General features: G+C 37.1%; 1 protein-coding gene across 1 annotated transcript; it reads left to right on the top strand.

Moving 5' to 3' along the window:
* Positions 1 to 71,092: 71,092 nt before the first annotated feature.
* Slc12a2 (solute carrier family 12 member 2) lies at positions 71,093 to 143,034 on the top strand. The gene is made up of 27 exons (XM_042674249.1): positions 71,093 to 71,781; positions 91,907 to 92,026; positions 92,573 to 92,648; positions 92,896 to 92,991; positions 96,400 to 96,539; positions 97,330 to 97,440; positions 98,087 to 98,195; positions 99,562 to 99,689; positions 99,782 to 99,866; positions 103,032 to 103,183; positions 107,576 to 107,683; positions 108,716 to 108,839; positions 110,112 to 110,213; positions 111,351 to 111,506; positions 112,370 to 112,469; positions 116,717 to 116,828; positions 119,412 to 119,552; positions 123,787 to 123,893; positions 126,548 to 126,627; positions 129,677 to 129,802; positions 132,303 to 132,350; positions 133,673 to 133,795; positions 135,024 to 135,135; positions 136,746 to 136,832; positions 137,926 to 138,061; positions 138,715 to 138,782; positions 140,320 to 143,034. Exons 1-27 carry the CDS (start codon positions 71,128 to 71,130, stop codon positions 140,453 to 140,455), a joined length of 3,537 nt encoding a protein of 1,178 aa, XP_042530183.1. The 5' UTR covers positions 71,093 to 71,127; the 3' UTR covers positions 140,456 to 143,034.
* The last annotated feature ends 1,145 nt before the right edge of the window (positions 143,035 to 144,179 follow it).

Raw genomic sequence — 144,179 nt, 5'->3', positions numbered from 1 at the left:
AGGAAAGAAGAAAAACTTAGGAAAACGGAATGGCAGGGACAACAATGCATCTCTCTATACTTTCTCTTAATATAAATGGGCTGAATTCGCCAATTAAAAGAAAACGAACTGAGGACTGGATCAGAAAACAAGACCCATCCATCTGTTGCCTTCAGGAGACCCACCTCTCAGCCAAACATACAAACAAACTCAGAGTGAAGGGGTGGAAAAGGATCTACCAATCAAATTCCCCCAATAAGAAAGCAGGTGTAGCTATCCTGATATCTGACAAAATAAACTTTTCATTAAAATCAGTACAGAAAGACAAGGACGGACATTACATATTAATAAAGGGAACAATCCAAGAGGAGGATATAACCATCATCAACTTATATGCCCCAAATATCGGTGCACCCAGATATGTTAAACAAATGCTCTCAAACTTACAGAATAAAATAGATCCCAATACGATAATACTAGGAGACTTTAACACGCCACTCTCACCAAAGGACAGGTCTACCAACCAGAGGATTGGCAAAGAAGCTACCGAATTAAGTGAGGCCATACTTCAAGCGGAATTAACTGACATCTACCGAGTATTTCACCCTAAAACAACACAGTACACATTCTTCTCAGCAGCTCATGGAACTTTCTCCAAAATAGACCATATCATAGTTCATTCAAGGAACTTAAGCAAATACAAAGGGATCGACATAATCCCCTGTATCCTATCTGACCACAGTGGAATCAAGCTAGCTCTCAATAACAAAGCATACCGCAGAAATTTCTCTAATACATGGAAATTGAACAGCACACTCCTTAACAAGGCCTGGGTAACAGAAGAGATCAGAGAAGAAATAAAGCATTTCCTAGAACTCAATGAAAATGAAAACACCTCACAAAGAAACTTGTGGGACACAGCAAAAGCAGTCCTGAGGGGCAAATTTATTGCCCTCAGTGCCCACATCAAGAGAATGGAGACAGACCAAGTAAATAATCTCATGTTGCAACTAAAACAGCTAGAAAAACAAGAAAAAATGGGACCTAAAGCTACTAGACGAAGCCAGATAACCAAATTGAGAGCAGAGATTAACCAATTAGAAAATCAGAAAACCATAACCAAAATAAACCAAACAAAAAGCTGGTTCTTTGAAAAAATAAACAAAATTGATGGCCCGTTGGCAAGATTAATTAAAAAAAGAAGAGAGGAAACCCATATTAATAGGATTAGGGATGCCACGGGAAACATCACAACACGTACCCAAGATATCCAAACAATTCTAACAGACTACTTTCAAAAGCTATACTCTCTAAAGGAAGAAAATCTGGCGGAAATGGATGCATTTTTAGAGAAATACAAGTTACCCAAACTGAGCAAAGAAGAAGTTAACCAATTAAATAAGCCAATATCCTATAATGAGATACAGGAAGCTATCAAAAGTCTTCCAACAAAAAAAAGCCCAGGACCAGATGGATTCACAGCAGAATTCTATAAGACCTTTAAAGAAGAACTAATACCCATACTCCTCAAGCTCTTCAGAGAAACAGAGAAGGAGGGAGCTATCCCAAACTCATTCTACGAAGCCAATATCACACTCATCCCCAAACCAGGCAAAGACCCAACCAAAAAGGAGAATTACAGGCCAATCTCCTTGATGAACACAGATGCAAAGATCCTTAACAAGATTCTAGCTAACAGAATCCAGAAACACATAAAAAAAATAATACACTATGATCAGGTAGGCTTCATCCCAGAGACACAGGGATGGTTTAACATACGTAAGTCAATAAATGTAATCCAGCATATCAACAGAGCCAAGGTCAAGAATCACATGATTATCGCCACAGATGCAGAAAAGGCCTTTGATAAAATTCAACATTCATTCATGCTAAAAGCTCTGGAGAAAATAGGAATAGAAGGAACATTTCTAAAAACAATAAAAGCCATTTATGACAGACCAATAGCCAATATTATACTTAATGGGGAAAAGCTACAACCAATCCTCCTAAAAACAGGAACAAGGCAAGGATGTCCACTGTCTCCACTCCTCTTCAACATAGTCCTAGAACCCTTAGCCAGGGCAATAAGGCAAGAAAAAGACATTAAAGGGATCCGCATAGGGAAAGAAGAAGTGAAACTATCCCTTTTTGCAGACGACATGATACTATACCTCCACGATCCCAAAAACTCCATCCCCAAACTTTTAGAAATCATAAGTCACTTCGGCAAAATAGCAGGATACAAAATAAACCCACAAAAATCAGTTGCCTTCCTATACACTGATAACGCACAGGAAGAGAGGGAAATAAAGGGAGCAACCCCATTCACAATAACCTCCCAAAAAATAAAATATTTAGGAATTAACCTAACCAAAGATGTAAAAGAACTATTTAATGAGAACTATAAAAAGTTAAAGAAAGAAATTGCAGAAGACACTAGGAAATGGAAAGACCTCCCATGCTCCTGGATAGGCCGACTTAATATAGTAAAGATGGTGATACTTCCAAAATTAATATACAAATTCAATGCAATTCCTATTAAAATCCCAATGACGTACATCACTGAAATACAGAAAACAGTCCAAAAATTTATATGGAACAACAAAAGACCTAGAATAGCCAAAACAATTCTAGGGGATAAAGACAATATGGGAGGGCTATCCATGCCGAACTTCAAACTCTACTACAGAGCTATAATCACAAAGACAGCATGGTACTGGCACAAAAACAGACCCGAAGACCAATGGAACAGAATAGAAGATCCAGATATAAATCCACAGGCCTACAGCCAGCTGATATTCGACAAAGGAGCCAAAGACATACAATGGAAGAAACACAGCCTCTTCAACCGCTGGTGCTGGGAAAACTGGGCAGCCACATGCAGAAAACTAAAAGTGGACCCCAGCCTATCACCATGCACCAACATCAACTCAAAATGGATTAAAGACCTTAACATTAAACCTGAATCTCTGAAACTACTGCAGGACAGAGTAGGAGAGACACTTGAACTAATAGGCACAGGAAGGAACTTCCTGAACAGAGTCCCAGGGTCACAACAAGTTGGAGAGAGACTCGACAAATGGGACTACCTTAAAATAAAAAGCTTCTGCACAGCTAAATCTATCGCAACTAAGCTAGAAAGACAACCAACTAATTGGGAAAAAATATTTACCAGCAATATATCAGACAAGGGGTTAACATCCTGTATATACAGGGAACTCAAGAAACTAATCCCTCCCAAACCTAACAAACCAATTACTAAATGGGCAAGGGAACTAAAGAGGGACTTCTCAAATGAAGAAATAAAAATGGCAAAGAAACACATGAGGAAATGTTCATCATCCCTGGTGGTGAAGGAAATGCAAATAAAGACAACCCTGAGATACCACCTTACCCCAGTCAGAATGTCCCACATCCACAAATCAGCCAACGACAAATGCTGGAGGGGATGTGGAGAAAGAGGAACCCTATTACACTGCTGGTGGGAATGTACACTTATACAACCACTTTGGAAAGCAGTCTGGAGGGTCCTTAGAAAGCTAAAGATTGACCTCCCTTACGACCCAGTCATACCACTTCTAGGCATCTACCCTGAACAACAGGAACCAATATACAAGGACACGTGCACCTCCATGTTTATTGCAGCACTGTTCGCAATAGCTAGGATATGGAAACAACCTAGGTGCCCCACCACAGATGAATGGATCCAAAAATTGTGGTATCTATACACAATGGAATATTATGCAGCCATTAGAAATGACAAAATAATGGCATTTGCAGGGAAATGGATGGAGCTAGAAGGAATCATGTTGAGCGAGGTAAGCCAAGAACGAAGAGACAAACGGTACATGGTCTCCCTCATAAGTGGATGCTAAATCCAAAAGGTTAGTGATACGACAAAACTAACAGGACTTAAGAAACAAAGAACTCCCGCTCATCTGGTTGAACCACTACTAAATATCCTCATGCTGCTGATCACAAATATGGTATATAACATGTGAACACTGTTATATATTACAGACTGTGGTAGACAATTTGCTCCAGGGAAGTTAGAATGAACTTGTGACTTTGAAATTATGTAATCATTTAATCACAATCAAAAAAAAAAAAAAAAAAAAAAGAACCTCGGGGAAGGGAGGGAGGGAGGGGATGGTAGGGGGAAAACAATGGAGGGGGTAACAATGTTCAAGAGGAAGTGTACTCATAACCTCACTCATGTAACTGTGACCCTCTGTATAGTAGCTTTACAATAAAAAAAAAAAAAAAAAAAAAAAAGAGTAAAGCACACATAGGATTGTGTCACTGGTGTCCAGACATTAAGGAAAGCCAATTTGCAATGAGGCGATTAACACAAAAGCCAGTGGCAACAAGCAATGTGTTCTGATTGCAAACATCTTTGCTACAAATTGCTGTTAAAAGCTTTTCTGTTTTCTCTTTGTTTTTTTTTTTGTGTTTTTTTTTATTGCATGGTGATGATTTAAGGTAATTGCATAGTAACTGCAGAATGCTACATGTTTTTTCATGCAAACCATTTAGTAATTATGCCAGGTAACCACACACGCACAGGAAACCCTTTAATTAGAAGATAGAATCACTTGCATTGCCCAGCTGCATTCACTCTTGATCTATTGGTCAATTCCTGAAACTCTCCTTGGTCGGGGGTTTGGATTTGTCAGCTGCACAGAGCTTGAAATGCTGTTCTCAGCTTGAAGCACCACCGCACAGGGATGGCCTCTTCCTCCCATCTTGCTGTATTGTGTTTGAATGGCATGGCTCCAATTCCTCCTTGGATCCACCCACCTCTTCTACTTAGGGACACTTGGAAGATTCTGCACATCCTGGAATCTAGGAAGAAAATGAAAATGATCATTGTGCATGACTCAGCCCACACTGTGGAATAAAATAAACAGAGCTCTGTTGGCTAATTTAAACAACTCTATGCAAACATCCATATATATATATATATATGTAAATAATGAAGTTTGGAGTGATGCCTTTTCAGCATTATTTCCAATTTTTCATCAGTAGAGAGAGTGGTACCTCCTTTAGTTACATGTGGGTAAGAACATTAAAATAACCATTGTAGTCCTTCTTATTCCAATATTGTCACTTACATATTATTTGCTGATATTCCTTCGTTTATATGTAGTGCCACTTTTTTTTTTCTTTTTTTTTTTTTTCTGTAGGTCGTGGGGCTTGAACCCCGGGCCTGGGCTCTAGTGCCACTTTCTACTCTAGTATGTGTTGGCTTCAGCCACTATTTTCTCCAGCAGCTATTTTGCAGGCCACAGTCAATACCTTTGATGGTAATTGCTCAAAATTCAATTTCTAAATACACACTATTGTTTGCAATTTGCCATGGATTAGAAACCAAAGCATAGGGAGGGACACTCTTCTCTCCCACCTCTTCTGAGAAATACTTGCTCCTGCAATGACTCCCTCCCATCTCAGACGCCCTGGCTTTTGATAGGACGAGAATGACTGACATCCAGGCTGAATGCTACTATGAAGAAGAAACCGGATCCCATTGTGCAGAAATTGGATCGGCCTTTTCTCCAGGCTGCAGCTATGACAGACCTGCGGCTTAACTCCTTCATGGCCACAGGCAATGAGCTGCCACTGCTACATCTGAAATCAAGATGTTTATGCCTCCCCAAATTCCACCCCATTTGTGGGGTTTGGAACTATGACCAATAGAAGTATAACATGACCTCTTAGATCACTATTAGAAATATTCTATTTTGTCTGACAATTGCACCCCAAAAACGTTCAGGTTAAGATAGTTCACACTTGCAAGAAATATCAAGTGCTTTTCCAGTACTCCAAAAGTTTCCAGTGTTTCTTGTTTCTGTTTCCTTGGGTTTTTGCTGCCATTGTAATTATTGTTTGTTAGTTTGGTTGGTTGGTAGGTTTATTGATTTTTTGAAAAAATGTTTTGCTATGAGACAGGGCTTTCTCATGTCTGTAGAGTGTCATCGAGTTCGGCTTAAAACTTGCTACAAAGTCCAGTCTGCCCTTGAATTTGACATCCTCTTACTTCAGCCTTTTGAGTGTTTGGGTTTGTATGCATATCCCACCATTGTCTCATTCCTCTTTTCCCATTTTTAAGGATGGACGGGTGGTGATATTTTTCCATAAGATCTTTAGTTAACAAAATTTCAACATGCCATCTTACTCTGTGTCACCTTCCCCAACAATTCCCAGGGAAATCCTTTCCTAATCTTTTGGTCTTGTTCAATGTCCAACTCTGAAACACACAAACCCAAGTTTAGTCAGTTTCTTTGACTGCTACTCATTCAAGTCATGTATATTGTTAGGTAGCAAAATCTTATATTTTCAGAAATGTTAATAGGAAAGATAAATTTGATTTTGTAACTACCTAGTAGAAATTACATATTTAGATATAAAACCATAAAATTGCTTTTTGTTGATTTTTTGGCTGAATTTTACATCAGTATGGTAACACATTTGCTACTTCAGGATTTACTAAAATGTTTCACTGTCGTCTTTCTACTTCTCATGGTACTAGGGAATCTAACCTACTCGGGCTCAGTCATGCTAGGCAAGTGATCTATCACTGAGGTACATCCCTAGTCCTCTAATGAATAGTGATGAGCTCAAAAGAATTCCTAAAACATGAATAGAACTTGAATTTAAAATATTCATCATATAACTAATCTGAGTGCCAATGATTCATGTCTTAATCCTAGACACTTAGAAGCCTAGAATCTGAGTGGATGCCAGCCTGGGCAAGCAAATCAATGAGACTCTAGTGTCCAATAAACTGGCAAAAAGCCAGAAGAGAGGGAGGGCTCAAGTGGTAGAGCACTTGATAGAAAAAGCCAAACAAGAGCACAGGGCCTGGAGTTCAAGCCCCAGTAGTGGCATAATAAATTAGTTAATTAATTAATTAATTAATGGATGTGGATCCATTTGCGAACAAATATAGCTGACTTTTTTTTTTTGTCCATCATGGGGCTTGAACTCTGGGCCTGGGTGCTGTCCATCAGCTCTTCAGTTCAAGGCTAGCACCTTACCACTTGAGCCACAGCTCCACTTCCGGTTTTCTGAGCGGTTTATTGGAGATAAGAGTCTCATGGACTTTTCCTGCCCGGGATCCTCAGTAGCTTTGATTACAGGTGTGAGCCACCAGCACCTGACTCAATAACTGACTTTTGATGCGGACTTAATGACAAAGATCTGCTACCAAAAGTAGCAATATATTTTAAAATAGTTACTCATCTGTTCAAAGTTGATGCTTATTCTTAACACAACCAGAGCCATAATTTTTGAAACCTTGATGATAATGAGCTGTTACTTATAATCTGTATTTTTGTCATATGAGGAGAAATAATATCTCAGACATTTATCTTGGTGTAGTTAAGTGCAGTTTGCTTTATAAATTAAACCTTGTGAATCAAGGAATCCATTGTGAAAAGATCAGAAGTCGTCATTGTCATCTAGCCACAATATAGATCATATCTCCATAAACTTCATTTTATTCCAAGTAAAAGGTTTTCATTTAATTCTTCCTTTCTTTTGACTTGGGATGATATAGAAAGCTTATAAATGGGTTTCCACCCTTTACCATCTCTTCTCATCTCAACACCTTCTGATTTTTTTCATCATTCTGATTTACATGTTACCTGCTGATTTTCTTCTGTTTATTTATGAAATTACACTTCCGACCCTAACTATAGAGAAAGTGCTCAGTGATTTATTCCTTTGGAGGGGAAACAGAATTTGAACTCAGGGCCTCATACTTACTTGAGTTACCGATTCAACTGGTACTCCACCACTTGAGCCATGCCTCTAGTCTCTCAGTGAATTATTCCTGCTCAAAATGTTCAGTATAGATCTATTGCCCTCCTAGGTACAAAATGCCTTTTCACGGAGATTAAGCCCTCTTAAATGCAACTGCAACCTGCATCCTAATCCTTAACCCCCAAGACTTCTTAATCAAATGCTGTGTCAGTCAACATATGCTACCTGCTATTATTAGTCCCAGCAGTTAGAGAAGGGGGCTCTGTCCTCAATGGTCTTAAGTTATCATTCTGACACTTCTTAGCTCTATGAGTTTCAGCTGGTACTTCTGGACTCACAAAACTTAATGTCCTTATTTGCGAAATTGAAATAACTCAAGAAAGTTCACTGTTGTTGCTATTCAAAGTACTCTTAAATCTCATGCTCCTCAATTAGGTTCATTTTCCTTCTCTGAGCTCCTTCTCCACCTCTAGAGCACTGTTCCTCTAGATGTTGCTTCTGAAAGATAGTATCAGAATCTGCTAAGGATGTATTAAAAATACAGATTCAGGGATTCCATCCTAAATCTATTAAATCAAAAATTAAGCATGAAGTTGACAATTTGTGCTCCAAGAAGCCTTCCAAGAAATTCTAGTACACATTGAACTTTGAGACTCAAGATCCACCACCAGTTCTATGACCTAAACAATTCTTTTTCCATTTATTTTTTCAGCTTGTGTTGTACCCTTCCTTATCATCTATCATCTACCCTTCTTTGCCTTAGCATGAGTGTAGATAGATAGATAGATAGATAGATAGATAGATAGATAGATAGATGCTTTATTTTCTCCTTCTTGCCAAATTGTTAGTGCCTTTCAAGAAGGAATTTTCCTTACTAATCTTCAAATAGGAAGCAGGATTTGACCAAGTTCTTCCAAACTTGCATTCATCTGTGGTTCTCATGGTACTAAAGAACTAGAAATAAAAAATTTTCTTTTTACTACTGACTAAAAACTTCCAATCTAGGAAATGTAACAGCTACATAGACTGCTTTGAGTGCTTAATTGGAATTGAGCTGAAAGAAGGCAAAGGAGTCACACCTGGACCTCACATTCATCCTGGTGCTTTCTTCACACCTGTAGTGTAAGAGATATTGGAAACAAAATACCAAATGGCTGTGTAAGGCTGATAGGTCTGCAATAAGTATTTTCTGATTTATCTGCCTACAGATATGTATATTACAATTTTTTTCATTTTGTTTAGTAAATGTGAACTTGTAAGTGAAACCAAGCTCGGTCCACTACTACAAACTTGATAAAAAAAAAAAAACAACACACAGTTTATTCTTTCTGAATGCATGGAGTATCAATTATGAAGGAAAAAATTATATTAAAATTTACTAATTGCCTGCAAAGGAGCAATTTTAAAAAGAAAAATAAAACAAGGAACTGGTAGCTGCCCAGATTTTCAAATCATGACATATAAACATAAGAGATTACCATAAAAACCATCTTTTGATTCATTGGATGTTGGTTACCATCCAACTGATGGGTGGTCAGTGGCTGTCCACAAGCATTCTTCTCAAGCAGTGTGGTAGTTTGCATGACTTTCCAGTGGTAGAAAGGGAATCTACTGTCATTGGATTTCTTTTGACCTACTGCTGGGCAGTACTACTTACTTTATTTGCAGGCAATCTTTTCTCCACAACTTTAATAAGTTGATACACAATCTGAGAACTCATAGATAATCAAAAGCCATGTTATCATTCTGTTCTAACCATATCTATAGAAAATACTGTTTCATTTTTTTCCCCTTGGCAGAGATCCGTGTACTGCTGCCCCTGTTAAAAAAGTGTTATCTGCAAAATACAGATAAAGGTAACTTAAAAGACTCTCTTGGGATTTTTTTTCCCAACATTTTTTACAACCCTAACATCTACTTATTTCCTTCACTGAAAAAAAAGCAACAACATAGCCATGTTATCAACAATGCTTAAAAGACAGTTTTCCCAGCAAATAAAGTCCAACAATACAACTTCTAAAAGGTATTATCTTTGTTTGTTTCCTACTGCTGAAGTATTTAAAGATTTCTTTAGAAGGATCTAGAAATAGAGTTCCTGGATAAGTTCTTAGAGATGCCTAAGAGGCTTTGGGGGAACTACATGCTGTAGCTGGCTATGGAACAAGGTGAGAGCAAGGATTTCAGTAATACTTTGCACATGAGTCACAGAATGAATAATCACCACACAAAAAAACCACTCTCCTGTTGGAACAGTCAAACCAAAATGATTCTAGACTCTATACTTCACAATAGGTAGATCTGGTGAGGGAAAAAGAAGAGGAGGAAGAAGAAGAGGAGGTCAGTTGAAGAGAAAGAAAGTCATGAAATAAAAATTGTTATTTTGGGAATGGACTCTAGAGAAAATGTAGATATGATTATAGAGATTGTAGACAAAAAACAAATCAGATATGTACTATATATCTATAATCTCAGCACGCAAGAAGCTGAAACATGAGGATCAAGAGTTCAAGGCCAACCTGGACTAACGTATCTCCAAAAGAAAATATCCTGCCAGGTTAAAAGAATTAACCTAGCCAAGGGCTGGTGGCTTATGCTTGTAGTCCTAGCTACTTAGGAGGCTGATATCTGAGGATAATGGTTCAAAGCCAGCCTGGGCTGGAAATAGACTATGGCTGAGTGCTAGCCTTTTAGCCTTGAGCAAGAAAAGCTCAGGAACAGCACCCACGCCCTGAATTCAAGCCCTAGGATTGGTACCAAAAAGAAAAAAGAAAAGAAAAGAAAGAAAATGTCCTGAAAAAAAAAACTCTGTCAGGATCCAGGTGTCAGTGGCTAACGCCTGTTATCCTAGCTACTCAGGAGGCTGAGATCTGAGGATCGTGGTTCAAAGCCAGCCTGGGGCAGAAAAGTCCTGGTGAGACTCTTACCTCCAACTAACAGCTCAAAAATTGGAAGTGCTGCTGTGGCTCAAGGGGTACAGTGCTAGTCTTGAGCACAAAGAGGCTCAGGGACAGCATCCAGGCCCTGAGTTCAAGTTCCACCACCACCACCAACAACAACAACAAAATACATATCTATCAAGAGAAAATTCAGAAAGTGATCATTGTTGCAGGATGCTACCTATGAGGTATCTACAATGGAAAAATTCATAGAAGCAGAAATTAGAAGTTACCTATGGTGGCTGGGGATAGAAAAAAAAGAAGCTATTCCTTTCTTGGAGGAGGAGGTACTGGGGATTGAGTAAAGCAGAGCTTTACAGAAATTGTGGTGGGAGACTGGTATGATTCTATTCAGCAGACACCTCAAGACACCGATTTCAGAGTATCTACTTCCCATTCCCTCCCCTGTTCTTATTGGGAACATACTTTGTAATTAAAATCACATCTCCACAACCAAAAAGATTTTTTCAAGTTTAGGCCAAGTGTTTCTGCAGCAAGATGGTTCCATTGGAGGTTAAAGGTGTCTGCAGTGTTTTTTTTTTTTATTTATTTATTGTATTTATTTTCGTGTTACTCTTGGGGCTTGAACTTAGGGCATGGGCACTGTCCCTGAGCTTTCGTCCAAGGCTTACTATAACTTATGCCTCAGCTCCAGCTCCAGCTTTTTATTTTTTGGTAGTTAATTGGAGGTAAGAGTCAAATGGACTTTCCTGTTCAGTCTGGCTTCAAACTATAATCATCAGATCTCAGCTTCCCAAGTAGCTAGGATTACAGGTGCGAGCCACTGGCACCCAGCTTCTTTTCTTTAAAAAAAAAATTAAATAATTACACACACACACACACATTTGTCCTTCTGATAAGAAATAGCTTGAAGCACTATAAGGTGGTGGTGAACCTTCTAGTCTATACTTACAGTACAGCTATAGTTTAGAAAGCTCTATCAACTGGTGAGTGCTAGCAATATGCTGGCAAATGTTACTGTTTTTCTTAACGATGTGCATATGTTTTGTTTATAACATCTTCAAGTTTAAAATTGTGCTTAATATTTTGTGTCAGAAGCATTCACTTTCCTCGAATCCCACGTCACTAATTCCATTATCCTCTGTGCTTACCTGTGTATCTGTTTCTAGTACAGCCAACATTAAGGAAGAATGAAGTGTAGAACTCTTCCTTCTTCATCTTATAGCCCATTTTACTTCCCACATTCCTGGAATGTGCTCTTTTACTTCTCAGAGGCTCACACCAGTGTCCAACTTAACATTTGTGTTACTTCTTTGATTCGAACCCCAGGTTATAACTTGCACTGGTCCGATACATCTACTTCTGTGTAGTAACAATTGCACAGAAGTCAGAGAACACCTCATGGTACCATTTCTACCACTCTTTCAGCAAGACCAATAGACCCAGATTTAAAATGACATCAATTAAAAAGTGATTAGAGGTTCTCCATATTAAATAATATTCCTGAGAAAGTTATAAACAACCATATCATTCTATGACAGTACTTGCTGATGCCTAAACTCTGGGTATAACCTATCAGTCACTTACCTAAGAATCAATGATTATGGAATTTATTCCTAATAGATATACAGTGCATGACATTCTAATTCATTTTTGTGGCTTGCAACATTGTCAAACCAATGAAACTTAAAAGGGAAAAGTTGTAATTCTCTAAACTTTTCTAGAACTATCTGTGACTATTTAATGTCACTTTTAGAGTCAGAGTTTCAAAGAAATAAGGTAGATTGAATAAATAGGATTAGGTAGTGACTCAATGGGAAATGTCATGTTCTTTGCTTTCTGTGTTAAACAAGAATGCTTTCTTTAGAACACAGCTCTAAAGTATTCAGTGGGAGGTTGACTGTACTTGTTGCTTGGAGATAGCAAAGACTACCATAGTAATGGGAGTTTATGACAGTTTATTACTGCAGTGGGTGTTCACATCATAGGGGCCAGGCAATAGAGAGGAGAATAATAGGAAGAGACAGGAACAAGGTACATCCTATGAAGATATGCTACCAGTGACCTACTTCCTCCAACCAAGGCCCCAACTACTTTCTGCCATCTCCCCAAACAGCCACCATACCACAGTCTAGCAAACAATCAATTAAAGGCAAACACCCCAGGTCAAATCACCTCCTAATGACTGAATCTATCAATTGACAAGCCTTCAACATATAGCCTTTTTAGGGACTACTTCTTCTTAAAACTATAACAATGCCCTTCTTATTTTGTTTTCATTTAATCTTCTTGAAATTCATGCTTATGGAAGAATTAAAGGATTTCTTTGTAGCAGGAGTACTTTTTCTGCCCCCATTAATGAGAGTAGGAGCCAGCACTCTAATTCCCAAGTACCCTTACAGTAATTCTGTTTAATCATAACAATGATGACCAGAAAACTAATAATAATGACTGGATAATGTCAGGTTAACAATGATAACAACAACAACAAAATTATAGTCACCCAATACAATCACGTTTTATTTATGCTCAAACAATATCAGAACCAGTCCAGAAATCCTCTCATGAAGTTGCCAGCTCCTTCAGTACTGACACCACAGAAGGGCCGAAGGTGCTGCTGCAGAGATAGAAAAGAGGGCATACAGAAATATGCTGGAATTTAACTGTCATGACTGAGAAATAACACTTTCTTTCTGCAATTTCCTTGGACAGTTAGTTACATGATTCTAACCTAACAGGAACATAAGCTGATAAATACAGAGAAGCACAAGAAAACTTGGTGAGCCCTAAGAGCCTTTCTTACAGGCAGAACTGCTTTCTGGATTAGTGTTCTTTATGGTCCAAGAACTGCAGCAATTAAGTTATATGTTATCTCAAATCCTCAATACAGCCTTTCAAGATAAGTTGTTCATTTCTCTTTACAGGTGAGTAAACAAAGACTCACACAAATTAATTCCCATGTAATTACCTCTGATTCATACAGAAACCTTTAAAGGCATGATCAACTCCAGTTTAGAATTAAGCTTCTAAGGCCCCAGTGGCAAAAGTAGGATTTGATTTATGGAAAGCTAGCTTCTTGCTTCTCTACATGTGTTTACCAAGTACACCAGGGTCTGAGGATCCACAAACAAAGAAAACCTGAAAGAGGAAGAGACACTTTGGCTAACATGCATCAGCACCATGCTCTGAGACTTCAAATCTGGTCCACACCAGGAATGGAGTTCTAAAAGTCAGTATTTCCAATGACAAAAACAAAACACAATGGAACAAAAAATAGGGACATATGGTTAGAGTTAGGTTTTCTACAAAGCCAATAGAGCTTAAGTTTTGGAATTCACGGGCAACTTCCAATCCCCTGGGACAGACCTTTGTTCGTGTATTTAGAGGAGATACTATTTCTATAAAAGTATGCAAAATAGGACTTTTAACAGCAGTTAGTTAAAACCACTGTGTCTTTCTACTTCTTTAGCCTGACTGTCACTTATCCTATCATATTATTAATGATAAACTCTCTAGAAGATTTTTTAAGCTCCAATCAGGGGAAATTTGAATAGAGTATACATCTTATTTGTCTTTCAATCTCTTCCCTGTATAATCAATTAAACATAAGCTATTGCTAGCTAACTTGGTATGAGAAATAACTGTCAGGAATGTCCTTAATGTCCATCACTTGGCATTGTGAATACACAGAGTTAGGACTCAGTTGATGAGAGCAGGTCCCACAGTGCCTAGCAACAGAAATGTGTGGGTAGAGGTGGAAACAGGCAGAGGAGTAAGTCTGTGGAAACCTTCTTGACCATCAGACATGTAATGTACTTTTTCCATGCATGTTTAGCCCAGGTAGAAGTAATATTTCTGTCTGAAACCAAACTCCACAATGTGACATCAACAATGACCAAATCTATCATCATCTTTTTCTTTGGATGGAAATTGCATGAGGTAGAACTTAGTACAGAAGGGATGACACTGATAAAGTTGCACTATCCCCATAAACTGACACAATGAATCGGGATCCCTTTGTACAACTACTTAAAGATACTAAAAGATAAAGTAAATGAAATTTTAAAGGATTTATTGCAGATTCATTGCATAGGAGATTATCTCAGAGTGTTCATACACAAGCTCATTTGTAAATAAAACTTTCCCCAAGTGTAAAAACACATTTCAAATGTAAATTCACATGTTTTATGGTGATCGTTGACTGGAACCAAAAGAAAGTTTTGTAAACTATTTGCAATAAAAACAAATTTCAGTCAAGGATATTAATGAGATAAACTTATGCCATTCTGTCTATAGGCATTAACAAAATTTAAAATGCATTCATATATGAAGAAGTAATCAAAGAGCCTATATCCAGGGCAGCGGTCTAGCACAAGTCACAAAGCTCTTGCCAAGCAAGCATGAGGCCCTGAATTCAACCCCTGGTACTGGTACAGTCAAAAATAAAATAAACCAAAAGAGTATTCATATTATTAGGAAAAGATCCATTTTACTTCAGGTATTTAGTTTAATTTGTGGCACTTGCCAGCTCTCTTAAATGTGTGTGTTTAATTTCTTTTTTCTAACTATATATCAGCATCATACCTACTTTCTGTTCTTTTCCTTAGAGTCCTTCCTCTGCCATTATGTAAACTCAAGTGCCCCCACATTAGAACCTACCTTTGCGTTGGCACTTCTTGGCAGGTAAAATGCCCTTCTTAAGGACCTAGAAAGACTTTCACTTGAATAACATTTGTAAAGCATCACCATCATCCTCAATATCATTGTCATCAGCATTATCAGGAAACAAAAAAGGCTGTCCAGGTCCATCATAGGGTCAGTTACCATGTCGGCCATTTCAAAGCAGAATTTATTACAGGAGGTGTTTCATTTACATACACAGGAATTTAAAGGTAAAGAAAAGCCTCTTGATTGCAGCTAGTTATATCTCTACATAGATTATATTTATCAGTCATGAGTATTCAACTTGAAAGGACAAGCCTGGTTCTGTGAGGCCAGGGAACAAAGGCTCTTGAGTAAAGCTAAGAAAGGCATCAATCTGATCCACACTCCATAAAATGAAACAAGCCCAACTCTCTGGAGAGAATTAGAGTTTCTGACTGGCACAAAGTGAAGTCATTCTCTTGTTCGTGGATATAGGATACTTTTAATCACCAAAATACAAAAAAGAAATTGGAGAGGGCCCAGAAAAAAATACTGCAATTTAATTATTTAAAATGTACTAAATAATGCTACTGTTTGTGCTTAGTAAATGACTGATGGGGTTTTTTTTTTCTTTTTTAACATGTGGCTATCACAGACAACATTTTCATAAGGGTCTACTTGGAAAACAGAAGTAGCTCTGCTCATATGAAATGCTTTTAATAGCAAAGGAAAGTGAGACCAGAATGAAACACTGGACTTATCACTCTTTATCAAAACATATCACAGTGTTTAACTCAGTCACCTTAACTTATAGATAATTCTGAATTAGTGCCCTTGTCCTTTACCTGAGTAATCTGTAGCCCATGAAAATGAACTAACTTGTTCAAGGTAATTAGTAGGTTGAATGTAACAATGAAAGTAAAGGATTTTAGTAGAAAGTAGAATTCTGATCACTAATTCCCTCTCTGATCCAGTCTACAAAGTTTCTCCCTAAAATATGTTATTCTTTTTTTCTTAAGAAAACACTGAAACTTTACTTTCAATAAACTAATTACAGAAACAATAATTAATCTGAGTGATATAAATGTTTATAATTATATTGCAGTGTTTATAATTACATGTAATCACAAACTACAGATAATCTTGAAGAATTTGATTCATAAAGTATACAACCACAAATCAATGGAAACTGTTTGTGATAGAATGTATCATATAAAAATGTTTTGTCCACACTTTGTATTTCTTTCAAATTTCCTTCAGTCACCTTTGAAAGAACAAGAGAAAAGGTTCTAAGCTGACTATTATTGGCTCACCCCTGAAATCCCAGCTATTCAGGAAGCTCAGATCTGAGGATCACAGTTCAAAACCAGCTTGAAAGAAAAATCCATGAGGCTCTTATCTCCAATTAACCCTCAAAAAGCCCAAACAGAAGGTGTAGCTTAACTTATACAGTGTTAGCCTTGAGTGAAAAAGCCAAACAATAGCACAAGGTCCTGAGTTCAAGCCTCAGTACCAGCACAAAACAAAGGAAAGAGAGGAGAAAGGAAGGAAGGAAAGAAAGAAAAAAAGAAAGAAAGAAAGACAGAAAGAAAGAGAGAGAGAGAGAGAAGGGGGAAGGACGGAAGGAGGGAGGGAGAGGGGAAGGAAGGGAAGAAGGGAAGGAAAGGAAGGAAGGGAAGGAGGAGATAGAAGGAAGGAAGAAAAAGAAGGAAGGAAGAGAGGAGGGAAGGAAGGAAGAAAGAAAGGGGAAAGAAAAGAGAGGGAAAGAGCAAAAAGAGGGAGGGAAGGAAGGAGGGAGGGAGAGAAAGAAAGATAAGAGGAAGAAAAATAAAAATATTTAAGCTATAGGAATAAAATCCTAGAATCTTTTTTTAAAAACTTGGAATTATATTTGTGGCTGTCTATTTAGTCTTCAACTTTCCTGTTCTACTGATCCTGCATGTTTGGATGACTGAACCCAAATATCTCCATCCCCACCCCATAGTATCATCACACATCACACTACGCCTTCCTAAACCTCTACCTCCAATGTGGATGAACACTTTGAAAACTATTTCAAGGTTGTATTAGCAGAGTTCCTAAGAACATAGATTAAAAAAATAATAAGCAAGATAAAACTAATGGTCCAAAAAGACAGGCATGAGCATTTGGCTTTTAAGGTTAAGAATGGGGGTAGCAAAACGGCAAAAGAAAGGAAGGGAAGGAAAAAGAAAGGGAAGGGAAGGGAGGAAGGCAAGAAGGTAGAAAGGTAAGAAAGAGAAAAGGAAGAGAAGGGAATGGTAAGGAAAAGAGGAGAAATGAAGAGAACGAAGGGAGGGTCTACAGGCCTCTACATCCAGGGACTCTGTGTGAGCCACACACTGGCTGTGGCGGAAAAGGAAATGGAAAGCTTTGAAGTGCAGCTGCCCCCCTCCCTGCACTTTCCACTTCCACTCGGCAATTCTTTCCATCAGAATCCAACACACATGTGGTGGCCCATGGAAACTGGGTGAGCTCATGGACCCAAGAGAGCAGAGTCCAATATCCCCACCAAAGCACCCTACAAGTACCACGCCACTCCCCACCTCCACCCCTGCGGGTAGAAAATGTCAAAGACCGAGTGGTGGAAAAAACCCACTTCACAGCAGAAAAAGAAAGCCGAAAACAATGCAGACACCTGACTGCCATTTATGAATAATTTCAGCAGATAAAAATCGCTAGATCTAAAACCAGTCTAACTGGAAAAATATCTTTATTCATTCAGATCATAACAAAGAACCTTTGGGAAAATGGAAGATAGTCGTACCAAGAACTGATAATCAATGGAGATCAATTAAAAGTGGGGACCCTGAGAATGCAGAAAAGGGGAGTGGCTGATTCTGTAGGTCTTAGCATTTTAGGCAAAGAAAAACACGCCATATGAAGATAGGGTATTGCAAAGCTTCCTCACACAGGGAAGGAAAGCTGTTTTCCCCCTTCCATGTTCAGGTATCTAAGGCTGTAGTATTCACATTTTAAATTACATCTTTTTGTTTGTTTGTTGATCGTGGGGCTTGAACTCTGGGCCCGCGTGCTGTCCCTCAGCTCTTCAGCTCAAGGCAAGCACTCTACCGCTTGAGCCACAGGACCACTTCTGGTTTTCTAGTGGTTTATTGGAGGTAAGAGTCTCACGGGATGTTCCTGCCCGGGCTGGCTTTGAACCACGATCCTCAGATCTCAGCCTCCTGAGTAGCTAGGATTACAGGTGTGAGCCACCAGCACCCAGTTTAAATTGCATCTTTACGTTACCATTATGATATGGGAAAGCCAGGGTGGTGACAGACCTTACGTTATATGATTACTATATTATATTTGGTCATTTCATTCAAGGATATATCCTTTTACCCTAAGAATTTATTTGATCTGTTTTGAATCAAAGTCTGTGCATACTTTGAGTTGTAAAACTAACTGGAAGGAGTTGTTTGCAGCCAATGGCCAAAAGGCTGTTTTAGTAGTCTGTAGTATACAGTTTATTAATCTAATTATTATTTGATGAGCATTTATTGACCCACACCTGATGCCCATCACTGCCTTAGGTATAGTTATAAAGCATGACCTACTTTCAAGTCCAGTTTTCTGCCAACTATTTATATTAGAGTGAGGCCAATACTTAACTCCTGTGAGCCTATTTCCTTGTAGGTTTAGTATGAGAACTGAATGAAGTAATGCATGGAAAATATCCAGCAGTTGTTAAATGGCCTTCTCTGAGTTTGAACAGCTCTGTTTCATAATGGACACATGTATATGGAAAAACTAAAATATATCTGCTACACCACAGAGCATGTACCATTCCATAAGAGAAAGGAGTGGCCAATTCTTTCTGGACAAGGTTACAGGGAGGTCATCAAGGAAGTGTCCGAGAAGATGAATTTCAAAGAGAAATAGAAAGGGCAGGGATAGGCATGCAGGAAAGCCACCAGTGTATCTCCCAAGGCCCTAGAAAATCCCTTCCTACTAGCAGAAGTTCAGCACCTCAAGCCCATGATGTTGTCATACGTGGAAGCTGGAATTGATCCCATGTAGAATATTCCAGCTCAACACTGCCCTCGGGCCTCTCCCTCCCCCTCCCCCCTCTCTCTCTGTGCCTGACCCCCATAGCATGCTATGGGACTTGATTTCTTTACTACCAAGGCAGCAGTTTTAGAAAGGAGAGGCTAAAATCATCAGATGAGTCATGGAGGAAGGGGGAAGGGGATTATTGAATAAACCTAGAGTTAAAAGAAAAAAAGTACTTAGGATAAGACAATACATCCAGCTAGTTCTCCACCAGTAAAAAAAAAAAAATCTACTTGTAGCCTATTAGTCATCAAACTGGGCATGGTAGGACATGCCTGTAATCCCAGCATTCAAAAGGTTGATCTTGGAGGATCATGAGTAGGAGGCCAGTCTGGACTTATGTAGGTAGACACTGTCTCTAAAAACTTAAAAAAAAAAGAACGTAAAGGGAATAAAGAAAAGAAAACTAGTCACCAAATGCAAGAATAGCTATTTTTCTTCTAATAGAGAAATAAAATATTCAATAGTGACAGGGCAAAAGTTTAGTGCTAATGAAACTATGATCTCTTGTGGAGATATTCTCTCTCTCTCTCTCTCTCTCAGAAGGCATAGTACCCCCTCTCTCTCTACCCCTAGCCTAGACAGGCAGAATAAGCCAATTATGACACACTTTCCCTTTGCCCCTGCACACATCATCAAAGTCTTTGCTTGCTACTGTGCTGAGCTAGCAGCTCCACAGGACATACACCGAAAACACAACAAAGGGCATTGAATTCCGTTGTACTGACAAGAAACATCAGGTTCACTGCTGCCTTGGTGGGATAAGAAAATCACAAGGGCTGAAAGTTCTGCTTGCCTTGGACCTCTACTTGAAGCCTCTTCTGTGAAACAGAGCTGAGACACTGAATTGGACATTGCGGAATTATTTCCTCAAGATGTAGGACCAACTCCCTTCATCTCTGGTTCACAGAAAGTACCTCAATCTCATTTCTCCCTTTTCTTTTTTTTTTGCCAGGTTTTTACCAACTCTGCCTTTGCATAATGCCCTTTTCCAACTCTTTCCCATTCAAATGCCGCTGTTATTCACCTAGCTCAGGCCCTTTTCATCTCATGCTTAGGCTGCTTAATGTTCTACTACCTAACTTCCCTGTTTTCCAGGTGCTCTAACCACTTTTAATCCTCCCTCCATATATCCTAGATCTGGCAACCAGATCACTTCTAAAAACGCTTCTCATTTAACAGTTCACACGCAAACATTTTTCAGTCTTCCAGTACCTTAGAAAACACAAAGAACTTACCTTGACACACAGGGCATCTATACTTTCACTTCCAACTCTCTCTCCAAGGTATTTCCTGCTATTTCCCTTCATAAACTTACCTGACAACCAAGGACAGCCACGCTGGCATTTGCACTTCATCTTCTTGCCAGCACACTATTTTGAAGGTTCAAGTCTCATATACCATTTTCCCTTCCTGCTGTGTCCTCAATCCACTTTCTGTGCTTCATGTACAACTGAGTGGAAAAAATTCAGAATTCCCTCCTCCATTGCAAGGGGAAAAGGAGGGGTCAGAACCCAGACGCTTTCTGAGCGACAAATAGAAATTACTAAATTAGGCAAGTAACATCTTAGATTACTTTGTCTCAGCCAATTCATTTTCAGATTTAAGTGGTACTTCAAAGATGTTGCAACCTCTGATTGGCCATATGTTTGATTCTCCAGGTAGAAAATGTTGCTACAGTGGGTTGAAGCCATTGAGTGATCCACGTTGGGTAACAAATAGTACCACTGACTTCTACAGTCGTCTGTTTTGCATGAGTATAATTATGAATAAAGCCAGGCAAAAATTTAGTTTATATTAGCCAAGTAAGTCACCCAGGTAAATGACTGATTAGCTGAAATTCTCCATTGCCACCATGTATTGTCCTTTGAGACAATTTTAGAATCTGCTTCAGGAATGCATTATTCATTTTATCTGTCTCACCAGATGGCTATGATTCTACGCATCAAATAATGGAATGCTTTCCTTCTCCCTCATTTTCCCTCCAGTGCTTACAGCAGCAGGACAAAGGATTCCCTGCAGGTACTTAGCATCCTGATCTCTCCTCTTTCTGTGCTGGGCCCCTGTACTTCACCATGCTGAGGCTCAGGCATAGAACAAGTGTATATATGAATTCACACTTGTCCATGATGACTCTGGGCTCATATTCCTTACCCAGTTTGCCCTCTCATTTGTATATGGTATCAGTGTTTACAGTTTCAGGTGTTATTTTGTGTGTGTTATGGTACTGGTGTTTAAAGGTGAGGTTCCTTAGCCTTTTTTCTTAAGGCCTTGTATCAACCACTGGAGTCATACCTCCACTTTTAGTTGTTCTATTTTTATTGGTGGTGGTGGTTTATTGGAGTCTCAAAGACTTTCCCGGCTGGGCAGACTTCCAAGTGGAATCTTCAGATCTCTGCCTCCTAAGTAGCTAGGATTATAGGCATAAGCCACTGGTGCCTAGCCAGGTGTTATTATTAAGTGCTCCTCTGCCAGTTTGCCTTTATCAAACCCTGAGAAGTTCTTGTAGTTTTTTCATGTCAATAACTCATCCTTAAAGGATGAATTTGTAAGTTTGTCTTCTTATGCCCAACATAGATTGTAGAACTTCACACCAGGTAAGTACATCCTTTCATTCTAGTAAAAGATTCCTTGCCCCTAGGCCTAAAGCCCTTCTCCCCAGTAATTGCAATGCTGAGTTAGAGACTTTCCCTTCTCAGATCCTATCCCAGTAACCAATTGTATGGTTTGAATCACTCATCCAAAGTCACAAAAGTTAATTGGGAAAGTGAATGCCAATTTTCCTCTGCCTCTTGTCTCAGTTTTGCTTCCCTAGATTATTATTGTCCAAACACGGTTCCGAGCCCAGGTCTTTTCCAACCAAAGGATTTAACAAGGATTTTAACAGTTTCCATCTCAACTGCAGTGCTGGGGAAAGACAAGGAATAGGCCACATCAAATCTACACAAGCCAAATAAAAGAAATCACAACTGTTGTTTTTTTTTTCTCCAAAGGTTAGCTTTTCTCCAATCCTTAAAAGCCCTCTTGACTCTTCCAGTCAGCATTTCACTAGTGCCCCATATTTCCTTACTTTTCTTTCTCCACCTCTTCTCCCACTCTTGAGTTAGATATTGTTTCCTCTTAAGGTACTATCCATTACTCTCAGGAGTGTTTATCCTACATCTTCTCCAAAACAGTCTGGATTCATACATGGGATGAAGAGGCTCACATTTACTGCTGATTTGCCTTTTGAAAAGATTTTCATCTCCTCTCCATCTTATCACATTCCTCTGCATTTATTTTCCTGACTCGGGTTTCAATTTTCTTCCACCTTGTTGCAACTTCGGATTTCCGGTGTTCCCTATTTCCTCAATTATCTACCAGAGTTTCCTATACTTTTTTCCCCCTCTTTCCGTTATTCTCCAGGCCCCTTCACACTCGGTTCATGATAGACGGCTTTTAGTTTCCTCGTGTCTGGTTCTTCCCTCTAGCAAGAAGACACATAGAGCTCATTCTCCAGCTTGCCCCTAGCTCCATCTCTCCTCCTTGGAATCTGAAACACAGTCCTCATCCTTCATGACTTCTCACAACTGGCTTGATTTGCAAGACGGTTAGTCACATGCTTCCTGGCCAAAACAACTCCCTGCTATGGAACTTTCCCACGGTACTTCATTCATTTTCTTTTTGGAAAGGCCCAGCCAGGAGTCCCAGGGAGTGCCTGAGAGTCCTTCATAAATGGAAAGTGCATTTCTCTTCCACTTTATAAAGTATGATTATAAAATTAGAGAAGGATTATTTAAATGATTGGATTTCATCACTTATGAGGCCTTTCCAAGTGCCTCTGTCATGTGATTTCAAGGGAGGGTGCCATACCTCTCCTTCAAAACCCTCTTCTGTTATTCTCAATTATTTAAGCAACACTGCTTTGCATCTGTATTTTAATATTGGCACCTATCATCACCTTCCAATTTGCTGCTTGTCACCCAAAATATAGGTGTCAGTCTACATCAGGTTTCCAATCATCACACTGAACACGCTGTGCTACAGAGAGAGCTAGTAGCAAAGGTAAACAAGTTTGATGATGTACTTAGGCACGTGTTCTGAATGCAGATGGGTTGATGTTCTGCAGGCGCCATGGGGAGCAGATGAAGGCTGTGTGCTTGGGCTGCAGAGTCACTGTAGATTATAAACATCCCTGCTCATGCCAGAACCTCCTGGGCAACAGAGCCGCCCGAGACATCTCAGTGGAAAAGGCTGCGTGGCTTCAAGGCTAATAACCTAAACCTGATGGAGGGCAATTAGTCTCAGGCTGTGGGCTCCAGGGAAGGCTTTTGGTCACCTTTTGATTAACTCTAGAACAACAGTTCACCATCTGTGCTCACCATTTCGCCTGCCCCAAACTATAACACATTAAACACCTAGGAAATTTTTTATACGTGCCCAAATCCTTCATTTTTTTATTAAATATATTTTATTGTTCAGAGGGGTTACAATTCCATGAGTAAGGAAGGCAATGAGTACTTGTTCATTTAGAATTTTTTTATGGCTTCTTGATTTTATTCTTAGGTTGTAGAAAGTAAAAGTTGTGGAAAGTAAAGTAATGAAGTATCCTAGGACAACAGGGAACTAAATTCTAATCCTGACTCTGGCAATATCTGGTATTCTACTTTCATATAGTCACCTTTTATTGTTTATATTCTGATTGTGAGAGAAAACATCAAAATCAATCAAATAAAATCGCCTAACATGATGATTTACAGTTTCATCATTCCTTTGCAAAGGACATGATTTTATTCTGTTTTATGACTGAATAATATTTGTTGTGTGTGTGTATATATAGAGAGATACATATATATACCATATTTTCTTCATTGATTCATCTGAGGTGCCTAGACTGAATCCATAACTTGGTACCATTAATAGTGACACAATAAATATGGACGTGTAAGAATTTCCTATGTATGCTTATTTCATTGCTTCATTTCCTTCAGGTATATTCCCTAAGAGTGGTATAACTGGATCATATGATAGTTTTAGTTTATAAAGATACCTCCATCCTATTTTCTATAGTGTTAATATTAGTTTGCATTCACCAGCAGAGTAATTTTAAAGCCATAGAATTTTAAGAACCAGTTGATCATTTTCTTCTTACCATTAAAATTCTGAGTCTAAACTTTAAAGTTTATTTTTATTTCATTTCCTCCTAATTATAATGATAAAGTGAATGGTTAGATTATATTTTACTAAAGTATCAAAAAAATAAGTCATGGTCAGAATTGGGGTCTTTATTAATGGCATTATCATTATTTCTTTGTGTTTGATACACTTAATCATATGTACCTGCATTTGGTCTGTCATCACAGTTTTATGTCGTGGCATATCTGCAATTTGTTTGTTGGTGGTGTACTGTGGTATCATTGTACCTCCAGCCTTTGTTTTTTTTCTTATATCGGAGATTCAGAATAGACAGACTGCACAAATCCTCCACAATCATTTCATTGGCATGAAAACTGTGATACCAAAGACAAAGGAGAATCAGAAGTCGAACGGTGTTTACAAGGCCTTGGGAAAGGTTCGGAAAGACAAGGATGAAGAAGGAAGGTGGTGAATGGGTTTAAGGGTACAGTTAGAGAGGAGGAATAACTTCCAGTGTAAGGCAATAATAACTGACAATGATTAACTGGGACTGAAATGTCAGCTGCTGAGAAGATTTTAAATGTACTCACCAAAGATATATGATAAAAGTAAGTCTGAAGTGATGAAAATATCACAGTTACCATGATCTGATCACTAGACATTGTATTTTATGTACTGAAACATCATATTGTGACTTGTAAACACATAGAATTAAAAATGGAAACTGTGTATTGGGGTAAGAAGTACATATATATATTAAAGGATTGCCATGAAAGGATTCTGTACCTCATGTAAACAGAAGGAATTAAAATTTGAGATGTATTTTTACATTGACAACTCAGAGACAGGAAATAGAATTTCTAGATAAAAAGGATATTGACACAAGAGATTGTCAGGTTTTCGGTATAACAATGAAGTAATGAGCAACTATACTTAGAAAGTGTGGAATTCTTTAATGGCAAGGAGCATGTTTATTTCATTTAATGATTCTCAGTAAGTATTTAATTTCTGTGAAATTGCAGTGTGATTTCATGTTGCAAAATGATTGACAGTAAACAAGAATGGATCTTACCAAATATCTATTAAGAAAGGATAGGCTACATAAATACTCTCAAATATTTTTATTAATGATGTGTGTCTACTTAAGCTTTTATAAAGGGATCTCTCCAGAATATACTACTGAATGAAAACAAAAAGTATAGATTAATTTTATGTTCATAAAAACTACATGAGGGTATTTTTTAACACAACATTTTGAAAGAACATGGGAGATTTGTTGATAGTGGAAAACTTTTAGGAATACCACTGTTTATTACAGGTGGGAAGAACTGTTGTCACAGTTGTACTTTAGGTATTAGATGTCTCCTCAAGACCCATGTGCAAAAGGCTTGGCCGCCAGCCACTGGTACTATTGGGAGGTAGTGGAAACTTTGAAGGGAGTAGTAGAAAATAGGAATTCTCTCTTACAAACTAACTTGGGACTGTGACCTGGAATGAGGTATTGGGACCCGAGCCTCTTCCTCTCTTTTTGTTTCCAGTGCTCTACTGAACACTCCTTGCCAAAATGTGCTGCTTTACCACAGAACCAAACCAAATGGTACCAACCACCCCTGGACTGAAGCTTCTCAACTGCAAGCCAAACTTAGCTCCCTTTAGGTTGATTTTCTGCTGAAGTGTTTGGCATTAAAAAATATTTTTATTGTCTTTAAATGGTTGTACAAAGGAGTTGCCTTGCAATAAAGCAGCTTTTGAACCCAGTGCATCATAATCAGTGTCATCCCTTTACCATCCTCACCCACCCCTTTCTACCCACCCCTTCCCTCACTTTCCTTATTTTGTAGGATTCTTATTGAATTATTTTTTTAAATTTTATTTTATTGTAAAGATGCTGTACAGAGGGGTTACAGTTATATGAGTAAAGCAATGGGTACATTTAACAAAGCAGTTCTGAATCTTCTGGTTTACTAATGTATTGACTTTTTTAAATAAACATCTTTAACACATAATAGAAATCAACTCAGTATCATCATGCATTCAGCTCTTTTATGTATCTTATCCTATTTAATGTCAAGAACACCCTATAGATGAGGAAAATTGAAGCTCAGAGTCCACAAGAGACTTACACAGTTACATAGACAGTAAATAACATATGTACTGCTTGACTCAAATGTCCATGCTATATTTCTGCTAATACTTTTCTCCCCACTCTACAGACCAAGCCCATATGGATGTTATACCATAATACATCTTTGTTTTTTTCTTTTTTCTTTTGTCATTTGTGGGGCTTGAACTCTGGGACTGGACGCTGTCCCTGAGCCCTTTTGCTCAAGGCTAGCCACATTGAGCCACAGCTCTACTTCCTGTTTTTGAGTGGGTAACTGGAGATAAGAGTCTCTTGAAGGCTTTTCTGCCCAGGGCTGGCTTTGGCCTGAGACTCAGGTCTCAGCCTCCTGAGTAGCTAGGATTACAGGTATGAGCCCCAGCATCCAGATTTCATAATACTTCTTAAAAGAACTAAGTCAGTCTCATTCTATTCTTAGGCATGTTGGTTTGGCTATAGCTGAGGTCATAAATGTATCACATAAGGCTGGGGTGCAGTGACTTATGCCTATATAGTCCTGCCTACTCATAAAGCAAAGAGTTGGAAGATCACAATTCAAGGATTTCTCATACAAAAAGTCTGTGAGACTCTATTTCAACCAATAGGATAGCATACTGGCATTCTTTTCCAGATACAGTACTTTCTTCCATCTTCCTACCTACCATCAATGCCTCAAAATAATGAATTTCTGCTACAAGGTCTTCTCTCACCACCGAGTTTGGCTATTTTGATGCCTTTACCCCAAATAAAACTATTTCAAACTTGTTATACACTCTAATTTATAATTTTACCACACCCCTTAGTAGAAACTCAAGTTCACTTCTCTGACATTAAAATGAGAGCTAGCACACCTCTAAATTATTTTTTAACCAACATTCCCTTGATTGGTAGGTCCACAATTATTTCCAGGTCTCAGTGGCTACACCTATAATCCTAGTTATTCACATTGTTCAAAGCCATCCCTGACACAAAAGTCTTTAAGATTGTAATTAACTGACAACATGGAAGATTGGAGGCATGACTCAATCGTTAGTGTACCAGCCATTACCAAGAAAGCTGAATGAGAGTTTGAAATTGTTGCTCTGGGGGAAAAAAAGTCTTTCAGAGCTGGAGGAGTGGCTCAAGTGGCTCAGTATCAGCTGAGTAAGCAATCCAAGTATGCTCAAGACTCTGAGTTCAAACCCAGTACTGGCAAAAATGAATCAATGATGAATGAAAAAACAAACGGGCCTCTAAAATTATGTAAATCTGGGTTCCATGCTTAGTTCTGCCAATTAACTCTATCAGCTTAGGAAACTAAAAATTATATTTCTTTCCTCATTTGTAAAAGAAGGACAATAGTCATCTGAGTATAAGATAATATAAGCAAATCAGTTGAGAAATGAATGGGCTCCACACAGGTAACATAACTGTTCCTTCTCTTGGCCTTAAGTCTCTGTCAACTCTTGACAAACCTTGTAAAACATGTCCTCTCTTCCTAAACCCCATCCCAACTACCTCTCCTCCTTAAAACTCACCATCAGCACTGACATTGAGCAAATCAATCATATCAATTAAATCATGTCATTTAAAGAGTTCATAGGAACAGTACCAATTTTCTCCTTTGGTATAAAATTATTAGCACCTTACCTTTTTTTTTTTCCTTTTTTTTTTTTTTTTGCCAGTCATGCGGCCTGAACTCTGGGTCTGGGCGCTGTCCCTCAGCTCTTCAGCTCAAGGCTAGCGCTCTACCACTGGAGCCACAGCGCCACTTCCGGCTTTTTCTGTTTTATGTGGTGCTGAGGAATCGAACCCAGGGCCTCATGCTTGCAAGGCATGCAATCTACCGCTGAGCTACCTTCCCAGCCCCTCTTAGCACCTTACCTTTTTAATTGAGAATTAAAAGATTTTTCCCCCTAAATTATAAAATTCCCCTAAATGTAAATTACAAAATTAATCAAGTTGGGTGCCAGTGGTTCATGTCGATAATCCTAGCTATTCAAGAGGCTGAAATATGAGGATCACTGTTCTCAAAACCAGCCCAGACAGGAAAATCTATGAGACCATTATTTCCAAATAACCACCAAAAAAAAGAAAAAAAAGCCAGAAATGGAGCAGTGGCTCAGGTGGTAGAGCACTAGCCTTGAGCAAAAAACATCAGGGATAGCATCCAGTCCCTGGTTCAAGCCCCAGGACTGGCAAAAAAAAATTTTAACCCACTTTTTTGAAGCAATTAAATTTTCCTTGTGTTATATTAGAATTCACAAAAAAGAAGCTATCTTGTATCCATTTACATTAATTAATGTGATTGCCTATAGCTGTGCCACAGAATATATTCTAGGCTCAAGTGCTATTTTTAAATGACTTCTGTGAGTATTACCAGACACCTGTCCTATTTAGTAACCAGAATACTTAAGCATCTGGTGCTTTTAAAATAGTAGATAAGCAATCCACAATGACACATTCTAAACCAATGTACTGGAGGCTACAATTCCAATTATTTCAATGTTATATTAGTGGAAATAATATTCATAGCTAAGTTAATACAAGCCTGATTCTAAAAAAGTCAGATGGAGAAAATAAAAGGGTATTTCACTGAATATAAAAAAATCCTTAAGTAGTTGTACGAAGGAGTTTCAGTTCAACATATCAGTTTGTAAGTACAATGCATCTTGATCAGTGTCACTCCTTTCTTCATTCTCTCTTATCTCTCTCAACCTTATCCACCCCCTCAATTTTCTTAGTTCCATTTTCACTCGTATAGCTTGAATATTATTATCTCATTCTCTTCTCTCTTCGTTAATCTGTCCCTTTCCCTTGAGCTTACCTCCCCAACACCTGAAGTTCCAGTTCCCTTGTGTTTATTTTGTTAGACTGTAAGTTAGCTGTTCAAAGGAGTCATGCATTGGAATTGTCCCCTGCATATACCACCCTTTACTTAATATGTTTGTGTATATATGCATGTGAGCCCATGTATGTTAGCACAGAAACAGTCTCTCTGTGAACTGGCTGCCATGAAATGGACTTTCCTCCACCATGCCCTTCTACCATTTAATTCTGCTTGACCACCTTCCCAGAAACACAAGCCAGTTCAACATGGCCAGAAACCTCTGAAACTGTGATCTAAGACAAATCCTTCCTCTCTTAAACTGTTTCTAACAAGTATTTAACCACACAATGAAAAGTCTAACACACACAAAAGAAAGGAAGAAACATTTATAGCATAGTTTTAAGAAAGAAAAGAACGGATCTAGGTAACCACAAAGCCTCATGGGGATGAAAAGAGAATTTTTGAGAAACTGTTGACACACCAATGAGTTTTCTGAACTGAAAAGTCTACTTAGAGATTTTCCTGACCAATAGGCCAAGTCTAGTCCCTGTGTGTGTGTGTGTGTGTGTGTGTGTGTGTGTGTGTGTGTGTGTGTGTGTGTGTGTGTGTGTGTGTGTGTGTGTGTGTGTTCCAGCACTGTGGCTTGAAATCAAGGTCTGGGCACTGGGCCTCAGCTTTTTCACTCGACACTGGTACTCTTTCCCTTTAGTCACAAATCTATTTCTGGCTTTTGGATGGTTAATTGGAGAGAAGAGTCTCATGGACTAATTTTCCCCAGGCTGGCTTTAACAGGATCCTCAGATTTCTGCCTTCTAAGTTGCTAAGATTACAAGTATGAGCCAATGATTCTTAGCTCTGTTTTACAGAGCAAGAAATTGAAACTCACAAAGTAAAAGCTACAGCACCAATGTAGGTTCTAAAGACTGTCTTAAGAATCAAAATAATCAGATGCAAAATATTATGACTTGTATCTATAAACCAGTTCTCTACTAATGAAGATGATATAAAATACATTTGGCCTAAATGAATGTGGTATCATTTGGTTGGTAATGGGTTAGAAATAAGAATGTAATCCAGTATCAAACAGACACAAGAAAAGTTATTTTCAGAGGATGATTTTGGGGAGAGATTTTTGGTTTCTAGTAAAAAGGGACAGAATATGACCTGGCTGGAAATGCCATGGTTTGCAAATGTAATTCCTGTAACTACAACTGTATGTGAACTTTCAATGATGAGTCTTAGAATGGAAAGTCAATTCACTGATGCTGTAGGAAGACACAGATACAATGAAGAGTGTCATTAATGGTGTTGTTGAATTACTGCAGGTAATAAAAATAATACACTTAAAATCATCATAGGAGATAATGAAAAGTGTCCTAAATCTGAAATATTGACAATATTGTTTGTCAAACATTATATGATTTATACTGAAATGCATCCCTAATTTCTCTAGGGTTAAAAAACCAACTCTATAACAATATAGATACCTTTGTATCAGACTATGAGCTCTTAAGAAGTAGGGATTAAGTCAGGCATGGCCATGCATGCCTATAATCCCAGTACCCAAGAGAGGCTAAAACAGAAATATCTTGAGTACAAGGCAACTCTGGGCTATACAGTGAGTCCCAGGCCAGTGGGACTATGTAACAAGATCTCATTTCAGAAAAAATCAGAGACTATGACATGCATTCAAACTTATAGAAACTACCAGTCTAGAAAAAAATGAGTCTCAGAACATTTGTGTTTGTATAAATGTAAATGTTTTAGACAGTTGGAGAAACCCTTTGCCAATTTCTTTTTGGAAAAATAGCATACTCTTACTATATGACCCAGCATTTTCATTCCTTCGTTTACCGAAGAATTAAAAACTGTACATGTTTCTGATAGCACTAATCATAACAGCCTCAAACTAGAAACAGTCTGAAATGCTCTTCAGCTGATGAATAGTTAAACCAAAAGGAAATAGTCATAAAATTGGATGTTACTTAGAATCAAAAGGACCAAAACATTGACATATGCTACAACATTGATAAAAATTAAACAATGCTATGGGAAAGAAGACAGACTTAGCCAGGTGCCAGTAGCTCACAATTGTAATCTATTCATGAAGCTTAAAGCTAGAAGATTGGGGTAGATAGCCATTCTGGCTGAAAAGTATATAAGATCCCATCCCTAATTACATCAGGCTGGAAATGTGGCCCAAAGGTAAAGTGCCAGCTGTGATTTAAAAATTGGAATCAAGAGCCCAAGGCCCTGAGTTCAAGCCTCAGTATTTGCACACTTAAAACAGTGTGTACAACCCACAGACAAATAATTTTTTTAGGTTTTCTGGAGAGGTTTCAGTTCAACATCTCAATTTATAAATAAAATGCCTCTTGGTCAATGTCATCCTAGAATGAAATTACTAAATAAAAATTCTAGTACCTTAATATTTGTTTAGAAATTTAACACCAGCATTGGAACTTGATATCTATATTTCAATAATTCTGCTGTGATCCTCAAAACAAATTCTATTTCTTAACTATGTAAACTTCCAAACAATCTATACAGTTGGCAAACCAACTTTAATCACGTACCTGAGTTAGTTAAAATTCTGTATACATCCTCACCTTGATTGCAATTAGCTTCCTTTATTCTTTTAGTTGATTTAATTTATCTCACACTGTTCAACATAACTCTGCAAATGTGGGTTGGTTTAGATTTGTGTTGTGAATGCCGCTTACACCTTTGTCTAACTCTAGACGTAACCTGTTATCTTTTGTATGTGTGTGCTAGTACCAGGGCACATACTGTACTTAATGCCTCATGCTATCAACTTGCTTCTTCTGCTGGTGTTTTGCCACTTGAGCCACACTGCTAGTTTCAGGGTTTATGCTGGTTAATTGGAGATAAACATCTCAATGATTTGTCTGCCTGGGCTGTCTTTAAGTTGAGATGTTCAGGTCTCAACTTGTTGAGTAGCTAGGACTACAGGTGAGACTACTCTACAATGTAAGAGTTCTCAGGATGGATGCTTGTCTGTCTTTTAAATTTTACCTTTAGCTTTGCACAGGCTCTAGCCACAGCATCCTTTGTCATTTAACAGAATTCTGGCAGCAAAGAACTTGACAAGAAGCCTGTGAGGTCTTGAAACAGCACAAGTCATGGAAAGTTTAAGAAGGAAGGTAATCTCGTATTGGAAAAGTCATGCAAGCAGTCAGGCAGGGAATGAGTTCAAGGTGGTTAAGGAAGACTTCAGTGAGCCAGTGAAGGGATAACCATTCTCTGAAGTAGAATAAATACAAAAATCACCAGCGATGATGGCTTTGGTTTTGTTTTTAAACTTAAGATGTGAAATCCAGTGTACCTTCGTGCCAGTAAATGGAAAATATACAGGTAAACTGATGTGAAAATTAGGTGAGTATAAAGTCTCAAAGTAGAGAAGCAGAAGGCCTTAAGGTAGACAGGAAATGTCAAGAGGGCATGAAAAACTGCACCCAAGAGCTGCAGTTATCTGGTAAAGAGAAGTTGAAGCCCATGGGTTGGAGAATCCCTCGTCACCTAAAATTCTGGCAACCAAGAACAACCCAACAGGCTAGCTGCCTTTTCATTCCAAGCAACACCTCAACGTTCCAACTGATAACAAGAACTGAAATAACAGTCTCTTTAGGGGCATAGATGTGAACAGCATCAGTGTGATTGACCACAACATCAATTGAACAAATGTGTTACTTTTCTGTTGTCATTGAGACGGGATCTGCCTAGGCAGCCCAGGCTGGCCTTGAACTTGTGATCACTTGCCTTCACCCTCCCTAGTACTAGAATTACAAGCATATACCAGCATGCCCACAGTTACATTTTTTATTTTTTGAAAATATTAGCATTTACTTATGGAATATGTATACTACAAAGGGTCAAAGATAAGATTAATCCAGTATCACTGATTTGCTATATAGCTGCCTTTTACAAATTCTTCATGTGACATAAAAATGAGTTGATCTAACAAAGTGAAGGCACAATTGTTAATTGAGTGACAGTCATATGAATAATTCAACAGGAGCATGGAATTTTAATACGAATGCTTTGACACATTTACAAAGCTAGAAGAAGCTTGTCTGTTGTCTGTGAAATTTCCCAGGTTCTGCTGAAGAAAACCCACCCAGCAATAGAATGAACATTTAACACTTTAATCTTAGATAATGAACTGCTTAAAGAATTTGGTGACAGGTTATTAAATAATTTGTATTCACTAGCTGAATATATCTATACTATGGCAAAAAAAGAATCAATTGGCCTTACAATTAAATGCAATATATTTGCTAACAGAAAACGAGTATAAAAAGCAAGTCTAGGCATTAGTTCATGCCATAACTTTTTCAACATTTTAGATTCTTTTATGACTAGATTCAGCATAAAGAAAATGACCCTCAAGTTTGATTTTTCTCCAGCTTTTCTAAAGCTGGATTACATCATGACAATGTTTCTTAACTATGAATGTTGCACATAAAATATGGTATTTACAAACTGAAAGCAGAGAGCTTACATCTGGCAATTATAGAAAGAACAATGTCTAATGAGCAGTGGTGCAAGCTGGATTTTTTTCCCTTGTGTCAGTACTGGGGACTGAACTAAGGACCTGGATAATTTCCCTTAGCTTTTTTGCTCAAGGCTGATACTCTGACACTTGAGTCACACCTCCACTTCTGGCCTTTGTTGTTGTTGTTGTTGTTTTTCTTGTTATTCTTGTTGGTCATGGGGCTTGAACTCTGGGTCTGGGAGCTGTCCCTCAGCTCTTCAGGTCAAGGTGAGCGCTCTACCACTTGAGCAATACTGCCACTTCCAGTTTTCAGGTGATTAATTGGAGATACAAGTCTTACGGACTTTCCTGAACCATGATCGTTAGATCTTAGACTCCTGAGTAGGTAGGATTATAAGCATGAGCCACTGGTGCCCAGCTGTGTGTGTGTGTGTGTGTGTGTGTGTGTGTGTGTGTGTGTGTGTGTGTGTGTGTATTTAGAGATAAGCAGCTCTTTTGGCCAGTGTGTGTGTGTATGTATTTAGAGATAAGCAGCTCTTCTGGCCATATCCCCACCAGCATCTGTTATTTTGATCTGTTTTCTTGATAATGGCCATTCTAACTGAGGTGAGGTAGAATCTCAATATAGTATTGATTTGCTTTTTTTTTATGGCCAGAGATATTGAGCATTGCTTCATGTGTCTATTGGCTATTCTTATTTCCTCTCCAGAGAAGTCTCTTTTGAATTCTTTAGACCACTTATTAATGGGGTGGTCATCACTACTACACTGCTGGTGGGAATGAAAACTGGGTCTACCACTCTGGAAAGCAGTATGGAGCTTTCTCAAAAGACTACACATAGAGCTTCCCTATGATCCAGCAATCTTACTTCTGCATATTTACACAATCAATCACCAACAAGGCCAGCTTACCAGCAAAACTATGTTCGTTAGAGCATTATTTACCATAGCTAAGATATAGAATCAGCCCAGATGTCCCTATGTAGATGAATGGGTTGAGAAAATGTGGTATATATACACAATGGAATTCTATGTTTCCATCAGAAAGAATTGCATCACCCCATTTGTAAGGAACTGGGCAGACTTGAAAAAAATCAAGTAAACCAGACCCAAAGAAACATAGGCTCCATGTTTTCCCTCATTTGTAATAATTAGTCTATGTTTAGGATAGTCCTAGCAGAGGATCACAACAGTACAATAGCTATGTACATATGACCATACAAAATGATAATAATCAAAATGAATTCCAAAATATGGAAACAAGAGGGGTTTATTTTTTGTATTTGTTTTCTATGTACTACGTGATGTTATTTCTTTTTTCTTCTGTTTTTCCTCCCTTTGGTTTATCCCCTGATATCACTGTTTTTGATTGTGGTACCCTGTGTCTTGTATGTATATCTGATTTGGGGAAGTGAAGGGGAATAACAAAATGGTGAGACAAAGGACAAAGGGTGAACCAATGCAACAGCAATACTAACAAAACACTATGTTGGAAATGAACTTTACAACTTGTAGAGGAGGAGAGTTGGGGGGAATGAGAGTGGGAGAAAAAAGGGAGGGGGTAGCAATGTTTGACAAGAAATGTACTCATCGCCTTATGTAGCTGTAACTCCTCTGTACATCACTTTACAATAAATAAAATAAAATTAAAAATTAAATTTAAACAAAAGTCTTATGGATTTTTCTGCCCAGGTTGGCCTTGAACTTCAGTCCCTCAGCCTCTTGAGTGGCTAGGATTATAGGTGTGAAGCACCAGTGCTTGGCTATCAGGCATGTTTTTGAACAATGTTTTGTCTGTATATTTAGGTTTTCTGTTTATTTGTTTTACCCTTCTTAATACAAGGTGGCCTCAATATCACAAAGATTTTTGTCTGCTCAAGAGGTTCATCATTGCTCAGCTTATAACTTCAACTGAAACCTGACTTCAAATTCTGTCAATTATGAGCCCTCCCCAGCCTTTGCTTATCTATATGTTACCTATCCCTCATGTCCCTATCTGTCAGCCAAAGTCAAGAAGCTATGTTTCTGTGTTCCAATGGTTTTCCTCCGAATAGTAAAGACAGCTGTTAAGAAGTCAGTAGCAAGCACTTTTCCCTTCGCATATAAAGTATAATTTCTCCTTTTCTGATTTGTACCCAGCTGACAAGTCTACACTGTCACTATCTTTTCAATAATATGGCATTTTATCTGCAGACTCATAAAGATCTGCACTGTAAATCAGGTGAGAACTAAGGAAGTAAAAATCCTAAGGCAAACTCAAAGATTTATTAGCTTTCTAATGCATGATTCTCATTTAGGCCAGTTTTTAAGCAACTGCTTTTATGTATAAGTGGGAATTGATGATAAATTTCAGTTAAATCATTTAAAATTTGAAACTGATATCAATGTTAACTACACTAATTATACAACATCAACCATGGCCATAGACAAAATGTGACTAATTGACAGTTAAAATACACAGAGACTTTTGTGGGAGACAGACTTCTCCCTTGCAACGTTTAGATGCCTGTGTAGCAGTTGATGGAGAAGGTCAGAGTAAGCTGCAGTATGAATCAATGGTTCAGGTGAGGGTGGTCTGCAAAGGGAAGGGTTTAGGAGGGGTAAGAAGAAGAGTGGGTTCTTAGAAGGTGCATTGATGCTTCCTGAACAAGAAAAATAGAGTAACACTGGAGGCTACCGAAGTGGCTAATGTTCAGTTTTTATTATATTATGAAATCTAGCTCATCCTTGTAATGGCTTTAATTCTAGTTTCTAATAATCTGCATAAAGACTTTTATTTGTTTTCATATATTTTATTATCTTTAAGTAGCTGTACAAAGGGGTTTTGATTCAACATGTCAATTTATGAGTACAATGCATCTTGATCAATACCACCTCTTCCATCAGTCTCCCATAGTAAAGATTTTTATAATGCCAATTTTATTGTCCAGAAACAACTGGCAAATTCAGAGTACATACTAGTAGAATTTGCAAATCAAACATACACACACACACACACACACACACACACACACCAGTATTATTTTAGTAATGAATTTGCAGGTTTGCTCATTATTTAACTTACTCCACGTATAACTTTGGGTTTTTACTGTCTCTATATTCTGTTGTCATCGAATATAAAACAATCATACTCAATTCATTTCAGAGAGAATTTTCAAATACATATCTATCTCAAACTTCTACTAAAATCCATCCATAAGCTACTATTTTTTAACTGTATTATTTTTGTCTTTTCTTTTTTGGTACTGGGGATTGAACCCAGGATGTTGCACTTGCTAAAAAAAAATTTGCCAGGGTATTGATGCCTCACACCAGCAATCCTAGCTACTCACAAATTTAAGTGAGTCTTATTTCCAACTAACCAGCAAAAACCATCACATCAGCTATAACCATAAAAGCTAAGGAATAGCACCCAGGCCCTGAGTTCAGGCCCAGAATTGGTAAAAAAAACAAAAAAAAACAAAAAAAACATAAAAACACAAAAACTTAATACTGTAGTACTATTGGAAAAAATGATCCAGTATTGGTATTATATTTTTTCTACAACTTTATTGAGTGTGAGTAGAAGACAATCCAAATTAGAACACAGAAAAGAACATTAGGAGTGGCCTGAGAAGGGAGAAAGACATATATCTGACTGTGTGTTTATAATTCTAGGAGAACTTATGGGACATTTATCGCCCCTGATATAAATCATACTTAAACAAATACAGTTGCTCTGGAGGGTTTGATTCAAGCAATAACAGAAGATTTAGGATTAGTGTTGCTGCCATTATAGGGTGGTTGGATAAGCAGAAATTCATCAATGGTTTCATTTGGTCTTTCTGGTGAAAGATAGCCAACACTCAAATAATTTGCATAAGCCACTAAAAGAAAATGTTGATTCCTTTCATGGATTTTTTTTTTTCAGTGTTCCTGTCCAAGAGAATTAAGAACTGTTTAAGCTCATTGCTTTCCATGGCCTGGGTGAAAAATGATTGGAGTAATGCTGATCTTATACACGAAACTTGATTAAGGCAACTGGTGGAAATGAATGCATTCTGTTATTGATATCTTTCTAAATTTAAAAAGGAAACTATAATTACAGGCAATCTTACTTCATGCTAATAACAAAATATTTTCACTGTACAAAGAAGAGTCTTTGTTATATTATAGAGAGTGTTATAGCTGGTTTATAAAGTGCCTTAGAAGTCATGGCTTAACTAGATACTTTGACCATCTTGTTTTGTTTTGTTTTTGTATGTGCCCATCCTGGTGCTTGAGCTCAGGGCTTCACTCCTGCTTAGTTTTTCCCCTTTAGGTGGCATTCTACCCTTTGAGTCACACCGCAATTTCTGGCTTTTTACTGGTTAGTTGGAGATAAGAAGACAGTTTTGTCTGCCTATCCTGGCTTTGAATTTCAGTCCTCAGATCTCAGCTTCCTGGGGAGCAAGGTGACAGGCACAAGCCACTGGTTCCCAGTTTTTTGGGGACTTAACTCAAGAATTATTTGAGTCTGAATGTGAGTGTAATTTTTTTGAGTAATGCTCACTAGAGGAAAACAAGGATAAGAAAGACACTGTATATTTTTTCGGTTTTAAGCAGACACAATATTTCAGGGACTCATAGAACTATATCTCAGAAAGAGAAATGGAGAAACTAGAATACAAAATGCAGGTGTTTCTTCTCTTCTACTGCAGCCCCAAGTGAATTATTTTACTTAATTTTTTCACATTTATAATCTATTTTTATTTATTTTTATTGTTACAGAAGATCTATTTTCAATGCTTCTTTAAGTTTCTCCTTATAGCACACACATCTCTCTTGCCTGGCTTTGGATATAATTTTGATTTCTTACCTTGGACTGAGATAGAACATCTGGGTGGGGTCTGTAATATAGGCTAGCCTCCAGCAGACAGGCAAGGATCAGTTCACAAACAAACATTCTGTGCTCTTAAGAACCAAGTTGTTTCTCTTTAAATCAGATATATTATTGAAAGACCAGGACTGCTATTCTGGTTGTGGACTGAAGTATATTCAACTCTCCAGCATAGTGTGGTCCTTTATTTAAATGGACACAAAATTCACTTTACTATCACTCCCATTTGCCCTTTATTGAATGATACATACAGACGGTGATTGGATGGGCAGATAATAATGATTTATTTCTCTCACATCTGAGTCCAGAGGTAGTCAAACATAACTGCCAATTAGATCCCTTTATTAGGAGCTGCCGTATTTGTCCATACCCAACTGCAGGAGGTACTAAGAAAAAGTCTTGATATTGGTACTCAGATGAATACGAAGGGCTTTATTAACAAAGAGCAAGTGAAAAAAAATTGATATGGGGGAACTGGAAGTTACTGCTCCATGTCACAAACAATGTTAAAATCAAATCGGTTGTGCAAATTAATCTCAGTTACACTAGGTTAATTTCAATTACACTACATTCAGAGAAAAAAATTAACTGGGTTCAAGTAAAATCTCTAAAAATCAGGTTATGTACAGTTTACAATACCATATGTTTAACTGATATTTAGAAGAAAAGAAATTTATAAAACAAATAGATTCCATTACAGGAAACTCTCTTTCCTAAGTTATTTATTAAATATTTGGATCTAATCTTCTGCTACTGACTCACTGCAACTTCTCACAGGATTATGAAGTGCTATGTTAAAGAGACTACAGGTCACAAATAGCTTTATTTAGGAATGCCAAAATGTGGCCAGTTCATTATCATACCAGAATATTCCAAGGTGCACAATTACTTTCCAACTGTAATAAAATCTGTGGGCTCAAGATAAGGACTGAAAGCAGAAGGAAACGAAGTGAGTCATTACAACTATTGGCTTCTATTCTGGGGAAGATTATAAGGGAATTGCCTGCCTTCCTATGTGAATATGCACAAAGAATGTGGGTGTGGTTAATAAAACAGAAGAAGTTATTTTAATACATTTTCATAACACCTTGCATGGGCTTTTGTTTTCTGTTGGAGACAGAATCTCCTCCATGTAACTCCAGCTGCTCTTGAACTTGAGATCATTCTGCCACTGCTTCTGCAGTACTGGGATAGCAGGCATTTGTCACCATGTTGAGCTCTTAAATACACTTTTCAACTTGAAAATTCATTCACTACAATTGGATCTTTTTTAAAAAGTACAAAATAATTATTTTAAATTTAAAGGACAATTCGTATTATTTTGCTAAGATAATTTCCTCAGCATTTATCAACATTTAGCATTATGACAATGGGGGTCCAGTATTGTTAAGAAATAACAACATGCTATTTCAACTCCATTGTCAACACTTTTCTTTAATAATAATAGTATCACTAGCTAATATTTATCAAGCATTTACTACATAAACTGTTAAACATAACAGGTTATTTACTAAGTAATTCTTCACAACAATCTTTACGGTAGACATCATTTTCCTCTTAGGTTTACTTACAAAGTATCTAGACCACAAGGAAGTCAAGAATCTGTCCAAGATCACAAAGCCAGGGTATGGAAAGTCTCATTCTAGCACCCTTGTTCTTGCTCATCACACTAACTCATATTCCTTTTTTGCTCATAACCTAGGTGAAAGTTACAAAAATATATTATTCCTAAGGGTTCATGCCTGTTGGTTCATGCCTGTAATCCTAGCTAGTCAGGAGGCTGAGATCTGAGGCTCACAGTTGGAATTCAACTCAGGCAGAAAAACCCATGAGACTCTTCATCTCCAACTGATGACAGAAAAAGCCTGGAGGTGTGGCTCAAGTGGTAAAGCTCTAGCCTTAAGTGAAAAAACTTAGGGACAGGACCCAGGCCTGAGTTCAAGTCCTAGAACAGGCATAAAAATACACATACATGTACATTTGTTTCTCAAAAATTTAAGACACATGAAACCCCTTGTAAGTTTTGTAGTTGTATCAAAACATTTGTATTGCTGATTCCTTTAAGGATAACACTTTCCTCCCATGCACATGGCTAAAGTGGGAAGGCCACAGTGACTTCTCTTACAGACAATAGTGCATTCATCCATGAATAGGCACCTGAATAAAACCACCAAGAACTTGTCCAAGATATCAGAAAGAAGTAGGTGTGAGTTCCGCTTTTAGTATGGCTAGTTTTAGGAACACTAAAGTGTACATTTGGAACTAGCTATAGATCAGCTAAGAAAGAACATTTATTGTTAAAGAAGAATAAAGCAAATCTTCTCAGAAAAGCAGACAGTTTCTGAAGTTACTATGCAAGATTGCATTACTAGCCTTAATGGTTTACTTTCCTTCTTATGTACCATTGTCTTTAAACTATGGTTTTTGAGTCTTTTCTCTTTAATATGTGAAAGCCTAGTGAAATATCATGAATGTAGTGCTATGATTTGGATAAAGGATGAGTTTGAAGCTTAGACTACCAGAAGTTTTGTCAGCTTCCATGACTGCAGTAAAATATGAGACAATTACAATTAAATAATGGAATTCTGGTTTTAGTTCGTAGTTTTGAGGAACTGTGATGAGGCACACATGATGGCTGAAGCACCTGGCCAACAGGAGGTAGACAAGGAGAGGAGGAGAAGGAACAGACAGAAAAAGAAGGAGTAGGAAGAGGAGGAAGAGGAGCTGAGTTCTCATTATTCCCTTCAAAGGCACATGCAGTTACCTAATTTCCTTTCAGTAGGCTAACCTCCTAAAGATTTCACCATGTCCTAATAGTGCCACAAGCTAGGGAATGAGCCTTCAACAATGGGGCTTTGGTAGAGACATTCATGATCCAAACTATATTGCACACAAACAGTTTTTCTCTTTGGCCCATCCAGTTGCTAGCTTTGGCCACTATTTATCCCTAGCTAACTCACTGATGAGAAGAATAGCTGTGTTGCCCCAATCAAACTAATTTTGACAATCCAGTCCTTTATAATTTACCAGTTGACCAAAATGTCTAAACACCTGCCTGAGACCACCCATGCCTAGAGAAGCAGAACTATCCAAACAACTTGTAAAAAATAATACATGATTGTTATTATAAGGATGGGTTTGTTAGGCAACATTTCACTAATACAGTTATCTATACTGTTCCCACCAGTAATTCTGAAAGTATGGTTCAATAATTCATACGTTAGTATTATAATACCTTTTCTTTTTTTCTTTTTTTTTTTGTCAGTCGTGGGGCTTGAACTCTGGGATTGGGCGCCATCCCTCATCTCTTCAGCTCAAAGCGAGTACTCTACCGCTTGAGCCACAGTGCCACTTCCAGTTTTCTAGTGGTTTATTGGCGGTAAGAGTCTCACGGACTTTCCTGCCCAGGCTGCCTTTGAACTGTGAGCCTCAGATCTCAGCCTCCTGAGTAGCAAGGATTACAGGTGTGAGTCATCAGTGCCTGGCTTACAATACATTTTCAATCGGCCTTATGTTTTCTCAACTCAATTGTATTTCTGTTATTTGCAGCCATGAAAATTCTGAGAAGGATTTTACTGGATCTAGAATAGTGGAGATGACAAGTTACACTTATATAGAGTCCCATAAGGAAGTAACTAGACCTGTGGGTACTAGCAAGGAGAGAAAAGGGTGTGTTATTAAACAAAGTTAAGTATTAGTTTGGAAGATACTCAATTCAAGGATTTGGTTGCACAAGTAATAGAATTAGACACTAGGGAAAGGAGATGGTAGATGATGAAAATAAAGAAGGATGATACTCAAAGAATAGAAACTGTTGACATGGAATAGGCTTCACAAGCCTGAACCTGCCGCTGTGCTGAAGAAAACACAACTGCAGTCAGCTTTGGTGCCACCCTAAGCAGGGGAGGAAATTTTGGCAACAAGGTTACTACAGCAAATGCCATCACTACAGCTCAATACTGTGAGAATCTGGAGGCCACAGGTGAATCCCTTCTCCCCACTGTCTTCCTTCTGATGTCTTCTCAGTTCCTGTTGGTAGATTTAAACAGAAGTCTATGGGCAAGGGAGCCTGGAAACAGCAGCACCAACACTTTTAGATCAGAGCAAAAAAAGACAAGATCCAGTGTTACTCTCTTGTAAAGAATCCTATGGCCAAGATAAAGTGGAAAGAGACTGAACCACCTCCCCTCAAGAAACTTGGCAGGATTAAACAAGGAGCAATTAGTAGTCCTGTGTGTCCAGAGCGACCACCCTAGAAATGTGGATTCACGTCTTTAACAAGTTCTAGATCAGGGAAAGAAAATCTGAAAATGTAAAACTGACTTTTTCTCCCAGCCAGTAAAAGGGAAGTCGTAGAAAGTTAATTACTTGAAGAAATAAAAGTATGTAACATTTCTTACAACCTGAGTATTCAACTGAAAGCTATATATTTCAAGATGCCTTAAACAAGGACATAATCTTGCCCAGGGTCGTTACTCTGCCTTCCAGATTATTCTTCCTACTGGAACATGCTTCCACAAGTTTTTGGTTCTAAATGCTCTAGCACCAAAGCATTTGATGTTGAACATATTTGTGGCAGAACCTCTATTTTTGTTTCATTGGTAGTGATGTTCACAGTGATTTTTGTTTTGTTTTGTTTGTACTGGTGATATTGGGGCTTGAACACAAGGTCTGGGTGCTGTCCCTTAGCTTTTTGCTCAAGGCAGGTGGTGTACCACTTGAGCCACAGCTCCACCTCTGGCATTTTGAAAGTTAATTGGAAATACAAGCCTCCTGGACTTGCATACCCAGGCTGGCTTAGAACCTCATTTTTCAGATCTCAGCCTCCTGAGTAGCTAGGAACAGTGTATTTTCTAAATTATGTCACTAACATATGAGTATATTCTTGTGATAACATAAAAATGTAAGCATATCTAAGCATGAACATTGGCTGTCCTCCATGCCACGTCTGCTTCTGTAGCCAAGACTATCTTTAGAGAAAACAGGAGCTGTTCATCAGGGAACAAAGCCCTTGAACTTGTTTTGGTATTAAAACTTGGCCATCAAACTGTGAACGGAGAAGAAATAAGCATACAGACTGTTAGAGGAGTGAACTGGTTTTTTATTGTTTGTTTGTTTTATAGCTACTAGATCTACTTTTAGGGCATATTGTTCCTTTTGTCTGATAATGCCAAATACTCTGTTTAATGGTGAAAGTATTTGAGCTGACTAGAAGGTGTTCTGAGATGGTGAGTTCCAAACCTTGATTGGTTTAATACAAAGATGTTCACAACATTGAAAGCTAAAATACAGATAAGCTAAGTGTTCTTACTACCTGAAGGGTATTGTTATCTTCTATAGAACAGTTCTGATTTGTATGTTTGGCTTAATATCCTACTGTTCTGAAAATATCTCTTGGTCTTATGAACCCAGTATGTGCTTCTCCCTTCTTTACACCCCACTCCTACAGGCTTGCTCACAGGAGGTTGGTAACTGAGTCTGAGAAACTAAAGGCGATGTTCACTTTAGAGTAACCACTCATGGCAATGCTGCTTTGAGACCCAAGAGATACTTGACAGGCTCCTAAGCCCAGTTATGATTTCTGTAAGTATATGTGCAAAGAAAAGTGCTGTGGATGGGCTGAGAAGGAGGCTTAGTGGTAGACTGCTTGCCTAGCATGCATGAAATCCTAGGTTCCATTCTCTCACATAAACAGAAAAAGCTGGAAGTGGAGCTGTGGCTCAAGTGGTATAGTGCTAGCCTTGAGCAAAAGAAGCTCAGGGACAGTGTCCAGGCCCTGAGTTCAAGCCCCAGGACTGGCAAAATAAAGAAAAGTTCTGTGGAGGACACACAGCAAAACTTATACAAGGCAATCTTTGAGTACTAAAATAAGAGCACTTACAGTCATTTTCATTCATTTGTTTTGTATACTTCCTAATTTTTCTGTATATACACTTACTAGACGTATTGTTTGAACTAAGGACCTTGCAATTGCCAGGCAGATATTCAACCACTTGAACTACAACTCTAACCTCAGTTATATAATATTATAAATAAAATGATTCCAGAGCTGGTATTTAGGAGTGTACTCAGAGTGCACAAGGAACTGGGTTTGAACACTAGCACTACTCTACAAACACACACACAATACATAAATACATATATATGCACATATATATAATTTTCTCCTTTAGCAATATATATGTATATATATATTTGTGTGTATGTGTGTATATATATTTCTTTAGCAATATTTTTCTTTACCACATATTTCCTGCATATATGTATTATATAACATATATTACATACTATACATATTCTTAAAAATATATATACTCTTAAGGGGAGAATATATAATATAAATATATAGCATATATAATCTAAACTATATGACATATACATTTATTCTGATATATATATTCTACATTATATATTCTAGAGTATATATTCTAAAATGCATATTCAATATTCTATATATTTATAGCATATTACATATAATATATATTACATAATATATGCACACATGTATGAGTAATATATACACATATACGTATGCATACATATATGTGTAATATATACATATGTGTATATATTACATAATAAAGAAAATTGTATATGTATACAATATATATACACATAATATATATTATGTAATCTAGAAACAATGTTTGGTCATCACTCCTGAGGCTTAGTCTAGATGTTCTTAGGGATAAAATGGCAGGACTGACTGGAGAATTCATCCTGGGTGAGCAGGCTTACAGGCTCCTGATGTTGCTGTTTGGTCTTGTTTGCTACAGTCATCCATCCTGCAGGCTCCCGGAACTGCAGAGCAGTCACAGGAAGAAATATAGAGGCACCTGTGTCTTTTGGTTGCTCTATGTATTCTTACAACCTTAAAACTTGTTTGGACCTTTTTTTGTAAAGTGTGTGGTGTGTGTGTGTGTGTGTGTGTGTGTGTGTGTGTGTGTGTGTGTGTGTGTGTGTGTGTGTGTGTGTGTGTGTGTGTGTGTGTGTGTGTGTGTATTGAGCTCAGGGTCTCATGCTTTCTAGGCAGCCGCTTTAAAGTGTGTGGTGTGTGTGTGTGTGTGTGTGTGTGTGTGTGTGTGTGTGTGTGTGTGTGTGTGTGTGTGTGTGTGTGTGTGTGTGTGTGTGTGTGTGTATTGAGCTCAGGGTCTCATGCTTTCTAGGCAGCCGCTTTACCCCTTGAGTCATGTCCTGGCCTTCCTGAGGATTGCTTTAGAAGAACATATATCCACAGGTTCTTAACTTCAAATCTTTATATAGGGTCACCAAGTATTTAGATTTACAAGAACAATTCCAAGTTTAGACACTATCTAGCTATTTTCCTTGAAAAGCAAAGTTGGAGAGGTTTTATACTGTCAGTGAATTGTGTGATATTACATGCAATGTGTAAAATATATGTTAATAAAGTTAATAAGGTTGTTTTTTTCCCCCAAAGGGGAATAAGCTGAGCATGGTGACATACAACTATATTCCCAGCTTCCCAGAAGCTGAGGAAAGAGGATCAGTACCTGCTTCCTGGTGTTTTATTTTGCCTTTGCCTTGCAAAGAAATTGCACTACTTGGCTTCTCCTTGAATCTACTGTATTTGGGTTTATATATTTGTATACACTTGCATACCACCCACCACACTTACTTAGAAGTTCATAGGGTAAATCTAGCTTACACATATAAGGGAAAACATGCATCCTTTGTCTCTCTAGGCCTGGCTTACTTCACTTAACATAATTTTTTCTACATCTTTCCATTTCTTTACAAATGGTACAATATCATTCCTTCTAATGGATGAGTAAAATTCCAATGTATATATAAACTACATTTTCTTGATCCAGTCATTCATGGAAGGCATCTAGGATGATTCCATACCTTGGTTGTGGTGAATAGTGCTGCAGCAAATATGATTGTGCTAGTGGCTACTGGGCAAGTGCCTGGGATTGGAATTGCTGGATCGTATGGTTGTAGTGAAAGTCCAAAGATAATTTAATTTTAAGTTCGTCATAATTTTTCTCTAAGTATTAAGTGTCCTCTTCTTAAATACTAGGAGTACATTTTCTTAGAATCATACAATTCAATATGTAAGACATATGATTTTATATCTAAGTAAGTCCAGATCTATCAATATCATAGAATTTTCTTTTTATAAAACCTTAACAATAAATCATATAATTTAACAATAAATGATTCTTTTTTGTAGATTAAATTAGAAACATAGGGGCATGGTCTAAATAGTAAGCTACCTTCCTAGGAAAAAGAAGACAGAGTTCAAATCTAAGACTTTAAAATAATGATACTGATAATAATAAGGATGAAGATGATGATGATGATGATGGAGAAATTACAATCTACTGTCAGATAAAATGAACACATTCTTTAAAAATATTATTCTTATTCAGAAAAGAACCAGAAATATTTTTTTTTGTTTTGCTGTTGTAACAATGCCAATTTATGGCATCAAATATGTGTAATTGAAAGACAGCTATGGTGAGAGATAAGATCATTATGGTGGGCTGGGAAGGTGGCTCAGTGGTAGAGCGCTTGCCTTGCATGCCAGAGGCCCTGGGGTCGATTCCTCAGCACCACATAAGCAAAAAGAAAGAAGCCGGAAGTGGCGCTGTGGCTCAAGTGGTAGAGCGCTAGCCTTGAGCTGAAGAGCTTAGAGACAGCGCCCAGGCCCAGAGTTCAGGCCCCACGACCGGATCAAAAAAAAAAAAAAAAAGATTATTATGGCTTTTGTAAGTTGTCACTTTAATCTTTTTTTTCCCTTTGGAATGGGTCCTCACTACTAACTACATGGTTTAGAGAGTGATTAGCCATTAAACATCAGCCTACAGCTCCTGGTGAACATCAACTGATACTGAAAATCTAGAATGCTGAAGTGGACATGTATCTGTCATCCCAGCACTTCAGAGTCTGAGACAGGAGGATCACCAGCTGGAGACCAATCTGAGCTTTAAAGTAAGACTCTATCTCAAAATTAAAGAGAGGTGGGGAAGAAAAGAGGATGGTAGATGCTATAACCTACATACTCTATGACAAACTGTCAATTATGTTTAAAGGAGATACTTCAAAAATACTCAAAAGAGCTAGACTCTGGTGGCTCACGTGTATAATCCTAGCTGTTCAGGAGGCTGAGATCTAAGGACTGCAGTTCGAAGTGATCTCTGATCAACCACCAAAAGAGCTTGAAGTGAAGCTGTCAGTTCAAGTGGTAGAGCACTAGTTTTGAGCACAGTAGCTCAGGGATAGTGCCCAGACCTTAAGTGTTCAAGCCCCAGGACCAGCACTCACCCACACAAAAAGACCCAAGAGAAAATATTCAATAGAAAAGTAGAAAATGATTAAATTGCATATTGAATTTTTTTTTGCAAAACAGATTGTCTAAACTCTGATCATTCAAATACAAAAAATGCGTCTCTCAAGCGCTCTCTCTCTAAATACCTGCTTGGCATCTCATTCCTTCTGACCTATTTTATACCAAACAACTTCAATCACAAGATGGAGTTGGCGATATTTCAGAAATGCTTTTCAACAGTACAAAAACCTTTTTTTAGAAACTAGGATTAGCTTACCACAAATATCGGTATGCAATATTTATTCAAGTGGAATTCTTCCAATATTTTCTGGAAGAGAGGAACTAATCAGATATGCCATTTAGTGGACCAATGTCTTAAAGTGCATATGCATGCTCATATTTTTTAAATGAGTGCTCTTCAGTATTAAAAATGCATAAATGTGAGAAAGATACCTATTAGATTTTTTGTACACTGAATAATTTTAATAAATCTTATTTGAAAATAAGATAAATTCAGGATTTCTTTATATGAAGGTTATCTTCTCTAGTTTTTTACAAGATTTAAATCCTTTCTCCAAAAGCTTATACCTTAAATCTATAAGTTTCTAATTTTTGTCCTCCAGGTTACTTAGTGAACTTGCTATTTGTCACAAGTGGATGATCTATCTCTACCAGGGAGCCATCTACACATCTATCTCCATCTCGTCCCTGTCTTCTACTTCCATTTTGAGTTTCTACACTGCTCTCAGACTTGATGGTGGAACTGATTTATTTCTTCTCCCCACTCAATTACCATTACATATATCCTTAAAATCTTTATTTTTCTTCTGTTTTTACACTTGACTCCTTAAATCTTCTCATTCTCTGAAATTCAGTTCAGAACCCATTGGTTATCTCGTTACAGTGTCTTGGAGGACATTCATTCATTCTCAAGACTTCAACTTGCGCTTAATTCTTGTGTCTCTGCTCCAACTGCCAAAGGAACCATTATGTTAAGGCCTCAACTAGAATAGAACTCATCATCTGACTGACTGTTCTTTTAGCATTTGACTAGATGTTTTTTCATTATTTAGTATCTAAGTTTTGTCAATTCTTTCAGAGTCTATTTAATTTAGCTCTTCATTTCTGTTTGCAGTTACTGTTTTTAGGCTATAGCCTTATGGTCACACTGATTTCTCCAATCCTTGCCTGATACTAGTTTCCTGAAAAGAAGAGCTAATAAATAGGATTGAATGCTACTATTTGGGCAGTGATTTCAAAAAATATGATGATGACATCAAATATAATATATACCCTTGCAAATAGCCATACTGAAATCCTTTTGTACAATTCATGCACTTAAATGAATGAGACTAGAAAGTAAAACAGACTCTGTTGGGGTGGTGGGTTTTGAGGATGGAGAGGAGAAGAGAGAATAACTTAGAGTGAATGTGACCAAGTACTTTATATGTACATATGAGAGTAAAACAGTAAAATCGATTGCAATTGTTTTAAGAAGAGGGTAGGGGAGAGAAAGTGATAGAAGGATGAGACTGATGAGGTATATTATAAAATTGAGTGTAATTGTTTTGATGAACTCCCCCTTATCCAATTAATATATGCTAATAAAAATATTAACGAAAATAAGAACAACCTATAAACTCCTGCCCCATGACTTTAGATGACTCCACCAACAATAGATGCACATTCTAATTACATACACATGAATCAATGCAGTAGTCTTCACCAGGACATTGGAGAAGCTTTGCAGAAAGTGACAGGCACATATTTTGAGCTTGAGTGTATCCAGTTGAATATACAAGATGTTGATCCAAATCTATTAGAACAAGCTGCTAGAACAAGAAGTGGCTTATGCTATGCCTTTGTACTTAATTTGGGCTGTTCTCTCTTCCATAAGACCCAAAATGTTTACAAGACATATATTCAGAACAATTAAAATAAATCATTTCTTCACAATTAACTTTCTCATGATGTTAGAAAGCTTAAACTTTTCTAGTTCTATTTCCCCAAAAAGTTGATGGATTTTATGTATGGATTTTATTTATGGATTTATGTTTCATATTTTCTCCTCTCTGGAATTTTACTTATGACTGCAACCATCCTTCTTTAACTCTGCATCTAACATTTATGTCAAAGCACTCCCTAGTAAACATTATTGAACAATGAATCTTGAATTGTTTTCTCATGGTGCTGTGTTCCTACTTCCTTGTTTTTCTGGAGACCATGGGATACCTGTGTAGGTGATTTTTACCAGTTTAGCAAAACCATCTCTGACTAAAGTAAGTTGGAAGACCCAGTGTAGCCAACTAAGATAAAAATATAGCCATGTTTTGAAATCTTCTACCTAAAATCGAGATCAAATTTCTCCAGTAACCTAAGGTCAGTTCTCATCAGATTTACTTATTTTTGGGTCCTACAATTTAGATAAACACTTTTTTTGCAGTCTCTTCTATAGCCCATCAGGAGGTGTCAGAATCTAGGCATCTATGGCCTACACCTATAATCCTAGCTACTTATGAAGCTGAGAGCTAAGTTTCACAGTTCAAAGCTAGAATGGGCAGACAAATTCTATGGACCCCTATCTCCTATTTACCAGTAAAAAATTGGAACTGATTGCATGATTCAAGTTCTAGAGTGCCAGCTATGAATGAAAAAATCTGAAAGCTCATGACTGAATTTGAGCCTAATACCAGCAAAAGAAAAGAAGGAAGGAAGGAAAGAAGGAAAGAAGGAAGGAAGTAAGGAAGGAAGGAAGGAAGGGAGGGAGGGAGGGAGGCGAGAGGAAGAAAGAGAAAAGAGAGAAAGGAAGAAAGAGAATCAGAAGAGTTTAGCGATTCCTGTTAGGTAAAAGTAAGATGATACTGAAATTTTTTCTTCTTCACTAACACTTAAGTCCTTTATTGTAGAATTATTGACTTTTTAAAGAGATATGTTGACTTGTTTTTTCATAAAGTTGGTGACTTGTTTTTCCAGAATTTATCATCATGGGCCATGTTTTGTGGACATTTTAATCTTGTATGTCCAGTTAGTGATTTCCTACAGATCACTACAGATGAGGAACGTGGGTTGTGGCATATTTCCTGTTACTACATTGAAGGGTGTAGCTCAGTTGTCAAGTAATCAGTTTCAATGCCCAAACCTATGCTTATATCCTGCACACAAATAGTGTTTTGTTTTGTTTAGAATGTTTTAAAAAAGGAGAAGGGGAAATAATATCTCCTTTGAGTAAAATATAATCTCCAAAGAATTTATCAAATTATTTCTTTTCTCATCAGAGTATTTCAAATATTGAAGATAAACTTTGTAGAATATCTCCTGAAATAAATATGACCTGAAATAAATGTCTTTAATGTTTTAAAAGCACTAGAAGATATTCATCCATTCAACAAATTTTATTAAGCATTTTATGTGAAAAAGCACTATGACACCTTGTTTATCACTTTTAAAAAATGGCTTATTTTCCCACGTATATACAAATTTAAAAAAAATACTCTGAAAAGCAAACAGTAAGCTTGGAAAACATAAAAGCACCTGTTATCATATCACTCAAAGAGAGCTGCCAACCTTTGATGGATGTCTCCACTGCTTCTTGGGAGAAATGCTCACAAAAGCACTTTCATGGAAAACAAGTTGAAGGTTGGGGGAAAAAAAAGACCTTTAAAGAGACTTTTTTCAAGTAGACTTCTGTTCTTTCCATTCTTCATGTTATCAACACCACAACTGACACATATTATGTCCTAATAAAAATGTCTAAGGGGTAGTTCATGACTCTCATTAAAAACCAAATCAAAACAAAATACAGTGTTTAATGAGCTCAATTCCCCACAGTGCCTATTCTACAGTGAGACATTTAGAATACCCAGTCATATTAACTCTTTCTGATAATACAAGGGTACTCACTAACTGTAGATAGAGATTGCCTGTTTTTATTACAAGAGGATGAACGCCAGCATCTAATGGAATTTTGTGGCACAAACAAAAGAAGTCCACACTTAACCTGGCTATTGGAAATCACTAATGTGATATCTTTTGGAGCTCATATAGCAGCAAAGAGGACACATTCTCAGCACTCCTTTGTTTCATTTTGTCAAAGAACAGTTACAACAATTTAGCTTGGATCATCATATTGGCTTTGTTTTCAATTTTAGAGTCAGGCAACACATTATTACACCAAACAGTGGAGCCTCTTTGATGGGCCAAGCAACAGCAAAAAAGCAAACAAACAAAAAAACTATTACTTTTCTGGTAAGGTAAGGACAGGCAGGAAAAACAATAGGAAAATACATTACTGGCTAACATCAAGTTACCACATATTTTTGTTTTGAGAAGTTTTGAATTTGAGGGTTGTTATTGTTTACAGATTTGGGCTGAGGGAATTTTATTATGCCAACAGACATTGGAACTTTTGGGACAAAAGTTGGCTGTTACTTTCACTAATCCAGATTTCTCCAAAAATCAGATAAATAGCTTAGTTTCAGCTTGGTGGAACTTTATTGTAAGTGATCCCACTTTGACTTTTCCTCTAATCTGCTGGGGCTTAGAGTATAAAACAATGGCTCCTCGTAAAACAAATCAGTAAAGGCTGGTTTGTCATGTCAGAGACAAAATTTTCACAAATGACAAAGTGACAAAATAGTCATTTTAATACACCTCCTGAAGGTTCCAGTAATTAGTAACCAGTAAAAACTAGCGTGTCAAGCTCATTATTTTTCTTTTGCTTGGGAATGACATAGTTTTTTCGTTCAGAAAAAGAGTATGTTTTCAGTAGTTATTTATATGCTGGACATGAATAATTAGTTTATTTTAGTATGGAATTTTCCTGTTTGATTATAGTATTAAAAGGGAGATTGTAGGGCTGGGAAGGTGGCTCAGTAGTAGAGCGCTTGTCTTGTATGCATGAGACCCTGAGTCCAATTCCTGAGCACCATAAGCAGAAAATGCCAGAAGTGGTGTGTAGCTCAAGTGGTAGAGCACTAGCCTTGAGCTGAAGAGCTGAGGGACAGGGACAGTGCCCAGGCCCAGAGTTCAGGCCCCATGACCAAAAAAAAAAAAAAAAAAGTAGCAAAGAAAAGAGGGAGGGGGAGATTGTATAAATCTACAGGAAAGACTATCTTTTCACCTTCCCCATCCTTGTGCTTTCAGGACCATAAATAGTTCAAACTTTCAGAAATGAGGTCCCTCCATGTAATTACTACAAAGCTAATTTTTGAAAAGTTTTGAATTCTGTTGGTAATTAACAATTGAAAAAAAATGTGAAATAATGCTTTCCAAGAGTCTCTGTTTTAAAGAAACCTCTTTATCTAGCACAAGGTTCGGAGTATCCCGGAGGCAAAAAGCTGAGAGCATGCAGTGATGGGTGGGGTAAGGGGCCCTATGAGATCATTTATTCATCTCACTCCTTAAGGAGTAAGATTTCCATCCTTAAGGGCACTGGATCAAGGAGGGTCAGTGTTAAAGCAAGTCATTTAGGGGTAAAGCAAGGAACAAACCTGTTTTGGTGATAAGGTTTGCCATCTCTGTTGACACTGGAACGTGACTGGCTATCTTAGGAAGCATGCAAAGCCTTCATGAGATGAGACTATCACTGGTTTTCAAATCTTCTTAAGGTTTTGAAGGTGAATATACTGACATTCCTTGTAATAATCATATTTCCCAAGGCTGCCAACTAGGTTTGCTTTGCTTTGTTTCATTGTGGTTTTGTCCCATGCATTTTGCCAACTGTTTTGTCAGTTTACTGGAGCTGGGTTATCTTTTTCAAATCTACTGAAGAGCCAGAGAGGGATTCTCAGCTCCAGTTCATTCTGATGGTCCCACTAACAATAAACTTGCTAGCATTCAGGAAATGCTACCAGATGATTTTTCTCTCTTGGCAACTTAGTCTCAGAATTTAAGATGAAATGATGTTTCCATGTTGAATAGTCAACTCAATATATATCTTTTGCAGAGTGGGGATATATAGTTCAGAGGCAGAGTGCTTGTATTTTATATATGAGGGCCTAAGGTTCAATCCTCAGCACTTGAGGAAGAAAAGCATTTTTATAAATAATATAAAATATAATTTTAGCAACTAGTAAATAATTGAACAGACTTTCACCACTTCTTTACTGTTTAACATCATAATAATAGAGCATTAGCTAGACATTGTTGGCTCTATATCTGTACTCTAGCTACTCAGTAGGTTGAAATCCAGAGAATTAAGTTCAAAGCCAGCCCAGGCAGAAAAGTCTTTTAAGACTCCATTTCCTAAGTAACTAGAAAGAGGGGGGGGGGGGGAGAGGGGGGAGGAGGGGGGAGAGAGAGAGAGAGAGAGAGAGAGAGAGAGAGAGAGAGAGAGAGAGAAATACAAAGCATAGATCATGTAGTAGAACACCAACTAAGTCCTGAGTTCAAACCATCATATCAACTAAGTGGGTAAGACTTTTTTTGATATAAGGTAGCACCTTCTAATTTAGAGTGGAGAATTAATAAGCATGTTTATACTCCACTGCATTTGAACAGACAACCTCTAAGGTATTTCTTGATCATGAGTAATTACATTCTTAAGTGAAGTAAAACTGACATTTGTTGAATTTAGGAAGAAGATATCATAGGCAGTTTATATGCTTCAATAAATCACACACTTCCTACAAACAATATAGCCTAATACCCAAATCATTTGCGTTAATCTGAGGTGTCAATACCAAAGCACCTTGAACTAGGTAGCTTCTAAATGATAGAAATTTATTTCTCAAAGTTCTAATTTTACGGGTTGAGGATCAGAGTGCCAACATGGTCAAGTTCTGAGATAGTGCTCTTTTGGCTGCATTCCCCACACGTTACAAAGAGCTAACTAGCTCTGTCTCTTAGCTCTCAGAGTACTGGCTTTCACAGTTCCAAAGGCAATAATCTGCTACCCTCAAATACTATCACAGCGAGATATAGTTTTCAACATTCAAATTTTAGAAAGACATACTCAGTCCAGTACGCATACCTTCTAACCTACCCCAAAGCTAGTAGGAAAAAGTTCATTCCAGCTACAAATACTTCATGGAAAAATCCATTCCATTATCAAATAACTAAAAAAATACAAACACCGAGATATGCATCGATAAGATGCATTTTTCCCACTGACCCGTGGTAGCCCTTTAAATGCTAAGCAATTATAAACAGCTGGTGACAGACAATTACAAAACCAAAGAGATAACTCTTCTGCTTCTCCTTGATGGGTAAGATGCTAAGTGAGGTAAACAGGACATAGTTTTTTGTTCTTGGTTTTTGTTTTTGTTTTTTTGGAGAAAGATAAAAGCCTTGAGTGACATGTAGAGCATCATTCATGAGCAGCTAGGAGGAAGTCAGAGAAGGCAAACTATTTCTTAGCAGATGATCTTTATCTTGAGTTGCTCAAATTATTCAGAACAACCACTATGAAGCCCAAATCAGACAGAAATTAATTTAGGAAGGTAAGGTTGAGTTGAATATTTGCAAAAGGTGATAAAGTGGATTGAAAAGGATTTACTTTGTGGTCCATGTTAGAACAAAAATCCTTCATACCGTTCCATCCACTACTGGCATCAAGATAGAAAAACTAATTCTCAAATATCAATAATATAGGAAAGTATTTACAGAGTGCTATGTACAATGAGTTACCAGATGACTTCAATTATATTCAGTCATCTCTGTGAACTCTCTTGGAACCCCAGAGCTGGTATCAGTATTATTTTAAATTAAGGATACTTGGGATTCAACAGGTACCGAACATTTTATTGACTAAAGCAAAAACTACTAGGAGTAAGATTGCTGTAAAGCTAGAGAAGGTGGAAGGACTTGCTGGCCAGAGGCAAGGAAGACTTACTGGCATCGGTATAACAGACATTGCCACAAACTTTGTCTCTCTTTGACACTCATAGAATCTCATAGAAACCTTTCCTCCTTTGCCCTCTTTCATAGTAAGTAGACATATAAACCTCATCTTCGACTATCTAAAGAATCCCATTTTTCTTGCCAATCTGCCTCTTTTCTTGCCCCCTAAACAAAAAGTCACCAGCTAATGAATCTAAGAGTGTAGAAGAAAATGTTTCCTTGTGGATAGACCTTATGAGACAAGTAGTCTCATCATCATTATAGAAAATTTATGTTAGGAAACTTATTCATGTTCACTGAACCAAAAGAGTGAAAATTCAAATGCACCGCTACTCTGATCCAGTATCCACATCCTATCACGTCACTCGATTGTTCTTTTTGGGTCTAGGGGCAGCCTCGTGGACACTAGGCAAATGCTCTACCACTGAGCTACACACCCAGCCTCAAAAAGGCAGATCTTAAAAGTTAGTCGTGTTAGGCTCCAATGGCTCAAGTCTGTAATCCTAGCTACTCAGGAGGTTGAGATTTGAGGATCTCAGTTAGAGAAAACTCTGTGAGATTCTTCTCTCCACCAAAAAAGCCAGTAGTATAGTTGTGGCTCAAGAGGTAGAGCACCAGACTTGATGAAAATAGCTAAAGAATAGCACCCAGGCTCTGAGTTGAAGCCCTAGTATATCCCACCATAATTCTCAAGGTCCTGGATTCAACCCATATCACTGAAAAACAAAACAAAACAAACTTCTTATACTCACAGATAAGTCATTTCTTAGTGCTTTCATATTTACTAGGAGAGTTATTAGGAGGGGCATTATTTGGTTGACTTCAAGTTTTATTCAAACTATTTGGTAAAAATAAATGAATAAATAAATACAGCATTTAACTTTATGTCTCTTCCTTCACAAACCAGTTTCTAAGGTTCATATGTATAATTCACTGAGAAAAAAAATCCTTTTATGCAATGAAAACTGACTCAAGGTGAAAGAATCCAGTATGAGTAAGACTTGGAGTTTGTCACAGTCAGTAGAGGAAGTTGGCTAAACAATAGACAGGGCATAGACTACTCCTGCTCTGAACCCTGGGTCTGCTCTCACTTTGCAGAGCTGAATAAGCAGCCCCCAGATGGCCACTACCAGCAAACTCAAGGAAAGGATCTAGCCAGCGTCAAAGGGAGTCCACTGCAGTGCAGAGGAAGAGGACAAAATGCACAAAGGTCTGAGCCTGGGAGCAAAAGAAGAAATGTCCTGTGATCTACACAGAAAAGCAAGAAACCTTAAAACACTACAATCTATAAGGTGTGTGTAATAGCAAACAGAGATCTAGGGATTGCAGTTCAAAGTCAGCCTGGATGGGAAAATCTGTGAGAGTCTTTTCTCCAATTAACCACGCAAAACCATTTGAGCTTCTGGCTCAAGTGGTAGAGTTCCATACTTAATTGAAAATGCTAGGGGATAGTCCCCAGTGCCTAAGTATAATAACAGCACACTCACCCCCAAAGAAGTACTGTAGTCTGTAACATCACAGAGCTATGGACAAAACAAAACAAAACAAACAAACAAAAAAAACAGAGCTGGGCTTTGGTGGTTCATGCCTGTACTTCTAGCTACTCAGAGGCTGAGATCTGAGGATTACCAGCCTGGGCAGAAAAGTCCCTGTGAGACTCTTATCTCCAATCAACCACTCAAAAATCACAAGTGGGCCTGTGGCTCATAGTGGTAGAGCACTAGCCTTGAGCAACATGAGGCTCAAGGACAGTGCCAAGGATCTGAACTCAAGCCCCACAGCTGATAAAAAAAACAAAACAAAACAAAACAGGATAAATTACCACATTCCTCTCTCGCAAACAGTTGGGATGAATTAACATGGGGTAGATACCCAGAACATTATATTTTCCTTTGTTTCTTTTTCATTCCTTTAGTAATAGTACTAACACTTGAACTTAGAACCTCATGCTCTTGCTTAATTTTTTTCCACTCACAGCTGGTGCTCTATTTCAGCCACACTTCCAGATCCAGTGTATTGCTAGTTCATTGGAGATGAGTCCCTTCGGTTTGTTTGCCCCAATGGCTTTACCCTTGTTCATCAGATCTCAGCCTCCTAAGAAGTTAGCATTACAGGTATAGCATCTGGTACCTAACTTTTCTAGAACATTTAAACAGGACAGTTAAAATTTAGAATATGATAACTACTTTTTTTAAGTCCACAAGTGGAGCTGGGACTACAGCTCAGAGCAGAGTGCTTGGCTCATGTGCATACAGTATAGCCTTTGGTTTAACCCCCAACACTGCCAAAAAAGATGAAAAATGTACAAAATTGTATACAACATATGTGTTTCCCAAGTGTACATAGGGAAGTGCAGCTATGTATAGTAAAAAGACTGGGAAAATAGCATAGACATCCAAGATCACCTGAGTGAGGATAATCAGAGGGTATTGATACAGAACTTACCATGACCAAGGAATTAGATGCCATTGCCCAAGTTTGGCAGATTCCAAGAAGGCAGGAGAATGGAGAAAAAGATAGGAAAGCTTATGTATGCTTCCAATGATGAAGTAACTGCCATGGGAAGCTCCAAATGGACTGACTAAAAGTAGGGTAGTAAGACATCTTATGTCATTGGTTTGTGAACCATATGTGCCTTTTTCTGATTAGTCCTGAGTTGTAATAATAACCGTTGACCACTGACACTTCTGGATTAATTGCTTCTGATTAATTGCCTCTGGTTTAGTTTGTTGGGCTGGTTGGTACAGAGGTTTTGTGTTATTTTTTAAATTAATATATATGATCTTTCCCTTGTCTATTTGTTATGCTTAGCTTCTTGATATTAGTGGGTATAGACACCATGGGAAAAGGTATGGACACCAAAGAATCTACTTCTAATCTGCAATTTTAAATTTTTAAATGAATATATTTGTGAAATTTCTAATTACAGTGGCAAAAGAAAACCACTACAATTCAAGATAGGTTGCATTCTCACTTAATAACTGAAAAATAGATACTAAGTAGTTAACTTCACATGGAATGTAATCCAAGTACAACTGATCCTAGTCATTACTTGTCATCATGCTACAATTTACAAAATAATAGTGATGCTTTTGTAGATTAAAAAAAGAATAGGAGCCTGGAGGCATGGCTCAAGTGGTAGAGTACCAAACAAGCAAGCAGGTGATAAGTTCTCACCCCAGTACCGGTAAAAATAAATAAAGATGAGATAGATGGATGGATAGACAGAATGATAGATAAGATGACTGCTAGATGTAAGGACAGAATGACAGACAGACAGATATAGAGGATAGAGATGAAAGGTAGGCAAGCAGATAGATAGACAGACAGACAGATAGATAGATAGGCAAGCTGATAGATAAGAAGGGCCAATTTGTAACTGTTTTACAAAAGGTAAATATAGGACATGTTGAGTTAGCACAATGTTTTTATTTTCTAAACTTCAAACAGACTTACAAAAAGGTTACATTTACCAATGTATGTGTTCAATGCTTCTTGATTAGAGTTCATCACTCTTCTCATTCTATCTGCCTCTTCCACCCAGCCTCAATTCCCATTTCCCTTATTACATATGTGATATATTCTTGCCCACTAGCCTCCCACTCACATTTGTTTCATCTTACTGATGTTTATTTTATCAACTGTCTAGTAATTGTTCAAAGAGCAGTATTAACATCTATCTACTGATATTAGAAGTCAGAATTGGCTGCAGCCCTTTGCAAATCGACCTATAGCAAGGTCTGTCCTGCCTGAACTGTTGTAAGTCTGGCACTCTGGACTTTTAGCAATGGAGCTTTAGGTTTCAAAAAAGAGATAGTTACACTTATTCTTTTATTTGCATTTTCTCTAATATTGGGCATTAAACCCAGGACCTCATAAATGTTTGAAAAGTGTTCTATGACTGAGCTATTACGCGAAGCTAATAGAAAACATTTAATATATGGCTACAACCTCCCAGGTGTTGGGATTACAGACCTGTGCCAGCATGTCTATGCCCAGCTACATTTGCTAATCTTAATCAAATTTTCCAAAACTTTTGTCTTCACACACACACACACACACACACACACACACACACACACACACACACACACTTTAAACCTGTTCTGCCACTGAGGGGTGTTATGACAATAATTATCATGATTTTAGATTTTATTCTTGTAGTTATACTAGTTTATGCTTTGTTTATTTTGATCCCATGTAATTAGTTATTATTGGGTCTTCAACTATTAGCTCCCCAAATATGGGGAGCAAATTGCCAAGCAATCTGATGTAAAAGGAAAAGTATCACAATATAATTAATTCCCTTATGTATCTAACTGCAGAAGGGAACAAAATTGCCTTCCATCCTTTCCTCAAAGGAGAGTTGCCCATGTAATTGTAACCCCTCTGCACGGTATTTTCACAATTTAAAAAAGAAAAAAAAGGAGGCGTGAGGGCTGAAATCATAGGTGAACCAATTCCCTTACAAGAGAATGTCTGTTGCCTGGGCTCAAATTCCAAGGCGAATCGTTTTTAGAAGCTAATCTCTGTCTAACTTCCCTCATCCATCATTAACAACCCTCCCAAATTACCTACACTCCTCACTATCCTCCTCTCCTTTTAAAAGAAGAATGTAGGCTTCTGAATGACGCTGGACTATTTGCCAAGCATGGGCTGACTTTTCTGTCCAAGCTAGGTTTGAAACTCAATCCTCCAGATCTCAGATTCCTTAGTAACTAGTATTATAGACATGAGCCACTGGTACCCAGCAAAAATGGAAACTACGTTCATTTTTTAAATTATCTTTGAGTAGTTGTACAAAGGGGTTACCATTTAACAAGTCAGCTTATGAACACAATGCATCTTGACCAGTATCATTCCTTTCATCATTCTCCTGTACCCCTCCTCTCAATTTTCCTATTTTCACATGATACACATTGAATATTATGACTGCATTCTCTCTCCTTCCTCTCTTCATTCTACTGTTACCTCTCTTAGACACCCCTCCCCCCACATCTTCTGAATATATGTTTCTGTTTGCTTACTCCAGCTGCGAACCATGGGCCAGGCTCTTCATTTCTGTTACCCTGCAGAGGCTGAGACAAGAGGACCTTGGTTTGACAAAAGACCAGCCTGAATATATATTATGTCAGCCTCAGAACTAGAACAAAAACCAAATAGAATAGGAACTACAGCTAAGTGGTAGAATGAGAGCCTAGCATTCATTTGAGAGTCCCTCAGTTCAATACCTAGCTGTACAAAAATTTAAAACTGGGCTAGAAATGTGGCTTAGTGATAGTGCTTGCCTAGCATGCATGAAGCCCTGGGTTCAATTCCTCAGTACCATATAAACAGAAAAAGCTGGAAGTGGTTCTATGACTCAAGTGGTAGAGTGCTAGCAAAAAGAAGTGCTTGAACAAAAAGAAGCTCAGGGATAGTGCCCAGGCCATGAGTTCAAGCCCCAGGACTGGCAAAAACAAAAAACCCCACAAAAAAAACTCAAAACTAAAGAAAAAAGTAGCATTTAAAATATATTTTGTGACATTCTGCCCTACATAAGTGTGAATTCATATAGACTAGTATTCTATCATCCTAATGCAGCATACATTCTATGGTCTCGGTGTTTAAAATGAGGCTAAATATGGAACTGTGTCAAATCATTGTCCCAAGAATAGATTTTATATTTAGACAGGAAGATAGAATTTCTAATTCCTTTCTCATTAGTAACTTTTTCCTGATTCCTAAATTAGGTACATTTCTTTTCAAGGATATTACATTTTTTTGGGGGGAGGGGGTCCGGTCGTGGGCTTGCTTTGGGCCTGGGCGCTGCCCCTCAGCTCTTCAGCTCAAGGCTAGCGCTCTACCACTTGAGCCACAGCGCCACTTCCAACTTTTTTTTTTTCTGCTTATGTGGTGCTGAGGAATCGAACCCAGGGCCTCATGCATGCAAGGCAAGCGCTCTACCACTGAGCCACCTTCCCAGCCCTAAAGAATATTACATTTTATGACCAATTTATTTCATAAAGTGAAGATATTAAACAATTCTATTACTGTACCCTATCACTATTACTCAAATTTACCTATCCTGTATAGAAAGAGTCTGAAGGATGAAGAGCCTCAAAGCATGTGAAAGGCTTGAAATTATCTCCTTACTTACAAAATTGTTCCTCCAGCAATTAACTAGTAAATGAATGCTCCTCAGACCAACACATGGTAATGGTGGTGACGGAGGAGGAAGAGAAGTTTAGAACTGTTAAGGTACACACACACACACACACACACACACACACACACACACACACACACACACACACACACACTCACACACACACACACGCACGCACCTCCACTAAAGGGGGAAATCATTGTAATTTGTTAGCTATGTGTTTATTTTCAGTTAACATTTGTAAGTACACTTTCGGATCCATGTTCAATGTAATTACCATCTTAATTCTAGCATTTAACATGCTTTATAATCCTTTAAAACACAGGTTGTTTCTACTCACCTGACAGGACTCATCATTATGAGGGACTGCAAAACTCTATGGGCCTCTGTGGGCCATTTGACTGACAGGTTAAAAAAAATTATTTCCTTCCCAAGGCCCTAAATTCAATCCCTAGCACTAAAGACAAATAGGAAACAAAGCCTGTTCCATCCCTCAGAAAAGCCTGTTCCATCCCTATGCATAGGCACAGGCAAATGCCTAACTATTGGACTATAAGGCGAAGATATGTGTTAGTGTGTGTGACACAGGGCGGGGGGAGGGAGGGAAAAAGGGAGAGGGAAATAGAGAGAAAGAGAGAGGGGGGAGAGATTCTGTCTGAGGGAGAGAAGCTGATTGTTTTCCATTCTCTCACTTCTTCCTTGCCACTGATAGGGAAACAGTAAGACATGAAGGCTTCCACTTCAAACCCCAGAAATGCAAATATCCTGGTGAGAATTGAGAGTTGTCATGTTAGCTTTGGTCACATAGTTTCTGGGGTGTCATATGAGTAAAAAATAAATGTATGCCAAGCACGGTGGCTCACACTTGTAATTCTAGTTAGTTTGGAGGCCAGACCAGGCTAGCCTAGAACTTTCAATCTTCCTGCCTCAGCTTCCTTGTTCTGAGATTACAGTTACATACCACCATGTCCAGCTCTATATTGAATATCTTTGTTCATGTATCTTTCATCTTTTTGAGATTATTGGGATTAAAGACATGTATTAACATACCCAATACCAAGCTTGAGTTTTTTTTATTCACGATTAAAAAAATAATTAGCATACATTGGCTATACAAAGGGGGAATTTCATTATGACATTTCTATGTATTTATACAAGCTATTATAATCAATACCCCCTTGAAGTAGACTTTTAATTAAGATCTTTAAATGACAAAAAAACTTTTATTGGCTAATTTATTTTTTGTTCTGAGAATCAAACCCTAGGCAAGTGCTTTAATACTACATGTCCAATCTGACAAGCCAAAATTATTTTACAATTACTTAAATTATAAAACTTGTTTCATCTTTATAGTAATCAGCTTTAAAAAATAAATAGAGGAATATTAAACCTAATAGTTTTGACCCACTTTTAAAGAAAGGTTAAATGACTTGGAAGAGGCTCAAATAAAATAATAAAAATAATTACATACTTAGCCCTTGGGCACCATAAATGACATACTAGAGGAAATCATTTGAGAAACCAAAAGTGAAGATTACCTTACACTTTATGGGGCACTATACTCTCTGAAAGACAGGACAAGAAACAAATAATTTGAATTGTTCTGAGAGTAAGTTTTGTCATTAGGAAGTATGTCATGTTTCTAAATACTTAAATACCTATTACATACATAATCAATGCTTTTGCTCTAAAACCTTGTAATCATTACAATGTGTTATAAGGAAAAAATCATCTTCTTAAAGTGTCAAGGTAAGAGTAAGTACTCTTTAATTGCTCTTTAAAATAATAGCTTGCTATAGAAGTTTTTCAGATCCTTTCCAAGGGGTGGGTTGTAGCACAGCAGTAGAGTAGTTGCTTCGCTTTTCTGAAGCCCTGGACTCCATCTGCAGCATTATAAAATAAATAGAGAAAGATACTTCCCATGTGGATGGCTTTTGAATTCCATCCATCTTAGAACAATTATAAAACTACATCTGAAGTATACTTACAGCTTTTTGAAACTGAAAAATGGATTGGTCTTAAGCAATATAACAGAAGATAAAGAGAGTTGTTTTTGTTCTCACTGGGTAATATGCTCACACCTGTAATAAAAGTTAGCCAGGACAAAGTCATCAGGAGGATGGTAGTTTAGGTTAACCTGAGCAAAACGTCAAGGAGACCCCATCTCCACAAGACAACAGAAGGGGGGTAGTGCTTGCTGTCACCCCAGATGCTCTGGGAAGGCCTTAGATAGAAGAACTGTGGTAAAATATTAGAGCAAGGCAAAAATGAACACTTCTATCAGGAAACTAACCTAAAGAGGACGGGTCTCATGGCTCAAGTGGTGATAAAGCACCTGCATGCCTGCATAGCAAGTTCAAAGCCCTGAGCTTAAACCCCAATACAACCCTCCCCCCAAAAAAAGCTTGCCTTATCACTATTTCTTTTCTGCATTAAACATTAAATGTTTAAAATACTCATTTAACATGTACAAAGAATAGGCTCTGGCATGTGTCAGGCACTGTTCTAAGGATGTTATGGGTATCCATTCAATGAATACTCACAACTCTACAAGGCAGTTATCCTTCATTTCAGATGAAGAAACTGAGGCACAGAAATCATATCAGTCTGGAGTTACATGACTAGTAGTAATGAAGCAGAGATTCAACTCTAGGCCATTATGGTAGCACAGCCCATAGTCAGAAATACTGTGCTATTATGTAAAAGTATTTACTTCACATATTACTATTTGATCATTTTATACTTTGAAGGTTTCTACTGTCCATTTTGTAGAGTTAGGAGAACAAAAATAAATTGGTACAGAAGGGAAAATAACTTTCCAAATACAGAATTTAAATTGGAAGCTTTCCTTTTCTAGCTTTCTGACAAACACATGTGTAGGTAGAAGGTAGGAAAAGAGGAGAGAAACTATGTTTATTTTAAACTCATTTGTCATAAAACTTACAATTTGCATAAGCAAAAAATAAAAAATTTAAAAACATGGGCTTATTTTTTGAAAGACATTTACAATATGATTTTAAATATTGGGTTGAGGGGCTGGGAAGGTGGCTCGGTGGTAGAGTGCTTGCTTGCATGCATGAGGCCCTGGGTTCGATTCTAGCCAGAAGTGGCGCTGTGGCTCAAGTGGTAGAGCGCTAGCCTTGAGCTGAAGAGCTGAGGGACAGCGCCCAGGCCCAGAGTTCAGGCCCCACGACTGGACCCCCCCCAAAAAAAAAAATATTGTGTTGAAAAGGTATACTAAAGCTTTGATTATATAGTACTATGACTTTAAAATCTTTATAATATTTTTAATGAAAGAAGAATATGATTGGGACTTAGGTAAGAAGACAAAATTACAACATTTAAATCACAAACAAGCCTCTCTAGGGTAACTATTTTTTTTCCATGATAGGATAATCACTTTGTTTCTCAAGGGAAATACCATTGACTTAATCTGTGTACTGCATGCCAGATACTAAAAATGCAAAAACCTCAATCAGGTAAAATGTCAGCACAGCGTATCTAACTCAAACCTACTGCAAAGAAAACAAAACAAAAACAAAAATGAGGTGTGGTGGCATGTGCCTGTGACGCCAGCATTTGAGAGACTGAAGCTAGAGCATTGTGAGCTCCAGGCCAGCCCCAGTCACACAACACGCCTCTGTCTCAGGAAGGGATGGGAGGAGTGAGCTGATTTGAAAGGCTCTACAGTTTCACACTTTACATGCTCTAATATTACAGACACAAGGGAATGCAGACCTATCATAATTTGTATTTCCTTTCAACATCTGCATGACGAGAGGTTTAGAATATCAACATAATTCTTTTCTCTTCCTAAAATCTATAAACATTCAATTCATATTGCTAAGGTCATTGACACATCTACTGCTAAAGGTTGGTATTTAGGAAAAGTGAGATCTTTGATTAATGAGAGAGCAGACCTGGCATCTAGGAACTCTGTCCGTCATGTTGAATGCTAGCAGTAACTAAAGGAGACTGTCTGGCAGTGCTTCTGCAAATCTCATGCCTACACTGATTTCTCCTGGAAGGCCAGCACATTTTGTTGGCTAATATGTAACTACATTGGATATATATTCAACTCATCTTTCTATGTTTCTCAGATAAATGCTTTTATCTGATGTTCTTCTGGTCATTTGGACTACTCCTTCTACTTCTTCTAACTCTACAGTCACCAAATGCTGGAATCACTTTCTTCTTTTACCTTGCCAAGTTTTGCATCTGCAGAATGAAGTTAATCCTATGATTTTCTACAAAGCTTTTCTGGGAGAACTGTGTAAAACTCTGATGTGAAGAGTTTCTCCAGGATATAAATGTTAAGTTATTGCCATCATCTATGAGTAGTAAAATTATGTCCTCCATTCTTCTGTCCATAATTTTAACTAGAATTTAATGTTAATCTGATTATGTTCTTGTCTCTCCCTATGTACCCATTAATGTTTTACTATAAAGATCTTTTAATTACTCTTGCCCTTTTAACAAAACTGATTTCAAGCTCCTTAGATAGGCTACATTTACTCCATGAGGATTCTTGTCCACAGTGTTTCCCTTGTTTGAACCTCTCTGCTTCAGTTTAATAGTGTCCATCAGACATCTGTGGAGAAGTCACTTCCTTCCTAAGTCTGGCCACTCTATTTCACCTTCTCATTGCAACACATTCCTCTCCTAGAACTGAGTTTTCAATTACAGGTTCATATGAGTAACTGCCATTTATTTATTAATTTATTTATTGTCAGTCATGGGGCCTAAACTCTGGGCCTGGGCGCTGTCCCTCAGCTCTTCAGCTCAAGGCAAGCACTCTACCACTTGAGCCACAGTGCCACTTCCTTCTTTTTCTGCTTATGTGGTGCTAAGGAATTGAACCCAGGGCCTCATGCATGCAAGACAAGTACTCTACCACTGAGCTACCTTCCCAGCCCAATTTACTTTTTCTATACACTTGTGTTTTTTGTTTAAAAGACTTTTCAGAATAAGCTCCTGTTATTAACCCTATCCAAATATTTCCTTTCCTGCAAAGGTTTATTTTATTGTATGTGTTTGTGTGTGTTAGTACTGGTGTTTAAACTCAAAGAGTGTCATACTTTCTAGGCAGATGCCCTACCGCTTAAGTCATACCTCCAACTCTACAAAATGCTTTTCACTGTTTCTATCTCAGAAAACACAGCACTATTTTTCCAGTTAGTCAAGCTACATAAACCCTTAGAGTCTTTCACACTCTACAGCCATTAGTAAATTCTATTGCCTACCCAGAATTCAACCACTTATCCCCCTTTCCATTGTTACATTGTGGTCAAAGCCACACCATTATTTCTGGATTGTTCTAACACCTCAACACATTTTGCCTCTTTGTCTCTCTACTACTTACTTGCCCATTTACAATGTGGTAGAGACATTGATCCTTTACAATCATGTGTCATCTATCCATGGGGATACCTTATGACAAGGGTAATTTCCGTAGGAGACTTTGCCGCTTGGAATTATCATAGTGATGATAAAACCCTAAATAGACCTATATGGTATAGGCTAATAGAAACTTGGGTTTTATAACACAGTGTATAGTCCTTGACAACAATCTGTACATCATGTAACTAAACTGAATACTGTTAAGTGTAATGTAATAATATGTGTGTCCAAATATAGAAAAAGTAAAAGGAGCTAGGAATGTTTTCAACTTCATTATGGTTTTATAGTGCTGCCTTCCTGAAACACCATGTGGCATGTAACTATACAGGTTAGATGTCATTCTTCTACTTAGGCCCTCCAAGGACTTGACAAATGGTGTAGAATGAATTGTGATGCCCCAATATTGATACTGTTGCCAAGTGAGAGGCAAGAGTGTTCTCTCAGCCTCCAACTTTCCATGTACAATCATGGGTAATTGATATTTACAAATGTACAACATCACAAGGTGTCTTACAAAAAAAGTGTCTCATAAGATAGTTCAGCAAGGACTTATTTCAGTATAGAAAGATAATGTCTGGAGCAATTTAAAAAAAAAGAAAGTAAGCATTTCTTGCTCCACATAAAAGAAATAGAAATGAAAGATTGTGCTTCAGTTAGAAATCAGCACAGGCAGAAAGTTCCTGAGACTCTATATCAAAAAATAATCAGAAAAGTCTGGTATTGGTTGCTTACATCTGTAATCTTACCTACTCAAGAGGCTGAGATCTGGAGGATCTTGGTTCAACATTAGATCATACAGAAAAGTCCATTAGATTCTATCTTCAAAATAATCAGCAGTAATCTGAGCTGGAAGTGTGGATCACATGATAAGAGCAATAGCCTAGCAAACCAGAGGCTGTGGTAAACCCGTCTTGCCAAAAAGCATATCCACAATAAAAGATGGAGGTGTGATCTTGGCCTACCTAAAACATGGGGACAATGGGTGATTTTAGGACTTTCCTTCTGCTAGGCTTATCTTCCAGTTCTACTTCATTATGGTGTTAAAAAGCTATGTAAGCTGGGTGCTGGTGGCTCAAGCTTGTAATCCTAGCTACTGAGGAGGCTGAGATCTGAGGATCGAGGTTCAAAGCCAGCCCGGGCATGAAAATCTGTGAGACTCTTATCTCCAAGAAAAACCCACTAGAATACTGGAAGTGGTGCTGTGGCTCAAGTGGTAGAGCGCTCACCTTGAGCTGAAGAGCTGAGGGACAGTGCCCAAGTCCAGAGTTCAAGCCCCATGACCGACAAAAAAAAAAGCTATGTAACATCTCAAAGAAGGTATATGTCTATTTATGTCTCCCAATTCTTGAACTAACATTTGGAGAGGAGCTTGCTGCTTTTTATAGTCTTTTTTACTTTCTGGTTTTCATCTCTGATGTTAATCTAGCCCTTTTAGTATTTAATTTTAATTTCTTCTCTACTACCTAAGGTTACATGGAGAAGGTAGCTGTCTGCAAGCCAAAAAGAGTCTTCCCTGAACCTGACAATATTGGCACTGATTTCAGACCCTCTAGCCTCCAAAACAAAGACAAACTTTGTGTTAAGGCACCTAGTCTGTGGTATTTGTTGTGGAAGCCTGCACTATATTACTCCACTCAGACTGAAATGTCAAAGCACATTCAAATAGCCCTTTAAAGAGGTCCTGTACCTTCTGGCCCATCATGTTCCCTATCTCCAATGACTCAAATGCCTTTGATTTTTCGTGTGTGTGTGTGTGTGTGTGTGTGTGTGTGTGTGTGTGAGAGAGAGAGAGAGAGAGAGAGAGAGAGAGAGAGAGAAGGGGGAGGGGAGAAGGGGAGGGAGGAGTGCAAGCTTCTCTCTCAGGTTAGAGATAAGGCTGCCCCCAGATGGGTTTCTTCAGATTGGTTTCAAATCTTGATCCTGAGATCTCAGCCTCTCGAGTAGCAAGGATTACAGACACGAACCACACAAGCCAATCCCATGGGCAGCCCAAGTGGGAAGATACCCTGTTTAAAGATTACCTGCTTTTTTTTGGCTTTCTGCTATTAGGCAAGCTCAGGAAAAGCTTCAGAAACTATTCTGGTTACATGATGCAAGAGTTGTTCTAGCTCCGTCTTTAAAACGCAGATAATGAAATGAGTAAGACAGCTGTCAAGGTAAAAAAAGATCACGGCTACCTTAATTTCACAAATATTGCCTAGTTGTTGTTCTCAGGCACAGAACTTCTGTATTTGCGAACTCTGCGGCGCCTTTGATGGTGCTGAAACGATTCAGTAGAAGATGTTTACCTCCATAAATTGAATTAAGACATTATATACATATATATACATATATATATGCGTGTAGGCATAGTAAGAACACAAATAAAGGGCAGCTAGGGGAAGTCACCAGTGGGTGGACAGTTGGGGAACCATGAGGATTTCCCTCCATGTTACAGAAGGAGTCAGGCCCGCGGAGGAGCAGCCTTCCCGAGGCTCCCAGCGGGCCCTTCCTCACAGCTCAACCCCAGCAGAGATGTCTTCCCCGCGGCTCAGGCTCAGCTTCCCACCCGGCAGGCTGCGAGATGTCCTCGACCCACCTCGTCTCCCCGCTCACCTCCAACCGTGTAACACGCAGGTGTGAGCTCCGTGCGGACACACCCACGGCGGCGCCCGCGGACGCGGCGGAGGTCGGCGGGGTGGGCTGACCGGGCCCGGGGCGGCCGGCCGGCCGGGGCAGGGTGTGACGGGGCCCGGGGCGAAGCCGGCCTCGCCTCCCCTCGCCGCGGGCGGGTCCCCGCCGACCTCCCCCTCCACCCTCCCCGCCCCGCAGGCCGCACGCTCCCGCAGCGCCGCGCACGCGCCCCGCAGGCGAGCCGCCGGCCTCGCTCGCGGGAAGGCGCCCGCCAGGCCCCGGGGACCACGCGCCTCGGGGGGGAAGGAGCCCTGTCGCCCCGCAGCGTCTCGCGAGATCTCGCCGGCGCAGCCCCAGGACCGCGAGCTTAGAACTTCCAACACCAAGAAATAAAGCGAGGAAGGCGAGCAGCGTCCGCTAAGCCGCCGCGGCCTCGGCGAGGAGGAGCACCGGCTCGTGGGCCCGGGAGCGCCCGCGGCGCGGCCCGGGGCGGGGCGGGGTGGGGCGGACGCTCGCCACCGCCGCAGAACGTGGCGGGGGCGGGAGGCGGAGGGCGACGGAAGAGGGGGCGGCGGCGCGGCCAGCTTCCCGGCGGCGGCGGCGGCGGGCGCGCGCGGCGTAAGGCCGCGCCTGCTCCCTGAGGCCCGCGGGCCGGGCCGGGCCCTGCCGCCCCTCCTCACGCCGCCGCGCGTTTTCGCGTGGGGGCCGCCGGGGCGGTGCGGACGCCGCCGGGGAGCGGAGCGTCCGCCGCGCGCTGCGGACCGCGGGGGGCGGGCGGAGGGCGGGCGGAGGGCGGGCGGGCCGCGGCCCCGCCTCCCGCGTGCTGCAGCCCGAGCGGCCGCCGCGGCCCCGCCGCGCCTTTAAACCGCGGGCCCGCCCCGCTCCGCGGCACTCGCGCGGGGCTCGGCGGCGCAGGTCGGGGGCCTGCCCGGGCGGCGCGGCGGCGGCGGCGGCGGCTCGGGGAGCGGCGCCTCACCTCACCTGGCTGCGCGGTGCGCGGCCTCAGCCGGCCCGAGCGCGGAGCCGCGCAGCCCGCAACGTCCGTCCGACTCCGCGTCTCCAGCGAGCGGCGGGCGGCGATGGAGCCGGGGCCCGCGGCGCCCGCGGCGGGCTCCCCGCGGCGGGTCGGGGTCGGGGAGCCCGGCGCGGCCGTCGCCCGGGTGGACCTGCCCGGCGCGGCGGTGCCGTCGGGGGCGGAGGAGACGGCGGCGGCGGCCGGGGACGGGCCGGGCAGACCCCCGGGGCCCACGCCGAGCCAGAGCCGCTTCCAGGTGGACCTGGTGTCGGAGAGCGCCGGCCGGGCGGCGGCGGGCCGGGGGACCCCCGCGGACGGCAGGGCGCCGGGCTCCGAGAGCGGCCCGGCCCGGGGCAGCGAGGAAGCCAAGGGCCGCTTCCGCGTGAACTTCGTGGACCCGGCCGCCTCCTCGTCGGCGGACGGCAGCCTGTCGGAGGCGGCGGGGGTCGGGGGCGACGCGCCCAACGTGAGCTTCCAGAACGGCGGGGACACGGTGCTGAGCGAGGGCAGCAGCCTGCACTCGGGCGGCGGCGGCAGCAGCGGCCACCACCAGCAGTACTACTACGACACCCACACCAACACCTACTACCTGCGCACCTTCGGCCACAACACCATGGACGCCGTGCCCAGGATCGACCACTACCGGCACACGGCCGCGCAGCTGGGCGAGAAGCTGCTCCGGCCCAGCCTGGCGGAGCTGCACGACGAGCTGGAAAAGGTGAGCCCGCCACCCGTCCCCTCCCGCACCCCCCCCTGCACCCCCCTGGGGCGCGCTGACCGCGGGACGGGGCCGCCGACTCTCCCGGGCGAGGTAGCCGCAGTGGACAGCGTCCGCCACTCTCGCTGGCATCTGGATTCAGCTGTCAAGTGTGGAATTGGCCGAGGAATGTAACTTAATCTCCTCGAAGTTTGCGGCGGGCTGGGCTGGTTACGTGATACCCGAGAGAGGCTGCATTTCGCAGCCTTCACAAATCCAGCTCACAGATCTCCGCTGCTGCGCTGGCCTTTCTCGCCCACGACTGACAGCTTCCTACCTCTCTGCAGTTACACTTGTGTTTGGAGGGGGGGGGGGGCCCAGGAGGAGAGTGGGGGGAGGAGGCTTAGGTGAGGCTCTCTCTTGGGAGAGGGTGGAGAACACCTACCATCTGTGTCCTTTTTAGATTTTAGACTGTGCCTCCTGTGAACCCATTAGGGATCCCCAGAGTGCCAAGGTTTGTGAAAGAAGGAAAATCTTAATAGGTGTTTCTGTGGCCTGTGAATTGTTAAAGCTCCGTGTTTTGCAATCTTGAATATGCAAAGGATTGTGGATATCTTAATTCTTGGGACATGTTATTCCTGGTGGTTGGATAAATTCATTTATTTGTAACACAGAAAGGACTGTGTAAACACACTCACACACACGTCTTTAAAGAAAACATGCCACACACACACACACACACACACACACACACACACACACACACACACACACACACACACACACACACACACACACACACACACACACGTGTCTTTAAAGAAAACAGAAAACATGCCCAGGTCTTTTTCTCGAGAAAGTCCAAAAAGACCTGGGAAATTAACACAAGCAGTTGTGAATGCAGTGAATGCAAAGGCTTCCCCGAAAACTAATTGCAGGTTTTTTTTAGTGATCACCAGAGTTGAAAAATCACTATTTTGAGATAGTGTGGGTACATTTGATTTCCACTTTTTCTTTTGGTGATATTGGGGTTTGAACTGAGGGCTTAGGCTTGCCAGGCAGGTGCTTTACCGCTTGAGCCATTGTCCTTTCCCATCCCCTTCTGTGCTGTAGATTGATGTTTTGGAGGCTGGATTAATATTTAGCGTTTTTATGGTTGGGATTACTTCTGACTTACAAGTGTATAATAACTACATTGATGAAACTTGTAACTGCAGAGTTAGTATCACATAGATTGAAAAGAGGATAGGTTTAAATGTGATCAGTATATGGTTCTGTGGGTATTTATTTGATTGCACAGAGTCATCTCACAAGACTGTATTTGATAAAGTAATATTCAGAGCTTGAAGTAATTGCATAGTTCCCACTCTTACAGCTTATTGATTATTTAAAAGCCTGACATCATTTAGCTTTAAATGATACTACTCCCGTTGTTCTAGTGTGGTATTTTATCATATCAAAAGCACTACATCTTCTAAAACACTGTTTTGAGCTTTTGCAATTTCCTTCTTACCTATTTTTTCTTTTTAAAAATGTCAAATCTTAGTAGACTGAAGTAGGAATGCAAGTTGGTAATTTTCCTTTTCTTGGGGCATTCTTGCTATTGAAAATATTATGCAAGTATATTTCAGATTTATTTCACCAAATCAAGTTGTTTATCGGTAAAGCAGTCGGTATTTGTCTTAATCTGTAGATTTAAGATGTGGGTTGTTCAATATCTTGAGCTTGAAAGCTTTTGTTTTGATTTAAATATTATCAGAAGCAATGCACTTCCAAGTTTTCCAAGGCTTTAGTTGTGTTTGTGTTTGTATTTGTGTCTTTGTTTTCACTCAGTGTAGAGCATCTACATAACAGAACACTTGTATTGTTAGGTACTGGGTAGTTTGGTGCCTGGAAAATGTGGCTGGTGTTGTAGTTTTTAACTTTGCTCTTTTATTGGCCCTTCAGAAAGTACAGTTAAACTTTAGTATTTCAGTTTTAGATTTCTTTCATAGCTATGCTATAGATGAATATAGTATACAAAATGTTAAATTGGGACTTTCATTTGTACAACAGGTAGTGTAATGAATTCTTTGTCTGTTTTTGTCTTTTATAGTGCTTGCTACACAAGAGCTCTACCATATAGTGAAACTCTCATCCTCCTCTCAAATGTCTGTTTTATATTTTACAAGTTATTTTTTTTTCAGTGTTCTTCTGATAAGGATAGGAAGGACCTTGACATTTGTCAAGTACTTATGTGAGAAAGCTACCTAGTTAAGTCACTCTCCTTCCACAAAACAACTAGAGAAACTTTTGTCTATTTTACATGGTTTACCAGTATTTTAATTTGAACTCAGGGCCTTGTTCTCCATTTGCTTGCCTGTGGGTTGGCATTCTACCTCTTGAGTGATACCTCAAGTGGTTGGAGATGTACTCTAGAAGACTTTTTCTACCTGGATTGGTTTCTAGCAAGCCACAGTCCTCCAGGTCACAGTCTTCAGAAGACTGTTCAGAATGTTAACAGGTAGATGGAAGAAATAAATGTGGTATAGTACAAATATAGCTACATACCACTGTTGGAGGAGCAGACAGGAGCAGGAAGATAACATGGGTTTGCTAGATCCTCAAAAGTTGTTCCTCACCTTTTGAGATTGATAAAATGGTTCTCTAATGTTTCTAGTCCTTGATTAATTGTGTTTAGAATTTTTACAACATTGATTCTAGCATTGGATTATCATTACACTATTTTAGACTCACCATGGGTCTTTAGTCTGTGCTAGGAGCTATGGAAGTAAAGAGATATAAGGGTTCTAGGAACTTGTTAGGAAAAGGACTCTGTTCTACTTGGATTCCATTCATTGCTCATCATTGTGATCTTTTCAAAGTATTTTGTGTAAATGTTCAGCTACAGAGGTATGAATATCTTCTGTGCACCTTGCCTGTATTATGTGGCAGGACTGAGATTCATGTGTTCTTATTTGTCAGATATTTTGGGGGGAAGGGATGTCTTAGATGCTGGCCACATGGCTGTGTCACTGTGGAACGATGCAGTGATTAGTAAAACATATGCATTACCTAGACAGACATTAATCAAATGTTTGGACAAATGATGTAGTTATAAACTACTTTTTTTCAGTGCTGTAAAAAGTAAGTTGTTAGTGACTTTTAGGGGACTCAATTGAACTGATGTTGAGACCTGAAGGATAGTTTGGTGATAGGGTGGAACAATGTTCTAGGCTAGAGGAACTGCACGCATAATGATAATGAGCTGAAAAAGAGTGGCTTGTCCAAAGAACATAAGCTAGTATATTTTTTATTATAAATGTAGTAGAAAACTGTTGAAGGTTTTTGTGTAAGTGAGGATAAAAAATGGATTGCTGGGGTAACAGAACAAGGAGACCAAAACTATCCCCTTGATCTAGACTGGAGATAAGGATTTGTGGCCAAATGATGGGTTGGCTGTGGTTGAATTAAGATGTGGGAGTGCAAGAAGCCAACTCCCATATTTTGGACTTGAGCAACTGAATAGATGTTGCTCACACTGAGAATACTTAGACTAAGGAATAGACTTGGAATGGTGGAGAGAAAACATGGTTTGTCTAGCTTGCATGATACCTTTCTCCAAGAGTCTTTAAGAGGGGGGTGTGCAAAAAATAGTGTGTATGGTTCTAATTATGGATGAAATAGTTTAGGGAGTGTGAGTGAGTAGGTAGGAAAACAGTCTGCAAACAGCTTGAGAACACCTAACAGTTGTGCTTGTGGTTAAAGTTATGGATGAAATAGTTTAGGGAGTGTGGGTGGGTGGGTAGGTAGGAAAACAGTTTGCAAGTGGCGTAGAGAACACCTAATGGTATATTTAGAGGCTGAGCTTCCAACAGCCTTAGGATCAATGTCAGGAAGGCAAAAGAAAAAAACTTTAAAGACAGTAGGTACTAAATGTGTGGCACTAGTTAGAAACCCAGCACTGAAGTCTGAGGAAGGAGGAGCCATCCTAAGCTATATAATTCCAGGACAACCTGGGCTGTATAGTGAAACAACTGTCTAATAAAAAGGCAACAATTTTTAAAACTGGCACTAAGAATTGATTTTTGCTAAAAGACTGAAAAAAGTCAATATATTGATTTCTGCTTCTACAGGAATAAAAATTGGAGAGTACCAAATAAGTATTTGATAGACAACATTTTTCAAAAGAAGTTATGATTATCACATGTAGAAAAGTTAATCCATGCTAATTCCTACTGGATTTACAACATCAACATCATAGACCTCATGACCTTGGATTTGTCAGGAGAGGCTAAGGCTTGAGAGCCTTAGACCAATGATATTTGAAGTCCTTGTATATAGCCTCTCTGTTTTTGCCTTTCTCAATAAAGGGGAAAAGTGTAAAGTAGGTAAATATGTTATCTGTCTTGGCTTATTGACATTTTTGATGTTTTCACATAATTCCTAAAAATAGGTCTTTTACATATTTTACTAATGATAAAATGGCCTTATAAAAACTGAAAATTGGTTTAATAGCCACTTTTACTGAAAGTGGTAGGACTATATATCATATTGGGATTTCTCCTGACTAATGCCAGCACATTGGCGGTCACATTTTCATGACTCTCCCCCACCCCTGCTCTTACAATAAATAGTGAGGACATCAGAGGCAGACCCTAGAGTCTCACCATTCCTTCACCAATTTGACCCTGAGAGTTGAATTATTACAGAGAAGAGGAGAAAAGGATGAAGAATACCTCAATGATAAGGTTATTACTTAGTTTGGCTGTCTCTTTCCTTGAATCTGAGTATGTGTTTCATTAATTTCCATAAAGATTAGGCACTTAATAAATACTTGTCCAGTGAATGTGTCAGGATGTGCAGTTCCTATCACTTAACAAACACTTAGCAAACACTATCCACAGTTGTGGTACCTCCCTAAATACTGAGCTGTTTCTCTGACTGGGTTGATGCTGATTAAATTCTACACCTTGGTAACCATTTCAGATTATCATTTGATTTCTTGAAGGTCATCCTGGGAGGTATCTGGGAGTAGTTTTAGGACTGAGTAAAGGTGATAACTTAAAAAAGAATACTTCATGTGATAAAGTCAATTTGTCTTATTTTACAGGAGCCAGGAATTTTATCTACCCTGCTAAATTCATACCTCTGACCACCAAAGCAATAGGAAAGGCAGATTTGAGAAACAGAATGTGGGGGGCAAAACCCATGTATGCAGCTAATCATAATTGATGTCTTTCCTTGTATGTTCAGACTATAGTCCTGTGAGACTGGCACTTAACAAAAGTTGAGTTTCTTGGTTTTTCCATGTTACTATTTTGCTTTCAATGATTTTAAATTCTATTTCTCATATATGTGTTTGGGAACTCTTGAGGGCTAATCAAGTTACTTACTTCCATGTTGAAGTGAGATGAATGTGAATTCAGTTATTCATCAGATCCTTACTGACTATCAACGACAGTACTGTTCCAAGTGCGGGGGATATAGCAGTGAACAAAACAGTTACAGGGCTTTCATTCTAGTTGTAGGAGACAATAAACAAGTAGGTCAGATGTGAAGGTCAGTTTTGTGAAGAAATTAAAAGCAGGATAAAGAAAAACATGTCTATATGAAGACAGCTATGGTGGTTCTGTTATAGAGTAGTTGGAGAAAGTTTTTCTGATAAGGAAACAGACACTAGCAGTGACTGAAAGATCACCCTATGTAAATACCTGGAAGAAGCGTCCAGGCTGAGGAACAATGGACATCCAGATTCTGAGATGGGAAAGTGCCTGGTGTGACTGAGGGACAAGAGTCTTTAAGGCTCAAGTGAAAAGACAGTGATGGGAGGAGAGCAGGTCAGAAGATAGTAGGGACCCAGTAGCATAAATCCTTCTAGATCTTCAAAAAGGCTTAGGGATTTAGGGAAGAATCAGTGATACAAGGAGGGACTTTTGAGCACAGATTTGATATCATCTGATTTATGACTTAAAAATATCACTCACTGATAGCCATATTGGCAAGACTGGAAGTTGGGGCACTAGGTAGAAGCAAGAGGTATGGTTAGGATGAAGAGGTGCCAGGTGCCAGTGGCTCATGCCTGTAATTATCCAGTGTACTTGGAGGCTGAGACCTGAGTACCTTGATTCAAAGCCAGCCTAGGAAAGACAAATGTGAGAAACTCTTATCTCCAGTTAACCAGCAAACATCCAGAAGTACAGGAATAGCTGAAGCAGTAGAGTGTCAGCCTTGATCAAAAAAGCTAATAGAACATCTGAGGCCCAGAGTTCAAGCCCCAGTACACACACACACACACACTTATAGAATGAGTTATTCAAATAACTAAGTGTTTCAGAGGTTAAATTCTTGGGATTTACTGATGGTTTGGTTGAGGAATGTATGAAAAGAGTAATACTATGATTATTATCTCATTTAGAATGGAATTGATATTTCTGGAAATAGGGAAGAGTGGAAAGTAGTAGTTTGATGGCGTTTAGGAGATAAGGAGTTTTATTTTACAAATTAGTTATGGAACAAACACTTGTGTATGGTAGCTACTGATTAAACAAAACTTAGTGGAACTTAAGAAAACCGCTTTTTGATGTTTTTGAAAGAAGGTCTTGCTAGGTTGCCTCAAACTTGTAATCTTCCAGCCTCTGTGTTTGAGTGATAGGATTTCTGACTAATGAATTTCTTTAAAAAAAAAAAAAAAAAAAAGACTCAATTAGGCATTGGTGGCTCAAGCCTGTAATCTTAGCTACTCAGAAGGCTGAGAGCTGAGGATTGCTGTTGGAAGCCAGCCTGGACATAAGGCCCAAGAGACTCTTATCTTCAGTAAACTACTCAGAAAAAGCTAGAAGCCAGTTGTGGCTCAAGTGGTTTAGCATTAGCCTTGAGCAAGGACAGCACCCAGGCTCTGCCCTGACAAACCCCAGGACTGGCCAAAAACTAAAAAACAAAAACTCTCTCTCTAATATATATACTCTCTATTATATATGCTACATAAATATCCATATAATTTTATAAAAGTATATATTATAATAGGATATATATATTCTATACTCTATGTAGAGGACTTATTAGTATTATATTAATAGAACTAATTTGTAGAATAAAACTCCTATCTCCCAAACTTCATCAAACTACTTCTTTTCACTCCTCCCTATTTCCATAAATATCAATTCTATTCTAAATAAGAAAATAATCATAGTATTATTCTTTTCTTAAATTCCTCAACCAAACCATCACTAAACCCCATATACGTATGAACGTTAAATTCTTTACTTTTTCTTAGTGTACTTGTCATTGTCAAATACATGATAAACCCAGTAGTATATTGTACTTTTTCCTTTCAAAAGACATATGCTTTAAAGGAGAAAGTATAATTCTAAAATATATATGTACACATGACACAAAAAAATTATTGTCTTCATTCTTTAGCCATCTGCTTTCCATTTAGTATTGCTATTCTTCCTTGAGCACCTGTAATTGAGTTCAGCTCTCAGCAAAATCTGTTTTTGTTTATCTGAACATGTATTTATTTTACTTTTGATGAATAGTTTTGCTGAATATAAACTTTGGTTGACAGTTCCTTTCTCAGCCCTTTGAATGTGCTTCATGGCCTTTTATAGTGTTTTATGGCCTACATTGCTTCTGCTAAAAAGTCAGCTAACTGGATGTTTTTCATGGTGTGTATCCTATCTGGGTTTAAGTTTGTGCTGTTCACTGCCTCCTTTTCCATTCTGCTGCTAACTCTATCCCAGGAAAATTTTCATTTCAATTAGTATAGTCTTTAAAAATGTATTCTACTCTGTCTAGAATTTTTTAAATACAGCTTTTATTTCTCCATTGAGAAACTCTCTCTGTTTCTCATTGATAATTGTAGTTACCTTTGATTTTTGTTACCTTTGATTGGTTACATTGATTGATTGATTAATGTACTTAGTGCCAATAGTGGGGTTTGAACTCAGGATTACTCTTGCTTGCTTTTTTTTTTATTTGTTGTTGTTGTTTGTTTTTTACTCAAGGATGGTATTCTACCACTTGAGCTTTACCTCTTCCAGATTTTTGCTGGGAAGATAAGAATTTCTTGGATTTGTCTTCCAGAACTGCCTCCAAACCTTCAATCCTCAGATCTGGCCCCTGAGTAACTAGAATTAGTTATTTTGAAGTCTTTATGTACCAAATATATCTGGGCCCACTGCAGTAAGTGACTGCCCCCTCCCAGCCCCCACCAGAATATAGTTTACATTTCCAGTTTATTTGCATGTCTAGTAATTTTGGAGTTGGCAACAGGACATGTAGCTAACTATGTTGTAGTGACTTTTTGAGTGATTAAAATTTTTTTTCTGAGATTTGTGGTTTTTGTTGTTGCTGTTTGTTATAAAAATCACTTGACTTAACTAGACTAGGGAGATAAACAGCAATTACTGGTAACTGTTCTGTTTGTTTGTTTTTTTTATGGCTTCCATCTACTTCTTTCTTAATTTGGTCCTTGATGTTTCCCTTAAATTTATAGTCAGTTGAGATTCAGGATATACTCTTGCTAACATTCCATTTTTCCCTTAAAAATTCACTTGTAGCTGGGTGCTCATGCCTGTAAACCTAGTTACTCAGGAGGCTGAGATCTGAGATCTTGTTCAGAGGCAGCCTGGGCAGGAAAGTCTGTGAGACTCTTATCTGCAATTAACCAACAGAAGTGGTACTGTGGCCCAGGTGGTAGAGCATTAGCCTTGAGCTGAAGAGCTCAGGGACAGAGCCCAGGCCCAGAGTTCAAACCCTACTTCCAGTTTTCTGGTGGTTTATTGGAGATAAGAGTCTAACGGACTTTGCTGCCCAGGCTGGCTTTGAACCTCGATCCTCAGATCTCAGCCTCCTGAGTAGCTAGGATTACAGGCGTGAGCCACCAAGCACCTGGCTACTTGTTAGTTTTAAAATAAAGAGAAAGACAATTTGAATGTAAATCACATAGTGATACTTAATATAAGGCATATGTTTTCTGTTGATTTGAGTTAAAAATGCTTTACATTTTTAATTTATTAACATTAGCATGTTGTGTTGGATTTGAAGCAATGTATAAGTTACATTATTCTTAATATATTCTGTTGTAACCCAATATTGAATGGTTAGTGGAAGACTGAATTCTTTACCTTTGGTCAGCAGTTTTGACTTGATTCATTGTAAAATCACATGGTCACACCATCCACTTTTATCTGTGGTACTTGAGTTTTGGGCTTTGCATTAATGCCACTGGATATTAATAGAGCATTGTTACCCAGAGCAGATTTGATTTCTGTAAAACAATACTTTGTTTTGAATGTAGTCTGTACAAGGAGGAGGAGCATTATACCAATCACCGACAGCACGGACAGGAAATGTTGGTAGCTTTTGGATGATATAATTGGCTAGTACTTGATTTTAAAAAATTCAGAACAATTGGTACAAGCCTACCACATTGGCATCTAAATGTACATACATGCATGTGCATATATTTTAGTTGCTAAACTAGCTGTGTCTTAGGATATTTAATATCTTGTCTTAATATTATATAGATGCTATTAAACAATAAGGAATTTTATATGTTAAGTATTTTATTAATGTTTTAATTAAAGTTTCTAGGATATAAATAGCCTCTTAATATTTTTAATGTTGATTTGGGGCTTATTTAACAGTAAGGTGCAATTAACTGTTAGTATGCGTCAATGATGCTGCATCTAGAAGTTTGCTTCTAGTCTCAGACATTAATAATATAACATTAATTTACATGCTGTCAAGCACAGGTCATTTGCCAGTAAATGTAATGAGAGCTGAAGGAATTTATCACTATGAAAGTAAAATTTTAGTTGCAAAATACTTGTGACTTACACCTGTAATCCTCAGGAGGCTGAGATCTGAGGATTGAAGCTAGCCCCAGCAGGAACGTTCATGAGACTCTTAACCTCCAATTAACCACCAAAAAACTGGAAGTAGATCTGTGACTCAAGTGGTAGTGCACTAGCTTTGTTGTAAAAGATAAGAACATAAGGTCCTGAGTTCAAGTCCCAGTACTAGCTAGCACAACAGATATTTCTAGTCATGTGACTGTCAAAACCATATACTTTTTACTATACCTGTGACTTGATAATGATGTTAGTATTGGTGGCATCATGTTTGTGAAGGTCAGCGCTTTTATTCTTACATGGGTATCCTTAAATTCTGTCAATGTTGAATTATTAGAAATAGTGTGATAGAGTCTGCATTAATGATACATAGTCCAGTTTTAACTTACAACATGGAAAACTTATAATCACTTGCCATTTGTTTCTAGTCATACCTAAAGTTTATTAATTGAGCTCTTACAGGAAGTATGCTAAGATTTTAACAATTGCTCAATTTTTTACAAGTCTTGTTATAAATAGAAAATGTAAATGAATAGAATATGTGAATGAATATGTATGTATAAGTTATCAAGTGAATTCCTATGTAATTACCACCCAGATCAAAAAATAGAACATTGCTGCTATCCTGGAAATTCTCTATACCCCTTTTAGTAGTTCCTCCACAAAATAGCCACTTCCTTGATATGATAGTGATTACTTCTTTGGGTCTTGGTATCAATTTTAAAAAAATGGTTTTATCTCCTTTATGTGCTTCTGAAAACTTTTAGGCTCTTTACTTTTGCTTTAAAACTGAATGCGGAGTGCAGTAGCTCATGCCTATAATCCTAGCTACTTGAGGCATAAATGTAGAGGATTGTGGGATAAGGCCAGTTGAGGGAAAATTTGCAGGGTGGCATCTCAGTCAGTGATGCTGGGCATAGTGATATATGCCTGTAATCCAGCTACCCAGGAATCATAAATAGGAGAATCAAAGTGCAAGCCAGGTCAGGCATAAACATGAGACCCTGTTCAAGAAATAAACATAAAAACTGAATGCTTGACTTAGCTGGTAGATTGCTTGCCTAGCAAGCAGGAAGCCCTGTGTCTGACTCCTGTACTATGAAATAATCTCCAAGCCTTTAGATAAAAGGAATGCAATTTATTTTTGTTATTGGCCTAGGCTGGTCTCAGTTTTAGGGCAGTAAGGCAGTTCATTTTACTGCTATAGTTTTAAGCAGTGCAATTTTAAGGAGTAATTTTAAGCAGTGCTGATGTGAACATTTTACACAATGTCTTCCTTCATAGAAATATTGTACATTTCTAAGGATATGCATATCAGTAGAGTTTATGGACTAAAGCATATGCATCTTGTTAAGGCTATTGGTTTATTTTGATAATCCTAAGGTTTGAACTTAGAGCCTTACACTTCCCAGGCAGGGAAACTACCACTTCAGCTAAGTCTTTGTTTTTTTTGAGGCAGTCAACCTGCAGCCCAGATGAACCTTGAGCTTGAGATCCTACTTTGTACTAACTGATTCAGTGCTAGGAGTACAAATATATACATACATACATACATATGTGTGTATGTATATATGTGTGTATATAGAGAGTTATATATATATATATATATATATATATATATATATATATATATATATATACATACAGTTTTTAAACTTGAAAATAATGCCCATTCTCCCCTGTAATTCATCTCTTAAATGTATCACCATTAATGCATGAGTTTTATGTTCTATATAATGATTATACTTTCTTACTTTGTATTTTCAAACTGTATGTGGTCAGTAATATTTTCCTGGTTTAACAGATCAGGGTCAATAGGAGTTAAATCTCAAAATGAATAAGTAGCAGAGCAGGGATTTAAACTTAGGTCTGACTTGAGAACTAGCAGTTCCCATTCACTATTATTTCAAGGCATCAAGTAGAAAGCAGATTTTTTTTGGGGGGGGGGGTTCGGTCGTGGGGGCCTGAACTCTGGGCCTGGGTGCTGTCCCTCAGCTCTTCAGCTCAAGGCTAGCACTCTACCACTTGAGTCACAGCGCCACTTCCGGCTTTTTTTCTTTTTGCTTATGTGGTGCTGAGGAATTGAACCCAGGGCCTCATACATGCAAGGCAAGCGCTCTACCACTGAGCCACCTCCCCAGCCCCAGAAAACAGATTTTCTATAAAAGCGCAATAATCATTTACCATGCTGTTACAAACTTTCAATTTTAATAACATTGGAGGCATAGATTATAAAAAATACCCAAAAAATAATTACAGAAAGCAAAAGGAATATTAAGAAACAACAAAGTATATAGCCTAGAAAAGATACTTTATTTAAGTGGACTTAAAAAATATGAAGGAGCCGGGCACCGGTGACTCACACCTGTAATCCTAGCTACTGAGTAGGCTGAGATCTGAGAATCACAGTTCAAAGCCAGCCGGGACAGAAAAGTCCATGAGAAACTTATCTCCAATTAACCACTAGAAAACCGGAAGTAGCACTGTGGCTCAAGCGGTAGCGCGCTCACCTTGAGCTAAAGAGTGCAGGGATAGTGCCAAGCCCAGTGTTCAAGCCCCATGACCCACCAAAACATAAACAAATAAATTATATATATGAAGAAGCCAGCCCTCTTCAAAATGTATCATGATCAGAAAGAACAGTAAACCAAAAGAGAAAGTAGTTTAAAATCAGTATTTTAGGGGGAAAAAAAACCCTAAAATTATATCAAATTAACTATAGTAGCTAGAATTCACAGTATAACTTAAAAGATAGAAATTTAAGGAAGGTAAAAATAGTTTCAAGGAAAATTAATAGAAAATAGGAACACAGTATATAGAAAAATAAAAGGAACTTCAGTTTTGTAACAGTCTGACCAGTGTTTCTCCTTAATCATGTCTTATCTTACTATTCTGTTAACAAAATACTGGTGACAAATCCAAAGAAATATGTGTGGATAATTTTTATTTTTCAAGTCTTCCTCAGAAGGCATAGGTGTACATATCATTGGACCCAGGGGTTGAGAGGGTTGCAAAAGGAAGGAACATAGAGGAAGAAAACCCTAGTATGATCTGGAATATTGATTCAAAAGAGATGCTAGCTTGAGCAGCTAGTTAATGAACATTTTAAATAGGAAAAAGTAGACCCTTGCTAATATAAAAACAGAATGGTTGGCTGGCCTATTTTACCTGTCCCTTCAATCACAATAGCCTCCAAATGAACCTTCAGAATTAAGTAATACATAAACCTTTTATTTCATGCTTAAAACCTTTTATATGTCTTCCCAAATGTACTATAGATTATAACAATTGGCAATTCTTTTTCTTCCATATGGGTACTCTGTGTGTGTGTACGTGTGTGTATGAGTCTGTGTGAGATGTAGATATATTGGACAGGTTTTTTTTGTTTTGTTTTTGTGTCAGTTATAGGCCTTGAACTCAGGGCCTGGGTGCTGTCCTTGAGCCTTTTTGTGCTAGGGCTAGTACTCTACCACTGAAGCCACAGTACCACTTCCTGTTTTTGCATGGTTTATTGGAGATAAGAGTATCACTGGGACTTTTCTGCCCTGCCTGGCTTCGAACCTTGATCCTCAGATCTCATCCTCCTGAGTAGCTAGGATTACAGACATAAGCCACCAGCGCCTAGCAGGACATGGTATTTATAGACCCTATACCCTGGAGACATTTTTAAGAAGCATGGAGTTGAAAACAAAAGTCCTGTGGTAGCTGGGTGCTGGTGCCTCACACCTGTAGTTCTGGCTGCTCATGTGGCTGAGAACCAGAGGATGCAAAATATCCAACAAAAAGCCAGGATGGAGTCAGGACTAAAGTGGCAGAGTATAAGCTGAGCAAGCCCCAGGCCCTGGTTTAAAAAGAAAAATAAACTTCTGAATTCCATCCAGTGTAGAATTCTAATACCCCTTCTCCCCATTTTGTTCTTCTATTCCTTTTATGAGGACCAAGTTAGAAGTCCTTAGAAACTAAGTCCTTGGAAACTAAGCAGTGAGGGAATTGATAAAGCAAGATCAATAACAAAAGTAGCTGGGGAATTGGGAAGTTTGAGCTGAACAATTTCATTAGTTGGGCAATTTACCCATCTTTGCCACCTTGCCCAAAGTAAATATCCCAAATAGGTTATCTTAGTGAATATTTATTCTGCTTCATGGTTCGGGGTTAAGGTAACCTCTCAATGCTGTTTCCTCATATGTGAAGTGGGGGATAATGCTGTCTTTCTCTTAAAGATTTAGGGAAATGGGATGTGTAGGAACTTTAGGGATATGTCTTACACACATAGTAGGCTTTCAGTAATTAGTAGTTATTATTAGAGTAAGCTAGTCAGGTTATTGGGTCTCAGATGCTAGGAATTATTTGGTTTATCCTGTAGGTTATGGGTAACTGCTTTGTTTTTATGTACCATTTTTTTTGTTTATTTGCTTAGTGCTAGTATTGGACTTTGAAATCAGGACCTCACACTATCAGCTTTTGCTCAAGGCTGGTGCTCTACTACTTGAGCCATATCTTTTACTGGTTAATTAAGTATCTGTTGGATTTGTTTTCCTGGGTTGGCAGTAGATTGCAATCCTTAGATCTCAGTCCCTATATGGCTGGAATTACAGATGTGAATTACCACTGGCTTAACAACTTGTTTCTTGAGGGCAATATCTTTTTAGTGCAGAGGAAGCTGGTGTTTAGCAGAATTTAGATTTGGGTTGGCTCTTATGCCAACCCAATAGGTTCACCCTGTTTCCTATATGAAAATTCAGGTTTTTGTGTGTTTGTTTTTTGTTTTTTCCAACTTAGAAGCCATTTCTACTCTAGAGCTGAACTCCTTACCTATGTTAAGGAAATAGGAGCAGTACCTGTCCTCCCAGACAATTCCTGAGTAAATCATCTGAAAGCCAGTCATTCTCTCACTGGACAAAGCAGAGTGAGTGCGGCTTGAGAATTTTTTGATAAATGACAGTGGCAACTGATGACAGCTTTTACAAAATTAACTTAAAAACATTGCCCATTCTCGTACTCAGCTACTCTTTCTAACTTTTGTTGTTAGCAGTTTTAGATGGTAAAGATGACATTTTTAAAAACCATTCTTATCTTGGTCTATGGTCTTATGTTAATTTGACCTCAGTGTTACTTTGCAATGTTTGCATTTTAAAGTGGTCCTGTGCATGTGTTATTTAAGAATCACATTCAAGCAGAGCCAAATTAGATAGTCAGGAGTTCCTTACTCTTATACAGATTCCCAGGAACTCACACTAAAGGAAATTTACGTGGTCCTATATTATCCACTTACTCACCCACCTACCCACCCACCCATCCACCCATCCATCCACCCAAACCACTCACCCACCCACCTATCCAATAAAAAAAAGAAAATAGTCTCCTGTACCTGTTGCATTGCCAAGTATTTATGTAGGAAATAGTAAAGAAATATTTCAGAATCAGATGAAAATAAAAGTGTATTTAACTGGGAAGGCAGTTTGTTACACTATTAAATAAGCTTTCATCTTGCTTTTCATTTAGTGTGAATTTTTTCATTGGGAAAAATGTAAAACTTAATTATTAGAAAGGCTTATTGTTTAGGTTTTATTTAATTTACTTATGGCACTTGAATTTTGGTCTTATAATCATGCTGTAAGTTAACTTAATAACTAAGAGCCAGAAATGTCAGCTGCTTTAGATGGCTATTTTGTTAAATACAAATTGATCTTTACTTAGAGAATCTAGATCCCTAGAAGAATGATATTGGTAGGCAGGAATTACCTGCATATCTGCATTTTATAGATAAGGAAACTGATTTTCAGAGAAGGATAGTATTTGAAAGTGAATGGGGTATTATTGCAGTCATGGTGCCTTTGATACTGGGTTAAGCATTTAATAGAAACTGTTTTGTTTAATTGGAAAATGTCATGATTTATGTGAAAGACTTGCCTTCCATCCTGCCTCTGTTGAAAAATTGCACCTCTGAGAGGGCTTACTTCTATGGTGCTTCATAAAAATTGGGTTAGTATATCTTTGTTTAGTGACTGAAAGGATGTGATTCTAGTTTGTTTATGCACAGAAACTATTTTTGCAAATGCAGAATCTTCAAATTATAGAAGAATAATAGAAATTGCTTTGGACCTTTTCAGGCATTAAGTGTGATTCAGGGGTTTTTAAATAGAGAAGTGTTTGGGTATATAAGTCTCTCTGGTGTGGCTTAGTAGACCTAAAGAGATACTTTGGCAAGTTTTGATTTTTGTTGTTTTTTTTCAGAACCAATAAAAATCTAAATAGTCTAAGATGATTGTGGCTGCACACTCATCTTTCTTGGGTATTTCTGTTTGTCCAGTGACAACATGAAAACCATCTAAGTACATTGTATGCTTCAGATAAACATTTGTGGACTTAATTGGGACATCCAAATAAAGAAGACCCATAACATCTTGCTGTATTGTATACTCACAGCTTTAAAAACTACAAATGTGGGGCTGGGAAGTTGGCTCAATGGTAGAGCACTTGCCTTGCATGCATGAGGCCCTGGGTTCGATTCCTCAGCACCACATAAGCAAAAAGAAAAAACCCGGAAGTGGTGCTGTGGCTCCCATGGTAGAGTGCTAGCCTTGAGCTGAAGAGCTGAGGGACAGCGCCCAGGCCCAGAGTTCAGGCCCCACGACCAGACCCCTCAAAAACAAAACAAAACAAAAAAAAAACCCCTGCAAATGTAATGTTTACTGATGAAGATACCCACAGAAGACAGTCTTACACTGTGTCACAGAGCTAGCTAAAGCTGGGCAGGTCTAGTCTGGAAATGAATTTAAGCTTTCACTTGTGACTTGAATAAGTAGTTGGTGTTTTAAGCTATTGGTCTGGTAAGGTAACCCATGAAAGAAAATGAGATGAATATAGAATTCAACAGATCCAGTGAGAAAAATATGCAGTGAATTTGGTCAGAAGAAGTCATTGGATATCTTGTTAGAAATTATTTTGATATTTTGAAGTTGAAGCTAGGTTATTTTTTATGTATATGTGTGTTTTAGTAACTCTGGCTGGGATCATGGTTCAATAAAATGTTGGCAATAGTCAAAGAGTAATCAAGTTGAAGTAGAGCTTCTCTTTCCTCTACTCCCTGAAAAGAAATAATGACCATAAAAATCAGAGTTCCTTTCACTTTTGTATATTCTCCATACTCAGTTAACATGTTTAGCTTTCTCTAAGTTTCTGTCAGTCTTTTCCATAGCTTCACTCACAGGCCATTTCCCTAAGTTTCAGTCATGAACTTTCAAACTGCTTGACATTAATTGTGTCCTGGTTTGTTAATATCAGCATATACCTTTCTAGGTTACCATGAGAGAGAGAGAGAGAGAGAGAGAGAATGTGTGTGTGTGTGTGTGTGTGTGTGTGTGTGTGTGTGTGTACACTACCAGTTCTCTCAGATACTAAAGGTCAAACTTATCTGCATGTTCTAGCCTCTTTCTCTACCAATTTTCTTTCCATTCCTACCTCAATCCCTGCTTGGTAAGCTTAGAATCACATTATTACTTTTTGAAAGGTAATTCCCCTAAATAATGCTAAATTACCTTTTTATACAAAAATATTTTAGGATGGGCAAATTGCCAGACCTAACATTCTTTTTAAAAATTTCTTGGAAGCTATTATATATTAAGAAATAATGTTGGGGTTGTAGCTCAGTGGAACATTGTTTGCTTAGCATGTATAGGGATCTGGGTTGAACAACCAGCACCGCCCCCCACCCAAAAAAAAAAAAGAGAGCAGAGCAGAAATTCAAGATATATATCCACTTTGATTTCCTGGGACTTCAGGAAATTAATACAGTTATGTCCCCAGTGTATTTCTTAATTGAGCTATAAATAGCATGCTTATTTAATTTTGACTTCTGTAATTTTAGAGATTAATAAACACTTCAAAATAGAAGTAGTAGAGATGATTAGGAGAATTTTTAATTCTATATGATTGCATCCTTATTTTAAATGCTTTGCATATGTACAGGAAAATGTTTACTTTGCCGAGGGTTGAACTCAGGGCTTTTCATGTGCTAAGTAAGTGTTCTCTACTACTGAAGTATATCCTAGTCCTTGTGTTTTGCTATGTGTAACAAAGATTGACCTTAAACTCACTGTATAGTCCAGGCTAGCCTCAAGCACTGGGACTGCAGATGAACATCACCTTGCCCAACTGTAAATGCATATTTTTTTAAACATAGTCATTCATAGTATAGTAGAAACTAGCATAATTGCTAGATAAACAGCCATAACAAAAAAATTAGGATATCCTTATACTTTTACATTGTTAGGAAGACGACCATATTGATATATAACCTTGGAAAAAGTAGAATTTTAAGTATATATCTTTAGTTTCCTTAAATATAGAGGGAAAGAGAGATGTTTTCTGTGTATATTATAGTCATTTTCTTGTATTACTTGGGAGTTAGATAATATTTCAGAATCTTATTTCATAAAATAATTGAGGAGCACTGTGTACACTAGAGTGAACACTAAAAATTTGTCTAATTATAATTACATCAGCAGGCAAACTTTTTCTGTCTAGTCTTGAGTGGTTGAATGTCAAGTTTGAGTCATCATTCCCTTTTAGGAGTCATTTTTTTAGTATTTGAGATCATCAGTGACTTTACTGTCAGGACTACATTTAACAGTGGGTAAAAATGAGTTGTTCTTCTGGTTGAACTGCACAAGATCCATGGTCACATTTTTCACCTAACCATTTATACCTATTTCTAACAAGTTTAATGGTCATTGATAGTTACGTTTATGCCAGATTCTAAACAAGGGAACAAACCACAATAGGCAGCCCAAGGACAAAGAGAAGTTTGGATTATTGTATAGATTTTACTCTGTAATCACACTGAATTTACTGTAGTTTCTTTCTTTTGAAATTTACATTCAGATTTCATTTAGCACTGTGAAGCACTAATAGCAGTTTTAGAAACACTTTGGCCTGGCACAACTTAAAGAAACAATGTCCAAAAATTATATTTTGTACTCTGCTGTTGAATATGAGTAGAGTAAGAACCGTAGTGATAGGGGTTGAGGATGTGACTGTAGATTTGAAACATCTCTTAAGCCATTCCTCCCACCCCCACCCCCTTGGTGTTCTACTTACGGTGCAGATACTGGATTGGAAATGCATTGTATGTCATTAGTGCATTGGGACAGAACAAAATTTGAGAACAACTGAGATATCAAAGGTAGAAATACCAAAGCTAAGAATTGTAGAATTAGCCATGAAACTTTACTGAAGAATTAAATACCACTTGTAAAAATGCATTGTGTCAACCATTTCATGCTTGAATCTGAGAAAAAGTATAAAGGAAAATGCCAAGACTTGGTTGGCAAGGAATGAGTAAAGGGGCAGAATTATGAATGAGCTTTAGGGTACATATATAGGGATCTTATTCTGTTGATAGGTGTTGAAGAAGAGTTTGTATCATTGATGTTGACATTTTGGATATGAGAAGGTTCATTGCCTAGGAAATATAAATTTGTGGCTAGGCAGAAGAAGGTTTGAATTTATTTAGCTAATTAGGCCATACATGACAGAATTCACTATGTGCTACAGACACCTTCAAAATGTAAAATTTGAATCATTATTTGAAATGAAAACATTGTATTGCCCAGGCTTGCTCAGACTCCTAGACTTGAAATGATTCTTGTACCTCAGCTTCCCAAATGACTTGGATTATAGACCTGGTTTACAATTTGATATTATTAGAATGAGTTTACTGTCAAAAGTGAGACTTAAATTCTAAGAAGTTTTAATAACCAAGGTTTCCTTCTACTTTATTACTGCTTTATATATTCTTTGGGTAAAATACAGGGAAACCTTCATTTTCATGGTGAAATACCTAGGGCGGTCTACTTAGGAAAGGAATAAAGTTTATTTAGTGCTCTTTGCAGGCTGAAAGTCCAAATAGTGTAATGTAGCCTCTGACAAAAGCTTCCCCTTAGCTGTGGGCTGTAGTCCCTGGAGCTGTGCAGGAGAGAGTGAGTTATCACCCAACAGGAATCTAGAGAGACAACAGCTCAGGAGGATTCACTTCATTAGACCATTATTCCTTTTCTCAGGACATTTTCCCTAGTGACCCATGAACTTCACCCTAAGTCCTGCACTTCAAGCTTCCACACATCCAATACCATGGCCACCACAGAAGCAAACTTCCAATATGTGAACCTTTGTGGCTTTGTAGGAACAAATTATGCCCAAATCATAGCACATGATTCCAAATATGGTGAAATATATTAGTTATGTTTTTGTGAGGTTATTTTAAATTTGAAATTTTAAGCACAATTCACATTTATTTTTGTAACAAGGAACCTTTTGAGGATGGTTTTGCAAACGGGGAAGAAAGTACTCCAACTAGAGATGCTGTGGTCACATATACTCCGGAAAGTAAAGGAGTTGTGAAGTTTGGCTGGATCAAGGGTGTATTAGTAAGTATATGTATATAGATAAATAGATTTAATTTGAAAATGGAAATATTTCTGGTGATTATAAAACCTACAGAATATTCTCAAAAGAATTTTCTTTCTCTGACTTTATCTTAGTACTGTGGAAGATCACTTGTACCTCTGTTCTTTTTAGATAGTAAATTCAGTGAAGAATTTATATCTAAATCTCTATATATGTCTAAGACATAGGAGTATTAGACCCAAATCTATTTTTTTAGTATGTGAACAACTGACATTTTGTGTTGACAAACATGTGACACTTAAGTCTGTTGAACTCATGAAATAAGGATTTTATAAATGAATAAACAAAAACTTAAACCCATGTCATAAAGGAGAATGAAGTAATTTTTAAGCATTGGTACCTTCCAATATTCCTTGTACTGCTTTGTTGTGTTTCTTCTGCTTATGGTAATTGTGAGAAGCACATTTGTTTAAACACATAGTTATGGTGTTTTAACATTAGCTCAATGCTGAGCTCTTATTTGATTACTTTCCTTTAGCTGTAACTTGCTCTTTTTTCCTTCCTAGGTACGTTGTATGTTAAACATTTGGGGTGTGATGCTTTTCATTAGATTGTCATGGATTGTGGGTCAAGCTGGAATAGGTAAGTGATACGCATAATAAGGCTATGCTTGTCAAACTCTCAGCCTCAGAAAATTTAAGTAGTCAGCTGTTACCCTTGTTTCTGAGGTTGTTACATTAATATATTGCTTTTTAAACCTTCTGTTTTTTCAAAAATGAGACTCAAATCTGGGTAGTTTGTGAATTATAAATTTAATGTTTTCAGACCATTCCATTCTAGATAATGGCAAGTTTAAGTATTTTCTACATCTGTGCTTTTTTCTCCAAAGGTCTGTCAGTTATCGTAATAGCCATGGCTACTGTTGTGACAACTATCACAGGACTATCTACTTCAGCAATAGCTACCAATGGATTTGTAAGAGGAGGTAAATTCATCATGTTTCTATTACTAAATAGAAATTAAAATTTAATTTGTATTTTTGTCTTCATAGAAGACACATATATCACACATATATGTATGTTTCTATGTGTATGCATGTATAAGAAAGTCTGTGCTGAGCATTTCTATTTATTTGAATGTAAAATTTTATTTGACCAATATGATGCAATACTTCAGAATATCTAAGGTGTGGAAAGTAGCAAAAATAGAGTTTATCCCTTGTTTCTTATCAACTGGACTGTACCTATTGCTTTCTCCCAAGCTTTTGCCATTGTATCAATAACATTCACTCTAGCATAAAGTCAACATTGTGTAAATATAATTTCATTTACCCCTTTTCTTACTTTTTTGTTGTTGTGCCAAAATACCTGACAGAAACAAGGGAGGAAAGTTTTATTTTGGCACATGGTTTCAGAGGGTTCAGTCTATAGTTTCTGGGCTCTATGTGCTTCGAGAAACAGCAGTGGGAACATATAGAGGAAGAGGCTGTTGTTCATCTCATGGTGAAGAGGAAGTTGAGAAGGGAAGAAGAGGCTCAGGATAAAGTACAACCTTCAAGGCATGTTCTCTCCCCCTTCAACTAGGCCACATCTAAAGTTTTCAGAATTTCCCAAAATAGTTGGGGACCAACTAGTGGCACACATTTCATGTTTACACTGTAACATTCTGCTCTTGGCTTCCAAAGGTTCATGACTATTTCATAATACAAAATGCATTTAGTTGATCTTCAAGAGTCTCCAAAATGTTAGCAGTCTGATATTGTTTAATAGCCTAAGGTCAAAGTCTCCTTTGAGAGTCTCCTTTGAAACTCAAGAAACTCTTAGCTATGAGCTCTTGTATGAGAGAACAAGTTATATTCTTTTAACATACATGTCACAGAGTAGCATTTTCATTCTAAAAAAGGAAGAACAAAAAAATAGCAAGGAAGGAATTGATCCAAAGCAATACCAGAATACACCAGAGCAAATGTGAAATCCTGTAGCTCCATGGCCAGCATCTGGAGCATGTATTGTTGTATGAGCTCTAAAAGGCTGAGCATCCCTTCCCTTAGGGCCTGGCCAACTACAGCCCACATAGTCTCTTTTGGGCTGGCTGTACTCATTGCCTAAGGCTTTCCTGGGCAGATGTTCCACATTCCTGGTGTCTCCAATATACTGGAGTCTCAAGAGCTGTTTACAGGTTCCTGACCCTACTATGCATTGCTTACCTACCTCCACAGGACTCCCTTTGAAATCTAGGTAGAAGCCTTCATGACTCTAACGTTCACATGCATCCTTTCAAAACCACTGTCATATGGATGTTGCTAACGTCTGCTGCCAGCTTGAATAGGTAGCCTTATCACTAAAACTGGCACTCCAGTGTCACTCCTGGGGCCTTTGAACACATATCTATGTGGCACTGTGCTGGTATGCATGCCAGCACCCAGAGCTCTCTTAAAGCAAAAGCTTACAAATGAGTGGAGAGCTTTATACCCTGATGCTGAGATTGGAGGATCTGGCCATACCTGAGGTGCCCTCAGTGTACCTTTCCTGTTGCCCTATAGATGTCAGTGGTTTCTTTTCAGTGTTTGGAATCTCTTTAATCATGTTGTCCTACAATTCTGTGTACAATGTTAAATGTATTCCTTTCTAGCCAAAGTACATAATTTTCAAGTATTCTCACTATTATTTTGTTCTTGATCCTCACAGTAAACTTGGTTAAAAACAACCATCAATAACTATAATTAATATATATTAATGGTGCATGGGGGGTTATTGTGATATTTCTACACTAACCCATTTTTAATTTAATTTCATTCAAAGTGTTAGAAAACAGACAAAATGTATTATTTTTGGTTTTTGCCTGAGTGTAATATGAGTAGCTTCTAGTCTAATTCCCAGCAAAGTCCTCATTTCTTTCTGAAACTTTATGAGCATAGTCTATTAGCATTTCTGTCATCTTTTTCATTTTCTGTGTTCCCATTAGATTTCCCCTTTAAGCTCTGCTATGGCTTTCTATGGTTTTTTGAGCCCATATTTCCTAAGAGTTCCAAATTTCTGGATTCAAAGGCATAATAACATTATCAGATAGTCACAGTCATGAACTTGCTTTTCTGGTACAAGTTTTCCACATTACTTTTCTCATCACTGTGACCAAAACCTCACAAAAACAACTTAAGATTGGCAACTTTTATTTTGGCTTGGTTTCAGAGGGTTCAATCTGTGGCTGCTTGGCCCGCATACTTGGTCAAAACATGTGACACAGGAGGCTGTTCACCTCTTGGCAGACAGGAAGCAGAGAGAGAGCAAGAGAGGGCATAGGGACCAGGTAAAGCCATTGAAGGCATTCCTTCAGTTAGCTACTTTTCCAACAAGGTCCCATCTCCAAAAGTTTACAAAAACTGAAAATAGCACCATCTAGTGTTTAATAAATGACCCTGCTGGGGCCCTTTCATATTAAAATCATAGCAGGTGCAAAGGAATGAGAGCATGACTTTGGGACTCTAAAGAACAAAAAGAACTAAATTCTACTTTTCAAGTCATTTTCGAATCCATTTTTCAAGATCCCTGGAGAAATAAAATGTTTGCCAGCACCTGCAAAGTTATACTCCATCTATTTTTTCATCTGCCTCAGTTATTTTGCATATGCCTAATTGATGTTCTATAAACAAAAGTTATGCTTTATCTGCATTGGAGGTGGGACAGAGAGCCAGATAAGTTTTTCATTTTATTTCCTCTTCACATTTCTTAGATACCAGAGAATCCAGATCCCAATGATCTAGGTAGAAGCTGGTATCAATATGATTATGCTGAGCATACACTATACACCACTGTTTATCAGGTTTTATATCTATTTGTTAGTCTCATCTGATATACATAGCAGAGTTAATTAGACAATGCTGAATTTTGGCTCTTTTTACAAGGTACCCTATGCTGGGTATGTTGGGAAACATAAATGGAACTGGAAGTAAATATTTGCAGGAAATCCTGCAAATCCTGTGAGACTTTTGTTTTGCACTGGTATTCATATTACCAGCTGATAGACATTCTATTTTAAGTAATGGGAAATCAGGCCAACTGTGATGTTAAAATTTAACTATATTGGAGAAGTTATGTATATTGGAAAATTGGGAGATGATCTTGGTATCTATGAATATGAGGAAGAGATTGTTGTCCATTAGAATCTAAGCTTTAAAGGAGAAAGCGAGGACTTAAATAGAATGGATTTCTGTTTGATACAAGTTTTAGGAGTGTTAGTGTTTATGAATAGTTCTTTTCGGGTATTACTGGAAACACAGTTAATCTCACATTCCTGTTCATTTAACTTCTGCACTCTCCTTTGTGAATTCTCTTGTGAAATTAAGAAGATTGTTTGGCATTTTAAATCCTAACTTTTGTTGTATTTCCATTCTTAGGAGGAGCATATTATTTAATATCTAGGAGTTTAGGGCCAGAATTTGGGGGTGCAATTGGCTTGATCTTTGCATTTGCCAATGCTGTTGCTGTTGCTATGTATGTGGTTGGATTTGCAGAAACAGTGGTGGAATTGCTTAAGGTAATTATTGTTTCTTTTATTTACCAGTTTTTTAAGTTAAATTTGATTTGATTAGCATATTGAGGATTTATTTCATTATATCACTGTAAGATAGGAAGAAATGGAAAAGAAACATTTCCAGCTCCCTATGGAGGAAACAGGAGTTACAGGCTGAAAATGGTGGTTTCTATCTACAACCTAAACATGGAGATATTATCTAGGCTCACCCAAAATATAGGGGCAATAGGTTATTTTAGGACTTCTTTTGCTTGGGAAGTTTTCTAGTTCTCTCTTTGCCTCCTGCAAAGAATTCAATAGATTTTTTTTTTAATGCATCTCAAAGGAAAATACAGATTTAGATAGCTCTTTTTATGTCTCCTATTCCTGTGATTTAGCTTTAAAAAGCTGATATGGTAGTAACCCCTCTATATGAGGGGTTTCCTTCATATTTCCTTCATGATGCTTCATGAGAAGAATCTTATAACATCTATAGGTATGTACATTACGTGTCTTCTACTTTAGCTTATGATAAATTAGGTTCAAAAATCTGAAAGAACTGATAACTAGATTGACTTTGGCTTCTACCTTTGTAAACCAAAGGGTAGCATTCAAAATTTTGCCTGTTAGCACATCCTTTTTTTGATACATTGAGTTCACTCATATGCCAGTGTTAATAACTTAATTGTTGGACATTAGATTTATCAACTGCTTGAATGATAGCTCATTAGTAAATAGTAATGCATTCCTTTTTTTTAGATCTCCCATTTATTTATCTCATAAGTTGCTATTCATAATATTTGTTTTTTTCTAGGAACATTCCATACTAATGATAGATGAAATCAATGATATCCGAATTATTGGAGCCATTACAGTGGTGATTCTTTTAGGTATCTCAGTAGCTGGAATGGAATGGGAAGCAAAAGTAAGTCATGATAGGAATATCTGTAAATGTTTCATATATAAACTTCAGAGCTTATGTTTTGGGAACACTAAATTACAGTAACATTTCAGATTCTATGACCCTTTTCACAGAAATTTTATATATAAGGTAATCAATTTGGGACAACATAAAACATCTTTTTTTAATCTTTTTTTTTCAGTGCTGTGAATGAGCCACTGTTCCACTGATCCCTGAGCCATGTCCCTAGCCATCTTGTTTATATTTTGTTTTGCTTTGGTTTAGTTCGGGCAGAACTGGGTTTGAATTCAGGACCTCATGTTTCCTTTGCAAATGCCCTACCACTTGGAGATACACTTCTAGTCTTTTTGTCTTTAGTTTCTTTTTTTCAGATAGTCTTGTGCTTTTGCACAGAGCCAGCCTGGACTGGTCTCATATTGTAACCCTCCTGATCTCTGCCTCCTGAAAAGCTGATTATAAGTATATACCACAATGCCCAGTATTTCTTTTAGCCACAGTGTATTGAGCACCTACTTCATGATTGGCAATTTGAGGCTTTAGGGAAACAGACAAAACACAGAATCCTTTAACTGAAGTTGTGTTCTAGTAGAACTGAATAAAATTATAAACAACAAGTATCAATTTTGATTTTTATTGTTTGAAATTACAGGCTCAGATAGTTCTTTTGGTGATTCTCCTTCTTGCCATTGCTGATTTCATCATAGGAACATTTATCCCATTAGAGAGTAAGAAGCCCAAAGGTTTCTTTGGATATAAATGTAAGTAAAAAGATTGAATACTTTTTAGAGGGGGATATTGTATTCTACTATTAAAGATTTTGTTGTAAAATGGAGTTTGATCTGTGGATTCACACTTATTCACAGTTAATTTTTGCCACCTTTATAGGCTGAAGATTGGAGTGAAAATCATTTTTATCTTCATATTTTTCAAATATTAGCAATAATATTTGAATTCAGTGCTGCTGAAAGAGGGCTGTTTTTCTGTTACTATTGGGAATTAGTTAATGGGTGATTTTTGTACTAACATGTCTATTTCTTTTTTTTCTGAAATTTTTTTTATTGTGAAAATACTGTACAGAGGGGTTACAATTACACGGGCAAGATAACGACATGTCTATTTCTTATTTTAGGTGCACAGTTGTATCTGTTGATGGGACCAAATAGTGAGAAATACGTGTTATGGATATTTCATTGTTGTAGAAACATAGAATGTACTTAACGAACAAAGATGTACCAGAACCACTGTCATATATTTGGTTAATTGTTGACCAAAATGTTATAAATCTCATGTTTAGAACATAACAATTTGAAAGTGCTGAAGATGGTAGAAGCAACTAGAAGTCTTTCTTAGTTTCCTGATAAGTTGAAACATAACTTTTGCTACAATTGACATTATGTGGGAGTTTTTCTTCTCCATAATCTTATTTTCATTAAATGAAACATAATTGTCTTTATTATTTATCAAAGTGTCCATCTGTATCTTTCTCACCATCTTCTGACCTAAGTTAGCAACCTTGTCCTTAAAAATGATTAGTTGCTAGTGCATCAGAAACACTTGTCATCAACTGCCTAAAACCTATACTTTTTTTCTTGAGACATGGTTTAACCGAGTACAGTCTCGAAGGCATAATCAGACTCCTAAATTATGAGATTATAGTTGGAACCATGCCTAACAGTAAAACCTGCTTGAGTTTTAAATTTTTTATTACTAATTTTAAAATAACAATGATTAATATTGTTAAAATAATATTAAAAATTTTTCTTGTAGCTGTTTTGATGACATCAGGTTTGAACTTAGGTCCTCATGCTTGCTAGGCAGTTACCCTCTCAAGCCACATCTCCAGCCATTTTCCCTTTTCAGATAGTCTTGCAGATAGTTTTCTGGCCTTGGACCTTAATCCTTCTACCCTCTCCTCATGCATAGCTGAGATTACAGGCCAACTTGTTTATTGACATGGGGGGGGTCTCACTAACTTTTTGTCTGGTTTTAAACCACAGTCTTCTCTATCTCTACCTCCTGAATAGCTGACATTATAGATGTGAGATACCACACTTTGTTTTAATCTGATTATTATGGTCAAATCTGCTTATCCATTAATAGCCAAAAATATTTTGTTCTCTATAGCTGAAATATTTAATGAGAACTTTGGACCAGATTTTCGAGATGAAGAGACTTTCTTTTCTGTATTTGCCATCTTTTTTCCTGCTGCAACTGGTATTCTAGCTGGAGCAAATATCTCAGGTGATCTTGCAGTAAGTATTATCAAGTATCAAATCAATTATGTTAAATCATGTGCATGTGTTTATTTTTCTCAGTGGGCTTACAAAAATTTTTTGTCCTGTAGGATCCTCAGTCAGCCATCCCCAAAGGAACACTCTTAGCCATATTAATCACTACAGTGGTTTACATAGGAATTGCTGTATCTGTAGGTAAGCCTTTCATTTCCTTATATGTCTCAGAAACTTTCTGATATATATATATATATATATATATATATATATATATATATATATATATATATACCAGGGTATAAAATGTATATTTTCATTATATTTTTTAACTTTCAGGTTCTGAAATACTTCAATAAAAAGGCAGAGAGTAGCCTATTTTAATTCAAAAATAGTTTTAAGAAAATAGTGAACTTTTATAGATATCAAACTATCAAATAAGGATTTTAATTGTATTTCCTTCAGGATTTATTTTATTAGGAAGATAAAAATCATGTATAAATGTTTAAAATTCACTGAAATATGTTTATTGAAAACATTCAGATGTGGAAGTAAGTGGATTTTACTCTTGGATCTTTATAAATTTCTGAGTGGTTTATGGTGGTTTTTCTCTTAATATAATGAAATTATCACAACCATTAAGCAATACCTATCCTTGCTTATTATGCAAACACTAGACTTGAAGAACAGAACATACTGAGTCAAATAGACCCATGCTATAATCTCTTAAATTAAAAACCATGATTTTGGAGCCACTTCATTGCATTTATGGGAACATAGCATCTGAGAACTGACATGATTAGCTTGTTTGTAAATCCCTATTTATAGATGAGGGATGTTGAAGCTCAGAGATCTTGCTACCAAAGATAATTGTACTTGCCATTATAATCATCACTTCTATGACAGAATATTTTTTAATAAAATAAAGGGCATTTATAATGTAGATATTTTAAATAGACTGAAACATTATAGCCCAGGGAACTTTGTAGGTAAATTATTTTTAATTTTTATGTGATACAGTAGCTAAATAAATTATCTTGAGTTTATTATACTTTTTGAATCTATGCCTAGGAAAATGGGTTCCAGAAATGTAAACATTGGGGGCTGGGAAGTTGGCTCAGTGGTAGAGCGCTTGCCTTGCATGCCTGAGGCCCTGGGTTCGATTCCTCAGCACCACATAAGCAAAAAGAAAAAAGCCGGAAGTGGTGCTGGGCTCAAGTGGTAGAGCGCTAGCCTTGAGCTGAAGAGCTGAGGGACGGCGCCCAGGCCCAGAGTTCAGGCCCCATGACCGGACCCCCCCCCCCCCAAAAAAAAAAAAAAAGAAAGAAAAGAAATGTAAACATTGTTTTAAATGCCCATGCTCTTTTTTTTTTTTTAATTTAATTTTATTTTATTTGTGAACATACTGTACAGAGGGGTTACAATTACATGGGCAGGATAATGCGTACATTTCTTACTAAGCATTGCAGCCTCCTCCTTTGGTTTACCCTTCACATCCCTTCTCAGCCTCCCCCCTCCCCCCAATCCCAATCCTTCTCCTTCCCCCCCCCTACCCCCCCCAGTCCTTCTCCTTACCCCCCCACCCCCCCGCACCGACGTTGTAAAGCTCGTTTTGGACATGACAACTTGTACTTCTCATTGTCCACCTGTATCCTTAAACAACTGGTTTTTCCCCATCTCCTCCACAAGTTATACTGACATCAAATATAGTGAAAGCAGGGGTTATACTTTGGAGGAGGGACATACAAAGCAACAAAGAGATAATCTTATAAATGCATTAGAAACACATGCATGAAAAAAAAAACATTAAAATACATATCTAAGGGTTCATTTTCCTGACATCACATTATCTGACCTTTTCCGCTTGACTCATACATATACTAGATATTGCAAATAAGGGAAACCATGGGACCTATGTTTCTTTGAATGCCCATGCTCATAGAAATCAATTTTTACAGTTAAAGATTTTAAACATAATGCAAAGTAAATCTCAATTGAATAACAAATTTGGGCTTACTATGTATGAGGCCCTAGGTTTAATCTTCAGGACCAAGCAACAACACAATAGAATAGAACAAACTCTCATAAACTCCAAATTCCTTGACTTCTTGACACAAGTCTCCATTATATTTCAGTAAGGTTTTTAAACTATTGACCAAAATGATGTAATGACAGAACTATACTTACTACAAACTGTGCTATTTATGTGAATTAGAATTTCTGACTATAGTGAAATTTCAAATAATACTGTAATGAGCTCAGTTGTTGTTTAAAATAGTATTTGGAGTTCCAATAATTCATGAATCTCTCAAATTTACTTGGAAAACAAGTAGATGGACCACATACAAGTAGTAACATTGTTTCCCTGAAAATTCTTAGCACAAGATAAATGTCTCTGTGTGTGTGTGTGTGTGTGTGGTGTGTGTGTGTGTGTGTGTGTATTACACAAATAAAATTTAGTTTTAAATTGAAAGAGTGCTATAACCAATTATTTTTCAACTTGTAAAATAATGTGTTGTCATGAGTAAATTTCTGTTTTGGTCTACCTTTTTAAGACTGGTAGCCCTGTGTTCATTTTGTGCTGTGTGGCCCTTGAAGCCGTGGGAGTAGCTCTTTTTCTTTGATGTTCACTGGCTGTCCAGTAAGGGCACCTTCTGTCCCAGTGGTTCTAGAACTAAGGAAACATTGCAGGCACAGAACATTGTAATATGAGGAACATGAAGGTATAGCTGTTTTATTGCTAATGAGCATCATAGGGCTATGTTCTCTCCTCTTTCCTCATCCTTTAGTTGTTTTGGAGGAACCATAAAATCATGGTTTTTAAAACTGTTGAAAGGTACAGGAAGAAATAAAGAACTGTGTAGTCTGTCCAGTCATTAAAATGTTCTCCATCTCAAGCTTAATTTTCTTTTGTAATAACTATTCATATTGTTTGCTCTCAGAGGATTCCTATATCTGACATCTCATCTTTGACCATATTTCAAGCATAATAATTTAGAATGCCGGAAAACATTTCTCCTATTTGATACTCTTTCAATGTTTTTTATATTGCTCATGGACATTTTAAACAAATAGACTGTGGAATGGTTTTGTGAATAGTCTATTTCTGCAACTACATATACAAGATTCTTGAGTATTTATATGTAAATACTATTGTTTGAGAAAGGTTAGTTTTATTACTTAAATATTGGAGACGTAAGATAACTTTCCCATTCCGTTCAGCATAAAGCTATCTTAACTTTAAATATAATAGATACTATTTTGAGTATATATCTAGTCAGTATTTGATTTCTTTATGAATATATAGAACCCTAAAGTGAATATTGATGTTAACTGTATTATTCACATTGTCGTTTTGTGCTTCAGGCTCTTGTGTTGTTCGGGATGCCACTGGGAATGTTAATGACACCATTGTAACAGAGTTAACCAACTGTACTTCTGCAGCATGCAAATTAAACTTTGACTTTTCATCTTGTGAAACCAGTCGTTGTTCCTATGGTCTAATGAACAACTTTCAGGTGAGCATCAAGTTGAATATGGTAAGGCTTTCTGGTTTTATATAGGGGATACACTTTTTGAATGGTCAGATCTTGACCATTCAGAATATAATAAATTAGAAAGGAAGGATTGTTACTCCCCTCCAAAAAAAACCCCTATTATTCACAAGGCAAGCAGAAATATGAAAGAGTAAATTGTGAATCTGTCTGTGAGCAAAAGATCTTTGAGTATAGCCATTTTATAATTTATATGTATGTGCGTGTATGTGTGTGTGTGCACACCCCTGTATGTATGGTGTATAGCGAGGATTTCAGAAAGCAGGAAAGCTTCTGAAACATCTCTTATGTGAGTCATATTTGGGTCATCATTTGTTGGATTCCATTGAACTTTGTGCCCATCCTTTGTCCAGCACCACACAGCTTTGCTTATAATAGTTCTGTAATAAGTTTTGAAGTCAGGTAGCCTAATTCTTTCTACCTGTCCTTTTTTAAAATGGTTGTAGCTGTTTTACTTTATTTCTGATTTGTATTTACATGTACTTCTTTAAAAAAATACTAACCTGTTACTTAGCATGATTATATAAAGTCCTGCTATATCAAACCACTTAAATAGTAAATTCATAGACTATATAGCATTATTTTTATTTAAGTACTTTTAGTAGTTTTAAATATTGGACTCAATTCTGTAATAGAAATTTGTGTTTTCTAGTCATAAGACTAGACAGAAGTATGGAATGAAAGAAAGTATTCATATCTACTACTGATGCAAGCCCATTCTGACACTGATACTGTGTATGAAAGGCACAGTATCTGCCCAGTGACTGGGAATGCCAGTCTGATTCTGTGTTGTGCCTTAAAATTCAAAACCTTGTTGTTTCCAAGTCTACTGTAGGCATATCCAAACACAGAGGAAGGTGGTATAAATAAAGCTCATTTTCAATTTTAGTAAATAATTTTATAATGCTTTGTCAAACTGTGAAATGGTGAAAAATATGTAGAAATAAAAATCACTTGTCATTGAGAGATGAAAAAGGTGGTTAGCATATAAGTGGTTCACAAGTTGGATAAAATCTATATGAACCACACTTTATAGTACTTTTGTATATAATTAACTTTTTAGGTTTAAAGTCAGTTTTCAAGATTTATGCATTCTTATGTTTCTGCATCTTAATGTTCTGCCAAATATGTGACTCCACCATTGTCTAGTAAAGAAAATCTGAGCTGCTTTGTTTTGCTAGTTAAAGATTGTCATTCTTGAACTGTATACTGCCTTCAGCTCATTCTGGACTCCAGGCATTTGTGTGTATGCATATACATACACAAATACTTACTATGCTTTTCCTTCATTCACTTCTTTGTCCTGCTTGAAGCGAACCTGTACACCCTAACACACATTCATCTTGTTCACTTTTCACCTGTTATTAGACTTTTCTCTTTTTGTCCTCTGTGAGACAAGACCATCTTGTTTTGCATCTCTAGTTCTACTATTTAGTATGAGCAACATTGATACTACCTTTACATTCAGTATTATTCTCCTTGAAGGTCATAGTTGATCACATTTTGGAAATGCAAAAGGTATGAATACATGTTTAATTGGAAAACCAGAAGTTTAGTAGGCAATATACTGGCGGTTCCCTACTATACAGTATTAACATTATTCACATCAATCCAGAGCTGATAGGAAAAGGAAAATGTACTTGTTTCTTTAACCTAGAAGCTGAAAGAGGATACAAGTATGTGATGGCCGATGAGGTTTTTGTCTTTGTCCACCATGTGCTATGCATGCATTGTCTTTTTTATTTTGGTAGTCCCAGGGTTTGAACTCAGAGCCAAGATGAACACAAGCCCATTCAACTTGCTAGCTCATGGCTGTCACTTTACCACTTGAGCCTCATAACTCAGCCTTTTTTTTTTTTTTTTTTGCTTGTTAATTTGACATGGAATCTTGGGAACTTCTCTGCCAAGACTGACTTTCAACTGTGATCCTTCAGGTCTCAGGCTTTTGAGTAGGCTGAGATTATTTAAGTATAAGCCACAGGCATATGACCTGATATTTTCTGTTCTTTATAACTTTATCTTTGACTTAATATATTTGGAGGTTATCACAGATAGGCATGGAATTTTGTTGATACAGCAGAAGGTAGGTCTGTTCATTTTTAGTCTTTGCTTACTTTGTCCTTAAAATCTTTTGTCCTTAAAATCTCCTTCCTAGCGGTTAGGCTGACAGTGCCAATCTAGCTATACTTCCTGTGACAATAGTGATTTAAAAAAAGAAAACCTGTTGGCATACATGAAACTGTGCGATTGTTCCCAATGGCTACACAGAAATCCCTCCTCACATCAGTGCTAATGTGCCTTATTAAGACATTTAGAATTCTTGTTTTTAAGTCTACTGGAAGATGCAAAGCAATACATTTTAGTAACAGCAGTTTATGAACATGATAGGGGGCTTATGCATCATGGCCAAGAATTGTGCCCAAAGCTGGTTTTATATCCATTATAAACTATTCATTTGTAGAATAGTGTATGATAGACACAAACCGCTTAAATCAGTTTACCTCATTGGCCTCAGTTTGCAAATTCTTTGTCAATATAAATGAAAATGAAAGGTAAATATCCCCTACTGAAGCAATAAATCTAAGTAATGATAACCATTTATTCCTAGAAATTTTATAATGGTGGGTTTAAATGATTTTTTTTTTTTTTTTGGGGGGGGGGAGACTGGGTCATGGGGCTTGAACTCTGGGCCTTGGCACTGTCTCTCAGCTCATCAGATAATGGTGTATTTAAAATTAAATTTACTTGGTGGATTCGATACTTGAATGTTTTTACCTTAATTTTATATATTAAAGCTTTCAGAGATACTGAAGGGCTTTGCAGTGAATACCCGTGTTATCTTTTGGTTATATTTACTTTCTGTTTACATTTTGCCCATTTGTTTTGTCTGTCTAGTGTACAATACTTTTCTCATCAATTATAAGAGAATAACACAGAATTACGGCATGACAATCAGTTTAAAGGGTTTATGGTACTTTGTACAATCACAGTATAGTTCTCCCACTTCAGAAGTTTAACATTGCTAAGGTACTGTTAACTTTACTTGTTCCAGTAATAATCTTTATTTTTCCTAGGTCCAGGTTCCAAGGTAGGACTACAAATAGTGTTTAGCTCCTTGCCTCTTAATCTTGGCGATTCCTAGCCTGTCTTAATCTTTAAGACCTGCTGACTTTTTGTGCTGGCCAACAAAGTAGCTTTACATTGTGCTTCTTCTTTTATACTTATCAATGTCTTCTCATGATCTGAATGATCAGTCTTTTTTTTTTAATTGAAGAAAGTTATAGAGAAAGGCTTAGTACACAGAGAAAGCATTGTATAGTGCATAGCCCCAACGTCATCAATTCCAATAAATGACTAATTTTGTTTTATTTACAACTTCCTACATCCCAGATCACTTAGAGGGGATCTGGAGGCTTTCTTTCATGTCCTTTGGTTGGATATACTTCCATATTTTATTGAACCCAAGTACTTTTGTGTGCTAGCCAAGAGTTACACTACTTCAGCTAGGCCCCGGCCCCTACTCCCAGTTCATCACCCCCACTTTTTTCTCAGTGCTAGACTTTGAATTCTCTCCATCTTGAGAGGTGCTCTACCACTTAGCCCTAAGCTCAGGAATTGTTTTTAAGAAACATAGTGTAATGCTATCTTAATATCACAAAAAGAAACAAACTTTCTGATAGAATCAGTGTAACTCAGTCTAAAGCAGTTCACTAGAAGTAGAGAGAAGTGGAACATAAACCACACAGTGGGGATATAATCAGCAAACTCTATAGAGTGTTGACCTCTAAAGGAGAAATGGCATCAGCACATAATGAATAAAATGAAAGTATTTATGAAACTGTCGACTGAAGAAGAGTCAGATTTGGCGAGCAAATATAATTAATTTTTTGTGGAGGAATTGTTTTAAACGTTTAAAACTTACCAAGAAAAAAGGGATAATTGAAGGAATTTTAATGTTGCTGGGATATGAGTACTATGAAGGAATGACTTAATTTTGTAGTATGGAACAGTGGCATTCTAGTTAAGTTTTCTAAAGTCTGCACCTGGTAGAGACATATGGAAACGTAGGTATCAAATATCTGTATTTGTGTTAAAACACTGCAGAGATTGGCTGTGTTGATAATTGATCACGCCTGGTGTTAGGTCATTATTACCTCTTCGCTATTTTGTGTATTTGAAAGTTTACAATTTTTTTCTTATAATAAAGAGTAGTAGTAAATCTGTATTTAACATTTGTAATACACTTATCATATTATCCCTGGTATTAGTTTCTTTTAGAGGAGTCAGGATTAATACTGTGCTGTTTTTCAAGTTATCTGTAATACTGTCTTCTTCTTTTTGTCACTTTTATTTAAGGTAATGAGCATGGTATCAGGATTTGCACCACTAATTTCTGCAGGTATCTTTTCAGCCACTCTTTCTTCAGCATTAGCATCTCTTGTGAGTGCTCCCAAAATATTTCAGGTACGTGTTTAAATGTTACAAGCTTTATTGAAGGGAGAATTAAAGTAATACTTTTAAATTTGGAGTTACTGCTATTTTCAAATTAGTTATACCTATCTACTTCATATCTATGATATAAACACATATATGTGATAGGTAAATGCATGAATATATATACTCATACATATGGAATGTAGACTTTCATACGTATATGTAAGGACCAAAAATGTACATGTGTATTCATACATACATTTGTGCATTTTCTACTATCAAGATATAATAGTTGAATTACCTTTTTAGAAATGATGAATTGTGCTTTTTGACATACTATTATAACAACATGCTAATCTAATTGTCTTGTTTTACAACTACTCAGATGTTTATTATGCACATCATACTGTATTAACTGCCACAAGTGTAATGATAAATAGGATGATCAGTATTTCTATTGAATGAACATTAAAAAAAAACACCAGATAGTGACTAGGAAATACTTGTTGTTATTAAACCAAACAAAAGAAATACTGATTCTTCAGCATTGTTCTTAATCATAGTTGTCAGTACAATAAATAAAAGTTGTTAATATCATAGTTGGTCAGTATAATAAAAGTATAGAATGTATTTCTTAGAACAATATTCAGTGATGTTTTAAGGGAAATGGTTAAGTTTTATAATTAGGATTTTTATCTTTAAAATTTGGATTTGTACTTCATTTGCTTAAAAATTTAATTTAGTATGTCATCCTTATCAAGCTTTACAATTTCCTTTCTATTGTACTTTTATATATCTGCCTCTTAATTCCTTCCTTATAAATAAAATGAATTTTATTAGAGATAAAAACTAAAGTGCTATGCTAAACCGTCTGTTACTTCTGATGTTTGCAATGTTTGACAGTTCTTTATATATTGTAGATTAAACAATGAAATAGGAAAGAAAGAGGAAAAGGAATTAAAAACTTGGGTCCTCTTCATGATTAACTTATTTTAACTGTAAGCAAATTTGTATGTCTTAATTTTAATATATTTCATCTTAATGTTTGTACTTTTTCATTAGGCTCTGTGTAAGGATAATATCTACCCAGCATTTCAGATGTTTGCTAAAGGTTATGGAAAAAATAATGAACCTCTTCGTGGTTACCTCTTAACATTCCTAATTGCACTTGGATTCATCTTAATTGGTTAGTAATAATAAAAAGTGTTACATGTAGATTTGGTACATTTATGGCATTAATTCTAACAATTAAATTAGTACATTATTTCTTTGCTTGCTATGCTAGTTTGATTTCTTTCTAATCAAGTGAAAGAATGTGTAAAGTGCTGCAAATCTTGGTGCTCAATAGATAATTGCTAAAATTATTACTATCATCAAATCACCATTGGGGCTAGATTCTTATTCTTGAAACAAATGTGAAAATAGTTTAAGGAACAGTGTGCTAATGTCTTCTCAGGAAGACAACACTTCCACTGATAGATTTTTACCTCTGATCACAAGTGAGCCTGTAGGCCTTCCACTGCTGAAGAAGAGTGCATGGATTTTGAAATACAAAAATCATGTCTAACCCCTTAGATTGTTGACATTGGAAATCTACTAATGCCAACAATTACTGTGTCATGTAGGAACTAACTCGTGTAATGTGGATAACAAATCGGTAATGTCTGTCTAGTAAAGTATCCCAGTGTTTAGCAATACTTTTTTTGGAATGCACATTAGAGAAACTTGCAGTTTTGCCCAAAGTGCATACACAAGAGTGTTTCTGGTGTTTTAACAGTGCAAAATGGAAATAACCTAAATGAACAGAAGAATGAAACTTCAAAGTAATATGCAAATTAAAAAATGAATTAGGGGGCTGGGAATGTGGCTTAGAGTGTTTGCATGCATGAAGCTCTGGGTTCGACTTCTCAGTACCACATAAACAGAAAAGGCCAGATGTGGCGTTGTGGCTCAAGTGGTAGAGCGCTAGCCTTGAACCAAAGAAGCTCAGAGACAGTGCCTAGGCCAAGTTTGCCGAGTTCAAGCTTCAGGACTGAGGGGAAAAATGAACTAGTTCAGTTTATGTATATCAATATCAATGAATTTTAGGTATAAATATAGAAGATAAAATTGAATAATGACACACATGGTATGATAATACCACAAATAATCTTGTAAGATGCAAGTGTATGTGTATATATATATCTACACATATACATATATACACACACATGTATGGTTTTACTACAATACATATAATCCTACTGGCGGGAATATACCAGTTTGTAATAGTGAGGTTGAGGTTCATCTGTGTGCATATAGTGTAATTTATGAAAAGTAAAGTATTTGTACTTCTGGCAGAATAAACATTCAGTCTAGGTCATAAATATTGTGTGGTATTCATTAGGTTTTATCTAGAGATTTTAAATATTTTGTAATTTAAAATGTCATTAATATTTACCTCATATTTCTTTTGCAGCTGAACTGAATGTCATTGCTCCAATTATCTCTAACTTCTTCCTTGCATCATATGCATTGATCAATTTTTCAGTATTCCATGCATCACTTGCAAAATCTCCAGGTGATTTTTCATTGTTTATACAAATTTTCAATGTGATAATATATTTGATTCCAAAAACCACAAAATTTTATATAAATCTTCAAAGAGATTTTTATCATGAAATTTGCTGATATTTGATTTCTTTTTTTCTGAGCATTTAAGATACCATTAGTTGTTAATTCTGACTATCAGTGTGAAAGAAAGTGTGTCATTTTAAAGTCTGTTTTCACTGCTTAGCTAATTGTTTCAGTACTGTAATACTATTACTATGATACAGTTCAATATAGTTAACCTCCCATCCCTCTTGTATGTTGAGGATTTAACCCAGAGCCTTGTGCCTACTAACCATGAGTTCTATCAGTGAACTTCAATCCTAGGCTTGAAAACGTTTAAAATATGATGAGTTCTATGGAATTCTAACATAAGGACACTGTACCAATTGAAAAATAATGTATGGGGCTTTTGTTATAAACTGACAATAATTAGAAATAAGGAAAGTACTAAAAAAAATCATACTCTAGTACAGGAAAAACAAAGTATATGAACTTTGGGTGCAAAAATTTCAGCTTCTATTTTTGCCTTTAAGATAAAATTTTATGGGGCTGGGAAGGTGGCTCAGTGGTAGAACTCTTGCCTTGCATGCATGAGGCCCTGGGTTCGATTCCTCAGCACCACATAAGCAAAAAGAAAAGCTGGAAGTGGAACTGTGGCTCAAGTGGTAGAGTGCTAGCCTTCAGCTGAAGAGCTGAGGGACAGTGCCCAGGCCCAGACTTCAGGCCCCATGACCAGACCCAGAAAAAAAAAAGATAAAATTTTATTGAAATCATCCTATATTTTTTGGTAGGGAGGATACTGGTAACTAAATTCAAGGACTCACTTCTTAGGCAAAGGCTCTATCACTGCAGTCACACTCTGATCTCTGCATTTAGTTTATTTTTCAGATATAGTCTCCCACTTTTTCCCAGATCATGATCTTCTTACATTAATCTTCTGCCTAACTTTTATTATAGTGATTCACACACATATATAGTGATATATATATTTTTTATATATATATGTATACCTGTGGTAGCTGGAAAGAAAGCTGTTTTGTGCTGGCATATGTATCTCTGTAAAAGATGATGAATAGGTGACTTTAATCAGTCTGTTTGTTGTTAGGGTGGCGACCTGCATTCAAATACTACAACATGTGGATATCACTTCTTGGAGCAATTCTTTGCTGCATAGTAATGTTTGTTATTAACTGGTGGGCTGCATTGCTAACATACGTGATAGTCCTTGGGCTGTATATTTATGTTACATACAAAAAACCAGGTTAGTAGACTTTCTTATTTAGTGTTTCTTGCTAGAAAATGTGTAAAAGTTCTTTACTACTTGTCATATTTTTAAGCATCAGCTTGTATATGTTTGAAAGGTACTTCATATAAAATCTGAAGTATTTTCTAAGTTTATCATTTTCTCTTCAAATATGTGTGATTTCAGTGAAACAATTAACCATAAGCTTTCTCCCTGTGGAATTTTATTCTTGTCCATGAATTAAATGACTAATTTTATTTTTTACTATAATTAACATTCAGAAGTACTGTACTAGAGTTCAGCCTCAGGGCCTTATACATACTAGCAAGAAGTCCCTGAGGTGTGTCCCTAGACTTGAAGAAACATTTTTAATTGAGATATGAAATAAGATATAAAATGATGAGCTTTTGGGTTAGAGTATTAACTCTAAAATGGGACAAAGATGCTATTATTTTAACCAAATCTTTTTCTAACATACATTAAAAACTAATATGTCTGAAATCAATTTTTTGGGATTTACTTGTTCTAAGCATGAGATTTTCATTGTCAAATAATCTGAACAATTCAGTAGTATATATGATCTACCTTTTTACCTTTGACTACATAAACAGTAAGTTAAATATTGAGCTTTTGTATACAACGTAAATGCAACACTAGCATCTCTGCTAAATTATACTATTTAAAGACCATTAGAGATAAGATGACCATAGTCTTAATGTCATAGTATATTTGGGAAGTATATCAAGTTATAAGCATGGTTCTTTATTTCTGCAATTGAGGTGTTATATAAGAAATGACGCATTTCAAGTCTCTGTCAATGTCAAGTTGATTATCAGTTGGTGATCATTGGTTTTTTTATTACATGAACATTGTTCCCACAGATGTAAATTGGGGATCCTCTACTCAGGCTCTGACTTATTTAAGTGCTCTGCAGCACTCAATTCGTCTTTCTGGTGTAGAAGACCATGTGAAAAACTTCAGGTAGGTTATGATGTAAGATGGAAATATTTCCTCTCAGCTGGCCACTCATTTCTTTAGTTATTGCTAAGGCACATATTCATATGCTAACATTTCATAAAAAGGTCTTTAAAAGTATAGAACTTATTAGCCATGTGCCAGTGACTCATGCCTATTATCCTAGCCACTCAGAAGGCTGAGATCTGAGGATCATGGTTCAAAGCCAGCTCAGGCAGGAAAGGCTATCAAACTCCTATCACCAGTAAACCACCAGGAAACCAGAAGTGGCAATGTGGCTCAAGTGGTAGAGCACTGTCTTGAGCTGAAGAGCTGAAGGACAGCACTCAGGCTCAGAGTTCAAACCCCATGACCAACATCCCCTCCCCTACCCCTCAGAAAAAAAAAAGTACAGAATATTCTGTTTTGTTTACTTGAGCACGGGCAAATTTAATTACTAAAACTGTTTCTTTGAAAACTGTTAAGAGTTTTGGGGCTCCCTGTCACTTTTAAGACTTAAATGATAGGTTTCATAAACTGAAAGCTTTTTTTTCTTTGTGATCATTAATATTGTATTACTTTAGATATACTAAAAGGTAATGATTTTTTAACTCTTTATATTTAAGAAGATTTTTGAGATATCTTATTTTGTGACTTTATTAAGACAATAATATTTTTGTTACTGGCTTTTCTCATTCGTGAATAGCTGAATGGCTTATGGTGATAAGGAATCAATGCCTCAGGCCAGGCATAGTTGCCTAACACTAATACTAGTTACTCTGATGGTAAATATTGTTAAGATTGTGGTTGGAGGTTAGCTTGGGAAAAATCTGAAGACCCTCCTGAAAAGTACTAAGGTAAAAAACGGCTGGGGACATGGCTTAATTGGTAGAGCACCTGTCTAGCAAGTATGAGATTCTGAGTTCAAACCTCAGTATTGATTGCCCCTCCTCCAGAAAAATAGAATTTATATTTTAATCTTCATAATTGGTTATTTTAGTATATTTCTAATTGAATTCACTCCATTTCTAAAGCACTATTGGTATATACTCTGAGGGTCAAGAATAATACTTGTATAGATTCTTAGAACCTATTGGTTATTCGTATTGTCATTTTTCAAAAAGCAGGTGATTGGACAGTGATTTATAAATTATATATTTTAATTGTAAATTTATAAGTCATTGAAGTTGAGCTGTGAGTGACTTTTAGTTAGGAAAAATTACCTCATTCACTTCTGTGTAGATTGTGTACTGCCTTCATCAGTAAACAGAAAGAAAAATGTTCAAAAAAAATTTTTTAAGTGTTCACTAGGTACTGATGGCTCACTCCTATAATGTTAGCTACTCATGAATATGAGATCTAAGGATCGCGGTTCAAAGCCAGCCTGGGCAGGAAAGTCTGTGAGACCCCTATCTTCAATAAACTATGAAAAAGCTGGAAGTGAGCTGTGGTTCAAGTGGGACACCACTAATCTTGAGCAAAAAAGCTCAAGGATGGCACCCAGGCCCTAGGACTGGCACCAAAAAAAGGTGTTCTACCATATCTCTCCTAGTAAGAAGTAGCAAAGTTAATATGTCACTAATAAAAACCTTAATTTTGTCATAGTTCTATAACTGGAACATTTAAAAAAATACACCCTAATTTATTTATTTAGACAAAGTTTCACTGTATATTCTAGAGTGATCTTAAATTCATAGCCTTCCCCTGCCTGAACTTCCAGGCATGAACATAGAGAAACCAATCTGTAAAATTTTGGCTTGAAAACAAGTACTTATCTCACTCCTCATCTCTCTTTCTCTTATACCATAAATACCTCTTTGAACTCTTTGCAGAATTTTTTTTCTTCAGTAATTAACTTCATAATCCCATGCTTGTCTTGTGCTTTGTGATTTTTACTTTTAGGCATTATTTCTTGATGCCTTTAATCTGTGCCTGACACATGCATGTGACCTTCACTGTTACCCCATCTTCCCATCTCACAATATTCTACAATATATTGTTATCTTGTTATATAGTATTTACATTTCTATGACTTTAAAAAATCAGGATGGTAATTTTATTATTATTTATTATCTTCAAAGATAGATAAAAGGATAGTAGACAAAGGATTTCAATTTAACAACTCCATTTATGCCTACTAGGCTTTTTTTTTTTTTTTTTTTTTTTTTCAAGTCATGGGGCCTGAACTCTGGGCCTGGGCGCTTTCCCTCAGCCCTTCAGCTCAAGGCTAGTGCTCTACCACTTTGAACCACAGCGCTACTTTAGACTTTTTCTGCTTATGCGGTGCTGAGGAGTTGAATCCAAGGCCTCATGCATGCAAGGCAAGCACTCTACCACTGAGCCACAATCCCAGCCCATACAAGGCTTCTTGAACAGTCTTGCCTTCCATTGTTTTTACTCACTTATCTCTCTGCTTTCTAGCAGTCAGCATTTCAATGCTATTTGCTCTGTCAGTTTTCTTTTGTTGTCTTCGTGCTTTCTAAAAAAACCCCAAATTTCATACCATAGAGATTTTCAAGAAAAGAGATAAAATCAGACAAATGCTATTTGCTTTGTTCATGCTATGTTTTCTACTCAGCAAAGATAAAGAAAAATTAAACTCTCACAAAACAGGTGAGGTGGCTCAAACCTATAATCATAGCTACTTGAGAGGCGGGGGACCAGGAAATTAAGGTTGGAGGCCATCCTAGGAGTGAAAGTTTACAAGACTTTATCTCAGCCAGTGGTTGTATGTTACACACCTGCTATCCCAGCTACAAGTGAAACACTGTGTTTGGGCACAGTGTTATGTGTCTGTCATTTTCAGCAACATGTAGTAGCACAAGTAGTATCAAAGCTCAGGCCACTCAAGAGCTAAAGTAAGACCCTGTCTTGAAAAGCAACAATGCAAAAGACTGTTGGAGGCATGGTTTCAGTGGTAGATCCTTCCAAGCTGGCAGGAAGCACTGAGTTCAATCCCTAGTAAATAATAATAATAATAATGTTGTTGTTGTTATTTAGGATACTTTCTAAATTACCATTAAAGAAAAACTGAAAACTATAGTAGCTAGTGTCCACAAGTAGATGAATGGATGGTTCCTAAACAAGTAGGCAGATTTAGTCATTTGATATCCATACAGATTGTATCTTGTCAGTCTCCCATTTTCTAAAATATGTTTCTGCCCATATGGGTCATTTATCACCACACCTGTGGTCTAGCTTATAGGAAAGAAAACGGATAGAAGAGAGCAGCTTCTTTTTGAAGGACATAACCTAGAAATAGGAACAGGGGCTATCAGTTACAGGAATACTGCTCCCTCCTAGGATGGCCAGTAAATGTCCTCTGTAGTAAGGGAATTATGTAACCTGCTGTACTCAGAAACAGGACCATATAGTCAAAGAAAGAAGCAGTTAGCAGCCTTGACTATGTAGCATAGCACACTGTTTGATTTCCCCAGAATACTATCCCAGACAAATTAGATCTTTCAGCTAATTTGCACAATTCTAAAAAGTTAGTACTTTTAAAAAGTCTTCATAGGTTTTCATGATTAGTTTACATAACATCCTACAAGTTAATTGCGTAAGTTTGAAATTTTAGTTTGTTACTTGTTTAAAACTTGTTAAAAATTTAATGATAGAAATTCTTTAAAGAACTTTTGTTAAATTATTATGACTAATAAAATGGATTCCTGAATGTTTTTGCATTAAATGAGATTTATTTCCACTTCTAGTCAGTAAAAATTAAGTTAAATATATATGAAATGCATGTCACTGTCTCATGTTTCTAAGAACAAATGAATTCAACACTCATCATTAATTAGAATTAAAAGCTTTGAGTTCACATAGAACTTTTAGTCTAAATCATCAGAAGTGATTTTATTTATTTGAGATTAGTCATAAAAATTAAGAGACAGAGAAGGATGATAATATGCATTAGAAGTAATTCTGGTAAGATGAAGGTAACCTGTTTATAAAGGCAATACTCAAGAAACTTTGCAAGCTCTAGGAAAGAATTTGAGTAATGATTGCTTTTAGAGGATAAAAAATTTTACATAATTTTTAACAAACATGATAATCTTTCCATAATACCAACAGAATCTTGATTGTATAATGTCACCTTTTGTTTGGATGTGGACCTAGTTTTTGTTTTACCTTAATTTCTCCTATAAAAAAATGTGTGGTTAAAAGTTCTCTGTAAGAACCCTATTGCCTCTGTCTTATGAAGACACAGCTAAAAAGTCATGTTCTTGTTGCTGAAAACACAAATTTCTTTATCTTTTTTAATCACAAACTAGGCCACAGTGTCTTGTCATGACAGGCTGTCCAAACTCACGCCCAGCTTTACTTCATCTTGTTCATGATTTCACAAAAAACGTTGGTTTGATGATCTGTGGCCATGTACACATGGTAAGTGTCACTTCTGTTTTCTGAGTTAAAATAATTTTTGCATAGCTTGTCATTTGTATACCTTTCTAGATTGGAAATTAGTTGATAACCTGTTTTTTTTTAAGTTAGTATATATGAATTGTACAAAGGGGTTTATAGTGATACTTATTACTATATTATATTTATTTTATATTGATACTTATCACTGTATTATTTCCATATTTATTAAAGTACCTATAATGTACTTGAATCATTCTCTGATTAAAACATGGAAATTTTTACATGTCAGAATCCTTTTATTAAAAAAAACACTACTTTGAGACTATTTAGAGGCAAAATATTTAGAAGAAAACAACTTCCTTTAAAAGAAAAAGAAAGCTGGTATTGGTAGCTCATGCCTATAATCCTAGCTACTCAGGAGGCTGAGATTTGAGGAACATGGTTCAAGCCAACTAGGGCAGAAAAGTCCGTGAGACTCTCTCTAGTTTACCACCAAAAAAATCAGAAGTACAGCTGTGGCTCAAAGTAGTACAGTGCTAGCTTTGAATAAAAACAGCCCAGGGACATTGCCCAGGCCCTGAGTTCAAGCCCCATGACCAACCAAAAAAAAAAAAGGAAGGAAGAAAAAGAAAACAAAGGGGGCATAGTCCATCCAAGTAGCAAGAGCCAAGCCCTGGTTTCAGCCCCCAGTACCAATGCTGCCAAGGCCCTGCAAGGTTCTGGGTTCAACCTCCGGTACCAAATCCCCAGTACTGCAAACAAGCCAAATCAATAACTAAAAGAACAGAAGCAAACTAACAAAAAGAAACAACAGTTGAATCTAGACCTTACAACTTCTTTTTAATAATCTGAATATAAAATGGGGACCTATTTGGGAGAGGATCAGCAGAAAAAGGAAGGAAAGAGGAGATGAGTAGGTGAATATTATTGAAGTACATTATACACGTGTGAAAATGTCATTGATAATGAAACCCATTGTAAAGCAGTGATAATCTGTGCACCAGGGGCTCATGCCTGTAATTCAACTATTCAGGAGACTGAGATCTGTGAATTGAGGCTCAAAGCCAGCCAGTCAACTACCAAAATGCTTGAAGTGGAGCTGTTGTTCAAGTGGTAGAGCAATAGACTTGAGCACATATAGCTAAGGGACAAGTACCCATACCCTGAGTTCAAGCCTCAGGACCAGCACACAAAGGAGTGGAGTGGGAGAAGAGTATAAACATGATAAGAAATTAATAAAAGTTTTTTTTAAATTTTTTGGCATCTTTAACTTTGGGAACAATCACTGAATGATAGTTCAACTATTCAGTGTAAAAAAAAGTGGATTATTTATGTTTGGTGAGAGTTTTCTCTAAGCTCAGTTCACTTATTTTGGTGCTGGGAAAGTATGTTATATGATACATGTCTCCACTTCTGTCAGAGTTTCTGTTCTGCTTGCATAGTGGCAAAGTCAAGGGGTATGTGTGTGTGTGCGCGCATGTGCATGCATGTGCCTAAGTGGGTGGCAAGATACAAGAGGAAGGCACTGGCCTCAATTGGGATGTTTGTCTCCAGTTTGTCTCCAGGCTGATCAATTCAGGTCAAGGTTGAGCACAAGATGTTACAAATGAGGCAATTTTCCTACTAGAAAAGATAAATTGTATAAATTGTATTTTTCTTTTGCTTATTCATGCTAGGGTGTATATTCTTAAATTTTTACATTTTTGCTTTCTGTGTTTATGTATAACATTTTATGCGTTGCTTACAAGGGTCAAAATGGAATTTCCTTTCTTAGGAAGAAAAATGTATGAATATTATATAGTTGACTTTTATTTTCAGTAACGTTTTTAAGATGCTGAGAATAACTCAGACATTGAAGCCAAACAAAAAGCAAACTTCTGGAGAAAAATAGAAGCTCTGGCTGATCTCTTCTCCATTATCAAGTGTCTCATTTTTTTCTAACTTGTCTCATTAATTGAGGATGGAATTGGTGTTTAATTTTTGTGTCTTTCCCCCCCTTTCTTCCTCTCGTCTTGCAGCACTTACACCTTTAATGCTCCACCAACTCTTTTTTTTTTGTAGTGATTTTTTAATTTTTTTTATTGTAAAAATACTGTACAGAGGGGTTACAGTTCATGAGTACATTTCCTATCGAGCATTGTTACCTCCTCCTTTGTTTTTCTCCTACCATCCCTTCCTTCCCCATCTCCCCAACTCCTTCCTCCCCCACAAGTTGTAAAGTTTGTTTTCAACATAGTGTCTTGTACATCTCATTGTTACAATGGGTCAACCTGTCACCTTATTTCAGCATTTTGTTATTTCCCTTCCCCTCCCAAAATTAGAAAAAGGTATATATACAAGTGTTTTTTTCTTGCTATTGTTTTTAACATATTTAATATGTATTATGTGCTTTTTCTTGTTTCTCTTGTATGTTCTTCCCTCATGGTATAACCCGTTTTCACTGTATTTGATGTTGGTGCCCAACTCTGTCTTTTGTTAACTTAAATATTAGAAAAGATTCACTATGATGTGAATTAAATACTAGTATAATAGGATGTTCACTTAAGGAGGTAAAGTTGATTAACTTTCAAGTAAAGGTCTTGTTAATGTTTTTTTATAATGAAGGGCCCTCGAAGACAGGCCATGAAAGAGATGTCCATTGATCAAGCCAAATACCAACGGTGGCTCATTAAGAGCAAAATGAAGGCTTTCTATGCTCCAGTGCATGCAGATGACTTGAGAGAAGGTGCACAGTACTTAATGCAGGTGAGTTAGTCTGCCAAATGCCTGTGTTTAAGTTGTGTATGAGCTTTTAAGAACTTCATTATTTAAATTTCATTCTTCATATTAATGCAAGTGAATGTATAGTAGATCTTAACTGCTAAGATTTTTGTAATTTAGAAATAAATATATTTCAGAAACTTTGTGCTGTTGACTGAAACAAAGCATCTCTTTGAAAGCTATCTTAGATAGTTTCTCTCGTATAATATATTTTGTGCTTAAGTACTGCTCTATCTCCCGTGTTTTATTTTAAGAATAGTAAGCAAAATAATCCTTATTTAATTTTTTAAAATTTCTGTGTTACTATAAAGGTCATATACACAGGAGTTACAGTTACATAAGTCAGGTAAAGAGTACATTTCTTTTTGGCCATGTCGTCCCTTCCCTCACTCTCTACCAGTGTTTCCCTCCTGTCCCCCTACAAGTTATATAGTTCATTTTACCACTGCTGCATTTGTTCACCTTTTGTCCCTCCATTTCTGTGCCTACCCTTACCCTCCCCAATGACAGATACACCAAAAAGACAAAAAGAAAACAACAACAAAGAAAACAACCTCTTGTTTCTGTTTCCTGGAGTTTATTTTGATAAATACTATTTTATATGATCAGAGCTACATAGGCATGGTGTCTGAGTTTTTTGGTAAGAATGTTAAATAAAATAATCTTTATTTAATTAAAAATCCTAGCCCCTTGTATTCATTTTCTGTAGCTGGATTCTAACTATAGATTATGCCATTATATGTACTAGTGAGATGGTTATTGAGGCCATCACTACTGACTGACCTTTTAACACTTAACTATTCTGAATATGTAGCTAAAACACCTGTTTTCTTTTCCTTCAATGAATTTTAACGTAGTATAGATATACTATTACTCAATTAAATTTAGGGAACCATTTTATTGGGTATGTTTTTATAAATAGAAAGCTACATGCCATTGGGGAAGCAGTTGTTCCTGCTATTGTGAGAATGGCTATAATGATTCACAGAAAATTATAACAAGTTAAATGCATTTCTACTCAGCAAATCCTCATATAGTACATAGAACACATTGCTTAAAAATGTGAAGAAATAACCCTGTTGGGATATTTGATTGAAACTAATGATAAGCTTCAGATGATTTTATTTTTTATGTTACAAGTTAGTTTCACAAACAGAATGTTTTAAGAACTGATTTTCTATCAACCACTATGGAAACAAGTTCTGAAGAAGATACATTTCTCATAACAAACTAATTTGTTTTGCTTAAGCATATATAATGCTGTATGGAAACTGACAACTGTGCTAGTTAACTGAATAGCTTCTCTGATTAGAATTTATGAATGATTTAGTGATGAGAGGATGCATGTGTGCTTCTTTATCCACTCATTTCTGGGGAAATTATTGCAGTAAAGAAGTTGGAAGCAAAAGCACACAGAATATAACACAAGAAGTAAATTTTATAAAATTGAAACTTCTGGAGGTAGAGATATTAGTAGAAACATGAGACATATCTACATGTACAAAGCCACAAGTTCAATCCACAGCACCAAAGTATAGTGGAACTATAAGAAATTCATGATGAATGATACTATTTTGTACCATCGAGAAGTTACTAGTTACCTTATACAACTTAGGTTTTTACAGAAGCTTTAAAATCTAAAGATAATTAATTCTTAATTTCCTTTTGTATCCTCCCCCAAAGTAACTAAAATATATGTGGCTAGTGGTTACCTAGAACATAGTATGTTTTTAAAGAAAAACAAAACTGATCCCCTGGGCCTAGACTTAAGAATTTACTCAGCTTACTTGCTTGGCTGTTACTGAACCACTTGAGCTATGCTTCCAGCCTCCCTTTTTTTTTTTTCTTTTTGTCAGTCATGGGGCCTGAACTCCGCTTGGGCACTGTCCTTCAGCTCTTCAGCTGTAGACTAGTGCTCTACCACTTGAGCCTCAACCCCACTTCCAGCTTTTTCTCCTTATGTGGTGTTGAGGAATCAAACCCAGGGCCTCATGCATGCAAGGCAAGCACTCTACCACTGAGCCACCTTCCCAACCCCAATCTGGCTTTTTTTTAATGGTTATTTTGGAGACAAAGTTTCCAGGATCCTTCTGTCTGATCTGGCTTTGAACATTGATCCTCTTAGCTAGGGTTTTAGGCATATACCGTTGATACCTATCTAATACTGAGTGCTTTCTATCTGTCCCTTCAAAGCAAAGATGTTGGTTTTATTAATAAAGAGAAAAATGCTTTGAAATTTATGATGAATAGAATAGTTTTGGAGATGGATGTAAACTTTATAGGTTTAGAAGTGCTACTGCTCCTTAATTATCTCAAGATTCCTAAAATAATGGTACATGGTCAAACCTTTGCTAAATATTTGATTTAACCTTTTGCAGAAAATGATGTAAGTATGCCACTTAGAACCATATACAAAAATAGACTCAGAATGAATCAGTAACATGAGAAATGAATGTAAAACTTAGATGAAAGAGTTAAATCTTTGTGACATGGATTTGGAATCTTAGGTATGACACCAAAAACATGAATATCAAAGAAAAATAAGTTGAACATCTTAAAAATTAAAATACTTTATGCTGAGTGGATATTATAAGGAAAATGAAGACAACCTACATTATAAATCTAATATAGAATATCTGTGGTTTATAAATAGAAAACATTATCAAAGATATGGAGAAATGAGAACCTATTTATTGGTGGTGTGAATGTAAAATGATAGTGACATGTGTAAAACAGTCTTACAGTTCTTCAAAAGGCTAAACTTGAAATTACGATTGTATTCTTTGCTAATAACCCTAGAGAAATTAAAAGTAAAGGTTCAAACATATGTCTAAATGTCAGAGTTCACAAAGAGTTATGCACAATAGCCAAATGTCCACAGCCCAAGTGTACACCACCAGGTAAATGGAGAAATGAAATGTGTGTGTGTGTGTAATTATTAAGTGTACATCACCAGGTAAATGGATAAATAAAATGTGTGTGTAATTATTAAGTGTACACCACCAGGTAAATGGATAAATAAAATATATGTGTGTATGTATGTATGTGTATGTGTGCATGTAATTACTAAGCTGTAAAAGCTATGTATTGGTGCTATAGTATGGAAGATATTCTGCTAAAAGCAATAAGCTGGACAACAAAGGACAAATTATATTATAAAATAACTACAATAGGCAATAATAGAGATGGAAGTAGATTAGATATGACTGGAAACTAGATGGAAAAGAGATGGGTAATTGTTACTTTGTAGTTACAAGGTTTCTAATTGGGGTGAGGAAAAAGTTTTGGCATTTTTTAATCTAATCAATAAGAGAGTTTTTTTGTTGTTGTTTTTTTCAACCACAGTTGAAAATTTTAAAACCTAAGTGGTAACACAATGTAAGAAAACAGATTTCCCAGTGTTTTATTCCTTTTGGAGGGTTCTAAAGTTTAAATTAGAGCAATGTATTTTCTAAGCGTACACTTTAAACCCACCAGTCAGTGCATACCCCCTGTCCTTTTTGTTGGTAGTTATTTTTTTAGGTAGAGTCTTGAGCATTTTTGCTCAGGCTAGCATCAGACCACAGTCCTCTTACATTGGAGACCACAGTCTTGCATCACCCACACCTGGTTTATTGATTGAACTCAATACCATTCACCTATGCCAGTCTTTCCATTTCTCCCTCTGGAGGACCTGGGATTACAGGTTGAGCCTTCGCTGCATCCTGCCTTCAGTGTATTTTAAAACCTTATAAAAGAAGGAACGACTTTGTGGCATATTTGTTAAATGTAATGATCCTGATAAAATTGCAAAATAAGCTAAATTTTAGGAGAAACGGTTACATAACTGTGAATTGCAACTTCTTACTATTGATGTGATTCAGGACTACAGTCATTTGGCTTTTGTTTCTAGGTACTGGTAATATGTATGAAAATATGTAACTGAAACCATAACTGACTTATGATTTTTTAATAAAATGTTGTGCCATATTTCTTTACATGAAATTTTGACAAATCATAGATGTTAAGCAATGTGCACTTCAACCTGTTCAACTGTTTGTTTTTATAAAATCTATTCTTGTCTCTTTAATTGTAAGTAATATATGATCAATGTTCATGCAACTTGCAAGCCTATGTCTACTTATTAGATACTTAAGAATTTATTTGGAGAGTTTTATCTCTCAAAATGTCATTTTGTTCAATCGTATATAATTGGAATACTATTTATCATGTATTTCAGGCTGCGGGTCTTGGTCGTATGAAACCAAACACACTTGTCCTTGGATTTAAGAAAGATTGGTTACAAGCAGATATGAGAGATGTGGATATGTATATAAACTTATTTCAGTAAGTAGTAACTTTTTAATTCAGAAATATAATTGGCTTAGAAAATGTTAATTTTAAAATCTTGCCTTTGTTTCTTGATCCTTTTCTCATATAGTCTAACAGAAGCATAAAAATAAAAATAATAACTTGAATGTCTGGGGTTTGTTTTATTTTGTTTTGCTGTGTTTTGTTTGTGAACTCATGGTAGCTGTTGTACTTGCTAGGCAAGCACTTCGCCACTGGAGCCATGGCTCCAGTCCATGGGTTTTTAAATTGGAGATCTGTAACAGGTTTTCAATTTATCTATTACCTTTTTACATAGAGAAGGATACATATGCATAAGAATGTGTGTGTGTACATCCTTGCATCCTTAATTTAGTAAGCTTTTTCCTCTTCCTAAGTTATTACTGACCAGAATTTCCAAATGTGATCAGAACCATCACAGAATTGTGTGATTGTAGAATACTGCTATCTCAGACTGAGGAACAGCATTTGTTGTTCCCTTCTCAGATGAATTTTTCAATTAAGTCATTTGGTTCATCCATTATTTACTTTTCTCTTACTTGTATGTACTTATTTCTTTTAAAGGTAATTTCAGTGACCTTTATGATAAATTTAGTTTTGTTTTACATCATGTTGGTTCATGGATTTTTGTGAATGTATCTTTTTAATCTACTACTTGTGATTTTTAGAACTGAGTTATTTAATAAAAAGGATACAACTTCTTTTCCTTTTTTTGTCAGGTTTATTCCTTAAATTTAAGAAATATTTCCTTTTCATAATATTCTAAGATTTGCTTAGCAGAACTGTCCTGTTCACACTGAGGACAGGCGTTCCTTCGTATTCTGCTGCGTGTCATCATCACTGATGAAGCAGAACTGTTTGCTCCTTCTTATGTAGCATTTCTTCCTATACAGACAATTGTCCTTTAAAAAATTTTGATCAGTTGGGCACTGCTGGCTCACACCTGTAATCCTAGCTACTCAGGAGGCTGAGATCTGAGGATTGCAGTTCAAAGCCAGCCAGGGCAGGGAAGTTCATGAGACTCTTACCTCCAATAAGCCACCAGAAACCTGGAAGTGGCGCTGTGGCTCAAGTGGTGGAGTGCTCGCCTTAAGTTGAAGAGCTAAAGGACAGCATCCAGGCCCAGAGTTCAAGCCCCACAACCAACACACACACATACACACACAAAGTTGATCAAGATGCATTATACTTATAATCTGGCTTTGGGAATTGAAACCCCTTTGTACAACTACTTAACAAAAAGCAAAGTCAAAAAATCAAAAACAAACAGGTATGTAGCAAAACTCCAAAGTCTTACATTTCTTTTTGAATATTGATCTAACAGTGCTTAATTCACTGTAGTTACCTCCTTTACTGATATTCTTGTTGAGTCTAAAAAATAACCACATGATAATTTGTTTGTATCTTACATATAATGGCTTTATTTTTATAGATGTTTTTGAAAAGTTTTTGAGGAGATAACCTGAACTTAAGCTTTTAACTTTTCATATTGATTTGTAATACACAATTATGTATGAGGAAAATGTCTCAGCTCATAGTTAAATGCTTTTTAGAAGATTTTTGTTTTTGACTGCAGTTAGATTTGGGGTTTATTCTTTTTCTTTTTTGGGGGGGGTCATTTGTGGGGCCTGAACTCTGGGCCTGGACACTGTCCCTCAGTTCTTCAGCTCAAATTGCCACTTGTTTTTATAAGCAAAATCTACACTGTGCATGCTTAGGGAGTAGGAAAAGAAAGACAGTAGAAACAAAGATTGAGTTATTTAGGTTTTAAGATATAATCCTAAAGATAATAGGATTACTGCATATTCTTCCATAGTTTTATTTGGTAGGATGAAAGACTGTTACTGCTTTAACCTGTCATGTCAGTACAGTCTTGTGTCACTTAATGCTGAAGATACATTCTGAGAAATTTGTCATTGGGTGATTCCTTGTTGTTTGAACAAAGTGCATACAGTTACAGAGACATAGATGGTATAGCCAGCTACACAGGATGCATAAGATATGTGGCCATATGTGTATAGCCTCTTATTGAGGGAAATGTCACAGGTTGCATGATTATACTATAAAGATCTATACATAAGTAGTTTCAGGAGTACTCCAGAATAACTGTCATTCATAGCTGCCAACTGATTTTTTAAACCTGTTAAAACAGTTTTTAAGCTTGGAATCATTCTCAAGCCTCTAATCCTGCTACTTCAGAGGAGGAAATTCTGGATCAAGGTTCAAGGCCTGCTTGGGCATAAAAGTCTGCAGGAGTCCATCTCCACCAATGCTTGAGCTCAGTGGCACATACTTTGCTTGCTTGTTAAGCTACCAGTAGGAAAATACATGGTAGGTGCAGGACACTGCACCTGTCTTCCCTGTGATATCAGAAGGACAAGTAGAATGAGCAAGTCCTCAGCTGTCCTTGGTGTAAAGTGAGACCATTCCTTGAAATTACCAGTGCAAAAAGAGGCTGGAGGCATGGCCACAGGGATAGAACAGCTGACTAGCACGTGTGAGGCCGTGTGTTCAACCTTAGTACCACAGCCAGCTCAAATATCCCCAAAAATTTAAAGTTGCAAACAGGTGAGATCATTTATGAATGCCTTCACTTCATATAGAACATAAATAAGGTTTTGTGATTTCCATTCTCCCTCTTCATACTATAGTGATGCCTTTGACATACAATATGGAGTAGTGGTTATCCGCCTACAAGAAGGCCTAGACATATCTCATCTTCAAGGACAAGGTAAATAATGCTTGAATTATGTTTTAATTTTAAAGGTTTGAATTACTTTGCTAGGAAAACTGTATAATTCTCACATTAGCTTTATTTAGTTATTTATTTATTTTTATTGTGAAAATACCATACAGAGGGGTTACAATTTACAATTACATGGGCAAGGTAATGAGTACATTTCTTTTTTTTTTTGGTCCGGTCGTGGGGCCGGAACTCTGGGCCTGGGCGCTGTCCCTCAGCTCTTCAGCTCAAGGCTAGTGCTCTACCACCTGAGCCACAGCACCACTTCCGGTTTTTTCTTTTTTGCTTATGTGGTGCTGAGGAATCGAACCCAGGGCCTCGAGCATGCAAGGCAAGCGCTCTACCACTGAGCCACCTTCCCAGCCCATGAGTACATATCTTATCAAGCATTGTTGCCTCCTCCTTTGTTTCCCCTTCCCATCCCTTCCCATTTCTCCTCCTGCTCCTCCCCCAGCCAAAGTTGTAAAGTTCATTTTTCACCATAACGTCTTATACATCTCTTTGTTGCAGTGGGTCCACCCCTGTATCCCTATTTAAACAATTTGTTTTTTCCCTTCCCCTCCACAAATTATACCAACATCAAATACAGTGAAAACAGGGGTTATACCATGGGGGAGGGACATACAAAGCAACAAAGAAATCATCTTATAAATATGTTAGAAATAATCACAAGAAAGAAAAAAAATTTGAATCCTTATCTTGGGGTTCATTTCGCCTAACATCAACTTATCTGACCGTTTCTGCTTGTCTCAGACATATACCAGTTATTGCAAACAAATTATCTTTTTTGTTTGTTTGTTTTTTGTCGATTGTTTTTTGTCGATTGTGGGGCTTGAACTCTGGGCCTAGGCGCTGTCCCTGCGCTCTTCAGCTCAAGGCGAGGCTCTACCGCGTGAGCCACAGTGCCACTTCTGGTTTTCTAGTGTTTTTTTTAATTGGAGATAAGAGTCTCACAGACTTTCTTGCCTGGGCTGGCTTTGAACCACGATCCTCAGATCTCAGCCTCCTGAGTAGCTAGGATTACAGGCGTGAGCCACCGGTGCCCGGCTATAAATTATCTTTATAAATACCATTTTTTTTTTGTTACATATTCGCTATATGACATCGTATGATCAGATCTGTTTGGAACCCACTATAGTTTGTATTTTCTCTTTGTACCAGCACAGATGTGGTTAGTGATTGTTAATGTAGAGAGTAAAATTTAATCTGAATCATGAGCTTTAGAAAAGACACTACTTGTAAAAATACATAAATAATAGTGTGCGGAAAAATGTTTAAGTCATTGAAGTCATATTAATAATGAAAGACTACACTTTATCATAATGTTTCCTCTTGTCAGAAACGACTCAGGATTTTTGACATTCTCATTAAAACTATAGATTCATAGGAAATTGAAAAAAAATAGATGTCCTATACCTGTTGCATATCTATAATACTGTAATTAAAACAAATTATACCAACATTGGAATAGATCACAGATTACATTCTGGTTTTACCAACTTCACATACACTTGTAACCATTACCAATCAAGTTGCAAATGGTTCCATTTCCCTGTGCTGTCTCTACAGCCCTCACTATATGCTTTTCCTGTTTCCCATCATTAATATGCAGTTGTCATGTCAATAATATTAATAAATCCATTTTATTTTTAAAGCATTTTAAATGAAGGTTGAAACCTAATTAAAGTATTATTTTTGTTTTTGCCATCTTATCAAAATCTGACATTTCAATATCCTTCAAGGAGTTCCTGGTACTTATATTTATATAATCTTAAGAAATTTTGCATAGTTAGCATTTTCCACTTAGCAGTTTTTCAGATCATTAGAATTAACCAATATTAAACAGGTAAGAGGCATATAATGAACCTTTGTTATCTCGTTATGTATTTAATCTGCTTCAGCTTTCCTGTCCTCCCTTCACTTTAAGCATAGCCTGCAGTTCTCTTTATCCATAACAAAACAGTATGACTTGAAGAAAATTTAGTTTCATATTTTTGCAGTAAGCCTAGTCAAAATAGTATTTCAATCTCTCTTGCTCAAGCAGTGATTCAGCATTAGAGTAAGTGAATTATACCTCTTACCTTTAGTAGCTAGTATTCCATAACTAGTAATCCATTTCATCCAGAAGTCACAGTTTGGCTAATAAAAATATAGTACTGCTATTTTCTGAGGTCTGAATAATGATTGAAACTTTAAAAATACACTTTATTCATCATTCTGACATGTTTTGTTCATCACTGGGATTTAGATGAAGTAATATTATTTGGCATAATAGTTAGGAGTACAAGTGTGGGAATCAAGAATATGTCTTTTAATAATCCCAGCCCTTTCCCTTAGGTTTCTATTGTAAGAAATAGAATTAGCCTGCTTCATTCTCTTATTAACACAGCCACTTCATAGAGTTGTCATGAAGATAAATAATGATCACTTCTAGCAGTGCTGGCTAGCACCTGAGCTGCTGTTGTTTCTCCTCAGTCACACAAATAAGTGATGAGGATTGAGGATAGATCATCAATTTTGTTTTACATTTGTCTTCATCTTCACTGTTTATAGAAGTTAAATATGTATCAAACTGCTTGCTTCCTCAACTGAAACTGCTTCAAAACTGAAGCTCATATTTTCATTATGGTCTTATTAGGAAAAGACTACCTCGTGTCTTGGCTTTGTGTAGTTATGGGCAAACGAACATTTGCCACACTTAACATTTTTTATATTTGTAACTAACTTTGGAAGTACAGTTGGTTCACTTATATATGTCCTTTTATCTATAGATTCTAATACTACATGAACTTTACTCATTACTTATTCCCTTGGACTTAACTCAAATATTTTACTACCTAGTTAGGACTTACATACTTAAATGAATAGTCATATCAAACAATACCATACTTACTTTCTTAAGAAATCATTCATAATAAACTTGTTACTTGATTATAAATTTTGATGAATTTTAATTCCTTGTAATTATGAAACTAACACCTCTTAAACAGTTAAAATGTGATCTTAGATACTGTTTTCAATACTGTCGTGTCTACAGAAGAATTATTGTCATCACAAGAGAAATCACCTGGCACCAAGGATGTTGTACTAAATGTGGACTACAGTAAAAAATCAGATTTAGATACTTCTAAACCACCTGGAGAAAAGTCCATTACACATAAAGGTAATTTGTATTAAACAAGAAATTTTATTAATACTTATGCTTTAACTCCAGAGGAGATGGTTGTTATACAAAGTCACCTGTCCTCAAACATGGCATTGTTGATTTCTGGTTGGTCAGGTAAAATTTATCACTTTCAAAAATGGGTTCGAAATGACTACCTGTGTTAGGTGTTTAGAGTGAATTCATTCATGTGAATGAATTAGCTAGTAACATTGTCCTGTGTGTTTTTCTTTATATTTGGGTTAAAGGAAACATTTTAGTTTGATGTATAGGTTAAACACGGAAACAACATGGCAGTTTCATAGTAACAATCTCATGAGGCTTTGAGATTATTTCCATCCACAAGTCTATGTGTCATCTATAAAAAGGGAAGAGGGATGACTTCCAAATCTTACTCTCCCGTCCTCACTCTCCTACCTCTGTTCAGACTAGTATCTCCATCTTTCCTATCCCCAGCTGTTGCAACAAGAAAAAATCTGCACTGTAAATCATCAAACCATAGCATACTTTTGATTTCTCTAAGATGATCATTTTTAGGCAAGCATGTCTCTCCACGCTTCATCTCCTTTTACATTATTTGGAAGAACTGATGATGCTGTTTTATTCCTTTCCTTCTTGTAGACCTTGTTTGCTTAGAATTAGAAGTGGTTGAACCTGTAGTTCTCATCCATTTCCCTTTGCAGTTCTTTGCTGGCTTGATTATAGTTCTTTTATGCTTTGCCTCAAAATGCTACAAACTGATTCTGATAACTAAGTTTCTGCTTTATTTGAACTTATATATATATATATTTTTTTTTTAACCTCTTCCTATTTTTTTTTTTTGTTTATCTTACCTAGCATAGATCCTTTCTCTACAATCTGTTAAGAATTATTACTGTAGTTGTGTTTGGGGGCAGTGTAACTTATCAAGCAGCTATTCTGTGTGCCCACAGAATTAGCTTATTAATATATATCACAATCTCATGATCTCATTAATCATTAATTTTTAAAGAATAAAACCTAGCTCGATACATTTCTCCTTGCTTTTCTATTGCAAAAACCTACATATTTTAACGTAGTTTAACCATTTTTAAGTGACAAGATTTTCTTGATGTTTCTGAGCTCTTTTAAATGAATATAAAATGTCAGTAGTTACAATTTTAATTATTAAAGGTAAACACTACTAAATTATTTTATAAAGACAGTAACATTTAAAATTTAATGTAATAATTGATCCTTTATCCATAATGTGAATAAAAAGTAGCACTCAGAGGTAGTATAGCTTCCCTTTAGATTTGCTTTCTATTTGGCCAGTTCTCTAAATCAGCATAGATACTATAGAGAACCTATAAAAAGTCTTCAGACTTAGAAATATTCTGGTATAGTTATTATATAGGCACAGTATTATATATGGCTGTCTTGTTTATTGAGGTATATATATGCAAGAGAACAAAAAGAACGCCCCTTAAATATTTGATGTGTGCCAGACTCTGAACTCATTGCATTAATACTTACAAAGTAATAATCTCAAGAGCTAGGTACTGCTAACCCTTTGACAGATGAGGAAATTAAGGAGTGAGGTAACCAGTTTAAGCTCACATAGCTAGGAGAGTGGTAGAGGTAACATTGGAAAGCTGGTTTCTAACTCAAGATCCCTGTCCAAGTTCAGAGTTTGTGTTTTAAATAATAGAAAAATAGCCCGGTGTTGGTAGCTCACGCCTGTAATCCACACCTGTAATCCTGGCTAAGATATGATGATTGCAGTTCAGAGCCTGCCCGGGTAGAAAAATCCATGAGACTCATATCTCCAATTAATCTCCAGAAAATTGGAAGTGGCACTGTGGCTCTGCCTTGAACAAAAAGGTTCAGGGAACAGCATCCAGGCCCTGAGTCCAATAAAAAATAAGTGGAGTGAGGCAATCTATTAATCCCAGAAGAAACTGATGAATATTAAAATATAAATGGATTCCTTTCTGTACACATACATGTATACATATATAAATTTTGTTTGAAGAAGCTTAATCCAATGCAACCTTGCATTGAAGACTTGTATCTCTGATGAAATGCCTTAATATTTCCAGTAGTGATTAACTTGTGCAAAAACTACTCATGTCTTTAGTGTCTCTGAAATTGCTTTTTAGTTACCTGCACAGAGATGCAGTGGCATGTTTAAAACTTACATGTTGTCTGCAAAGCCAATATTTCATGTCACCCTTCTTCTCTACAAGCTATAGATTGGCATCTTCTCAGCTGATTTCAAATATTAAAGTATAGAAGTTGGCAGATTTGCTAATTTTGTCTGGGTGAGTGTTAATCATTCACCGTGTAGTGTCTAAAATATTTGCTTTTTAAGATCTTGAGCACTCAACGTAGAAAATATTAATCTTCAGTCTTGATCATTTTTCATGGACTGTTGCTTCATGCTATGTTCTGTTTATAAAAATGTACTCTATTTACATTTTCATTTTATGAATATAAAGGCAATTAACTTAATATTTTGTGTTTTTTAAACATAATCTAGATGAGGAAGAGGATGGCAAGACTCCAACTCAACCACTGTTGAAAAAAGGCAGGCATTTTTCATCATTTTATTTTAATCCCTTTCTTCATACTGTTAACTCTTTAATTCCAACCTTATTATTTTCTTTTTTATTTTATTTCCATGGTGAGGTGATGTTACAGTTATTTATTAAATGCAGATTAGCAAAATTATTATTCCAACTAAACAGTTAAAGCTTCCTGGGGCAAAGTGACATATTACAGACAAGTTATTTTAATCATCGTAGCATTTGTGAAATATTCAAACCCAGAAAGTCAATTCTTGTTTTTCTTTTTATTTAAACTGCATGGTTTAGATGATCAGTAGGGACACTGAAATAGGTGTCACTTGAATTCTTTACCATCAGTTGTACCAAGCAGAGTCCTCAATTTTGATACTAATATATTTTTCATTTCAAAAATTACAATATTTCTCACAGTCGTGCTGCGTATGGGAGATACAGTCATGTCAACATACATGAATTTTATGAGCAGGAGATAGAGGTGAGAGTTTCGGAGCAGTGTGGTTTGGTAGCCATATTATTTCATCACACAAAATCATTTCATGTTTGCATACATCATGGCAGCATGAAAAGTGAATGACAGAGACATCCTGGAAAAGTGACCAGATTTCCTTCTATGGATTTCTGCTTTTAAAATTTTAGTACTGGAATTTTGTAATAGTCATTTGCTTGTTTACAGAGCTAAGAATCAATTGATCTATCTATCTATCTATCTATCTACCTACATATGTATAGTCCTTTAATGTTATAGCACAAGGGTTCTCTTCCACAGAGTTCCCATCATCTTTCTGTGATTTCAAGAAAGATGTAGGAATTATATGGCTTTAGAATTGGGTACCACATATTGAGAGAGCAAAAAATAAAAATGAAGGAGTTTGATCATGACACTAAGGTATTACTCATTATAAGATGGTATTGGTATATCTTCAATTCCCTTCTGTCATTTATTATACTTTTTTATTTTTTTAATAAAATGTTATGTGAGCTGTAAATCATTGAGATTCTGTATGACAAAAGAAATACTTTCACAAACAGGTATAAACTTGATTTGTCCAGTTAGCCTAAAGTGTCTTCACTAGCAAAATGTAATTTTAAGATTCCACTAATATTCATCAGAATGCTTCATCATATTAGAAAGCAAGCAAGATAATTTGGATGAGAACTGCTGTTATAAGAAAGTATCAACATTTTAAAGTATATTGAAATTATAAACTACAAGTTTATGATGGATGCCATATACAGTTATCTTAAAACATGTAGAAAATTATAGAAATGTGACAAAAAGACTTTATTTACTTCTCACATTTTATTTTTTACCTTGATCCTTTAGAATCCAAAGGCCCTGCTGCACCTTTAAATGTAGCTGACCAAAAGCTCCTTGAAGCTAGTACACAATTTCAGAAAAAACAAGGAAAGAATACTATTGATGTTTGGTGGCTATTTGATGATGGAGGTAAGATCAATAGTATATTTTTTAGATAGTTTAAAACAGTGCATATGTGAAAATAGTACTAAAAAATGTCATATACTTTTCAGGTATAGACACCAAGTTTTGTTAGCATTCTCAAGAACACATGCTTTAATTTCATGTTGTCATGTCTTATTATTTGTTTTTGGCAGAAATATCATAGCAATGGTGCTGTGCTTTTCTTTCTGTGTCTTAGCAGGGTAGTACTGATGTCTGTGGAGTTACTTGAATCATTGAGTCAAGTGGATTTTTGGCCAGGTTTACCCACTGAAAAGTTGCTTGTATCTTCCTCTTTGTGATTACAGAGGTTACTTGTGAGGTTACTTTGGGGTTATGTAAATATGCTATTTGTCTCTCAGCTAAACACATATATTTAGCATCCACTGATGTTTCTAAAGCTATTACTGTTAGGCTATTGTGTTGGTTTGTCAAAAGGTGAATTGTCCATTCCTACCATTCTTTTTTGTTAGTTGGCACTTTACTGTAAGGAAAAACTTTCTCTTTTGTATCAGTGCTTGTTTATTGATTTCTTGTTTTAGAGCTTCAGTATGATACAAATTGTTACTCATTTATTTTGATATTCCAGTTGCCCATAGTTAGCCAGCAAAATATCACTTAACTGCTATGTCCACTTGTCATGCCCACTCATTCTTGTAATTGCTTTCTGAAATAAGATAATGTTCCAGGTTCTGTTTTGTAGTTTCATGCTTTGTCAACATAATCCATGGAAGGAACCTTTAATCCAGAAAGCCCTGGTTTGGTTTAGTGGAGAATAGTAAAGATCAGGGCATTACCTTGGCTGTGGCTGGTAGAATATTACTGTTCCCAGACCCTCTCACTGGGCAGAGCTGGGAAATGTACTATATGCATATTTGTGTATATCTAATAACATTGGAAACACATCTCCAGTCTTGTTTATTTCTCCTGTCAGTGTGAAGCCTGACTCCTATTAGAATCTATCCATTCCTTCAATCCTGCCTAATTGATTCATTTTCTTACTGTCAGGCTACTCTCCCATTTGATCACACTATTTGAAGATCACTAACTATTGAGTTTCCCTTCTTACTCCCTAATAATTTCTTGACTAAATTATCAAGACAGAGTTTTATTTGTATTGAATTGTTGCAAATATGCTTTTAGAAACAAAGTTGGAAATAGTTTATTTGAGATACTATCATTTTAGTAAATGATTTGTTATATTTTTGTAATTTAGGTTTAACCTTATTGATACCTTATCTTCTGACGACCAAAAAAAAGTGGAAGGACTGTAAGATCAGAGTGTTCATTGGTGGAAAAATAAACAGAATAGACCATGACCGGAGAGCGTAAGTTTATTTTAAATTAACCTAAGGAGTCTTAGTATACATTTGATAGGCGTAGTATCATTATCTTAGTATACATTTGATAGACTAAAACTTAGATAATCTAAGAAATATGAGTCACGTTGCTCTGTCTTATACTGAAGCATGTTTAATATATTGGTACTTGATTATCACAGTATACATTTTATAGGGTAAAATGTATGACTGTCCAAAAAATACCAGTCATGTTGCTCTGTCTTATATTAAAGCAATATATGATAGACAATACCTTTGATGATCTGTCTACCTATTCCTTTTCCATTCTTACTTCCTGTTCCTTTTCCATTCTTCCTATTCCTCCAAATATGCCCTCTATTCAATGTGTCCTTCTGCGCATTTCAGAATTTGGTGGCTTTGCATTTACTCATCTCCCTCCTGTACACAGCTTTCACCACCTCACTCTTTTCTCTGTGTATGTGTGCCTGCATGTGTACAAGCACACATTTTTGGGGGCTTAACTCAGGGCCTGGCATGGTCCTGTAACTTTTTCACTCAAGACTAGGCATTCTACCACTTAACACCATTTCTGGATTTTTGATGGTTAATGGGAGATAAGAATCTCACAGGCTTTCCTGTCAGGGCTGGCTTCAAACTGATCCTCAGATCTCAGACTCCTGAGTAGCTAGGATTGTAAGTGTGTAGCTGTGATTACAGCTCCAGCTTCCTTCTTTTCTTTTTAAATGTTCATCCCTAGCCTAGCTCAGTTTTTTTTGAATGCACAGCCCTATTGTTCTCTTGATTCTCTCACTCCCAACTAAGTCATGTTTCCACCCTGAGTACATGTGAAACCACTTTCTGGCTTATATTTATTTTCTTAAATTTGAATTTTTTGAAACCTAATGCCTAGCAGGCCCTTAGGAAATACTTTCCCATATTCAACTAGTTGTTCATTTACAACAGTGCCTTATGCAAGAAATACTAGTAGTGAACTTAACAGATAAATTGTTGTTTGTCTGTTTGCTATCCATTTAGTTGAAAAAAAAATCATTAGTCCTTATTCATGTAACTGTAACCCCTCTGTACAGCATCTTTACAATAAAGTAAAATTTAAAAAAATCATTAGTCATAAAATCTTGCTTGTGTTCTCTAATATGTTGGAACTTTCCTATTGTCACCAGGGTTTTATTGCCATCATATATCTCTCCCTGAAAGTCAGTTTATTGATACTTCTTTTCCACTGTTTATTCCTACCAACCACCGCCAAAAACAAATGTTATGAACTTCATCTTCCATCAGTTGTATCTTCCACTTGGCATAGGAAGTCACATTTGGACCTTGAGATAAGCATTCCTCTTAATTGGGATAATCCAAAACCAATTTTAAAAATATTTTTACTTAAATTTAATGTTTATACACTTTGATGACTAAAAAAACTGGTTACAATGCAAATTTCCTCTTTCTCCATCTACCCATTACTGAGTACTAAAGAGAGATTCCAAGAAAGTAGAATAGAAGTAACAGTAGTCTATGGTCAGGTAATTTAGACACCATCAAATAAATAGATTCAGCCCAATATAGAATACAAATACTTAACATTCTTCACATACCTGAATGCTGTTCATTTTTTGTTCTAGGATGGCTACCTTGCTTAGCAAGTTCCGAATCGACTTCTCTGATATCATGGTCCTAGGAGATATCAATACTAAGCCAAAGAAAGAAAAGTAAGTTTTTGGATACAGTACTCGTACAAGTTTTCAGTTTATAGATAGACTACCTAGGCATAGATAATTCAATTACACTAATTGCCTAAGTCAGGTTTTTTTTTCTTCCCAGTTGTTAATTATATGTGAAGCCAACTGGTAGTTAACAAACTAGTAGCAGATATTGAAGTAAGTCAATTTTCAAAGGAGATTTCATTACTAGTTTGCAGGTGCTTTCTGAAAGTTGTTAGTGTCACAGGAATTTCAGGTTTTTGTAATTTCAGATAGGTTCCATAGTTATCATAAGCATTCAACTCCCATTCTATATATTTTTTTTTTTTTTTGTCGGTCTTGTGGCTTGAACTCTGGGCCTGGGCGCTGTCCCTCAGCTCTTCAGCTCAAGGCGAGCACTCTACCACTTGAGCTACAGCGCCACTTCCGGTTTTCTGGTGGTTTATTGGAGATAAGAGTCTCACGGTCTCTCCTGCCCGGGCTGGCTTGAACCACGATCCTCAGATCTCAGCCTCCTGAGTAGCTAGGATTACAGGCGTGAGCCACCAGCGCCCGGCTAATAACTTTTAACTTTTCATTGTTCGTTTTATTGCTAGTATAGGAGAATCAAAGCATGTGCCTATAGTAATTCCATTGAGAATGTCCTGTTACAGAAAATGTGTGTGTTGGGATAGTCCACCTGAAAACGGTGTTGACGTTGTAATTGTATTTGTATTTGTTTTTTATTCTCACATAAATGTTGAATAAGTGATGAAGCACTGTAAAGATTTCATTTTAGAGTACAATTTGTAATGTTTTAATCAGGAAGAGATTGTTTTTATAAAACTATACAATAGTATTCAGAGGTGTTCTTCGTATCTATAGCAGATTAGAGAGATACTTATTCATGTTCTTTTACTATATTTTGTTTTGCTAAGCATATATGGATCATTGGGTTTTGTTTTGTTTTTTGTTAGGTTTTCTTGGCTATCTGCTCCTTATTTGTTTCAAAATATTCTAGTGCATAATTGACAAGAAACACCTAAATTAGAATTCACGGTGTAAGATCGCCCTGTTACATAAATTAAAATGAGGTTATCAGTAGTCTTTCTGTTCTTTTAAGTATTGTAGCTTTTGATGAGATGATTGAGCCTTACAGACTTCATGAAGACGATAAAGAACAAGATATTGCAGACAAAATGAAAGAAGATGAGCCATGGCGAATAACAGATAATGAGCTTGAACTTTATAAGACCAAGGTATTCTTCTGTCTTCATTTATTCATGTTTTTTTAAACATTTTGTAAATTATGTTTTTATTATGTTTAAATAATGACACTTACCAGGGTGGTTACAACTCAACATGTCAATTTATAAATAAATGAATCAAAGCCAGGCACGGTGGCTCACATCTGTAATCCTAGCTACTCCAGAGGCTGAGATCTGAAGCTGTGGCTCAAAGTGATAGAGCGCTAGCCTTGAACAAAAGAGTTCAGGAACAATGCCCAGGCCCTGAGTTCAAGCCCCATGATCGACAATAAATGAATTAAATACATAAATCATGATCAATATAAAAACTTCCTAAGAGATAAAATCCAAGCATTATAACTTGACCTGGGAGATATCTTTTAGGTAAATTAAATCTGCTTTAAGTTGGATTTATATATGAACAGTGGAAAGCATTCATTTTGTTTCTAAGTGGGGAAGAGATAGTTTTATTCTACCAAATTACAATCATGTTTTGATTTTTTTGTTTTATAAACTGTGCTCCTTTTTGGTTTTTTGATGGCTTAAGGATTGAGCCCCAGACCTCAACCATGCTAGGCATACAGTCTCCACGGGCTCCATTCTCAGCTCTCAGCTCTAACTGTAATTTTCAAATTAGGAGTGATTTTTGTCCTGTTTCATTTCAGACATACCGACAGATCAGGTTAAATGAATTATTGAAGGAACATTCAAACACAGCTAATATTATTGTCATGTAAGTACTGTCTATTAATATTTCTTGTTCATTTTATGAAAATGTACTTTCTGTTGTTTCAAGTAAGGGGCTCACTATGAGTATACATTGCTTTAAGCATAGGGAGATATCAATTGTTAGGGGGAAAAATAACCCCCAAAATCTCAAGTTATTCTATTTTTCTTCCTATTCTTTTCTAACCCTTCAAAAATACCTTAACTTTGGAAACATCCCAACTAGACTTAGGCAGGTGTGGGATAGGAAGATCTCACATTAAAATAACCCCATAAAGCCAGAAAATTAAGAAAAGTAGTAATCCTGTATCTGAATCTTTACCCCCAAGTTTTCCAGACACTTTTTATTGTCCTTGTATTGAATATAGTAACTGGTGCTTAGTTTGGATTTTCTTCTGCTTAACTTGATTAACTAGGTATTAGTTGAACTCAGATTTGCCCAAGTCTCTAAAAACAGCAAATAATCAGCAACAAACTCACTACACCTTTAGTGTCCATTTATGTTGGCAATGATAAATAACGTCTGCTGTCAGTGTGAGCTGACAGTGTAGTTTCCTACAGTTGATTCTCTGCATGGCCCTTCCAGATACTCCCTTCTCAACAGCCTCTTACGACCTATAGTGGAATTTTATAGCAAAATGCCCTGTGAGTCATGATTGCTCCTTATCCTGAGACTCTAAAGTATCTCAGTCCTAACAACAGGCTGATGTCACACTCTGAGAAAGAGGAGCCACAGAATGCCTTTCTTCACCAAGGCTACCTTCTGAACTGGGGAAGCCAGTGCCTGACCAATCCTTGTACAGGTATTGAGGTTTGCAAGCTGTTTGGGATTTTCCCACAGCTAGTACTGCCTGAGCTATACTGTTGACTCGACTGGGGAGGGCAGCACTTCACTGGAATCGTTTCTCTGCTGTTTTCTGCCTCCTGACCCCCTCCTTTATGGCTTCTTGCTGTCTTTTTCTTTGTGGACTATATATACTCTCTTTTATGGCCTCAGACCCTTCTCATTCATGGAGTGACAAAACCAGATGTTTCTAATCCTCCATCTTGTTGCCTACCTGTTTGTTAATCCTAGTGAACACATGTTTAAAAATCTTTTGTTTGGCCAGGCACTGGTGACTCACTTCTGTAACCCTAGCTACTCAGGAGACTGAGATCTGAGGATCGCGGTTCAAAGCCAGCCCAGGCAGGAAAGTCCATGAGATGTTTTATCTCTAAGTAACCACCAGAAAACAGGAAGTGGTTCTGTGGCTCAAATGGTAGAGGACTACCCTTGAGCTGAAGAGCTCAGGGACAGTGCCCAGGCCCAGAGTTCAAGCCCATGACCAACAGCAATTATAATGTGTGTGTGTGTATATATATATCTTTCATTTGAAACCTAAAAACATGCGAATACTGCTAGAACATAGTAATTGCTGTTCTACATATATAATTTCCCTGCACTCAGAAGAATTTTGTAACTTATAGTTACTGTTTTGGAACTTACAATTTTTTTTCTCAAATTGGAAGCCACTGTTCAATGTCTTCTTTCTTTTTGATACCAGGAGTCTCCCAGTTGCACGAAAAGGAGCTGTGTCTAGTGCTCTCTACATGGCGTGGTTAGAAGCTCTGTCTAAGGACCTGCCCCCAATCCTCCTAGTTCGAGGGAATCATCAGAGTGTCCTTACCTTCTATTCTTAATTGTTCTACACATGACTGCCCTCCAGAATGGTACTTCAGTGCCTAGTGAAGTGACTGAAATCTTCATTGACACGCTAACATCACAATGGCGAACTATGACTTTTCTCTCACTATTTCGTTAACTTGGAAGCACACAGGAAAGTTGCTCCATTGATATGTGTGTGGGGACTTCACTTGTAGTCAATTCCATATCTCAATCTTAATGAATGATGATTCTTGTTGGACTGAAGTTCATGAGCGTAAAGTTTTCCTTTGCTACTTGAATAGCAATAAAAGTGTGTTATTTTTTGATTGATGAAGAGTACAAAAAGCCTTTAGCCTTGAGGTGCCTTCTGAAATTAACCAAATTTCATCCCTATCTTTTATAAATTTATAGACTGTCAAACTCTGTTTTTTAGATACTTTAAGTTTTAGTCTCTTCCACCTTAAAACAAAATGGACACTGCTTTTCATCCTTCATTGACCAATTAGTGTTGAGTACTGTATGTTTTCTTACTTTTGTAAAGTATCTGTTAGATATTGACAGTGTGAATTAGGGCAAGTTAATGAAAAAAATTTTAATATATCCAAAAAAGTGGACCCAAGGTTAGGTTTCTATGAATATATGAAAATGTAGAGCTAGGAGAAAGAGGCCCAAAATACCTGTATTTGAAACTTAAGGTTGAAAATTTACCTAAGTACTTCTGTATTCTATTCTGAAAAAAAAGTCACATCATTCTTGAAACAAAAATCTTAAAGGTCATTTGTATTTAAGAGATTTGTCCTGTTCTAGAATTTCCCTCAAATCTGAGAGACTTCTAAGAAAAATATTTTTTCTGGAGGAAATTTAGACAAAGCAATGTCATGTAATAGAATATTTCAAGAACACTACATGGGATTTCACTCTACCATCCTTTATTAGTCATTAAAATGTTTATCAAATGGTTAAATGGACCACTGGTTTCTTAGTGAAATGTTTTCAGGCTTAATTCATTCAATTGTCAAGTACACTTGGTCTTAATACACTCAGGTTTGAACAGATTGTTCTGAACATTGAAATTTAAACCATTCTTAATACTTTAAAACTTGTGTCAAGAAAAACTGCCAGTTTGTATGTTTGAAATGTCTGTTTTGACATCATAGTCTACTAGTCTACAGTTTGGGCAGTGCATAAGTACTGTTATTAAAAGCTTTATATTCAATTATTAATGTGAAGTTTTTCATTTTTTATTCAAGGAAGGATTTCCTAAAAACATTTCAAGGGATTTATATTTACATATCTTTGTGTGTGCATATATATGCATGAATATGCATACACAGATGCATATGTGTACATATAATGAAATTTCTGTTGCTGGTATTTTACATTTTACAGTGATCAGGATTCATTAAATTTTTCTGTTTTAGTTAAACATGTTCAAAATCTGATCACAGATTGTAGGTTTCACAGATAACAAAGATGAAGGATATAGTGTTACTTTTCACAAGGCTATCATTCAGTTACAATGTGGAGAATGTTTCATGTAAAGTACTACACAGTGTGTTCATCAGTAAGCTCCAATGGTAGAGAACTTGCATAGGGCTCAAGAATCTTACTAGAAACCTATAAAATTGTTCCTAATGGTGCAGTGTTTTTGCTGCATGAGTATGAACCACATATAAATTGAAGATCAGATCATTTAAATTCAGAATCTTCATAGAAGAAGTAATTGATTTTTATACCATTTTTCCTACATCATAGCTAAGCATTGTTCCATTTATTGCAGGTTTTGCAGTGTTTGGAGGAAAGGCAGTAGATATGTCATAATTTTCATAAACATTGTTATATGTGAACTTTATAAATGGATACTAGGGCATGGACTGAGAGCTGCTATCTTGCAATGTGCACAGGTACACTTACTTTTTATTGTTTTACATCTGTATTACAAGAACCAAATGTCATGCATCATGTGTGTATAAAGTACATAAAATATATCTAAACATGCATAATGCAGGAGAAGGTAATATTGTCTGAAATAATGTGTTAAGTTTTTCACTTATCAAAATGCATTATTTTCACTTAATACTACAAACCAGGTCAAAAAATTTCAAAATTGTAGTGCTCTAAAAATTTCAGTAATCATTAGAGATGCTAGCTAGTATGAAGCTTTTTTGCTTTATTTATGCTGAATTTTGATTAATGCCAGATTTTTATAGTACTAATTCTTGGTGATAACTGGGAAGTAAGTATGCCGTGGCATTTGAGTTCATTCTTATAGGTAAAGAATTCAGTGGGCTCAGAGGGAATGTTGGTGTTGAGCTAATTATTAACAGTTAATTAAATCAAATATTTATTTGTTACATTGTTTCCTTTGTATTTTAGGTTTCCTTTTACATCCTTTTTTATATTGCTTTCTGACATGACATTTTTTTAAACTATAGAAATAATTTAAAGATATGAGCTCTGGTGGATGAATATCTACTAAGGTTGAAAACAATATTTTGATAATACTGTATTATAACTGTCGCACAGATGCTTTTCTAATGTTTTAACCTTGAGTATTGCAGTTGCGGCTTTGTACAGAGGTTACTGCAATAAAGGAAATGGATTCATTCAAACTGTTTAATGTCTACCCTTGTATTTTACCACTGCTATAAACTATGTTAGCTTTGTGATTTCATCTCATTTAGTTAACTTACATTATTAGTGTCTGAATAAGTTACTTTTAATATTTACACTTTGGAAATATTGTTTGAAATTGTGCACTATTCCTAAGCTCTTGTAATAATCACTGTTGATTCAATGACTAAACTCTATAATGCAGCTCATTGTTTTAGACTGAATTTAGCACTTAGCTTTTCTAATACTACTTGTCTTTGGACCAAATCCCTCTTTTATACATGAGAAAACTAGAAGATTAAAAGGGATTCATGTTTGCTGAAATAATCTATTTTCCTAAGATTTTTTTGCTAAGCTGATTTAAAGTTTTACAAAGTATTTTCCATTTTTTTCATTTAGACCCTTTGGTAGGCATGTTACAGAAGAATTGCCAGTCTGTTTTTTGTTTGTTTTTTCCCCTCCCAGTATGGAGCTTGAACTCATGCCTCTTACATTCTCACTCAGATTTTTCGGCTCACAGATGGTACTGTGCAACTTGAGTCACAGTCTCTACTCCACTTTTTTGATGGTTGAGGACTTTTCTTCCAGGCTGGTTCTGAACCTCAGATCTCAGTCTTTTGAGTAGCTGGGATCACCGGTGTGAGCCACTAGTACCCAACTTCTTCACTTTTGAGAAAACAGTTTAGTAAGGAGTCTTCCAAGGTCATGGTAAGTCAAGGACATTGGCCTAGAACATAACTTTTCCTATTTTCAAGGATTTCTTCATTATATAGTCACTGAGACCTAGGTATCAATGTTAGACAAATTGAGCAAACTGGTCATTTCCAAACCACTCATCTGCTCAGCAAATCTATGGTCAAGTAATGCAAATAACAGCTACATATGTAGATTGTCTGTTCCTAGTTAAAACCAAATACCATTGTGTATTGTTTCCTATATAAACTATCCAGACGCGTTTTCTCATAACCTTTCCTAATTTCAGACCATCCAATAGTTTCAACAGACATAGTTGATTTTGAACTGAAAGGGTTTTGTTGTTGTTGTTGTTGTTGTTGTTACTGATTTACTAGGAAGAAGAAATAAATGCAGGCAATATCTTTTCTCTTTGTGTAGCAATAAGACCTTTGTAGTAAAGGTGTTTGGGTA

The sequence above is a fragment of the Dipodomys spectabilis genome, unplaced genomic scaffold, assembly GCF_019054845.1.
Source record: "Dipodomys spectabilis isolate Male_0828 unplaced genomic scaffold, ASM1905484v1 ptg000019l, whole genome shotgun sequence".
NCBI classification, from domain to species: domain Eukaryota; kingdom Metazoa; phylum Chordata; class Mammalia; order Rodentia; family Heteromyidae; genus Dipodomys; species Dipodomys spectabilis.
Note: the sequence above shows the minus strand (reverse complement) of the source record. Positions and strands in the feature narration are given on the sequence as shown.

Bases quoted from the DNA above. Each gene is read 5' to 3' on its own strand.
- Slc12a2 (XM_042674249.1), top strand. From the start codon at position 71,128: ATGGAGCCGGGGCCCGCGGCGCCCGCGGCGGGCTCCCCGCGGCGGGTC. The intron at 92,027-92,572 runs GTAAGTATATGT...TTTCCTTCCTAG, and splicing joins GCTGGATCAAGGGTGTATTA to GTACGTTGTATGTTAAACAT. The intron at 99,690-99,781 runs GTAAGTATTATC...TTTGTCCTGTAG, and splicing joins ATATCTCAGGTGATCTTGCA to GATCCTCAGTCAGCCATCCC.